At 37.7% G+C, this 144179-nt stretch overlaps 2 protein-coding genes across 3 annotated transcripts; both read left to right on the top strand.

Moving 5' to 3' along the window:
- Positions 1-68629: 68629 nt before the first annotated feature.
- pim1 (Pim-1 proto-oncogene, serine/threonine kinase) lies at positions 68630-72581 on the top strand. Its single transcript, XM_084087713.1, has 6 exons — positions 68630-68993; positions 69171-69277; positions 69415-69465; positions 69576-69942; positions 70792-70968; positions 71057-72581. Exons 1-6 carry the CDS (start codon positions 68921-68923, stop codon positions 71242-71244), a joined length of 963 nt encoding a protein of 320 aa, XP_083943839.1. The 5' UTR covers positions 68630-68920; the 3' UTR covers positions 71245-72581.
- Positions 72582-91053: 18472 nt separating this feature from the next.
- tbc1d22b (TBC1 domain family, member 22B) lies at positions 91054-138877 on the top strand. 2 transcript variants are annotated; one of them, XM_084086395.1, is made up of 13 exons: positions 91066-91333; positions 99532-99588; positions 99861-100210; positions 100881-101048; positions 103971-104041; positions 106778-106906; positions 110851-110916; positions 112055-112169; positions 119965-120071; positions 122793-122868; positions 126156-126283; positions 133955-134050; positions 136252-138872. In XM_084086395.1, the coding sequence occupies exons 1-13, from the start codon at positions 91278-91280 to the stop codon at positions 136378-136380; spliced, it is 1548 nt and encodes a 515-aa protein (XP_083942521.1). In that variant the 5' UTR covers positions 91066-91277; the 3' UTR covers positions 136381-138872. The 2 variants fall into 2 exon arrangements, with proteins under 2 accessions (XP_083942522.1, XP_083942521.1); XM_084086396.1 differs by lacking the exon at positions 99532-99588 and having other exon boundaries at positions 91054-91333; positions 136252-138877.
- Positions 138878-144179: the final 5302 nt, after the last annotated feature.

The following is a 144179-nucleotide window of genomic DNA, read 5'->3' as shown; positions in this document are numbered from 1 at the left end:
GTAGTAATCTTATTTTATTTTATTAATTTGTTTTTTTATATAATTTTTTTATTATTTGATTTTGTCATATGCCTGAAAAAACTATTATCCCCTATACCTGGTACTTTTATTTTATCTATTTATTTGTAATTTGTATTGTATTGTATTGTTTTTATTTATTTATTTTGTGCCTGGGGAAAAAAACTTGTTCCCTACATTTGGTACTCCTTTATTTATATGTTTTTTCCTTCCCTCCCACTCGCTCCTTCCTTCCTCCCTCCCTCACCCTAGGAAATTGGGATAATTTGACAGAAAATGGCACTTTTTCCAAATCACTCGATTTGTCGTTAACGTAGCTTGCGTCTTCTCGTCTAATATGTGATGTGAAGTGAGTGAAGCACTACGGAGGTTTCATTTATGGCAGATTGAGGGCTGAGTTTCATGGTTTCTGGTTGTGTGTGGGAGGAGGGGAGACCCACCGCATGTCTTCTGCTCATATGGGGAAGCCCATCCGACCCCCCCCCCCCCCCCCCCACCCTCACCCCCACCCTCACCCCCACCTCTCTCTGCCACTGCAGTAGGCCACACCCACTCTGCGTCCAATAGCAGCCTGCTTTTGAAGTGTAGACCTTGGATGGCTGCAGCAGCAAGTAGATGTGTGTGTATGTACGGATAGGGGTGTGGTGGTGGGTGTATTGCCGTGTAAAGAGAGAGAGATTGAAATACGTACATTTATGTAAGCGTTCATATACATTACAGACGTATAAGACCTCTCTGCACTGTGAGGGTCTTGATCACCCTCTCAGGATTTATTTTAACCAGCTGTCTGTACATTATCCCACGCATTAGGTTACATAGATTTCAGTCTTAGGATATTAAGGGTAAGTTTACATGCCAACGATGTACTAAAAACGGAAAAGTTTTTCCTTTGCGGTTTTTTTTTGCGAACAGATGACAACGTTAACTAAAAACGCTGTATTATGCTGGCATGCCAGTGGATGGTGATGTCACTTTTTGTAAAGAAACACTAGTACTCGCCTATACCCTGAACAAAGTGTGCCGCACAAGTCCTGAAAAATTAAGCCAAAACATTTCGGTGTTTGGTGTTTTAAGCCCCCAACGACGCCTTCCAGGCAGCGAGGGGATGGGTAGGTTTAAGGTTGAGGGTAGGGTTAGCTGCCTCTAAGGAGCCATTGGGGGCTTAAAACACCATCGAGCAAACATTTCGATCGCCCCACAGGTCATAAACCCCTCCCTCTCCATGTAATCTAATGGGACGTGAGACAAACTAAACAATCAAATTACACTTCAAATATTTTTTTTTCAAAAAATGGTTTCTGTCATTTTAGCTAATTATCACGCCGATTTAAGTTCAAATGTTCGTTTTTTGAAAGTTTGGTTTTAGTTAGTTATTTAATGCTATAAAAACAGGTTTGTGATGTCATGATTGATAGCTGAGATTGACAGCTTCTCTGAGCGAAGTAGTCACTGTGGCACTTTTTTCAGGATCTTCGGGAGGAGATTGGAGCTTTAACTTTAATTTCTACATTTCCATAGCTGTTTATTTCACACCGACATAATGAGTGGTTCTGCAGTAATCTGTACTAACCGATTCTGCGGGAGTGTGGACGGGGCCTTGATACGTCGGCTCTACTTCACACTCACTACTGCGTAATCAGCGCAGGATGTCAGCGCTATATTGGGATATTGGCGGCTTCACTTTTCTAAAATGGAAGAGAGTGAAGGTGCGTCGTCAGAGATGTGTTTTTTTTACAGTCTATTCCCTGAACACGTAACACACATGTGCATGACGTCACCGTTTTCACAAATTTGTGTTTTTGTAGTTTACACAGAGATGATAACGGTATTGGTATCATTGCACTTTGAATCCCGCTTTAAAAAGTTAGCTTTTTCAGGCCCCCAAAATGCCGTTGTCGTGTAAATGAATGGCCGTTTTTAGTTGAAAATGGTGTCGTGTAAACGACCCCTAAGATATTGCATAAAACATTTGCATGTATTTATTTGGTAGACTTTTATACAAACAATGCTACCAGTTAGTCGGGGTTAATCAGGGAAGAAAGTCCCTAATATTCCAAACAGGCAATATCTGATAGTTAGTCCCTAAATGTTGCTTAGAACAGCATGTTCTCTGCTACATTATTACCATAACCTTGTATATACAGTAAGGCATGTATATGAAAACATATCATCATTTTCTAATCCCTATAGTTTTAAATTATTTTTTGCTCATTTTGTTTCACAGGGTTAAGCATTATACAGTGTCTAAAAAAATTCAGGGACATCAGCATGTTCTGTTACATTATTACTGTAAAAACTTACCATAGCCTTGTACTGTATATACAGTAAGGCATGTATATGAAAACAACTCATAATTCCCTGTAGTCTAATTATGGCTCCATAATGTAAACTCTCCATATTCTTGCCAAGATTTGCATCATCTAATTTGTAGAGATTAAATGAAAGAACACATTAAAAAAAAAATGTCATGGCCATGAGTTTGATTTCCAGTGAATGTGTGAAATGATAAATTGTTTACCTTAAAATGCCTTGCGAGAATTGGATAACAGGATCTGGTAAATGCATACAAATCTAAATGTAAACATTTCAGTACTGTTTAGTTTAGTGTGTAGGGGTGTGCATTGAAGGTTCATGGTGGTAAAAATATACTTAAAGTTAACATAAAAACAGCTTTCACTACGCATTGAAACTTCTACAGCTGGAAAGTTATTACATTAAGATTATGAAAACAAAATTGCATGCACAGAAACATGCATAAGACCAACATTGTTTATTAGGAAGTAAATAGCCATGTTGATTTTCTCTCTTGCAGAATCAAATTAAGAAAATGACTTCACTGAGTGTGAAGAAGGTGGGATGTATATAAAGGTCAGAGGGGTCAAGGGTCAGAGGGATAATTAGAGACCCAGAGGGGTTCAGTGTCAGCATGTGTTATAGCGTGTGTGCATGTGACTGGTGATGTGGGTTTCTCTGACAGAAAGATGGGGTCACGGGGTTTGGCATCTATCACATGTGATCGCATCAGTGACGACAGCTAGGCCAGCAGTTCGCCAAATGCGCATAATTGTCATTGACCAGCGGTGTCATGATTCTTTAAGCTCTGATAGCTGCGCACACACAATCGACCCTGTGTTGGATTGATTTACTCAGGTAAATATTAAAGCATTAAGTCACAAGAGTCCATGCAGTGATGTGATTATACTATAGTTCAGACGCATTGCGATCACAGATTTGTATTTGTTTGTTATAGCAGCTTCAAACACAGCTCAGATTTTTACATGGAAGTATGTATAACTTGCATCATATAATGTGCCATTGTCATAAAACATCCAATAGGTTGACAAACATGCCCAATAAATTTGCCATCTGTAAAAAGAAACTCCTTTTGAATGGCATCATTTAACAGTTTATTAAATCATAATTATTTTTATTGTATGTTTTTTATTTATTATTATTATCAAGTGCCTATATACCTATTGTCTCCTTCATCTAGTACATTTCATTTTATTTCATTTAATTATCTTTTACTAATTTTGCTTTTCAAGCTTAAGCATTACGAGGTCTAACAAATTAACAAATGTACCGATAATTAATAATATAGATAAATAAAAGGCATGCTTATTTCTTCAGATTGATTGATTAAGTGCCTAAAAATGCCTGGTATTTATTTATTTATTCATTCATTCATTTATTTAACCTTAATTTTTATATTTATCATAGATAATTATTATAATTATAACTGCAAGTTCTAACAAATATTTTGAAAACATAAAGAAAAGTATTTTTAATCTCCATGTTCAGAGTAAGAAGAGATTGTTCAAATTTCCCTACATGGTGAAATTACTTTATAAATATTTACTAAATAATTTTAATACATCTGATTTGCTTCCATGATATAAATATATTCACTCATTACTCAGTAATTTTTGTCATAACTGCTTGGGGCCTCATAACTGTATATATAAATATTACACATTGCATTTTTGTATTGCTATAGACTCAGAACCAGAACATGTCCAAATATGGCCAAACGGCTATGTTGTTGTTATGAGTGGTGGTGATGATAGTAGACTCTTCCTCTCTGATTGGCTGTCTGGATGTACTCTCACTCTCCTCCGCTCACATACACACACTCACGCGGTCATGAATCAGACTGCAGCGCGTTAACCTGTATTTAGGCTTGAGTATGCGTCACACAGGACTCTAGAACGCTCTGTATCTGCGTCACGGGCTCAGCGCTGTTCGAGAGGAACTGGTTTTTTTTTTTTTTTTTTTCTGTGACATAGACAGGTTTTATAATCAGTCCTTTTGCTCCTCTGCAGTGCTGCCCACCCCCTCTGCACTGGCACAGAAATGACCAGAAGGCTGTTCTGTACCGCTTCTGTCCTCCCCCGGCTCTAGAGCAGCATCACGCGCCTATGACGCCAGCATCTTTTACGTCGTGCTCCTCTCCACGGTCGCAGCATCACCCATACAAAAGACCCAAGGCTAAATTGTTGTTTCCCGTACACAAAAATTTTCTCTGTGTTCATTCATGCTGAGCTGAGATTTTGATGTGGAGCGCATGGACACGCTTTTCACACATGCATTAACATGCACTGCAAAGCCTTGTAATGTGGAGAACAGCAGGGAGTGGTTCTTCACATCATGTTCCTGTGCTTATGTTCACATATTCACATTTTTTCCACACGCAAAGCTTAAACATGACTTCCATTCCTTAATGTTCCTCCATGCAAGTGTTTTGTTTTGTCTTGTTCTGTCTCCTCTTCAAAAGCAAATTATCTTCAGGGTTCACTGCCAGGGGCTCTTCATTAGTTCTAATAGAGTTGCACTTGCAATAGTCTCATAGAGGTTCTTGTTATTTCTTATTGTGTTAAAGGGAAGGGTTAGTTGACACCAAAATGAAATTTCTGTCATTAATTATTGACCTTCATGTCGTTCCAAACCTGTAAGACTTTCGTTCATCTTTGGAACACAAATGAAGATCTTTTTGATGAAATCTGAGAGCGTTCTGTCCCTCCATTGACAGCTACGCAACTTACACTTTGACACTTTTAAAAGTTCATAAAGAGATCGTAAAACTAATCCATATGAATTGAGCGGTTTAGTTCAATTTTAAATTTAATGTAGTCTTTTATTCACATAAAAGTAAGCATTAATCAGCGAACATAAACAGAAGCTCAACCGAACTTGCTTGACGCACGAGAACAAACCTCTTGCGGAAGCTCAAACGTGCTGCGTAACACAAGAATGAACCTCATTGGTTCTTGCGGAAACTCAAACGTGCTGCGTAACACGAGAATGAACCTCATTGGTTCTTGCGGAAACTCAAACGTGCTGCGTAACACGAGAATGAACCTCATTGGTTCTTGCGGAAAATCAAACGTGCTGCGTAACACAAGAATGAACCTCATTGGTTCTTGCGGAAACTCAAACGTGCTGCGTAACACAAGAATGAACCTCATTGGTTCTTGCGGAAACTCAAACGTGCTGCGTAACACAAGAATGAACCTCATTGGTTCTTGCGGAAACTCAAACGTGCTGCGTAACACGAGAATGAACCTCATTGGTTCTTGCGGAAACTCAAACGTGCTGCGTAACACGAGAATGAACCTCATTGGTTCTTGCGGAAAATCAAACGTGCTGCGTAACACAAGAATGAACCTCATTGGTTCTTGCGGAAACTCAAACGTGCTGCGTAACACAAGAATGAACCTCATTGGTTCTTGCGGAAACTCAAACGTGCTGCGTAACACAAGAATGAACCTCATTGGTTCTTGCGGAAACTCAAACGTGCTGCGTAACACGAGAATGAACCTCATTGGTTCTTGCGGAAACTCAAACGTGCTGCGTAACACGAGAATGAACCTCATTGGTTCTTGCGGAAACTCAAACGTGCTGCGTAACACAAGAATGAACCTCATTGGTTCTTGCGGAAACTCAAACGTGCTGCGTAACACGAGAATGAACCTCATTGGTTCTTGTGGAAACTCAAACTTGCTGAGTAACACAAGAATGAACCTCATTGGTTCTTGCGGAAACTCAAACATAATGCGTAACACAAGAATGAACCTCATTGGTTCTTGCGGAAACTCAAACGTGCTGCATAACACAAGAATGAACCTCATTGGTTCTTGTGGAAACTCAAACTTGCTGAGTAACACAAGAATGAACCTCATTGGTTCTTGTGGAAACTCAAACGTGCTGCATAACACAAGAATGAACCTCATTGGTTTTTGCGGAAACTCAAATATGCTGTGTAAAACAAGAATGAACCTCATTGGTTCTTGCGGAAACTCAAACGTGCTGAGTAACACGAGAATGAACCTCATTGGTTCTTGCGGAAACTCAAACGTGCTGCGTAACACGAGAATGAACCTCATTGGTTCTTGTGGAAACTCAAACTTGCTGAGTAACACAAGAATGAACCTCATTGGTTCTTGTGGAAACTCAAATATGCTGTGTAAAACAAGAATGAACCTCATTGGTTCTTGCGGAAACTCAAACGTGCTGCGTAACACAAGAATGAACCTCATTGGTTCTTGTGGAAACTCAAACTTGCTGAGTAACACAAGAATGAACCTCATTGGTTCTTGTGGAAACTCAAACGTGCTGCATAACACAAGAATGAACCTCATTGGTTTTTGCGGAAACTCAAATATGCTGCGTAACACAAGAATGAACCTCATTCTCCGAAGCCGGCATTTTTCAGTTTTCAGACGCAACCAGAGTAGTGTTGGTGTGCGTCCAGGAACAGGGTTGGGAAATATTGTGTTAAAGAGATAGTTCACCCAAAAATTATTCTGTCATCATTTCCTCACATTTTATTCTACGACATTGTAACTTTTTTGTTTTAGCGGTTGCTAAAAACTATTGTTGGTTGTGTGCATAATAAACATCTTCATGCTGAACAGGTAAACTCATCTACTCTTATAAAATATGTTACACCTGACTAAGTCGCACAAAAATTGCAGGGTTGAGAGAAAAAAAAACATAATTATGTCACTGGTGGATAAGTCACTTTTTATTATTATATTCAGAAATCATGTAAAATAGCAGTAAATAAAACAAAACGTTTACAAACATTATAAATACATTTTTTTTTAGTTCCCCTCACTCTGCAGAGCATTCAGAACAGAACAGGAATTAAAAATAAAAGTATAAAACAAACATAACTCATAGTGGCATTTATTTATTATAAACACCAAGCATAATCAAATTTATTTAAAGCGAAACTGAAACTGCCAGCATGTGGAAAATGCGCTATGCAAATTGGGCTCGCGTGCCAGTATCATTCGGCTCAAATTCAAATGTGTGTGCTTTGCATGTTTTATAACATAAATCAGATGATGAAAAAAATGCAACTTCCGTAACTGTATGGTCTTATTTTGGAATATTTTGGTAATATTAAGCAATATCATTGACTTGACTGCATTGACACAATAGACCTTATTCACTACAGCGCCATCTTTAATTTTTAACGGGAATGAAAGCGAGGCTGTGAGGGATAGACATACACCTCTTCAGTGGGATGTACTGTTACTTAATGTGTTTTTGGATTGTTCTGCTGACGTAACAATGCAAAAATGTCTTTCCAAGAAATTTTAAAATGATATGATATAGGAGCTTCATACAGCTTATTACAGCGGGATGCCATTGAAACACGACAAGTCTCTCACAACCTCGCTTATAATAAGGATTAACTGAGCTGAGTGATGACTTCACTGTTTCCTGCAGTGATGCTTTAAAGCTAATTTTAATTAATTTATAATTGATGAACTTTACACAGTTATTGAACTGAACTGAATCAACACTGAATTGACTTCAGCTGAACATCATTGCATCAGTGTTCATTATTTTCCTGTTTATCACTGTAAAGCTGCTTTGAAACGATCTATATTATATACAGCGCTGTATAAATAAAGGTGACTTGACTATGGTCTTTTTGTCAAAAACTACACAGCTAAAATGATTTTTCGAGGTTGTTAGATTTTACAAGAAAATACTATTTCTACTTGAAAATTTCACGTTTAATTCCATGTTACTTGCCATTTCTTTGTAATCATTTGTGATATTTACTAGCCATTTCTGAGTGATTTTTTTTTCTAGTGCACGGTTACCATGATAAAATAGAAAGAAGCATGATAAAAAGCCTCATCAGTGGGTTACATCACCTTAATTTCCAATCTGGTTCGTGACTCGCACGATAAGAAACACTGACCTACTTGACTATACAGTATGTAAAATCTCAGTGTGTTTATTTCCTGATTGTGACTGTGTGCACTGAACAGGACGTTTGGATCAGACCTCGTGCCCTGACCCGTGGCCTCGGCGCTCTCACATGGCAGCCAGGTAGTGTGTTCAGCATGTTCTGGAGAGATATTGATTGGCTTTAGCAATCCTCGGAGGACATGTGTATGTGTGTGTGTGTGTGTGTGAACGAGCAGAGAGGCCGCTTAGTATTAATAGCACACAGGAAGCTGAGTGGCCACTTGCTCGGCTCCCCCGTGACTGCGGTTGTAGCGGATGGATGCTGTGGATGCCCGTTCTGTGACGATGAGGGATACTCAAAGCCTTCTGGAGGCTGTGGGGGAGGACAGGAAGTGTGACTGTGTTCAGAGATGACCTTAACATATAGGCGATGCTCGTGTCCTGGTCCATTACGATGAACACAGGCCTAGCGCTGCATGTGTGAGCTGGTGTATGGTGTGTATAGTGATGATAGACTTATTTTGATCACCAGCTAATGTTATGACAACATAAATACTGGGATTTGCTGTCCTACACATATAGCAAGATATAATAGATGACAGTTGTCTTTTTTTTTACCATATGTCATGCAATCATCCCTTCAGTGGTAAATCAATATTCACATATATATGTGTTTATTTAGCAACATTGGTAGCACAAATACTATGTACTTACTGTAGTAATGACACTAACTGGGTAATTACTAGGTACTAACCCTGAACCTAACCTTAAAGGGAAAGTTCACCCAAAAATGAAAATTAGCCCATGATTTACTCACCCTCAAGTCGTCCTAGGTGTATATGACATTCTTCTTTCAGACTAATACAATTTGAGTTATATAAAAAAAAATGTCCTGGCTCTTCCAAGCTTTATAATGGCAGTGAATGGCTGTTTCTGTTTTGAAGTCCATAAAAGTGCATCTATCCATGATAAAATAGCTCCACATGGCTCCAGGGGGGTTAATAAAGGCCTTCTGAAGCAAAGCGATGCGTTTGTGTAAGAAAAATATTCATATTTAAAACTTTATAAAGTAAAATAACTAGCTTCCGGCCAAACAAACATACGGATTCCACTTAAGTGTAAAGCTCAACTTATGCAAGTAATGCGACGTACTGCTGATATGCTATACCATGACGCGCTACGCTACTTTCGACGTCGTAAGTTGCGCTTTAGGCGTAAGTGGACTCCGTATCTTCGTTTGGCTGGAAGCGAGACATTTTACTTAATAAAGTTTTAAATATGGATATTTTTCTTACACAAACGCATCATTTCCCTTCAGAAGGCCTTTATTAACCCCCCGGGTCCGCGTGGAGCAATTTTATGATGTATAGATGCACTTTTATGGACTTCAAAACAGAAACGGCCATTCACTGCCATTATAAAGCTTGGAGGAGCCAAGACATTTTTTAATATAACTCTGATTGTATTCGTCTGAAAGAAGAATATCATATACACCTAGGATGACTGGATGCGGAGTAAATCATGGGCCATTTTTCATTTTTGGGTGAACTATCCCTTTAACCATGACATAGTTCCTTCATGTAATGCTTAGGGATGCAAATTTGAAATCTGCCGTACTTGTATTTTATATATATATATATATATATATATATATATATATATTTGCTCACCATTGGCAGTTGATTTTGTACCCTGTACTTGTATATAAAAGCGCCACATTTGACATGTGCCAATGCAGTATCTGATGCCTGAAGTTACTACTATGTCAGATGTGGCTTTTTTATGTGTCTGGTTGTTTTTACTGGGTGTTTCATAGTGGGTGTTCGGAATAGAAATTGTCAGTTCATTTCAATTTCCTCTGTGCTTTATTAGCCTCTTAAACACTAGAAAATGGAAAGCAGTCATCAGTAGCAATAGTGTTGATGAAAACGAAGAAAAAAAAATCAAATATTCATTTGACGTGATCCAATCATAATGCTCAGTCATTCCTCTCTTCCCTGTGGCCCTGTTCAATTCCTCTTTCCCCTTCAGAGGGCTTCAGATCAGGTCTGACGTTACATTTATTGAAATAGTGTCACTCAAAGGCACTGGTGCTTCATGAGAACATCATAAAAACCTATTAAAAATCAATTTTTATGGCTCTTTTTAAGAGTATTTGCGTTCCAGTCCATTAACAATATTCCATCAACCTAGAATAGCACAGAGAATCCATATTTTCAGCATTTAGTATTTATGTGTATGTTTTCCAACCATTAGTAAAAATACAATACAGATCTAACAAACCTCTGACATTAGTGCAACTGGCTAGATTGCAAATAAATATATCAATTAAATGCTATATTCAATAATAACCTTTAAAGGAATGTTCTGGGTTTAAGTTAAGTGCACAGATGCTGTTGATTACAAAAGACAATGATTTCAATGGTCTGTAAAAGCAAATAAAATCACATTTGCATTAATACATTTACAGACATTTGCAGCTTATCTTATTGTCCTTTCTTTAGAACGATTTACTGCTCTATAGGCAGATAAACTTATTGTTATACTTTACCAACGGATTCCTGCAGGTACATTTTTTTCATTATTTACTTTATTTTCAAATAGTCACTGAGTTTAGCAACTTTACATGCATGAGACAGGTTGAAACGTTACGAATAGAAAATCTATTTATACTTTTTAAATTGTAACATTTATAGCCATTCAATGTCTTGCCCATTAGACTTCCACTGTATGACTCCAATTGAGTGTATAGCCGTTGTTTTGAATTTAATGGTAGAATTTTATTTTATTTTCAGTTTGGTTTAGTTTTTGTTAGTTTTTACTATAGCATTGTTAGTTTTAGTTTAGTTTAGTTTTTTTTTTCAGAGATTTTTATTTAAGCAATGTTGTATTTTTTAATATTATTTTTTATTTTAGAGCTGTGTAAGTTAATTCTTGTGTCATTTTCATGTTCAATAATGTAAAAAAAAAAATTAATATACCATACTAAAATGTACTTTTTTGTTTTTAGTTACATTTGTAGTCATTATGTATTTTTACATTATGTAAGTTTAGCTTCATGCTTTCAGTTTATCCCAGTTATGTTAGTTTTTATTTTTATTTCAGTCAATCAACATTTTTAATGTAGTTTTCATTCAATAACACTGCTGCAAGCACAGTTTTTGCTTGTTTTCACAAATCGATGAACTAATAATTTTTAATAATTGGTAATCAACAGCATGTCACAGATGCATCTTGAGTATACTGAACCCAAAACATTCATTTAAAGTAAATGGATGAACGTGAGGGTTGCGTGTTATTACTTGCTCTCAGACTGCTCCTGTTTGTCATTCAGCCCCAACAGCTGTTTCACTCAGTCCTGTGTTCAGAAGACATCATCTCAGCTGCTAGCTATTAATGGCCAAATACCCCAGAATGCACCTTGTTCAGCAGCCGAATCCGACTGCGCTGATGTCACTGTATATCTATGCTTTGAAGCCTGACCGAATGCCGTTGGTGGTGCGCCCAGCCTCTCTAATGTTTTTGTCTGTGGGGTTTATGGGGTTTTCTTATCCTCACATTACACTGTTCAAGAGAGGCCATGCTTCAGGGTTTAGCGCTTCTTTGTTCTTCCTCTCTGGCCCCTGACAGAGGAGATACAGTGGCACGTGTTCGCTTGTTGTCATAGTCGGACAATGTGTCTGTGTTTCTCTTGGCGACTGGTTATTGAGTTTGGGATTTTCTTTTGAATTGTTCTCTTGAAATGCTATTTTAAAGTAACATCCCAGCTTATTTTCAATGTAGTGTGTATGAACAACATATGTGGCTTATACAATAATTTTCATCCTTCAGATATGTGAAAATGACTGAGGCCTAGCAGATGCAGGGTTTAACAAATGGTTTCTTAAAGGCCCACTGAAGTGCCTTGAAACGCACAGCATTATTCAATGTGTTGACATAATTTCCTCTGAAAAAGGAAGTCAGAGCGGGACATGCAGCATCGAACAGCTGCTCCCCTTTTTTAAAATAGCCAATAGCGTTTCGTTTATATCACAACTCGGCCAGAGCCGTTGAGCTCGGTGAAACCGCAGTGTCCTCCTAATCTCTAACTGTTTCTCATCCAAATATCCTCCATATTGCTTTAAAATATAGCATTCTGTGTAGAATTCAAATGGATCCGATACGTTTTCTGGTATGCGCCGACTGTGGTGGTTCGCATGACAAAAACGTGAAACCAGATTTAATTTGCCCTAATGGAAAGCATATTTACACGGTAAATTATTCCCTATCCCCTATATAGTGCACTAGAATAGTAAATGTGGAAGTGATATGGCCATATTGGCGGAAGAGAGACTGTACACTTTGAATGCTTATATCTTCTAAATGCAAATTTTGTCATTGTTTTGGAGCACACTATAGCTAATAACAGAATATATTCATTCTAAAAGCCAAAAAACTTTAATCTGTGAAATTGTTCTGTTGAGGCAGGACGACTGTTAGGTTGAGGATTATCTGGTTATGTGTTGCTGCTGATCATGAATTGAACTGATTATGACACCAGTCTCAGAGTAGGCCAATATATTAGACCACACCCTCTTACCAAAGCCCCACCCTCTAACTCAAATATGCAAAATTATTCACAGGCAGAGGACACTTCTGATTGGCTAAAAAGAGTATTTTGAGAGTTTTAAGACTGTCACACAAAGAAGTATGATTTGTCAACTCAAGACACCTATTTTAGTGATCACTGTTAAATAGAAGGGGTATTTTATGTGTACTACCAACACTATCTCAACCAATTCGTACGAATTCGTACAAGTGATCAAAAGGTGGCTAATTCGTACGACCTCACTCATACAAATTCATACGATTTGTCTAAACCCATGTGATGGGTAGGTTTAGGAGCGGGGTCAGGGGTAGGTCATTTGTACGAATTCATACGAATTTGGCAACTCGTAAAATATGTACGAATTGCCGTGACATCGGGTTGGTACTACACCACAAAATAACCTTTTTGCAGCACCTTTACGTGTGATTTCTCATATTTATAAAGAGATTAAATCAAATTATTGTCTGTAGTAATTGGTAGCAAGTCACAGATACTTTCCATGTAGATTTGAAATAATCCTTTATTCCTTTAAGGATCGACATTGATACACACTGTATATATACACACATATACTGTAGTATATGCAGTCAATGAGTCTAGGTTTTGTGAATGTTTTTATTCTGCTATTATATTTTAAGCAGAAGTCTTGGTTATGGGAAGCATTTGCTTCCTCCTAGCAGCTGTTCAGTGTTTCTCATAGTCAGGATGGGAAGAAGGGGTTAAAAACAAAACAAAAAAACCTTACAACTTAAAATCCCCGGGGTTTAATTTGAATATATATATATATATATATATATATATATATATATATATATATATATACAGTACCAGTATATTTAAATTAAACCAGGGGATTTTAAGTTGTATTTTTTTTACTTAATAGCTATATATTGTATCTAATTTCAGATACTATACCCCATTATGATCCACTTAAACCACACTGCATCCATGGTGCATGTGATTTGTATGTTAGCGCCCCAGGGAACCCAGCAAACGGAAGCTTCAGATTTCCCTTATCGAGTGAATTGCTCAATCCTCCAGGAAGCAGTGATATTGATTCTTTTCCATGCTGTATTAAAAGTGCTGTGTGTCCTGAACACTTCTTTATAACCAGCACTTCCTGCTACTGGTTTATTCATTTGATTCCCATCCGATCCATAATGCACCTCATCCTGTCTGTCAAACATGGTTAATATGTTTTAGTGACATGCAAAGTAACCTCTACCTATGTTGAACGGCCCCAAGCCGGTGAGACATGACAGTGTCGTCAGTTTAGATAAATGCTTCGAACGATCTGTGTGGTCACAAGTTGGTCTTAAAAAGCATTGTCTTGAATGTATTAGCTGTGAAGGACTACCAAACAGGCTCATGTGAACTCGATTGCATGAGATTAAATTAGCCTGCAATAATAACTTTATTAATATTATATTCCATATTTTAGATAGCATATTAAAAGTATAAAAAACAAATGTTAATTATGTTGCTTTATGTATTATGTATATTTATTTAATTATATTATGTATGCTAATTATCAATACACAAATCACAATTGTCTAATATTTTTTGTCTTATTTTAGCAGTTTAATTTAGTAAATAAAATAAAAAAATTAGGCCTAATTTATATTTCCCTACATAAATTAATTCATTTCATTCATACAAGAATAAACCTTCAGATTAGTTTTGTAAAAATGTGTTCAAACTTTATTCATTCATTCATTGTAATGTTTTTTTTTTTATATGACAAAACTTTAACATGTTTGCTTTAGCCTTTTGCCGACAGACATCAGAAGGTTTTGCTAACTAGAGAACTTAAGGGAAAGTAATCTAAAAAACAGAATCTGAAATGTTATTTCAAGAATGAAAAGAAACTTTGAGGGCAGCATTTCTTTCATCCGGCAGATTCTGACAAGCGATGTGTCTTATGTGGAAAATGCTGCTTTGCGTTTACAGTAAACTCTGGACATATTTTTAACGCATGTGTATTTTTAGCTTATGTGTTTTTCAGAGGGTTCATGGTCAGTGACCGTTTTGCTACAGTATGTGGTTCCAATGTCATGACATCTTTTATAGGCATTTTTTCCTGTTGAAATGGAACGCTTGACCGTCTGTTGACTTCCTGTTTCTGCTTACGAGCAGTGGACGGAACACTGAGATCAGGAAGAAGGAAATGTACCTCCTTAGGGATGGGGAATGTGCTGTTATTTTACTCTTTATCCTCTCTCACCTGCTTATGTAACACTTTCATATAGGCAAACTCAGAAACAAACAAAGAGCAGCTGGACAAGGAAGAAAGTCTGTTATTCATACATGCCGTGGAATTGAGTTTCATAATGCTGTGAGGACAGAGTAAACAGTTCTTATTCTTGTTAAGTAAATCTTCCATTTCACTGTAATTGCTTACAATGCATTTTTATGCATTCTCAATGACATTTGACCTGTTTTAATGAATATTCATGTTTATGAATATTCATTCAAAAACCCATGCGTTCCATCTGAACGCTAGAATAAATCAAGAAGCTACACTGATTTTACCATGTTTGTATTGCATGGTCTCAAGGCTTACAACCTCTATAAAATGACTGCAACAGCAATATGATAAAACACAGTAAAGTTAACTTTGATTTCAACATTTTCTGCATTTTATTGTAATATAGTGGCCATGTATTTCAAGTAGGAAATTTGTTTTATAATATATAATTATTTGTCAGATTTGGATAATTGTGCATTTAGATTTAGATTATTATTTGCCATTATCTAGAAATAAAACACTATTTAATAACACTGTTAAATGTAATATTTAGCGAATCTTAAAATGAACATCCATTTTTTAAAGGTGAACTAAGTAACTTTTTTTAGATTTGAAATCTAAAAAGATTTGGATTTGAGAGTCGCCAACGAGTTTTGACGACAGTGTTGTCAAATATCTATTCCGAAGCTGTAGGGGGAGCTCTATAGAGAAACCCGCAAGCAAAAAGCGAGAAAACAGCGAAGAAATCGGCAAAGCTGCATAATGCTGCTTTAAGTTTTTATCCCTAAATTAACTTATTGCAATTAAAACAATTGAGGTTTCGTTTACACAAATTTACATAAACATATTAATTGTAGTGCATTAATAATTGTTTAATTTTAATCTTCTTTTATCAACTATCTGCCCCATAACATGACAGTGATTTTTCAAGAGTTCAATTCAAGTTTATTTGTATAGTGCTTTTCACTATACATATTGTTTCAAAGAGAAAATGCTTTTCAATGTTACAATTCAGAAAGTATTCTGTTATCATTCAGAGATGAGTGTATCAAAGTAATGTTCATATGGGAGAAATACACAGCTATATTATAAAACATGATGTGGTTAGTAAACATCATATATTCAGTTAAGCAGACACAATGGACATAGGCAGTAATTATAACTTGTGCTTGTAATGATTACAATATAAAGATAATATTATAATATTTGATAGTTTTTTATATCAATTCAAAGTTGGCGTCATTTGAAGTCTTTGCAATTTTCTGTGTCACCTGAAATCATCGCAAAGAGCTGATTGCTTGCTGGGTCAAGGCAAAAGAGTCCGCGCATTGCAGTGCCAGGCAAGTGTTTTTTGCTAGTTTCAGCCCGACGCAGTTATCATTTTCAGGTCCTGCACCACGTTGTTTAAATATATAAAAAAAGGATTACAATGTAAAAGATTATTATTGTGTACATAAAGATGGTGGAATCCGGCTTGTCCTGTAGATGGTCTGCTTACGCGCAAGCAGATCCGTTTGCTCTCTGGAGCAGTTCAGTCTTTCCACTTGCAAATTCCGCCATGTAAATAGCGAATCCGCCATGGCGCGAGCGCAACTGGCTTTTAAAGGGAATGGGAGATGAGACTCTGATTGGTTTATTGCATGTTACGCCCAAAAAACACCCATTACTCATTAAGAGAATAGGGACAACCCTTTTAGACCATGCGCCAACCATTTTTCCCGTCATTAAACTAGCAAAAGTGGATTCGGACACACCCTAAGTGCGCTTGCGCCGTGCGCTTTAGACCATGAGTTTAGATCGTTAAAATAGGGCACTGTGTGTCTAATGCAGGGGTCTCCAACCTTTTTTTAAAGGAGTGTCTTGCAACATGTTATCTACTAACATGTAGGCTAAAAGTTCAAATAAAGTTTTTATAAAAAGTTTTTATAAAAAGATAAACCTCGCATATTTCAGCCTTTAAATCAGTTTTATAAAAAGAATGAGTCAAAAAACATAAATTACTGACATTTACAATGCACATTAGCTTATCTTTTATTATTAATAGTAAAATTCGGTCCAATTTTCCCGTGGCGTCTGTCGTTGCTATGCAACCATGCGCTCTCCACAACAACAAAGAAGTTTTAATAGCTAATGGATTTCCACCACCGAAAAACGCTTGCTGTAGCTCTGCTAGAAGATTTATTTACGGAGAAGAAAAAAAACACCCGTAATGTTTGGGTGCACTCCCATCCTTCATGTTGACTCGCTGCGCCTGGAAAAAATGAGCGCTCTTCAATTATTTGAAATAACGAACTTGAGCACGCAAAAGACGCGATATGTGAACGACCCTTGGCGAGCTACCTCCAATCAGGCCACGAGCTACTGGTAGCTCGCGAGCGACGTGTTGGAGACCCCTGGTCTAATGTAAGTTGAAAGAATTTCTTTCTTTTTTTGTCAAAAATTACAGATACGATTACTCATAATAATAACACCATGCACACCTTTCCTCAACAAACTGCATGACAGGTGTTTGTAGACTAGCTTACAATGAACAAGGCTCATCCAGTCAGATTTTAGAGCCAGAACTATCAGTTTTATAAAATGCGATTTACAGTGAGCAGCCTTAGGGAGGCCATCATGGTTAATGGTGTTATCCACATAAACCACATCGCTGCAGGACATGTGTGAAAGACATGTAAAACTGCAAGGATATCAGTATATCTTTCCATCCTGCCATCTCTGCCTCCGTCTTACTGCGGTTTGAAAGTTGATAGGCCGTCCCAGTGTGGAGCTGGAGCGAAGGAAAATGAGTGGGCTGCTATTTTTAGCCTCTGGCAGGTGGACAGAACCAGAGCACATCTATATATAGAGCTGAAGGGAAGGGAGAGCATGTCACAGATGGGTATGCTGGGACGGCCCTGAGTGACGGTCTGACCCCGCCCTGGGGCTACAGCTCTTCCTGTGGATCAGTCACCGTCCTGAACCGCTTCTGTTCTGGTGTCTGTCGCTGCGTCTGGCACTGACGGCCGATTGGGCAGACGCTGTGTGAATTATTGAGTAGATGGGGAGTTTCTGTGAGGAAAATGTTGTGGCTGCATATCACGTTTCACCTTGCTCTTAAACCTCGGCCTTACTTGTGTTCCTGCTCTGGCACACACAGCGCCTTATCGTTCATTTATAATTTGCTTCATGGCAAAGGATTATGGGAAAGAACTAGACAAACTGTACCTGTTTAACACATTTTTCCTCATTTAAATCCAATAATCAGAAATAGAAATGGCAAAGTACATACAGTCAAACCAAAATGTATTCAGACACCTTCAACATTTCTCACATTATCACAGTTTATTCGCTATAGTTTAGAAAATGGTAATAAAATATGACAAGAACACAATTGATATTTCACTGGTTTTGGCCATCCTTTCTTTTAGACTGTCTCACAAATGAATTAGGTTGAAAAGCTGTCAGCTGTTAAATTTAAGTACATAATTAAATAATACTAATTTAGCTCAACCAATTACCAAGCAATGCTTCATTTTGTTCAGTCTGTGGTGTAAAAAGGTTGCATTAGCAATTAACTGACTACTTAGCAATTAACTAAAACACTTAAGCAAAACATGGTCAGGTCAAAGTGTCTGAATAATTTTTGGGTATAATATGTCACAGTTTACCTTATTTTGCTATCCTCACTTATAAATGAACTATAGTGTCCTGCACCCTCTAGTAAAAAAATATCAAAAATTAAATCTGGTGTCTGAATAATGTTTGGTTTGACTTTAGATCCTGTTGTGTAAGTAGGCCTAATGCTGACAGAAAATGGACCATTGGAAACTTTTGGATTGGGGAGGTTTTGAACTTAGATTAAGATTAATAAGGATTTCTCAGGGATTAATAAAGCACAATAGCTTTGATGTCATGTCAACACATGCAGAGAGATTAACATGCCATGCAGAACATGAACGGTGTGTCAGGAGCTGATAGTCAGTTCGGAAGGGTGATGTCTAATTCCCAGTCCTATAATCTCAGACCTTAAGAGAGGTGTCAGAGCCGAGATGCTCCAGTCACATCCGTTTTGCGTGACCACTGGGGTCCAGTGTGAAAACACAGGGAAGAACAAGCCTAATGGCGCTGGTTGTGTTTGTGATCAGATGGCGGCCCTCCAGAGGTTACGCTGATGGGTTTTGTCCACATGCCGACATGTGCAGGTTCTAGATAACAACAGCTGTGATCAAGTCAACCTGTCCAATTCATTCATCTGAATACCTGCAGGGCAGAAAGGAGAAGGGAGATGAGGAAGCCTGAGATGCGCTTTACAATAATGGAGGCCAATCACATATTGAGATTCTATGGTGTTTATGTTTTATGAATTTCAGAGGATTGAAATGGAAATTTTGGTTGATGCAGTAATTTTGTCATTTTCTATTTTGTTATTTCATTTTTTGTATTTTTTTTAATGAATTTTATAGAATGCATTAACCTCTAGTCTAATTATTTCGTTATATATTTTATCAAATAAAATACACTCATATCTCATATATTTTTAAAATACACTAATGCTCAAGAAACATTTCTTATTATTATCATCGGGGGTTTTTTTCAGCAAGGATACAATATATTTTTCAAAAGTGACAGGAAGGACATTTCTTTATCAAATAAATGCAGCCTTGATCATAAGAAACATGAAGCATAAAAAAAGAAATTTAACTGGTAGTGTAAAACTATTTCATATGTTAGCTAATATAGAATAGCCAATTTAATTTTGCCATTAAAAAAACTGTTTAGACCGTTTTAATTGGAAAAACAAGCCTTGCTATTATCTGCAAACACCACTGACCACACTGATCATTAAATAAATATATAATATAATAATAATAATAATATTTTCCAGTATTGAAATATATTTGATATATGATGCATTTGCTTATTATAGAATATCTCTTCTTTTTTTTTCACCATTCTCTGTTGCAAGCCATAATGTTTTGTGATTTTCCTGGGAAGAATCTGTGTAGTAAGAAGCATTTACTCTGAAGCATTTTGTCACGAAAGTAGCTGCCTTCTGAAAGCGGCACGCAAGCACGCGTATGTACAGGCCAGCAAAATCACTCGGACTCCTGCTGACATGCACGCTCTCACAGTAATTACCCTCAGAATGCATTTAGCATGCATGCATTCACACAAGAAACCACATGCTACAGGCCGTACGTAGTAATAAGCATGCACACAGATGCACTTCAAACCCTTTAATAATGCTCCCACAAGATGTCTGTTCCTCTACATCTTGTCAAGTGAACACACAGTACTGTAAACTCTCACATTCACTTACTCCCTCTGTGGCTGTATTCCATTACCTATTGAACTGCCTATACAGTAGACAGCATTGTAAGACTTCAAATAAATGCTCATGCTGAGAAGGCTGTTCCAAAATGTCTGCAGCATATTGCTTTCTAAGATAGTTTCTCTGGATAATTCTAATGTATTGAAAAATGCTCAGTGAAAAAAATCCATCCAAAATGGTGGATGACTTGATTCAGGACTAAAATTGTTGATAAAAAAAAAGGTTTTATCTAATTTATAAATGGACTGTTTTACCTAATATTTGTGAGTGTGTGTATTTTAGTGTCACTCTGTTAGTTTTAGTTAACAGCATCCTGGCCAAATTTGCAAAATTGGCCTCTGTCCATCATCATGGCCTCCTAATCATCCTCATATATATATATATATATATATATATATATATACATAATGATTGGCTTCATCACTCCGTCTCCTCTCCACCAGTAAGCTGGTGTGTGGTGGGAGTTCTGGTGCAATATGGCTGCCGTCGCATCATCCAGGTGGATTGTGATGCACATTGGTGGTGGTTGAGTAGATTCACTTATGTAAAGCGCTTCCCAGGTGAAAAAGACGTACTATTAAATATATAAAAAATGTACTTGAGTATGTTTTTAGTACAATACAAATATACTTTAATGCATTTTTAATACATTTAACAGTATGTCTTTTTCACCTGGGTTTAAGTGCTAAGCAAAGTGCTATATAAATGTAACAAATTATTAGTGGTGCTTGCGAAATAAAGCTTATTCTCCTGGACAAAACTTCGACGCGTAACTCGTCCAGCACTGTTTGTCATAGACCCATGAATGAGGTGTCAAATCGACCGGCTTATTGAGGAGAGGCGTGCTATGACGTTTCTAAGCAATCGGACCTATGATGTTCGCATAGCGAACGAAAAAGCGGGCAGAAAAATGCCATATACTTGCATTGACGGATTTGTTCATGAATTTGAATCTCAACTGTCAAATTCACACACACACACACACACACACACACACACACACACACACACACACACACACACACACACACACATTGTGTGTTCTCTCATTCTCTAATGCCAAGGACACACTTAACGACTAGCTGAAACATTCTAAGACTGAACTGAACACACTTACAGACTGTTACTGGATCAGATTTTAAACACCGACTCTGAACACAACTGTCTTTGACTCGGCGCGTTTGGGCATGATCAGTCGTAAGTATCAAATTACACAAAAAAATCGTCCTTATAGTCGTTAAGTGTGTCCCCGGCTTAACTCTCTCTCTCTCTCAAACTCATTGACTTCCATTGAAAAATAGATGAGAGGGATATGTATGAATCAGATTATCTTAGAGACGTGAGTTTGGCTCTTTTGTTTTGGACAGACATCCAGTCTATTAGTTTAATCCTGCTAACTGTCTAGCCACGCCCTAGCAACCATTTAGAGCATCCTAACCCCCATCGCACAGTGTGACATAAGACTGCTGATGTTGCTCAGTCTCCTGTGGCTTTTACCCAAGATCTTCGTATCGTACAATAATCTGACAACAACAGTCGTAAAGGACAGATAACAAATGTGCAGTGGACTTTAGAAGGTATCGTAGTCTGTTATGAAACAGAGCCTTTATCTCTCTTTCTTTCACTTTCATTCTGACATCCTCTGTAAATATTGCACTGCCCAGTGGGTTTAAAGGAAAATGTCTCTCCTCTCATTCTCCACTACAGAAGACCTGTTCCAATCAGCTCCTCTGTAATGACTGAGAAAACCCCACGCTGGGTGAATTAGTTGGAGTTTCTGATGGATTATGGAGGCTGATTGAATTGTAAGGAGGGAGTTGGGGGAGGGGTGTGCTGATGGGGGAAGGGTACGGTTAGCTGATCTGGCACAGCAGCCGAGGTTTCTTCTGTGATTGCTTCAATTAGCTGATCGAGCCGCTGTCTCTCCAAATGGCTTTGGCGGGGTTGCCGTGGAAACGACGCCACGGCCCAATCCTCACCTCTTGCTTTCATCTCTGGAGGGGGGAGGGGTGGAAAGGTCCTTACGTGTTTCGGTCACATGTATGTGGCAATTACAAGGTTCACCACACAAAAAAGCGCCATAAACGTTGTCCATATGACTAGTACATTATGTTCCATATAAAAAGTTAATATCAAGAAGCAGTGATATTAAAATTCTAGCCAAAACAGATATAAGCCAATAATTATTTCCATGTTATGGCAAATGTTATTTTATTATTGAGATAATATTATAGTTTTTATTAATATTTTGAATTTGTTTTAATTTTTATATTTTTTATATTTTGTTTTCATTTTAATTTTAGTTAAAGTAATTTATTTTATGTAAGTTATGTAATTTATATTAGTTTTTTTTACATGTATCATTAGTTATGGCAGATAACCGATAAGTAATATATATTAAAATTATGTAATTTATCATTTTAAAATCTAAACTATAAACTATAATATTTTGTACAAATCAATTTAAATTTAAAAAATTTAAATTTAAATACTAGAAATGAATTTAGGCATATGATGTACAGTATGAAACAATTATATTCATTTTGAGTTTTGGTAAATATTAAATTTAACAGTTATTCAGTTAAAGTGTTTTTAAAGATTAACTTTAAGTGGGTGTTAGATGATGGCAAAGCTAACCTAAATATAAAAATAGATGAAAGGAACATGCACAATTAAATATCCAATGGAGAACGTACATTTTTCCTCCATAAATTTCGTCACTCAAAAAGCTATTAGATCTCAGAAGCAATTAATTATATTTCTAATTGAAAGTGAGCCATACAGATTTTAGAACAACATTATAACCACATTTTTATTTTTGGATGAACTAGTCCTTTAACGTCTGCAATTTACTAGATCTTTTTGCATGAGACAGAATATGTAATCTAGGTTTGGACTTTCTTATTCGATTTTTTTTATTTATTGCTATAATTGCGGCTCATAAAAAGTATGCTGTTTTTTATTGGATAATATTAATTATTCCAACCTATGTAACCATGACGTGCACTGATGAATCATGCTCAATAATACCAGGAGCAATTCTTTAAGGTGACCAGGGTCAATTCTGAGATCATGTTGACTTTAAGGATTTACAGGTGGAGGCCTAAGGTTAGTCTAAGGTGAGGTTACAATTATGCTGGCTTTATAAAATAGAAAGGTCCTTACGTGTGCAGGATGCGCAATGGAGTTCATTTGTGTTTGTTTGTGTGCTGGGCTTTGCTGTTAAAGGGATAGTTCACCCAAAAATGAAAATTTTGTCATCACCCTCATATCAGTCCAAACCTGTATGACTGACTGACTTCTGCTTAACACAAAAGAAGATATTTTGAAAAAGTCTATTCTGTTTTCGTCCCTGCAGTGATAGGCAATGTGGTCCAATTGACTTTTTGACAGAAGAAGGCCATTCAGATTTGGAACAGCATAAGGGGTGAATAAACAATGACAGAATTTTCATTTTGGGTGAACTAGTCCATTAAGCCTTCAGATATACCTTTGATCTATGAGACACGTTGGTCACTTGACTGAAGGCCAGTAGTGACATATTAGCTGTGGAAGGTGTGAAGTATGATGAACATGTTCAGACAGCAGCTGTGATTCACTGCGATCCACTCAGACTGTGTGACTTCATACCCCAAAACACACCCCGTCACCTCTGCACTCATGACACCACTGTCAACAAATAACAGACAAAACAGGTCATTGGGGAAATTTATAAATAGAATATATAAACGTATTCTAAAAACACAGCAATTGCTCATTAAAAAAAAATGAAAAGGCCGTTAGACCAAGTTTGGGGATTTCTTGTTTTTGAAAGAACAAACATTTAGTGGAACCAGCATTACTGTCATATTTGGCTGTATTTATTTGATCAAATATACAGTAAAACAGTGATAATGTGAAATATAATTACAATTTGAAATCATTTTATTAGTTAACATGTTTTAAAATGTAATTTATTCTTGTGATGGCAAAGCTGAATTTTCAGCATCATTACTCCAGTTTTCAGTGTCAGAAATCATGATCATGAGAAAAATTATCCTTCAGAAATCATTCTAATATGCTGTTTTGCTGCTGAAGAAACATTTATGATTGTTATCAATGTTGAAAACTGTTGTGCTCCTTAACGTGAAATGAAGTTGGGAAAAAAACGGCATTTATTTCACATTGGGACATTATAAATGTCTTTACTGTTACTTTATATTAATTTTTATCAATTTAAAGAGGACCCATTATACCCTTTTTCAAAGTCTTGATTTTGTTTTTAGGGTCTAATAGAATAGGGTTTCATGCTTGAATGTAAAAAACAACAACGTTCTTCACATATTTGACATTGTTGCAGCTCTTCTTTTCCCAGTCTGTCAGTATCGCTCTGTTTAGTTTAGTTAAAGTTTAGTTTAGCAATATTGTGACGTGTATGTTTGGGAGTTCAGAAACAGTGTTATAGAGAATAACTCACTTTGGAGTGACTTTGGTTTGTTACTTTGCAGACCTTTTTCATGCTCAAACAACAATATTATACACTGAAGAATGTTGAAAATTAAAAAAAAAAAAAAAAAAAAAAAAGCATAGCAAGTCTCCTTTAATGCATCCCTGCTGAATTTCTATCACCCCAAATGTTTAAACAGTAGTGTATGCCTTTTCTGTTTCTCAAAAGCAGAAACGTTTCTTAGAAACACCTTTCAGGGAATTATCTTTGTCGATTGCATCAGTTAAGAAATTTACAGTTGTTGTAAATCTATTTTCAACAACCTGACCTTGAGTTCTGAGCAAGATATGAAGAAATAACAACAAGGGCTGTGCCTCCGCTGACCCCAGATGATCCTGAGTTAATGATGATGTCACTTCCTGCTGTTCTCACACTGGGCCAATCAGCCATGATATCCTCTCAGTCAGTGCCTGCATGGAAAACATGAACCTGAGACACACTTCCAGCATCTGACTGATGAAAGCAAGGCTAGATGTTATAACAGGTGCTGCAATATGAGAACAAAAAACACATTTTGCAGAACCAGCTTTCGTGCCATAATTGGTTTGCTTATTTACCCTTAAATATTGAATTCGTGTGTGTGGCTAATCCTCACCTGAATAGTTTCATTCTGAAAGAACACAATGTGACCTTTTTATGTCCTTACATAACCTCTGGCCGAGACTGAGATGGCTGTGTGTTTTTGTCCCACCCAAGTGCAATTATTGAGAGTTAATCTGATGAAGCAGATATTATGTTTATATTGTAATTAGTGGTGTTTTGTTCATCAGTATTGCTACTGCTCATACTTAACCATAAGTATTAAACATTATTGCATAACTATTTGTGCTACAGTCATGGATAATACCTCAAATTGTTCAGTAAAGGTGTGATGTTGCTTTGAAAAGCAAAATTTTCACCTGATGAATGATCAGATGGTCCGAAAGATTATTTAGACTTGGTGCAATAAACAACCACCCTAGAAACCATAAATGCTAAAAGCCACTCTAAACACCATAGCAACTGCATAAAATATAAAAGCTAGTTTGACAAGTTCAAATATTATTTGATAATTTGTAGTTTTAGCCTGCTTACTGGCTGCCAAGGTCTTAAGATTTTCCAGACCTTCGTAAATTCTCATAATTAAAGAAAAAGAAAATGACAGAACTTGAATATTAATGTCTAACAGCAGGATGCTTGTTAAAGCTTCTTCGTTGTATTCTTTTATTGTTGCTTCCCTGCTGGTTTCTCTCTCTCTCTCTCTCTCTCTCTCTCTCTCTCTCTCTCTCTCTCTCTCTCTCTCTCTTCTCTCTCTCTCTCTCTCTCTCTCTCTCTCTTTCTTTCTTTCACTCAAATAGACTCTCACTCTTTCAGTTACGAGTACAAAGACAGATTTTTTATCTGTCTAAATCCTGTGGTGGTTCTCCGTGTTCCTTTCTCCCTGTGACAAGACGCTAGAGTTTGAGGACAAGAAAACCTTCTATATTCATCAGAACGTCTTGCTCCATTAGAATGAGCTTATTTATCACTGTGTTCTTTTCGCCGTGTTCCCACTAACATGCTGCACCTCATCAGAGAGCTATTTTATGGGATCATCATGGCTGGTTTGTTCAGAACAGAAAGAAATGTGCAAACATTTCTCTTATTTCCCTTGGTGACTTTGGAAAGAACATTTAAGCCCCGTTCCAAAAACTTGTGAGCTGTTTTTTGCGTGACTCGTTTTAGTCTTTTATAAAAACGTGAATGTCTCAGCTTTTTGCTCAAAATGTTGCTTTTTTTTATTAAACTTGCCAACATTCAAGTGTTGATAAAAAAAGAATGCATGAAGCTATAGAATAAAACCTATAGAATATAAGGGGGAAGGTTTGTTTAAAAGCAGAGGGTCTGTTCTTTATTTTGATATATTGCATGTTCAGATATTCATACTACAAAATAGGCTATTCTGGGGGCCATGGAAATTTTGTGAAAATTATCAAAAATGCTGGCGGTGAGTCGGTGACTGGCAACTTTTTTAAAAAGCTCTGGTGGGGAAAGAGTAAAAAAAAAAAAAAAAAAACAGTTTTATTGATATTTTTGGTATTAAGTGAAATAGAATCATTTAAAACAATATTTATATTATTTATAATAAAATAATTAATTAGTAAAATTGTAACTGATCTTGCTGTAATGGATTATGGGATTGCTCCTAAAATAATTGGATAAAATGCATTAAATGTATTATTGTTGTTAGTATTATTATTATAATTTTTATTATTATTTATTTTTAAATTGTAAATTTAAAATATTTTATTTAATAAAATGCAGTTTTATTTTATTGATATTTTATTTTTGGTATTAAATGAAATATAATAATTTCAAATTAAATATTGTATTTGTTTTCTATATTTGTTTTTTAATAATAATTATTTTTGTAATTATCTTTTTTCTTGCCCTTCATCTTAGTTTGATTTGTAACTGATCTTGCTGCAGTGCATTTTGGGATTGCTCTTGCTGCAGAGAATTTATGCAGTGCTGCTTTATGATTTTTACAGAATAAGTTGCCTTCAATAATCAGCATAATAAAGTCACCTACTCCTTTTTTTGCACATCAACAGTGTCTTAGGGTGTGTTCACACTTCTTGTTCGGTTTTCTTGGTTACAGAAAAAACAGGTATGCTTGAGCATTCCGTCCCTTTTAGGGTTGCATCTGGTGACAACACATCCTTTTTTGGTCCGTTTAGATGTCTTTGGTCCGTGTTGTGTTCATATTTCAGTCGAACTGCACCAGAGTTTGTTTGAAAGCGGACTGAAACCCATCTTTACAGGGGTCTCGGTCCGCTTGTTTGGTGCGCACCAGGCTGCGTTCACATTATTCAAATGAACCACACTATCAGAGCAATCGCACCAGGGTTCGTTTTAATCGAACCAAACATGCTAAGTGTGAACACACCCTTAAAGTGTAGACTCTCACTAGGAACAGAGCATTTGACTGTCCTTCAGCATCAGGACTCACATTTTAAATAATTGAGCAATTACAAGTTGAACTTCCCCAGTGAAACATGTTACTAACTAGAGCACAATAGCCCATGAATCAAGTCCTTTGTGAGATTAATTATCATTATCAACGCTTCTGTGCTCATTAATCTCTCGCTCACACACACCAGCCCATTTCCCACATCCATACGCGAAACCCTCCCTCAGTGGTCCAGTTAAGATCTTCAAGAGACCCAACCCCCATTATATGCATAACCTCCTCTCCATTGCTGGCTCACAGGGGCGTGAAACATTCCTCATCTCCATCTCACCTCCTCAACGTCCATTTCATAAGATCTATGGAAAGTTGACCACAAAAATGTAGTTCTGCTTATGTTTAAAACATACCTTTTTTTAGTGTGTGTATCAAAACCCATGTCATTCACACAGATACTACTTTGTTTTGAAAGGACATTGCTTTATGTTTTTAAAAAAAAAATAAGAAATGGTTTACTCGCCGACATGTATTCAAACCCTGTTCTATTTTGCACCCTGTGCAACACAGGAGAAGAAAAGATGCCCGAGCTGTCCTTTTCCATATGAAAAAAGTGTATGGTGATGCATACTGCCAAGCAACTACAAGGACAAAAACACTATAAAACTACTGTAAAATCAATCCATATGACTCATGCACTATATTACATGTAAGTATCCTTCTCAGTGTGGGAGTTGCACTGTGTCTGAAATCGCATACTTCCCTGCTATATAGTATGTGAAAAACAGTATGCCAAAAGAGTAGTATGTCCGAATAGTATTTGAAAAACAGTGAGTGAAAAGCCCCCAGATGACCTACTACTTCTGGCGAGATTCTGAAGTGTGTATACGATGGACATTTTACTATCCCATGAGGCCACGGGAGAATGAATGGCAGTGAAGCTGATGCTGGTTGCTCACGTGACAGTAACAACATGGTGGATGTAGTACGTCAAGATTGCATTCATTCTACCCATACTACATAGAAGTAAATTCAAATTCAAATGTAGTACCTACTCAGACAGTACGTGATTTCGGACACAGCGTGGTAGTTGCCTAAAATTGCCAAAAAAAAACACAGGATGCTAATTTGAATTAGAATAACAGGAAGTGGAATTTTCTCTATTCAAATTAAAAGATATTTAACACAGATAATGCAAACTGAAAAATTAAGTGTGTTTATTTATAATATATGATCAAGTATATAAGCTACTGTCCATACCGTATACATTGCTATAGGTGCCATTTCTTCCTTTCTATATCCATAAGACTTCTTAAACTTTTTTTTACAACTTTCAAATAAGGAATTTTCAAGTCAACATTTGGGGCCCTATTTTAACAATCTAAGCACATAGTCTAAAGCGCAGGGCGCAAGTGCACTTAGGGCGTGTCCGAATCCACTTTTGCTAGTTTAACGATGGGAAAAATGGTTGGCACGCCCGGGCATGGTCTAAAAGGGTTGTCTCTATTCTCTTAATGAGTAGGCTAATGGGTGTTTTGGGCGTAACATGCAATAAACCAATCAGAGTCTCATCTCCCATTCCCTTTAAAAGCCAGTTGCGCTCGTGCCATGGCGGATTCGCTATTTGCATGGCAGAATTTGCAAGCGGAAAAACTGAATGCTTCTTTAGCAAGGAAACGGATCTACTCATGCGTGAGTATAAAGCGTGCAAGCAGACTATCTACGGGACAAAGTTTACGCGCATTGTGCACCGACCTATAGGCGCATATTACTAACGCACTCTTTAAATAACAAAAAAATATTGTGCCATTGAATTTAGACCAACTTTTAGTTGGTCAGACTGAGCGTCTATTTCAGTTGCGCCAACAATGCGCCTGAACACACCTCATTTTCAGACCAGCACACCCATGGGCGCAATTGCATTTGTTATTTAAATAACGTGGCGCAGGACGTGAAAATGATAACTGCGTCGGGCTGAAACCAGCAAAAAACACGCCGCATTGCTCCAGGTGTATGATAGGGCCCTTGAAATCTGTTTTGCTTTTCTAGTTAATTGCTGTTATATGAATTTCAAATTTGAATAGCAATTCTGCATCATGTTTGTTACCTCAATTCAAATTGATTTGAATTAAAATTGAAAACGCATTCATAGTTCAGTTTTAAATGGTGCATAAGCCTGTTAGGATCTTGACAGTATAAATCATCATGTAGTCGGAACTGTGTGGAAAACAGAAAGTCAGATATTCTATATATCGGAACATATATTTGAATGTTTCACAGAGGGTTGAAACACCACAAGGGTTAGTAAACATTTGAACTATAAGTTGCTTGATGCTTTAGAAGTCTCTTAGTTTTGCACCAGAAAAATAACACACACTCATGTGGTGTTGCAGCATTTCAACAAAAAAGTAGAATTATGAACAGCATGACCTTTTCGCAGTGACATGACATTGCTCAATGACATGACTCTGCTAATGCTCTTGCAAAAGTCCATGCTTTTTATAAATAACAAGCATATTGCTGATTGCATGACCCTTTCCAAGAATCACCTGCACCACTGAGCGTCACATGAAGTCGTCTTACAGTTGCTGACACCAGCATCAGTGTCCCGCTGGAAGGAGGCAGTGAAGTACTTCATTATTCATTGAGCAGCGGGCCTGACACGCTGTGGCAGCATTTTGACAACAGTCATAGCCGTTAAGAGGGTTGGGATTTGAGCAGAGCTCATCTGGCTGGCAGCGGACATATAATTTAATGGGAATAGAGCATGACAGTGCTCACCGTTACAGAGTGAATATCCAGCAGGTGAGCATAACGCTAGCGTCCCGGAGGAACGGGGGCAAAGAGAAAGGCAGCTATATTCTCGCTCGGCTCTCCGGCATGGCGTGATGATTGTACTCCCCCCTGGCTCCAAGCTGTTTCTGCATTGCACCCTCATGCATCCCGGGGCAAGTGGCTGCAGAATTTCATCGCTGTCACTTCGTATCCCCTTCCTGTGATTTTGCCCCCTCCGCGCATGGAAATCAAGTGGAAGCATAGAACAGATCTTTTCAAATTGTCCCGCAATGTTTGCAAACACTCTGCATATTGAATATTACAGAGCCCAGATAGCCTTAAAGGCTTATTTTACAGTATGGCACTCAGAAAACATAATTATTTCATGATAAATAGGAGTCCTGAAAAATCATTATTCAGTTCCAGAATGTCAAATGGACATTTACATATGGACAAGATAATTCCATGTTATCATTTCTGGTTTATGTATATATGTGTATATCTACTAGTTTAATCTGTGTGTGTGCGTGTGCGTGTGCGCGTGTGCGTGTGTGTGAACATACAAATAAATATTGGATGAAATCATTTTTTTATTTAAAATATTAAGTAAAATAATCTTTCATTTTGATAAAAAAATTTACAATATAAATATTGTCTGATTCTGCAAGTGTCACTTTAGGATCTGTGTAGTTTCAGCCTGTCAATCATTTTGCTCAATCATGGGACGCAGGAAGCCGAGGGTGTGAAGTTGAAAAGCCACATTCAGCATCATAAATAGTTGTTTGCTTGTTTTGTAAGAATGTTTTTTGCTACTGTTGTGTTTGACAGCACTGAGATGGCGTACTGCTCCTCTCTTGCTCCATTCTTGATACCCACAGTCACAATAACTGTATTTGTAGGTCAGGATTTCAGTAAAAGGGCTAATTTAGTGTGAAAAGAGTTTCATGGTTGCCATTTAGTCAAGGAATCAGGAGAAATTAACTACAAGCACAAGACAAAAAAAAATCTTGTTTGTAGGTAGAAAGCTATTAGCTAAGTAGAATATTTCAATTGATTTTCGGATGCAGGAATTCACAATCACTTTTTGACAAGTCATTTCAATTTTTAACTTTTTGAAAAAATATATAAAATCTTAAAGGGTTAGTTCACCCAAAAATGATAATTCTGTCATCAATTACTCACCCTCATGTCAATCATCTTCGTTAATTTTCGGAACACAAATGAAGATCTTTTTGATGAAATCTGAGGGATATCTATCTCTCCATAGACAGCTACACAACTGATAATTTGACACTTCAAAAAGTTCATAAAGAAAAACAGATCCATATGTATTAAGTGGTGTAGTCCAAATTTTGGACACGATCGCTTTATATGATGAACAGATTGAATTTAGGCTTTTATTCACATATAAACATTCATTAACTCAGATATTTGTTATGATAAACCGAAGCTCAAGCATGTTTGCTTGATGTGTGAGAACCAATGTGGTTTAATCTCGTGTTTCGCAGCACGTTTGATCTTCTGCAGGAATCAAAGAGGTTTGTTCTCACGTGTCAAACAGGTTCGGATAAGCTTCTGTTTATGTTCGCTGATCAATGTTTATGTGTGAATAAAGACCTAAACTTAATCTGTTCATCATATAAAGTGATCGAGTCTCTGCAGAAAATTTGGACTAAACCGCTCAGTTGCTCAACTGCTCTGTGGAACAGCTTCTTAGACTGTTGGAGGTTGAGGACCACCCTGATCCAACTCCAGAACAACTCATCGTTTTATGTAAGCAAAAGCCAGATCCCGTTAGCTCAACTGACAAAGACAGCCATACATCCTTCTCTCTGTTTACCAGAATTATGAGAGACAGTTTCCAAGTCAAACTTTTCGGCTAGTAGTGGTTGACCATTATGGGTTTTGCATTAGTCGATGCCAATGTCAATACCCAGAGAGCTGTGTGGATAATATAATACAGTACCAATATGAAATAGAGTATCACAAAGTAACAGATGTCATGGAGCTAAATCAGCACTTTTTTTTTTTTCAAATACATTTGTGCATTTGGCAGATGCTTGTATCCAAAGTGACTTGCATTTTGTTCAAAGTATACTTTTTATCAGTTCTTTCATTTCCTGGGAATCGAACCCATTACATTTGGCTTTGCAAGCTTAATGCTCTAGTGATTGAGCTACAGGAATGTAATAATCTAAATAATATTATTATTATTAGATAATCTAATTAATAATGTTATAATAATCCAATTTTAACATTAAAGGGATAGTTCACTCAAAAATGATCATTCTGTCATCATTTGCTCACCCTCAAGTTGTTCAAAACCTATTTGAATTCCTTTCTCCTGCTGAACACAAAATAACATGTTTTGAGGAATGTCGGTAACCAAACAGTTGATGGGCCCCATTGACTTCCATATCACTATTTAGGATTTCAACATAATATAAACTCAGCTGGGATTTTATAACACCCAGGCCAGGTTGTGTCTAGTATGGATTATGTTTAGGGCTTTAATGGTGACGCATGTATAACTAGAGAAACCTTTCCAGAGAGTGTCCCTAGAGATACACTGGCACCTGCGCTCTCATCAATACAAGAACCATACGCTTACTGGCACACTATTTCCAGGAAACCACGTCAGGTGACTTGTGGTAGTCATGGCATGATTGTTTTGTTGCCAGTGTGTATGAAAGCGCATTTGATCTCACATGCAACCTGCCATCTGTGCACAATCATGCATGAGAGCCAGCAACTGGCCTAAACCTCGACACATGTTATGGAGCTTATACTGTACATAAAACAAGATATTATGGACCAGTCGGGTAGACTCGTATGCAGATATTGCATGGGTTTTATCTGTCAAGCTGTGCTGAATTGCATTAACTTTGCATGGAATTTGTCATTTCTTTCAGATTTCTCCATCCATTATTTTGTGCCTACGGTACTGCTATGGAAACCACCACCACCACGATGCATTTTTACTGGCATGTGGTGCGTTGGAACCACTTATTGTATCCTCATGCATTCTCATTGGTTGCACAAGCATTGACATGCATTATTCATCAGTGGCGTGCTTTGATCTCAAAGGGTTGCAGATGGTATTGGGTCATAATCTGCCAACAAACTTGCCTGCATTTCACTGTAAGCTTTCAGTGAGTCTCAGGAGAGCTGAGGATGCTCAAAGAGGCTGGTATATGGCACGGCAGAGCTGACGCTATAATTTAACCCCGATTAGAGGTGCGCTGTGCCAGAACAGAACTGACGTGGGAGGAGGATGTCTGTCAGATAGATCGGCCGCTGTGTGCAACAGCCGGTCTTTTAAGGTGAGAAGACCGGTTGTTCCATGCCTGTGGTTTCAGAACAGTTTTCCCTTGAAGAGATTGACCATGTGATTTGGTTACAGGAAGTTGATCGGAGATTTGTGCTGCTGGGTGATTTGTGTAACTGGGTTAATGAGGGCATATTTTAACACTAGGGCCATTTATTATTGCAATCATCGCGCCATGATTCAAGGGTGTTGTTAGTGGTGTTTCTCTTTGGTTGCTAGGTGGATGCTATGAGAATCTGTCTACACTTAGAGTGTGCGTCTACACTTCCGTTTAAAGGTTTTGGGTCAGTAAGTTATGTTTTTGAAAGTTTCTTATGTTTACCAAGGATGCATTGATTTCATCAAAATACAGCAAAAACAGTTTGAAATAACTGTTTTCTATTTGAATATATAACAAAATGCAATTTATAGGCAAAGCTGAATTCTGAATCAGGATCATTACTCCAGTCTTCAGTGTCACATAATCCTTCAGAAATCATTCTAATATGCTGATTTACTGCTCTATCCATCCATCCATCCATCCAAGCTTGAAACGTCACTCATAACGCTCTCTGTTATAAGTCTAAAATCATATTCTTGACTCATTGAAGGTGCACCATAAACACCATAAATCAGTAATAGAGTACATTACTGCAAAACACACTATATATACATGGAATATAAAAAAATATAATGTCTTATGTATTTATGACCACAATAGCTCTTGTTTACAGTGATATAGATATTTTTTCAGGCCAAATACATTACATAACCCCTTTAAAAAATAATGTAATTCATTTTTATGTGATGATCATTTTTTAGAGAGATGGGATGCAGTCATGTCATGTATGGGTATGGCCTTCTACTGACCCAGTGGTTTCTCTTTTTGCAAAATGAACAAGCACAATTATAGTCTGCACCTGTGGCCTTAAAATATAAATAATGTGTATAACTGAACATTTTTATATCAAAAACTAAATTTTGAACCATGAATATGTGCATAGAACACCGTGTTTCTATTGGCATGCATAATATCTCACCAGCAGGTAGAGTCTTTCACGAGAACCTGCTGTGCAAAATAACTGCACATTCAGACAGCCAAATGGTACCCATATGAAACCTGCGGACTGCACTCAGGATGGGGGCTGGGAAACAAACGCTCGGCCCTGCCAGCATCTTAGTTCTCCTCTCTCTCTCTTTGCTCTGTTCAGAAAATCTTTCTCTTAGAGAAGCCTGAAGGTTTCTGAATGTGGTGATCATGTTGTAGTTTCTTGTACCAGTATGCCACACAGAGCTGAAAGGTCAGAATATGGAGAACATGAACTGAGACGGCAGGCGTCACAATGAGCTCAGTGTGATTGCTTTCATTTGGCAAGAGTTGAAGGGCACAAAATGGGGGTGGTCAATTAATTTGAAACACTTGGTACTCTTAAAGGAGACTATGTCTTTGGAGGAATTTTAAAGGATCTTTGGAAAATGGGCAAGATTTGCTTTATCAGTTCCAAAGCAGGTGGTAGCCACCAGGATATATGATTTATGCATCATCGTGGGCACAGCGTGAGTGTGTGTAGTGAGCTGAATATAGATAATTGCGTACTGAGGGAGGGGCTGAGCCTGAGGGTAATAATTATATATATATATATATATATATACACACATACACAAAGTTCTGTCATGAAACTCTAGTTGGCTTAAGGCCCTTTCACACTGGACGCGATTTTGACGCACGAATAATTTGCGCGGTGGTTTTATGTTTTGATCAGCTGTTTGTGTAATGAGTGCTTCCACACCGAACGCGAATGTGCTGCGGCGAAAAAAAAACGACTTTTATTTTATTCGCTTTTTTTTTTACTTTTGCGGCGACAGAAAAGGCTTCAGCCAATCACATACTACAAGGACAACGATTTGAAAGACAAAGTGTGGCGAAGCATTGCCAACCAACTCGGTTATCACGACTGCGAGTATGTTGTGTGATAGTTTTAGTTGTTGTATAGTCCTGTGCTGTGTAGGCTAGCAGACCAAACTACATTTTGGATAGAAAGCTAACACTATTATCGTCAAAGATAGAGACAGAGACCGTGTTTACTTTGAACATGTAACGTTAACAAAATGTAGGGCTGCTTTTAGTATATACATTCTTTGTGTGATATCTTCAGTTTCTAGTCGAATGATTTTAACTTACTTACATGTAATGTAATGTAATGTGTAGTGACATTACAAAACACACTGTGTTTAGTTGAAGACGCAAAAAAACTGCACATTAACATACCCCCCTTCAGACTCTCTGTTCTTAAGATTGGGTGCACCCAAAACCTTCTTTTCTGTATTTTAAAGAAAATGAAAAGCTCGTCTTCACTGATGATGAAGTGTCCATGTTTTCTCAGCTGTCGGCGCGAAAGTTTTGGAATGTTGAAGCTCTCTGAACATCACAGACGTCGCAAATTCGCGCTGCGGCTGATGTGAATGGTTTTGACACGAACTATTCGCACACGAACTATTCGCTTTTTCGTTTCGCTTTTTTTGTTACGCATCCGGTGTGAAAGGGCCTTTAGGCTGATGCTGCAGGATGCTTGATCCTTAACACAATCTGCTTGCCATCACATCATTCTCTATAAGGAGCAGCAGCAGCATATCTTACTTGCTCACAGCAGCGTGCCGTGTCTATTGGCAATAGCAAGTCTTGTACTTGCTCTGTAGCAGCACCAGTAATAATAGCAGCAGCGTAGCAGATCTATTCCGCCAAGACCAAATATACCAACATTACTCATCCATTACCATGCCAAACACTATGACAGTTGCCATGACAGAAATATATGTATGTTTGTGTTGGTGTGTATATGCATGTGTATATATATATATTTATTAATATTATTATTATTAATATTAATGTATGCATATGTATTAAAATGAATAAATAAATAAAATAGTTATAGTCTAAAATAGTCTATATATTTATATTTAAATCAAACAATGTGTGTGTATATATATATATAAGAGGAACTGTGAATGTTGCATTGTCTCATGATATTTTGATATTTTCATTTGAGATCTGTCACTTAATGTATTGTATGTAAAAAGGTCATTTTACACTTGCTCATTTAGGATATTGTTTTTTCATTGTCATTATGTATTCGCTCGTTGATCTCTTTAACAGGTCGCATTAATTCCAGGTTAAGTGATATTACACAACAAAGTCATTTCATCAAACCTGCCCCAGCTTAATCAGTACTCATTGACCTCTTGAAAAAAAAGGAATGTCTGCATTGGAGCAGGTTTTTGCTCAGAAAATTGAGGTTAGCAGAAAATGGGTCACTGTAAGAGTCTCTCTCTCTCTCTCTCTCTCTCTCTCGCTCTCTCTCTCTCTCTCTCTGTGTGTGGCCTACTGCCAGCGCCTGAGAATTGAAAGGAGATGCACAAAGATAATTAGCTGTTTGAGAACAGGAGACAACCGTGTTTCGTCTGATCCATTTTGAGCTCTGACATTGCCAGTGTAAGGGTTAACGTTGTTGTAAGCAATACCCATTTGCTTGAGTGCTATTTTGGTTGGAACTCTAGAGAGGATAGGAGTGCATAAAATCCTGTGGTGTTGCTATTACCTCAGAGGTAACTGAAGTTCAGAGACTGTTCGAGGAGAGTGACCCCGCCATGATAAATTAGAGATTATGATCATAATGCAGCTTAAACCCATCACAATTTATTTAGTGTATTAAAATATTGTTGTTTTTGAAACTTGAGGACTAGTTAACTGTATACCCACACAAATGCAAGGGCAGTAGCACAGATATTTGTTTTGCAAGAGAGTAATTACATCAAAATTGTGTACTTAAAATTGCTTGTTTTGGACTGTATCCACTAGTGAGCTGTATCACAATTATAACACACCACAGATATTTGCTCTGCAAGAGAAAATAAAAGATAATTACTTTAAAACTGTTCAAAGTGCAGTGAAGTTATTTTGTATTGGATAGTGGTCACAAGTTAAGTTAGCAATATAGCCCTTTTAATGTGCAGGATACACAAAAATAGCAAGTAATGTGCTTTCTAAGCCACAAATATTTGTTTTGCAAGAGACCGCAAAGGGAAATTGCATTAAAATGGCATCAAGCTCCAAAGTCACTGCTTACTGTATTTTCAGGAATATACGCATGTCATATTTTCTTTTTTCTTTTTTTAAAATCATCTGAAACGTGTTGTGATTTATTCGAAAGCAACTTTTATAATGCAGTTACATCAATGTTATCTGTATAGTCCATGTCCCACATGCCAATGGTTTCAATTTCGCGTTAGATACATTTGTTTAGGCTTTGTGTTTATAATAAATAAATGCCACTATAATATATGTTTGTTTTATACTTATTTTACATTCCTGTTCTGTTCTGAATATTGTTAAATTTAAAGAATTTCTTGTGGAGTGAGGGGAACTAAATGCATGTTTATGGCGTTTGTAAATGTTTTAAATGTATTTTACATTATTTGTGAATAAGTCAACTTATCTTTGTCTTTAAATAAGGTAGTTCAATCACAATCGTAACGTAACACCCTCAGTGCATAAAAATAGCCCACAGCCTGCTGACGCACTTGCTCAGCGCACCACAAATATTTGTTTTTCCAGAAACATGAAGTCTAGAACAAAAGAAATTTGAGTTATTTTCTCTTCTGCAGATTTCACCACCCTCGACGTCAGTGGCGCCTCTGCCCCGTGATGTCAAACAGACTAAGGCCGTCCGAAGTGTTAGCGGGGTGCCTGATGTCTCAACCCTCCCCTATTTACAGATCCCGCAAATCCAGGCACCCAAACAACCCCATCCACCACCATTCATCCTCCAAATACTGATAAAAAACAACTGTCTGACCAGTGGAATGTGCTTTGCAGCGTTTTCACAAAGGCAGACAGTCTCTCAAACAGCTGCCAATTCTCCCACAAATGCGTGAGTCTGGGGTTCACGAGAGGGAAAGCCTTGGAAGAAAACAACCTGAGCTCATGTAGACGCTGATACCTTCATGACCAGGCTTTCTGTTACACCTGGCCCGGATCCAAAGCTTGATGAATTCTGGATGAGCTTAAACTTGCGGTCCTTTTCCCAATCTGCATGGACACATGTTTTTAATTACAGCGTGTATTTGGTTGAGGGCGAGGCGGAGAATGAATATGTAATACGCAAAGGTTTAACTTCTGGGTCAAGATTGAAGTCTTTTACGAAAGCCGCACATCTACGACCTGTTTGCATGCCAAACGCTTGTGGTCTTTCACCTACACGCAACAAATCTCTGCTTTTGCAAAAGTGGTTTAGGGCTGTCTAAGACTCTGTCTGGCTGTGGCCTTCCTGTCCTACATTCATCATGTGTCTCATCACTGTTTTTCTTCTTTTTGCTCCCCGCCTGGCAGAACGCGTGAGCGTGTCATGAGGAGCAGACGCAGTTCTAAACCACCAGACAGTGTCTCACTCCTGCGCTGAATCACAAGCGAGTTGTGAAAGGGGAGCAGCTGGGTATCTGTGTGTGGCAGAGGCCTTACAGCTCATCCTGTTTTTTCTGTCTGCTGCAGAGTGAATCGCTCTCTACAAGGGGGAAGGAATCTCTGTGACTTCATTTGGCTGAGCTCCTCCACCTGCACATACCTTTTCCATAATGTAACCGCCTGAAGGTCCAAACCTCAGACTCCTTATTTTCTAATCAGGATCCCAACCAAATCCTCTCGACGTTTCCATCCCGTTGCATCTGAATTAGGCAGTGACCCCCAAATATGAAATACACTATGTGGTCTTAATAAATCTAATAGTATTAAAGCTAGGGTAGATCATTTCGGAGAGGCTAACAATAGCAAGCTAGCTTTGAAAGCATAAGATCCCACCCTCCCTTCAGAGCTTCTCAAAAAACACACCTCCTTCAAAACACCGCGCACAGCAAGAGCAGAGTCTGCAAAGCGTCATGAGAGACGGAGTTAAATTACCTCGTCTCAAAGCACATAACGTAACAATAATAATAAACATTTCGCCGTTGATACTGTTGCCATAGAAAATCATAAATATGGGTCTGAGGACGTGAACAGCTCAGAGTAGAACGTCACTGGTTGCCGTCTTGTAATTACGACATGGGGCCCTATTTTAACGATCTAAGCGCATGATCTAAAGCGCAGGGCGCAAGCACACTTAGAGCATGTCTGAATCCATTAAATTGCTAGTTTAACGACGGGAAAAATGGTCGGCGCGCCCGGCGCATAATCTAAAAGGGTTGTCCCTATTCTCTTAATGAGCAATGGGTGTTTTGGGTGTAACGTGCAATAAACCAATCAGAGTCTCATCTCCTATTCCCTTTAAAAGCCAGTTGAGCTCGCGCCATGGCGGATTCGCTATTCACATGGCGCATATTACTAACGTGCTCTTTAAATAACAAAAAAAACATTGTTTGACCATTGTCAAAACGATGCCCGTTGACACGGATCCACGAAAATGACAAAAAATGCTGTACTATTCAAGCCTGGCCAGTAGTTGGCGATGTCACTTTGTAAAGAAACACTACGCTCCTATAGTCTGAACACATAATACGCATGTGCATGACGTCACCGTTTTCACAAAATTTTGCGTTTTCAGGCCCCCAAGTTGACGTTGTCGTGTAGATGAACAGCCAAACAGTTTAAGTTTTAGTTGAAAACGGTGTCACGTAAACGGCCCCTGAGACTTCCACAGAAGATATAGGCTAAAAATTTTGTTTTTTAAATTGAATTTATTGAAATTGTATTTTTTTTATTATAAATTAGTGATCAACCATAGTTTGCGATGGAAGAATGCTGGAAGCTTGTATAGAGTTTTTAGTGGAAAAACATAGTCTGCATGCATAGAATTCATTCCACAATATACACTCTATTATATACAATTCCTGCTCGCTTTCAGTTATGATACTGCTAATATTTCATTTCTTCAGATGCAAAATGAGGTTTGGGGTGTATTTTGAGAATGTGGCGCGTGGTTTGATCCGGCCCATTAGAGCTCTGGGGTCTCTTTCCTCTTCTTAAGAGCACTACAAATCTGGCATCAAAACTCTCAAAGCTCTGGAGGGAAGGATAGATATCAAGGCTTTTGAAGGATGAGTGAGTGATAGAGGGAAAACCACATCACGCCACTTAATTCATCCCCTGCACAGATATAGAGCTAGAGCCGTTTCCGGAATGGACTTGCAGAGTGGTGGTATTCTGGGAAGTCAGCAGTCCGTCTGTTAATGCGGCCTGGCCGCTTGCCCTGAGCACATTCCAGGCGTTTGCCAATAAAATCGCAGGAGTCTGCAGTTCGTTGGCTTTCACCTTACCTCCAGGTCAGGCTGCTTTTACAAGCTCATCAATAACATTTCCCACAGCTTCCCTGCTATGGTTTAAGATCCGCAGAAATGATTCCGACTGTGGTATGATAAATATTGACCCTTGTGCTTAATGATGCATCAATTAGGAGTACAGGAAAACAGATGCTGAGTAACATTCCTCACTCTGTCACATTTCAATGTAAAATCCACCCAGATCCTGCCGTGTCGCCTCGGTAAACAGGTTGTTTGTCTGCTTGTTGTCTTGTCTATTTGCCCCTTGCACACCATCACAAAGCTGCTAATGGCTCAACCTGAAACTCGCTGTTGCTGGTGTTTTTGTTTTGAAAGTGTTTGCAGTTATGAAATGTGCGGTGAGCTGTATTCGATGTGTAAGAAAGAAACAGGATGAGGTTGGGTGCTGCCGTGTGGTTTTGGCTGACAAGATAACCCCGAGCTGAGGACAGGCCTTCTGAGAACCTCCCGAGATCTCTGCTGATGATTCGACCTCTTTCCTTGCAGTGATGGAAATGTTGATGTATCTGTAAAGCGTTTTAGACGAGGAGAAAGGGAGAGAATGGCTCTTAAATACCCAGCGGACGCACCGCGGGATCTTTCAAGAGAGCACTTTGGCAGCAAGAGATCAAGACAGAAATCCCAGCGAGGTGACCACAGGGAAGCCAATAAGAAGCTATTTTAGGTGACTCGAAAGCTTGATGAAGCTTGGCCCATTTCCTGTCTCTCCTTATGAAACGCAGTGCTGACTGAAACTGCACCTTATACAAGTCCTCTGTGCTTCAAGTGTGCTGTCATGTAAGGATACAAGATACAGTAAATGCAAATAATACAATGCTAACAAACACATAATCGTACATATGGCAAAATAAATATATCCACTTTTAGCATGGGGGGAAATCCTTCCCATAATGTTGTTGTTGACGACAAAAGCTGTGAGTCACACTTTTTTTTCTCTGTGACTTTTGACTTCAATAATAGGTTGTGTGTCCTTTCCTTATTTTTAAAAAGCATGTATAAATTGATTTCGGTAATTGGTTAGTTTGCCGTTTGATTTCCATTGTGAAAACCGCAGCAGAAGGAAATATCTGCAGTCATTTGCAGTCACAATGACCGCATTGACACTATCACTCCATTCAGATATTTTTATCTCACAGACGGATTTTGTTGCATGTGTGGAAACAACAAAAACACTAATGAGATGTGATTTTACGTCATCCGATTTGGACTACTTCCATATATGTGATTCTAAATCAGGTATCTGATATTTAGTCATCAGTGCATGCAAGTGAGCAATAAGTACAACAATCATTAATATTTGCATACATTACCATTCAAAAGTTTTTTTTTTTTTTTTTTTTTGGAAAGAAATTAATAATTTTATTCAGCAAGAACAATAAATTTATCAAGTTTGTCAGTAAATAACATGTAAACAATATTTCAAACAAAAACTGTTCTTTTGAGCTTTTAAAAAAAATACTATTTTTTTTCCCACAATTTCCACAAAAATATTAACCAGAACAACCACCAATAAATGTTTCTTGAGCAAAAAATCATCATATTAGAATGATTTCTGAAGGATCATGTGACAGTGAAGACTGGAGTAATGATGCTTCTTTCAAAAACCTTAAAAAATCTGATCAACTCTAAAATTTTGAAAGGTAGTGAAAGGTATTTTAAATTAATGCATACAATATTAATTTAATTATACACAGTATGTATTTATAGAGTTGTATTTATTTAATATGAAATGCATTTCACCTGATAGAGCAGCACAGGCCAGCATTACACTGTAACGTAAATGTTTATGTGCACATGTGTCAGGATATTGGGTTTTATGCATTGTCTTGCAGTGTATATGCATCCATATTAATGCAGATTTTTCTTAATTTGTGAAGAACACCAAAATAGCTCAAAAGGTCTGTATAAACAGGCCATATTAAGCTATTTATAGATGCATGATTGACATCTATGAAAAGCTTAATTTGGCCTGTTTATGCAGACCTTTTGTTTTCAAACACAATGTACGGTAAATGTTTTGTCGTGCTACAAATATAAAAGCTCCCTTCTGTGATGATTTCATTTCTGTGCATTTGGTTAAAAGATGCAACGGTTAAATATAAGCACTTTTACACCACCACTCAAAAGTTTGGGGTTGATATGATTTTAAATGTTTTTGAAAGAAGTCTCTTATGATCACCAAAGCTGCATTTATTTGATCAAAAATACAATTAAAACAGTAATATTGTAAAATGTTATTACAATTTAAAATAACAGTTTTGTATGTATTTGAATATATTTTCAAATGTAATTCATTCCTGTGATCAAAGCTGAATTTTCAGCATCATAACTCCAGTCTTCAGTGTCACATGATCATTCAGAAATCATTCTAATATGCCGATTTGCAGCTCAACATTTGTGTACGTTTTTTTAGGATTCTTTGATTAATAGAAATGTTTTTTTGTTTTGTTTTTATTAATAGAAAGTTCAAAATAACTTTATCTGAAATAGAAAGCTTTGTATAAAATTATAAATTACTGTCACTTTTGATCAATTTAATGCATCAGTGCTGAATAAAAGTATAATTTCTGTCCCAAAAATAATAATAATAATAAATCTTACTGACCCCAAACTTTTGAACGGTAGTGTATTTGACTGTCTCACGTTTGTTTTTCAAATGACTAAAGTGATATACAGTCATATCTTTTGAATTCTGTAATGTCTAAAAATATACAGTTCACTCTTATTATATTGTGATAAAATAAAACATTAATATGACTTCCATCTTTAACATTCTTGAATCTAATATTGTATTCAATAGATTAATCTTGTAGCATGGACATGTACAGCATAGCAAGAATGACCCACACCCGCTAATTACTCCCTTACGGTAATGTACTTGGGCAACACCCAAAACCAGAGCTTTGCTTGTGTCCTGCTCCACCAAACCTTGGAATTCAGAGACAGTGACTCAGACTGCATATTTCATAGAGTAAAAAAAAACGTATCTGAAGTTTGGATGTGGAGACAGCTGTGCAGGGTCAGAAGAAAGCCTGGAGAAGAGGGAGGGAGAGGAGAAAAGAGCGCTGAAGGACACCCTGGGAAAAGTGATCTCTTTCAGAAAGAATGTAAGCGGTTCCAGCCCATGATTCCAGCTTATAATGGATGACCAATGGTTTCTAAGAAGTCGCGACTCTGTGCTGACGGCATTTGAGAGTAATAGAGTGTGAGTAGAAGTGAGAAACAAAACTAGAGCAACAGTAGGGTCCTGGAGACACCCATTTTCTCCATAGAGAAACTAACTTTTCAAGTCAGACCTGCCATCATGTGGAAATCGATGATTTATTCTTCTGTAGAATCCTCCATTTTAATTAGCATGCTTAGTTATACTATAATCCTGCATCACTACCTAATTAAATCTGATTAGTTAGGCTATGTATTAGTAAAATACCATTCAAAGGGTTTTTTTTTTTTTTTTTTTAAAGAAATTAATGGATGCATTGAATTGATCAAAGGTGGTTGTAAAGACATTCACATTTCTTACAATTCTATTTCAAATAAATGCTGTTCTTCTGAGCTTTATTAATCAAAGGATCCTGCGTCACGGTTTCCCCAAAAATATGAAGCAGCACAACTTCGATCATGATAATAAATGTTTATTAAGCAGCAAATCAGCATATTAGAATGATTTCTGAAGGATCATGTGACACAAGACTGGAGTAATGATGCTGAAAATTCAGCTTTGATCACAGGAATAAATTATATTTGAAAATATAATATGTTATTTTAATTTGTAATAATATTTCTGCTTTTACTGTATTTTGTATCAAAGAGATTTCTTTAAAAAAAACATTTAAAAGTCTTACTAACCTGAAAATATTTTATTAATATTTTTCAATAAATTTAAAATAAATAGTTTTTATTTTGCACCATTGTTTTAATTATGTCATTTCAATGTTTCATGGGATAAGTAATTTATTCCCTCATAAAATAATTGTATGAAGAATTTTAAGATGTAGGCTATACTTTTGTCTTTTTTATAGATTTTTAAATGTTTAATTGATCAAAGCTCAAGTCAAGCTCTTTATTGTTTTGACTTGTACACTTCGATATGAAGTCTATGCAAATCAACTAATTAATTAGCCAATTAATAAAATAAAATTTAAAGAATAAAAAAATGTGAGATTCATTTTGAATCTTTATTCAAGAATGTTTTAAAATGAGAAAATGAATGGGAATAAATACTTCCAGAACAAAGGCTATACTGAGAAAGTGGGCACTGTAAAGCCATTAAAAGAAGAAAGGTTGTGTAAATATAGTATATTGTAATAGAGGTTTTGACATTTTCCAGGAATGTCTCTCCGTGTTCCCAGTAACCTTGGCCGTTGCACTACTGATCGAAGGGAAAACGTTATTGAGGTCTTCATCTGAATGAAAGTAGTTTTGCAGCAGACTGTGGCGAGTGTGTAATCCTTTCAACACACGACATCTGAGGCCCCATGCGTTTCCATTGAAATGCAGCAAAGGTAAACCAAACGCCTGAAGCTGCACACATGGCCAGTACAGCAGAGATAGAGCGCCGTTATATCTCCCATCCCAGCCCCCTTTTCTCTTTTCTCATTTCTTATAACTTTTTCTTGCAACCCTGGAACGCGTGACACACACACACAGAGAGACAAGCAGTGAGAGATAAGCACTGGGCTGTGACTTCCACTGAATTTCTCTGTAAGTGTTGGCTGGGCTGTTGAGTGAGTAGCAGAGGTGCTTGGATGTAAACAGTGTGCGTGTGTGCCTCTTTGGCTTTGTTACCGTACACACGACTTGTGTTTACATGCTGGTTCGGTTACGCAGAATCTTTGTAGATTATGAAATGGGCTAGAGGTCATGTAGCGCAGTGTTGATATTTTATACACAAACGTGCCGCAAACGTGAATATATTAGGGAACTAAAATAGTGTGTGTTACTAATTAAGAGACTGAGGGTGGTTTCTATTTTCTGAATATTGCAACAATTTTTCTAAATATATCTTTAAAAAAAGGTGCGATTTAGATTTTAACTTGATGATTGTGTCTCACATTTAAAGAATTTATTATTGCAATACAATATATAATTGAAAGAATTTATTAATTACTATGTTTTTATGTTACTTTTTTGTTTTATTCATTGTTTTGTCTTTCATTATTGCTTTATTATTTCAATTTAAAGTTTATCATATCCAATATAGTGCACACTATTGGGGCATGTTGTCACAAAATGTTTCTTTTTTTTCTTAAACATAGTGTTTAAGAATATTATATTAATATTATATAATGCATACAAACATTATTATTATTTATAACTTATACAAAATTAAATACAATTATTATTCACTATTAAATATATATTCAAAATATAATAAAAATATAAAATGAACTAATATTTATTAGGTTTGTGTATTTTTTACTTTTTTTATTTATTTATTTCATTTCAACCAAGACAACATCATCCTTATGTTATTAAAAATTGGTTAAATATTTTGTAATCATATTGCGTAGTTGTGCTTGGAGTCGATGGCAATGAAACATGCCAAATTGATATAATTTAATAACGTTTAGGGTCATTTAAAACAGACATCACTCTAACGGATGGTCATTAATTTTACAGTAGCCCTCTAGGCATGTTGATTTGCTGTGACAGTAACATTTCAACAACTTCTTTCTCGTTTTTTTCCTGTTTTCACAGTATGAATCTGTATGATTTTAAGCGTGCTCATGAGCCAATTGTGTGCACAATGCCATAACCTGTATTTTCATTGGCACTAGGATCTGTCCTGTGGTGCATTGAGCAACACATAGTTTATGTTCTGATCAGGCATATAAAACTCAACCTGTGCAACTTCTCCCTCTGCCCTCAGGGATCTGTGCTAGCATGTGTCAAACTTTCTTTTCGGTACAACTTGCTCTTGTTCCCGGTCAAACGTCACGTAAACGCCCTTGAATACTCACCTCACCCTACCTCCAGGTGTGACTCTTTCCCAACGAACTCTTTTTGTGTTTGGCATTGAAATGTTCCAGAATAAAAAACTTAAATAAACCATAAACAGTATCCTCAATTTTCTTGGAAGTGGATTCTTTAAAACAGTGTCATGTAAACATGGATGTGAAACAGCTCTGTTTCCAAACCTGGCGAGTTGCCTACAAGAAGCATTATGAATAAACTTCAGTTGTATATATTTAAAGTGCCTCACTGCTATTATTTTAAAGTTTCCTAATTTTGTTTCGGAGGTCTCCTGCAATAGATTTACATGCATTCAATGTCAAAAAACCCTTTCATTTTCTTATTATATACATTGCAGCATCATCTCTTTTCTCACAGTGTCTGAAACGGTTCAATAAAGGGTTCGGTCTCTCTAAACTCCTCCTTTCTGCAGAGCCCACTCTGCTCTGATTGGTCAGATTGCTCAGTCTGTTGTGATTGGTCTACCGCTTACAGCGAGTGTCGAAAACTAAACGGCCATTACCATATCTGAATTTCAGCTCAGGAGGCTTCCTCAGTGCTCAATACACCATATCAGTTCGAGCGCGAGTCCTCGTGCTTTGGAAGTGCATGCAAAGTGGATTTGCTTTCGCAGCGCAGAAAACAGCATCTTCTCAACACGTCGACAACACAAACCAATCCAAACTCTTCCAGGCCTCACAGTGTTTAAGGGCGGGTCAAAGTAGATTGTTCATGGGCACCCAATGAAGACCGTCGCGTTTATTAGATATAATTAGATATTTATTAGATAATAGCTTTACAGCATGCAACTTGTGTAAAACACACTCAACCGATCCCTTATGGGACTTCTATCTATGTAGGAAGATAGGCAGCAAAGGTTTTAGCAGAGCTAATGACTCATATCTGTAGCTCTTAATGACTTGCGATGTTTTCATTAGCTTACATTCCTGTGGTGACAGTTGAGTTTTGATGTGTGCAATTTTTAGGTGTGAAATTTCATTGTGCTGTCATTTTTACATGCATCAGCATGTTGATTTTATGTCTTCGTACATTTCTTTCTTTCTTTTTTTATGTGTGATCATCTTTTTTCTCTCTTTAATAAAAGTGATTTGTAAAATAGTTGTTTGGGGTGGAGCAGAGCGCACGGGTGAAGGAAGCCAACAGGAGCTGTGTGCACGCTTTTTCATGCATTTCTCACACACACACAGACGCAGTCCTTTTCCCCCATGCTCATTATGCACATTTTGTACATTTCTCCTAACCCCACCATGAATTCATATCTTTATATCTTCAAAATCATATCTTTGATAATACATTTGCATGATTACTGTGGGAACCTGTTTGCAGAAATCATGTCTAAATATGATTAGTTTTAAGTCAAAAATATTTTCTGCAGGTGTTTTGCTTTCAACTGAAGTTTCTATACCTCATGTGACTCGCCTCAGTAGAGTTTTTCTGTGGAACGCAAAAAGAGTTTTTATCAAAAATAAAAAGCTGCTCTTTTTCATACAACAACAAAATAATAAATATATGTTTAATATATTTTTCTGTCTATATTTGCATTGACATTAATTTCCTAAAAAAAATATACACATTTTTCTCATGTTGCCATACAATTCAAAAGTTTGGGATTTTTAAGAAAGAAATTAATACTTTTATTCTGCTAGGATTCAATTGTTCAAAAGTGACAGTAAAGACTTTTACATCGCTACAAAACAATTCTATTTCAAAAACTTTCTATTTATCAAGGAATCATTGAAAAAAGAAATCTGACCGTTTCCACAGAAATATTACATCTGTTTTCAACATGTTTCTTGAGCAGAAAATCAGCATATTAGAATGATTTCTGAAGGATCATGTGACACTGTAGACTGGAGTAATGATGCATATAATTCCAAAACTTTAAAAATAATATTACTGACCCCAAACTTTTAAACAGTATTGTGGAAGAAGTCTGATTCTAATTGGTGTAATGCAAAATAATTTAAAAAAGCATACGTTTTTAATTGTCACCACAATGCCAAAAAACTTTAATGGTCCTTAAATAGGCTTTATATATTTTCTTTCTTGAACATTTCTTGACAGTTTTCACTCAAATTGGTCTGATAGCCGCTTGTGCGATTGAAAACAGTTCTGTTTGTTTTGGTGTATCTATGGCAGGGAGTTGTGCGTAACCGTGAGAAGTACACATGGTGTGTATGCGTGTGTCTGTGTTTACTATCCATATTGACCCAGATGACTCATCCCAGCATCTAACCCCATAATGGCCTTTTAATATAGCTCTGACCGGTGCAGGCTTCTTTCAGCACGATAAAACATTTGTTTGTTGCTAAGTGCACCTAGCAGCTGTTTAACAGTCATTGCTGTTTACAGAGTCAGGGAAGCTGTAATAGAGTCATTCACCAGCTGAAACTCCACTCGCTGTCAGTGAGCTGCTCAGTTAGTATGTCACTGTGACACAGCTCTAACTCACACTTAATTCCAGCTCACTTATCTCGACCACATTCCCTAGAAAAGGGAACCGTATTCTTCTCTTTTTCTGTCTGCTTTCTGTTCTATAAAATCATATTGTTTTAGTTTTTACCAAGAGCGATACGTTTGCATTGAACAAGTCAATGAGTTTGAAAGGAATGCATGACAAAAAAAAAAAAAAAAAAACTTGTTTTGAAAAACTTACAAATGTTTCTTCTTGAAAACTGTCTTTATCTATCTATCTGTCTGTCTGTCTAACTGTAGACCTGTCTATCTATCTGTCTGTCTGTCTAACTGTAGACCTGTCTATCTATCTGTCTATCTGTCTGTCTGTCTACCTGTCTATCTATCTGTCTGTCTGTCTGTCTGTGTATCTGTCTGTCTGTCTGTCTGTCTGTCTGTCTGTCTATCTATCTATCTATCTATCTATCTATCTATCTATCTATCTACAGTGGGGAGAACAAGTATTTGATACACTGCCAATTTTGGAGGTTTTCCCACTTACAAAGCATGTAGAGGTCTGTAATTTTTATCATAGGTACACTATGACGGAATCTAAAACAAAAATCCAGAAAATCACATTGTATGATTTTTAAATAATTAATTTGCATTTTATTGCATGACATAAGTATTTGATCACCTACCAACCAGTAAGAATTCCAGCTCTCACACCTGCTAGTTTTTCTTTAAGAAGCCCTCCTGTTCTCCACTCATTACCTGTATTAACTGCCCCTGTTTGAACTTATTACCTGTATAAAAGACACCTGTCCACACACTCAATCAAACTGACTCCAACCTCTCCACAATGGCCAAGACCAGAGAGCTGTGTAAGGACATCAGGGATAAAATTGTAGACCTGCACAAGGCTGGGATGGGCTACAGGACAATAGGCAAGCAGCTTGGTGACAAGGCAACAACTGTTGGCGCAATTATTAGAAAATGGAAGAAGTTCAATGACGGTCAATCTCCCTCGGTCTGGGGCACCATGCTAGATCTCACCTCGTGGGGCATCAATGATCATGAGGAAGGTGAGGGATCAGCCCAGAACTACACGGCAGGACCTGGTCAATGACCTGAAGAGAGCTGGGACCACAGTCTCAAAGAAAACCATTAGTAACACACTACGCCATTAGTGACAAACGCTGAAGTTTGCCAATGACCATCTGAATGATCCAGAGGAGGAATGGGAGAAGGTCATGTGGTCTGATGAGACAAAAAATAGAGCATTTTGGTCTAAACTCCACTCGCCGTATTTGGAGGAAGAAGAAGGATGAGTACAACCCCATGAACACCATCCCAACCGTGAAGCATGGAGGTGGAAACATCATTCTGTGGGGATGCTTTTCTGCAAAGGGGACAGGACGACTGCACCCTAATGAGGGGAGGATGGATGGGGCCATGTATCGCGAGATCTTGGCCAACAACCTCCTTCCCTCAGTAAGAGCACTGAAGATGGGTCGTGGCTGGGTCTTCCAGCATGACAACGACCCGAAACACACAGCCAGGGCAACTAAGGAGTGGCTCCGTAAGAAGCATCTCAAGGTCCTGGAGTGGCCTAGCTTGTCTCCAGACCTGAACCCAATAGAAAATCTTTGGAGGGAGCTGAAAGCCCGTATTGCCCAGCGACAGCCCCGAAACCTGAAGGATCTGGAGAAGGTCTGTATGGTGGAGTGGGCCAAAATCCCTGCTGCAGTGTGTGCAAACCTGGTCAAGAACTACAGGAAACGTATGATCTCTGTAATTGCAAACAAAGGTTTCTGTACCAAATATTAAGTTCTGCTTTTCTGATGTATCAAATACTTATGTCATGCAATAAAATACAAATTAATTACTTAAAAATCATACAATGTGATTTTCTGGATTTTTGTTTTAGATTCCGTCTCTCACAGTTGAAGAATACCTATGATAAAAATTACAGACTTCTACATGCTTTGTAAGTGGGAAAACCTGCAAAATCGGCAGTGTATCAAATACTTGTTCTCCCCACTGTATCTATCTATCTATCTATCTATCTATCTATCTATCTATCTATCTATCTATCTATCTATCTATCTATCTATCTATCTATCTATCTATCTGTCTGTCTGTCTGTCTGTCTGTCTGTCTATCGGTCTGTCTGAGCTTTTAGTTTTCAGGTCATCTACTATATTAGTGGTGTGACAGGACTGCATACATGTACAACAGAGTTGTCCCGCTTGCACGTTCTGTTGGTCACCATGCTGCAGATCTGACCTGGTTCCCATCTTTCTTCACTGCGCTTCGCATAAATCAGCATGGCCGCATTGTGCCACTCTTCTCAATCCTGTAATTGTTGCGACGGAATGCCACTGCCAGGTCTTCCAGGTTGCAGCACATGCGACGGGCCCCACACCTAAACACAGCATTGCCCCGCCCCTGGACACAGCTGAACTTCTGTGTTGTTCTGTCCTCCCCTCACCCTAACCCATTTATGTTAGACATACCTGCCGCTACAGGCTTAAAGGAGTGATAGCATATCTTGTGTTTAAAAGTAACTCACAGAGATAAGTGCAGGTTTCTGCAGGTTAGACTCTATCTATCTATCTATCTATCTATCTATCTATCTATCTATCTATCTATCTATCTATCTATCTATCTATCTATCTGACTGTCTGTCTGTCTACATCCATCCATCCATTAATCCATTTATTTATTTATCTGAGCTTTTAGTCCATCTACTCTATATGCTTGTTCTCCTAAATGACAATTAACTTTTATAAAAATGTTTAATGATTTCTCAGGAACGCAACAAACTTTACTGGCAACTGTACAACCATTACACATGTGTTTCCCATAATAGTGAGTAACAGTGAGTGATGTGCTTGAGATTTAAGGAGGTTTTACTCTGACACTGTATCATTACGGAGCATTCCCTGCAGACATTAGGGAGGAGAGTGATTAGATATGGGAAATGATTTGTGCATGAATCAGCTAACGGTTCCTTTTGGAGGCACTCTGGGTTCTTTGTTCTCTTAAGGTCAGTTTCAACCAAACTTCCTTCTTTTAGACATACAAACTCTTTTTTTTCAATGAATCAAAGGCAGAAAAAGCCACTATTGAACAGGGGCCATAATAGAAAATAAGAAAGACCGGGGCTGTATATGGTTTATGAGGGATTTCTCTCTTCTTTTTTTATCACTACAAATTTCTATGGATTTACACAAGAAGTTTGCATCTGATTTAAAGTTCTTTAATTAAGCAAAATTGTTCTTTGTTGTTCACTATAAAAAGTACAAAAATTAAGTGACATTCGCATTTGCAAGCCGGTTTAATATTGACAAATGTTGGGTGTGACTTCATTTTATACATCTGGAATTGATGGATCACGGAAAGTGGGCGTTCAAGACCAGAATGAGGTCAGGTGACTGAAGAGGAGGGATTCAAATATAAGAAGGCTGAGGCTGTGTCCGAAAACTCATACTCTCTTGACTACTAAAAAAGTACATTCTATATAGTATGAATGTAATCTGGACGTACAGCATTTGCCATGTTAGCATTATCATGTGACCTAACGGTGTCAGTTACATCACTGTCATTCACAAACCCTCTCCCGTGGCCTCATGGGATAGTAAAGTGTCCATCGTATGCACACTTCAGAATCTCGCCGGAAGTAGTCGGTCATCCGGGTACTTTTTGCCCACTCTTTTATGAGTACTGTGAATTCTGACATACTTTTTTCACACACTGTTTTTTACTCTATAGTTGGGAAGTATGCGGTTTCAGATGCATATGTGCTTATGATGGCAGTTGAACAGGAAAGTCGTTTCAGAAGTTAAGAGATTTCTAAGAGATTTAGAAGACAAACATGTTTTTTCTTTGGAATAACATGCACTGATGAAGTATTCACGATATAACCAGGAACATGTATTAAAGTAAATATAAAATAAGTTGGTGATTAAATTCGCTAACCACAGTTTCTGCCAAAATACCATAGTTATCAAAGTAATTGTTATAGATAATCAGTATTGATCTCCTTAAAATAAAAAGTCTTAAGAAGCATTCAGAATATTTGTCATTCTTTAATTTCTGTTTTTGATGTCAATGGTGACTAAGTAATCACAGCAGTGCTGTATGAACAATAACTATAGTAACTTTGGTATTTTTTCAGAAAACCATCTGCAATATTGTTTTTGTTATTATATTGCCGGTTGCCTCCATTGATTTGTGTGATACTGTCACTTCTTGACTGATATTCTGCAAGCTTGCCTACTCTGAAGGCTTTTAACATTTTCAAGGTACATGTAGTACTTTCGCTTTACTTTTACCATGTGTAAATCCATTTTACACAATTCTGCCAATTTCACTCCAAATAAGCACAGAACATGTATAAAAGGTCAGCAGATTCCATGTAGGTCTAACACATACTCTTTTCTCAAGCTCACACTGTTCCTGGCAGAACACAGTGGGCTTTGATGTCTTGTTCTTGCCTCCTATCAACTGGACATACTGTTCCCTCCATACTTGGAGCGTCCCAAAATTCTCCTTTCAGCGCTAATAAATAACTATATAAGACAGAAGCACAAAAAGTTTCTGGTTTTCATGTACCCTTTGTATCATTCCAAAGTCCAGATCTTTCTATGGGACTGGGGATGGTGTGACACACAACAATTGTGTGACTGAATAGTTATTCAACTGCATGTCAAAAGAGAACAAGGTACACTGTGAACTTGAACTAGATAATAACCCAGTGGTTAAAGCGATCCCATACAGTATGTGTGTGTGAATGTGAGATGCCGGTCACACACACACACACACACACACACACACACATAGTATGTAATGTGTGCGTGTGTTCATTTTAAAGTGCCTCCTCTGTGCTGTTTTAAATGTCACTGCTTACTCAAGCTCTCTACGCCTCATTTAATTACTTTCTGCTTACACCCAAGTGAAACATACGTTAACATGGAGAAACACTGTTACTGTGTGTGTGTGTGTGTGTGTGTGTGTGTGTGTGTGTGTATATATATATATATATATATATGTATATATATATGTATATATATATGAAGACTTCAGATGCAAAAGCCTCTAAGTGCCATCCGAAATTTTCTTCTAGAATGATCATTTTTATCAAGCTCGTATATTTAAGTTCAGTAATTTCACTTTAATGACAATTAATAGATAATTATCATTGCCATTAAAGTGAAATAACTGAACATAAACATACAAGCTTGATAAAAATGATCATTCTAGAAGAAAATTTCGGATGGCACTTAGAGGCTTTTGCATCTGAAGTCTTCATATATATATATATATATATATATATATATATATATATATATATATATATATATATATATATATATATATGATCACAAATGCTGCATTATTTGATTTAAAAAATACTGTAAAAACAGTAATATTATAAAATATTATTACAATTTAAAAGAACTGTTTTCTATTCAAATATATGTATATAGGTATTTATTCCTGTGATGCAAAGCTGAATTTTCAGCATCATTACATTTTTTTCTTATTTTGGACCTTGTTTTCAATATAGCTTATGCAAAAAGAGTGGCAGAAAGTTAAATGATAATGAGTACAGAGTGCCACTGTTACACAACTTTGGTCTTGTGTGTTGGTCTGAATGGGGAGAGAAGCATCTGACGGAGTCCAATACAAACATCTGTCTGTTTCACCTCTGCATCGCTTGAGTGAGTATGTAAATGATCACCCCATGTTCTCACCTCTTTAACACACTGGTGATCAGTCTCATCTGTTTAGACTTTAGGCCGTGATGCACGACTGTAACAGACAGACATTATCATCATCAATCAGAGAAATTATTTAGCAGTGCTAACAGTGCTTGCATTAATGGAGCATGAAGTATCAATAATTGAATAATCCTTTACTGTGGTATATACTCCCCTCCTTTTCTCTCTCCTGCTCTACTGGGAAGAGGCAGAATGTGTTGGAATGTGGAATCTGATCAAACTTGCTGCGAGCGTGGAAGAGGCAGAAAGTTCATACACGATAAGAACTTGCCCCAGAGCAAAGGCCAGACTCCCCTCTTGCTCTCGAGCAGCTGTTTCACAGAAGCGCCTTGCATAACTCGCAAGAACCTGCTGTAAAACTAGGACAAATAATGTCCCGCAGTCATCTGAAAACCCTCTTCTGATTTCAGAAAGCAGTTTAGAAATTATAGTGTCTTTTGGGACTATGGACATTATAACTCATTTTATTTAAAAGAATTTCCAAAGGTAATTTTTGAAGTGTGTTTGTATTGAATATATCTCACACACACCCAAACTGCACCCCTAGCACAGACTTAGTACTTCTAATATGTGTTAAAATTATGAATAATTATGACATTACTTATGTTTTGCATAACCAGTAGATTAAAACAGCATGTTTTTTTTGTTTTCCCCCAATTTATGGTGAAAATATGTGCTCTGATTAACTATTTTTTTAAAGTGTATGTTGAAACAATCCTAATGTAATAGAAAAACAATTTTTTTACATTTAACATTTTTTTGTGTGTGTGTGCAGGAGATGGATTAAAAACTTTCCTAGGATCCATTGCTAAGATGTTTTGAATGGATTGTAGGACTTTGCTAGGATGTGAGGTGGTTGCCATGGTGTTCTGCATGGTCTCTCAGGTGTTCTGAATGTTTGGGGTGTTGCTAGGGTGTGAGGTGGTTGCCATGGTGTTCTGAATGCTTTGTAGGGTGTTGCTAAGGTGTTCTGAATTTTATGTAGGATGTTGCTAGAGTGTTCTGCATGGTCTCTCTGGTGTTCTGAATGTTTGGGGTGTTGCTAGGGTGTGAGGTGGTTGCCTTGGTGTTCTGAATGCTTTGTAGGGTGTTGCTAAGGTGTTCTGAATTTTATGTAGGATGTTGCTTGAGTGTTCTGCATGGTTTCTAGGGTGTTCTGAACGGTATGTAGGGCATTGCTAGGGTTTGAGGAGGTTGTCAAGGTGTTCTGAGTGCTTTGTAAGGTGTTACTAGGGTGTTCTGAATGATTGCTAGATTTTGTGAAGTAGCTGCTAACGTACTCTGAATGGTATATAGGGCATTGCTAGGGTGTGAGGTGGTTGCCAAGGTGTTCTGAAAAAAATCCCTATGTGGTTCTGTGTGGTTTCTAAGGTGTTCTGAATGGTATGCAAGGCGTTGCTAGGGTGTTAGGTGGTTGCCAAGGTGTTCTGAATGCTTTTTTGGGTGTTACTAAGGTGTTCTGAATGGTTTGTAGGGTGTTGCCTAGGGTGTTCTGCATGGTTTCTAGTGTTTACTGAATGGTTTTAAGGGTGTTTCTAGGGTGTGAGGTGGTTGCCAGTGTGTTCTGAATGCTTTGTAGGGTGTTGCTAGGGTTTTCTACCTGGTTTCTAAGATGTTCTGAGTGGTGTGTAAGGCGTTGCTAGGGTGAATGATTGCTAGATTTTGTGTGGTAGCTGCTAAGGTGTGCTGAATGGTAGCCTATATAGGATGTGGGGTGTGAGGTTTTTGCTGAGTGGTGGCTATGGAGTTCCTAGTAGGTTACATAATGGCTTAAGTCAAATGATTAAACTTTATTGTCTCTATGATATTCAGAGTAAATCATAAGGATTTTTTTTATACTTTCAGCAAACAGCAACGCTGAAAACTAAGCCTGATATCTAAGGGTGTGTTCACACTTGGCATGTTTGGTTTGATTAAAACGAACCCTGGGCCTTGGGCGATTGCTCTGTTAGCGCGGTTCATTTGAATAAGTGTGAACCCTACCTAGTGCGCACCAAACAAGCGGGCCGAGACCCCTGAAAAGATGGGTATCGATCCGCTTTCAAACAAACTCTGGTGTGGTTCGACTGAAATATGAATACAATACAAACCAAAGACATGTAAACAAACCCAAAACAGGATGCAACCCTAGAAAGGACATAATGTTGAAGCACCTGTTTTTTCTCGTCATAGTCGCGATGTTGCCAATCACTCAGGTTGAAAGCATATCCCTACGCCTTTAGGTTCGGTATCTTTAGGTCGGGTGTTAAACTGCCAGTGTGAACGCTAAGCGGACGAGGACTAAATGTTTTTTTTTTTTTTCTTGGTCCGGACCAAACGAACCAAGCAAACCGAATTACAAGTGTGAACGCACCCTTAGAAAAGTAATATCACACTTCTCAGCAAGCCACATGATTTGTTGCTTCAAATGACAGGATGTCACAAAGGGGCAGCCATTTTGAACGAGCTGCTGTGTGTTTGCTCTCTGTGATGTTTAGCAGCGAGGTCAGTGGCAGAACAAATATGATGGAGACGTTCCGGCTGGGTTAGATGAGAAAAGACAGAACCAGCAGAGATCACCCATGATGACGTGTGCTAAAAGATCCGATTTCTCCATCTCCATCCTAGTCAATGCCAAGGTCCTGTAAACAATGTGTTTGTTTCCAGTACAGTTAACCCCCCCCACCACGCTCCATTAATGTGCATCCTCCATGCGACTAATAAGTCAACAGAACCTCTCGTCTGTGTTGATGCATCACGTTCCATGTGGCCTGTTCTCGTGCTGACGTCCACAGTCATGAATGTAAACATGGACAGGGCTTAATTTCCAGTGCTCCTACGTCTTTGTTCCGTTGTAAGCGCTTCTGTTTTTTCCGAAAGGTTGCACGGTTACGTAGGACAGCGAGTGGGCGGGAGGAAAAGGATATTGGTGGATAACAGGAAGAAAGGGAACTTCTAAATCCGTGTTTGTGGATGTAATTAGACCTGCTATTGTTAGAACAACGTGCTGGCTGTGTTTATATCCCGTCTGAATGGACAGGCACTTGGAGATGATGTTAAGAGAGGACAAGAAAAAGGAAAATCACAAATGAGATATCTTTATAATCTCAGTTGTTTCTGCTGGACACCAGTGAGATTGAACGGAAAGCAAATAAGTGTCCTGCTGCTCAGATTTCTTTTTCATGATATTTCCTTAGCTTTTTTTTATGTGTTTATGATTACTTAATGGTTTTTCAAATTTATTTTAAAGAAGTTGCTCTGAGAAAAAGCAGTTTATAGTCAGTGAAATACAGAGCAGAGTACATTTATAATGTGGAAATCTCTATGACTTTTCAAGATTTTATTCATTTTAAATACCATTATTTTATTTTATTTTATATATTATTTTATTTTATTGCAGTATTTTAATTTCCATGATTCTTGGAGACCTTATTCATTTTAAATTCCATAAATATTTTTAATAGCATGATTTTAATTTCCAAGGCTTAAAAAATTATATTTCATTTTATTTTTATTTTATAAAAAAAGATTTCATTTTATTTTTATTTTATTTAACTATATATTATTTTTATTTTATTTATTTTTTTGAGTGATTTTAATTTACATGATTATTGGAGATTTTATTACATTTAATTAATTTGTTTATTTTCATGATTTTAATTTCCAAGACTTTTACAGATTTTATAAATGTTATATTGAATTGATTTTTTTTTTTCCCATTATTTTAATTTTCATGATTCTTGGAGATCTTATTCATTTTAAATTCCTTTTTTTTATAGCATAATTTTAATTTCCGAGACAAAAAAATGTGCTCACCTTTGAGTTTAGTTTTGTGCTGAGATTTCAACAAGAGCTCAAAAGTGTCTCAACAAATTATAGATATATTGATTTATTTTATTTTATTTATACTCTTACTGTATGTAAAAAAATATTATTTGTGTCTGCCTGTATTTCTCATATCACATTTTGGAGAAACATCTGAGAAAAAGTTGATAGTTCATTGAAACATAACTGAGAACCTCCATTAAGTGTAAATTGTGCATCATGTTAATGTGCAAAAACTCTCTGTGAGCTTCAAACAGAGACGCATAGCTGGAAGTTGAGCTCTCCAGTGACATGCCCAGTGTGTCAGGCTGTCATGTGATGTGAGCCTGGCACATGTGGGCCCGGCCCATGCCTGTCACATTTCAGTGACCCTGTCATAAACTTTAGCCCAACTCAAACCGCTGCTACCTCTGACACTGAGAGTGTTAGCATCTGTGTCACACTGTATTTCATCTTGCACTATAGCCATCAGATGACAAGTTCTGAACTGTAAGAGCAGACGCACACGTGCAGTTCTTGGGCTGTTAAAATAAATTGTCTAAAGCAACTGTTTATTTGCTAAATGTTCTCATTTTAAATAGATAGTTCACCCAAAAGTGAAAATTCTGTCATTTACTCACCCTCATGTCGTTCCAAACCTGTTTAACTGACCTTCTTCTGGAACATAAAAGATATTCTGAAGAACGTTAGGGTCCAAACAAAATGAGACCCCTCTGGCTTTCACTGAGACATATTTCAAAATATATTCTTTCATGTTCCACAGAAGGAAGAAGGTCAGACAGGTTTGGAAAGACCCCTTTAAGGCATTCTCACAGTCACACCAAGAACAAATATACCTGTTTTGCTTTATTGTGAGTTTTATTCAGCATTAAAGTGAGTGGCATTTGTATTGTCAAATGGGCTGTGTTTAGCTTTAAAGCATGTGAATAAATGCAGTGGTTTTTCGTTTCACTCTTGGTGTGAATAGATCTTTTGTGTGTGTGATCCATTTTGCTTTTCCGCTCTTAGTATGAACAGGCCTTTAGTCTTTCGACCCTGCACCAGTATTTAAGTTTCTATGCTTCATTACCCCCAGTATGTTCTTCCTTATTCACTTATATACAACAGAGAAAGCGAGGTCAAAACGGCCCTGAGGAAAATGAAATTCCCAAAGGTAGGCGAAGCCGAGGCATATGGCTCGCGCTGGTGCTAATCGATATCTTCACAGCAGCACACCGCCCCGATCAATCACACATCGTGAAGGCTTGTATCTTCCAATAAAAGATTTGTATCGTTTACCTTTCCACCACCAATAGCTGTATCTTCCCTCCCAGATCAATAAGAGTTTTCTTAAAGGGATAGCTCACCCTAAAATGAAAATTAAGTCACCCTGGTAATGCCATATGCCCTTTCTTTTATTGACCACAAAAGGATAATTTCAAAAAAAGAAAGAAAAATCCCGCTTGCACTCACTCACTCAAGCATCAAGCTTTTTTAAAAAGATGCAAAAGTATCACAGAATGATCCCATGCGACACGTGACGCATATTCCAAGTGATCTGGGGGGTATACAATATGAAATGTAATGTATTATTTAATGAAAATCCTTGACCGTTGGTCTTCACCCTGTTAGCGCCTGCACAGTTCACTCCGTCTTGCCCAGAAAAAGCTAAAAAGTTGTGAGAAATCAACATGAACAAAAAACGCAATCCATAGCCTACCTTCTTCTCTGAGGTGAATATATCCTTTGTGTTCGGATATATAACAATAAACCTGTTATTTAACTCATGAAGAAAGTACACGGATACTTTTTTTAAGGATTTCTAGGCATTGTATTTCGTGTCGCGCTTTTGTTCATTTTCATTTCTCACAACTTGTGTGCTTTTTCTGAGCGAGACAGACTGAACTGCGAAGCTGACAGAATAGCCGTGCACTGCAGACCAACGGCCAAAGTCAGGGTTTTCATTAAATAATACATTAAATTTGATAGCATATACCCCCAGAACACTTGGAATATATGACATGTGTTGCATGGGATCATTCTGATATACTTTTGTGTCTTTTTTAAAAAGCTTGATGCTGGTCGCTATTCACTGCCATTATATGGACGAGTGCTAGCGGGACATTTTGTTTTACAAATACTCCTTTTGTGGTCCATAAATGAAAGAAGAGCATACGGCATTAGAACAACACCTGGGTCTGGTTGCATAAACATAAGCCATTAAGACAGTGTCTTAAGTCCTAGTATGACCCACTAGCAGTTAGTCAGGGGCAGTCAGTCTTACTTTTCAGTATCAAATTAGGCCAATCTACGTTTTTATGCAACTGATTTAAAAAAAGCTGTAACAGTCTTTAAAGATGAAAATTTGTATGTCTAACTTGTAAGACTAGTCTTAGAGGTTTATGCAAAGGTGAGTAATTTAAAGCTTAATGGTCATTTTAGGGTGAACTTTCCCTTTAAGCCTTAAGCACACGGCTTTCACTGCTTTCCCTGACGTCTGCTGCTCTGATGTGTATTTGACTGCTGGGTGTAACTTCTGTCCTGGAGAAGCACCCGTCAACAGTTGGATTTTACTACAAGGAACTTCTGCGATGTTAAGGGAACACCCTTTGATTGATACATGCGTGTTTGCTTATATACACGTCTCACAGCCTCCTAACACGCAGGGACTTGCTTTGTTGGGCGTAAAGAGTGTCAGACTGTAAACATTCACGCAGGGACTCTTGTGAACGTCGAGAGAATCCTGTAGGCATGCGGCTGTGAATGTGTGCGGTGGGCGGCATGTTGAGTCAGAGGAAGAACGGCAACTAGTCAACAGAGTAATAAATGCAGCCCTGAAGTTTAATCTTAAGAGTTAGTGTAAATATCATAAATGTCAGCCTCAAATTTATATGCTTTCTTTTACACAGAAACCAGGGTCAGAAATTTACTTTTGTTTTATTTTATTTGTTTACCAAATGACACAATTTCCTTCGTACCTAAGAATGGAAATATTACATAAATAATCTATTCAAGGCCTGTCTAGTTTAGTTTTAGGTTTAGTCAGAGCTGTTGCTTGAAGACTATGAACAAAATTAAGATATTCCAATCAACCAATCAGATTTGAAGGACAAGTTTACAGTTTATATCAAGTTTAGGCTTACAACCAGGGTTAGGTGCTTCTACAACAGTGTTATTCACCTAATTTCCCTCTGATTTAGGGATAGGTTATAGGTAGGGTTAGGTTTAAAGGTAGGGATATGGTTAGGACTAAATTTTCGGACAGGAATGTTCCAGGATCAACAAAATATGTCGATCCAGGAACAAATCACGATGACCGTATTATAACATGGTAACTAACCAAATAAAACGTATTCTAGCAGAGTGTTAGAGTTATGATTTATTTTGTAGTAATTATAGAAAAGTTTGGGGTCAGTAAGTGTTTTTTGTTGTTGTTGTTTTTAAAGAAATTAAATTTTTTTAAAAATTTTTTTTTTTTAGCAAAGATAAATTAAATTGATCAAAAGTGACAGTAAAGACATTTATAGTGTTACAAAAGATTTTGGTCTCACTTTAGTTTAGGGTCCAATTCTCACTATTAACAAACTATAATCTAAGACTTTTGCCTCAATAAACTCCTAATTACTTCTTATTAATAGTAAGGTAGTTAAGTTTAGGCACTGGATGTTGAATAAGGTCATGCAGAATAAAGCATTAATATGTGCTTTATAACAACTATAAACAGCCAATATACTAGTAATATGCATGCTAATAAGCAACTAGTTAATAGTGAGCATTGGACCCTAAACTAAAGTGTTACCAAGATTATATTCAAATAAACACTGCTCTTTTGAACTTTGTATTCATCAAAGAATCCTGAAAAAATGCATCACGGTTTCCACAAAAATTAAGTAGCACAACTGTTTTCAAGATTGATAATAATCAGATATGTTTCTTGAGCAGAAAATCGGCATATTAGAATGATTTCTGAAGGGTCATGTGACACTGAAGACTGGATTACAGGTGCGTTCACACCATGTCTCAATTACCGTAATTAAAAGATAAAAATTCAGCTGTGTCATTACAGGAATAAATTACACTATAAAATATATTTAAATAGAAAACAGTTATTTTAAATTGCAATAATATTTCACAATATTACTGCTTTTACTGTATTTTAACGGTAGTGATTCTTAGTTTTAAAAACAGCCACAGTTGTTCATACTGAGAATTTATTTCAGTTAACTGAAGTATTAGTATTTTTTTTCTTTTTATGTTTAGAACATTAAATGCACATTAAACATAAAAAATTTAAAATGTCCCTGAAAATCAGGGGGCTTTAATAAAAAACCTTGGCATTTCAGACAACGACTCAGTGGGTCTGAATGGAAAATAATAGATCATTGTTCTGATTTGTTCTTTGTCAAAGCAGTCCGAAATTACATTACTTAATCAGGGCAAAGGGAAAAAATCACAGTGCGTGAATCTAGTTCGGACTCTACATCTGTTTCAATTTGGGATCTGAAACTGCGATCGTATGCGGTGAGGTCACAGAGCTTTCTGTTGCCAAACAATGCGATTGGCCGTTGCTTGGCAAGACAGTTAGACAGTTGGATTCATTCATGATGCAAATCAAAAGGAAGTGTACAGCTCTCTCCCAGCTCATGTGGGGTTTTACCATGAGGTTATGTTGAGTAATGGGTGACGGATCAGCTTTAGTGTTTTGACTTATCACGAGGAAATGACTCGGAAAAATCCCCTTGACTAAAAATAAGACGAGCACAAACACAAACAGAGGCAATGGGTCAGAAGGAATACAAAGCAGAAAAACAAGATATCCATGTGATGATGATGATACATCAGACAGATACTTTATAATGTGTTTTGCTGAAGGATAATTATAGCAACATGTTTATTGTGAGCAGGTAAACGTGACTGTTGTGTTCATGTACGCAGACAAATGCACTTGCTCTTTCTGCCCAAGCAGAGAAGTGACATAATCTAGTTGTGCTTCAGCAAATTCCTGGCCATCCCAAACTGACTTGCATTGCAGAAGATAATTTGGATCTGCGACCTCTAAAAGCATTACAGTGGTGAGGGGTTATCACCAGATCTGCTGAAGCAAGAGGGAGGCCAGGAAAACCTGCCATCCAGTGCTTAACTAGGACACTATCAGGGACACAAAGCAGTGTGATATTCCTGACCTTGACAACAACTATTTCATGTGTTCTATATATGTGATTTATGTCATTTATTTGTCAAAATACTTTCAATATAAGCCATTTGCAGGTGGACTATCCCTGAAAAATGTAAACATTGAGTCATGTGGCACTATCAAAACATTAGTCTGTTTATTTGTGACAAGCCCGACACAGCAACATTGACTCAACCAATGGCATGAGTTGGGGGCGGGACTATCAGGTTGACTGACAGAAAGGGGAAACCTCATTATTTTTTATACAAATATTTAAAATAGACAAAATACGAATAGTTGACATACAGTAAGAGTAATAAATTAAAAGTCTGTAAGATTTTGTAATGTTCTTGAAATAAGTCTTTATGCTTAACCAAGACTGCATTTATTTGATCCACAAATACAGTAAAAACGGTCAAATTCTGAAACATATTGCAATTTCAATTTAAATGTTTATTCTAACAATTAAATGTATTCCTTTGATGGCAAAGTTGATTTTTTAGCAGCCATTCCTCCAGTCTTCAGTGTCACACACTTCAGATATCATTGTAATATGCTGCACTTGGTGCTAAAAAAATGATTATTTTCAGGATTCTTCAATGAATAGAAAGTTCAAAAGAACAGTATATTTAAGAGGTATATTTTGTAACATTATAAATGTCTTTACTGTCACTTTTGAACATTTCAGTATATGTCCTTGCTGAATAATTTCTTCAGAAAAAAAGCCCAAACTTTTAAACTGTTGTGTAAATTGTTCATATTGACTTTGGTGTTTTGGCAAATCTGAGCATAGTTTGAGACATTGTTGCGTTCCCATTAAAAAAATTCTGAGAAGCAGGAGACTTAATCAAAATGTTCAATTTAGTCCCTTTGCTGCCTAGAACTTTAATAATGATTAAAATGTGTCATTTTTCTTTCGGAGAAGACTGCATATAACTGCATATATTCAAAGCCTTCCAATGATTCAGCTGGTTTATTTTGATATTAAATGAGTCATATCCGTTATCTTCTGCTGTAGGCATGGTGTTATTTGCATATAGGATCAAACCCAGATCAAACAAACTTACCAAACATTTCAGGAGCAAAAGCATCTCCTTTAATTACCCATCCTGCCCTCCATCTCTGGCTCTCCTGCCCTACAGAGACTGATCTATCCTGGGATGTGCTGTGAGCTCTCCTAAAGCAAGCTCTGCTTGGAGCCCACCCAAATTGAGACAAGTGAGGGTCCTTTCCTGGGAGGAGGGCCGTGGCATGCCGAACAGGTATGTCGATGACCTATGACCTGAAAGTTGACCCTGTGTAAACCCCTGCTCTTCAGTAGCCTTTCTCACAGGCTTTGAAGCGCACTCATGGTTTTTCCCATGGTTCCCCTCCCTCCAATCAGGATCTCGAGAAGAGGAGCGAGGGATTTGCACACTTAAAGATACAAGAGGAATGAGGTTTGAAGTTTCAAACCAGCACTTGAGTCGTCTTTATCATGGTGGGCTAATAAAAGAGCGAGCACTGTTGGTGTCAGATGAGTCGGGGCAGCGGGCGGCTGTCACTCTCTCCTCTGCTGAGCCGGCAGCCACAGACGTCAGTGCTGTCGTACCTTCATGCAGCTTTATGTTACACAGACCCCCACTGCGTCTCCATTTCAGATCGCCTCTCGCTCTCACCTGCGCGGCCCATAATCAGCGCTGAAGTGCACAGAGAAGGTGACTCATTATGCCGTTAAACCAGCTCTATTAAATCAGCCTGAGCGAGTCTCGCTGGGGGGCAGCGGGTGCATTGAAAGATGACGATGTACAAGACTTAATGTGGATGTGAAGAAATCACTATTCTGACATGCATAAAGCTCTCTAATGTATGCCTGTGCTGAACTTGAACATGCAGACAGCTGCCTGAATGATAGTAATCAAACGCCGTTTGGCTATCTGTCGTTCCTTGACGTTCTGTTTATTTATGCATTCGATTTTATTTCTATGGTTTTTGCTTCCTGAAGCAAGGCATTTCTGAGTATTCTTCGTTTCGGCTCACCAGGGGCTCGTGCATATCTTCATCTAGAAGAGAGTTAAGATCTCTGAGTCATCAAACTGAGTGCCATTGTGATTGAACTACACAAAACCAAGATTCTGAGTTAAAAAAAAAGAAACACCACACAAGCAAAGCCAACTTATGAATCACACACATTAATTTGCAAATTTATGACTCACTGGCTTTTTTGAGAAGCACAAGCTTGTCACAAGGGTAACGGAAGGAAAAACACGGGTGACTTTTTATGGAATAGAGCTCTTTTAAAACTAAAAGCAAGGTCATTTTAATATAATACTGGTACAAGTTTATCAATCTCATGTTTGCTCACTGAGGCTGCATTTATTTGATCAATACAGTACAGAAATATGCGACTGTTTTCTATTTGAAAATGTAATTCCTGTGATCAGTCTTCAGTGTCACATGATCCTTCAGAAGTTATTCTTTAAAAATAAATAAATAAATAAATAATACTTTTATTCAGCAAGGATACATTACAATTATCAAAAGTAAATTTATATATAAATAAATAATAAATTATATTTTTCTGAACACAAAAACTTGTCAACATTGATAATAATAAGGACCATTTTAAATGTTGGAGCATGAATAATAATTGATAATAACACAATAATACTGTTTTTACTGTATTTCGATCAAATAAATGCTGCTTTCGTAAGCATAAGAGGCTTCTTTCAAAAACATTAAAAAACAAATTTCAAACTTTTGTGTACTGTGTAATATACATTTCAAACAATGGTACGATGTTGATATTTTGTTGTCTAATGCAATGACATTCATCTTGTGTGACTCAAGTGTTCAAATATAGAGGCTATTTGAGGCTATGTCACTTCATGTGTTTGATAAATTCTAATTGTATATGCACATCCAATTTACACTTGGCTACAAATTGTGTCTCCGCAGAACAGATATAAATACAATCTTCCCACACTATGCAAATATAACAGAGTTGCACTTCCTTGATGATGCTAATGCCGAGGAGCAAAATTCTCTGTTAAACGCCTTCTTTGGCCCATGTGGCAATTAATGTTTTGATTTTTTTTATTTCTCCATCCATGTGCGCCTCATCCACGTGTCATTTGCAGGGCTCCCAATCTTCTGTATACTGGTGTTGTTTTGTTTGGGAGGAGTAAAGTTTACATATGTGGCCTGAACCACCAGATGCATTTACACTTGGTTGCTTTGTATGCGTTTGAGTGATCAGATTACTCTCCGTCTCAAATGGGTCATTGAGGGCGTTTACACTTGGTCTTTACTACTTATAAGTAGACATTCTGTAAAGAACATGAAGTGACCAGATGTAAAAAAAATTTTTAAAAAAAATACAGGTTTACATCAGTTGTTTTGTGTATGTTTATAACCAAAGGGCAGAGACAATACAGAAGACATGGAAAGCAAGTGCCATTCAAACCATAATCTGCGCGGGAAAGAGAGGACAAGAGATGTGGGGGATGGGTCTCTCCACTCTCCAAGTCTTTTATCTCAAGTTTCCCACATCCTGCCGCCGAGTTTAAAACCGGCCACCCAATTTGAAAGAATGCCTGGTATGCGGCTCATTTCCATATAGCGACCGACATTGTTCTCCATCTAAATAAAGCCTGTTGACCGCCAATGGGAGAAAAAAACGTTGCGCGCTAATTTGAGATTAATGAGGTAATGTAGTGCACGCGGTCTTCATAGACCTACTTCACATGACTGAAACAAAACAAACTAAAGTGTTGTCTAGTGGGATGATGATGCATGTTTCATGTACAGAGAAGAGAAGGAAAACTTGGGTTGGGTTGCACTGCAGAACTTTTTTTTAAACTGAATGTTGTCTCTTCATCCCAGACCATGTGAAATTATTGTGTTCCTTGCATGCAGGGAACACTTTGTTGCACATTTAACTGAAGCTAAATGTAGCCTACTAAAGCTCCCGATCCTTTTAAAATATTGTACGAAGAATGCATCTCTTTATTTTTAATACTCTTCATACCTATGAATACTGTTCCGAATCCGCAAAGGGGGCTTTGTTATATACACTCAACCATGTGAATCATTCCTCCCTGTCTGCCCCACGCCGGCTCAACGCCCTCAAAAAAAGCCTCGACTATTTGGCGCGTTTTGATTCCCGCCACGTCTACGTTTTCCTCTGTTTTCATATTTGATTGACCTTTCTGCAGAAGCAGCCCTTATTACTCATTGGCTGAATCGTGTTTGTGGGCGGGACTATAAGTGACGTCTTGGATCTATACCCCTCCCTTTTACTACTGGTATATAACGGCTCTTGCCCCTCCTTCACGATTTAGAAAGCCGGGTATTTATGTCTGTCGCGCACCTCAGACAATAATATTTATCTTCGAAATATTAATCGTTTGTTTATGTTATATTCCAAACTGGAATAGACCTTGTGCGGTCGTTTAAAAGGTCGTCTTGCGAATCAAAACCCATCGAGCCTCGATGAGAAGGGATTTCTACAGGTTTATAGACCGGATCCTTCACGTAGACCTTCCCAACATCCATCTCTACACGACGGATTTCGACCTCAACATTGGAATAACCCTCAACAAGAACTCTTATTTTGGATTATAAAATGCTTCTATCGAAATTCAACACGTTTGCTCACATTTCCACCGTGGACATGCCGGCGAAAATCCAGCTTCAAGGTTAGTGGACGGTTATTCTCGTGCTCGCCTGTGTGTGCGTGTTGTGGTCTTGGGCTCGTTCACGTCAGCAGACTGAGTGCTGGGAATAACGTTAGCGCGTGCGTCAGCTTTTGAATTATTATATAAATATATGACTTTTATCCATTCTTATGAATCTATCGTATCTTTTATCGACAGTTAAGGAGAAAGAGCCATTCGATAAAGTGTATCAGGTCGGCTCTGTGCTGGGAAGCGGTGGTTTCGGGACGGTGTACGCAGGTTTAAGGATCGCTGATGGCGCGCCGGTAGGTTCCCTGAATGGGTTATTATTGTTTACATAAGCGTAAATGTTTAAAATGTGTGTGTGTGTGTATATATATATATATATATGTATGTATATATTCATGTCACTGTTTAATGATGCATTTCTTATAATTTCTAGGTTGCCATCAAGCATGTTGCAAAAGATCGTGTGACTGAATGGGGAGAGTTGGTGAGTAACGTTATTCACTTACATAGGTTGTTTACATACTATTTGTATAGAAAATGTCTTTAAATGCGACATGACAGCGTCGCTAAAACGATCATGTCCTCCGTTTCCAGCCCAATGGCGCGCGCGTCCCTATGGAGATCGTCCTGTTGAAGAAGGTCGCCACTGGATTCCGTGGCGTGATCAAGATGCTGGACTGGTACGAGAGATCGGACAGCTTCATTATCGTCATGGAAAGACCGGAGGCCGTCAAGGACCTGTTTGATTTCATCACGGAGAAGGGCGCGTTACCGGAGGAGCTGGCCAGGAACTTTTTCCGCCAGATTCTGGAAGCGGTGCGCCATTGCCACAACAGTGGCGTAGTTCACCGTGACATTAAAGACGAGAACATCCTCATCGATCTGCGAACCGGCGATCTAAAGCTCATCGACTTCGGATCAGGGGCATTACTCAAAGACACCGTTTACACCGATTTCGACGGTAAGAGCCATTTGCATGACCTTCAAGCCAAGGGTTCCCACGGTCACGGAAAACGTGTCACGATCAGGGAATTTAAAATACGTGCTTGTTTTGCCTCGTGGACGGCACTATTGCGAATATAAATGTTTATAAAAAAAATAAAAAAATCTAAAATTTTAAAATTGGCTTAAAATTCGTTGTGGGTTCAAAATGTATATAATTATAACATCAATTAGGCTAGACATTTCTATGCGTTTTTAATTTATTAAGAATATATTTAAACATGGAAATTTGATGTTTATAGAGGGACGTGGGAACCAAGTCAAGCTCTAGAAAGGGTGTGTTTATATTTGGAGGCAATATTTTACGTTTTTAAACATGTATCAAACCAGTTTGGCATTGGTCGGTTGATAAATGTGTGTTATGACCCCCTCTCTTTGTTCACTCACGATGTTAAGCTAAATTAATCGGCCAGCGTGATGATTTGTTTATTTTTGTATAATGTTGCGTTGGAGAAAAAGCAATAGGCTGGGTTGTGGTTTTGGCGCCCCCGCCGGTGGGAATTGGAATTATTACAACTCAAAGTTTGTAAACACAAGTCACATGGCAACCGGTTTCTCAACATGAGCGCGCCTTGTGTCACGCACCGCAGCTCATGACTGTGCACATTAATGTTGTGCCATAGCAATAACATTCAAACACTACACACCTTTTCCGGCCACACCTTTTTACTACACTGTTTGGTTTAGTGCCTCGTTTTCTCAGGTCATTAAATGAAGGGTTATATGCAGGTTTATTTGCAGTTTTGTGTGATTATGTGCTAAAGTGTTAGAGAATTATGGATTTAAATGTTTTTTGTGCTCTTTTCAGGTACACGTGTTTACAGTCCACCAGAGTGGATCAAATTTCACCGCTACCACGGTAGATCCGCCACCGTGTGGTCTCTGGGCATTCTGCTGTACGACATGGTCTGTGGGGACATCCCATTCGAGCAGGACGAAGAGATCGTACGCGGACAGGTTCTGTTCAGGCGGAGAATCTCCACAGGTAAGACCTGCTGATCATATGACGCCACCTTCAAGGAGTTTTATGGGTTTGTTACCGTGCCGTAATCACACATCCTGTTCTTTTGCAGAGTGTCAGCAGCTTATCAAGTGTTGCTTGGCCCTCCGCCCTGCAGAACGCCCGTCTTTCGAGGACATCATCAACCACCCTTGGATGCAGAACACAGCGCCCCCTACAGACAACACTGAGATCAGGCTTCACAGCATCAGCCACGAGCATCAGCCTGCTGCTTACCCGGCAGTCACTGTCTGCAAATGACTCTATCTGAATGCATACATAGAGACTTTCCATTACAGCAGCAAACCCCCCGGGGGACCTGTGGACTGAGCAGTGCAAATAAAAAACATGTTATTCTTTTGTTTTGAGTATTGCTGCTAGGTGGGAGTTCTAGGCTAGGCCAAAAAAGGGAGATGTCCACTTTTTAGTGAGATCTGTTATCTCTCGTCTCCTGCTCCCCTTTGGCTCAGGGTCCCGAAAGTCTGGCTCGTGGGAACCAAATGACTGTCAACACTGCTGTCGGACACGGGTAGATCGAGAAGCTCTTCGCAGCCAGTGTAGGGAGGAGCCCGGCGGAGAGAAGTCGTGCTGTGATGACGGCTAGTCGATCTGCGGCGATGGGCGGCTTTGGTGCGCTGTCAGGGCTGTTCCTTTAGGAAGCAGATCAGCCGAGCTTAATAATTTTAGTGCCTTCTGTGCAAGATCAAGGGTTTGTTTGTTTGTTTGTTTTTGTTTTTTTTGTGGAAATACTTGAATTGAGTAATAGCCACTGTAACACTCTACTCCTTAACCAGATGTCTTTTTTTACCTTCTTGCTTCCACTTTACCTGCTTCTGGCAGGTGACTGTCGGTCTTACTCTAACACGTCAGAGAGAGTAACCAAATCGACCTCACGAAACCTCTGCAGAATGAAAAGTCTTACCTCACTCTTTCAGGCCGCTGTTTCTTTTTCCTCTTCCTTTGTACTGAGTAACTCTCAACAACTACCACTCGTTGTCACAGATGCACAAAGCAATGCAACTACAACATAAAAGACTACATTTTCTGCGTATTATTTTTTGTTTATATTGTAAATAGCTTGGTCAGATGACTCAATTCCATGACAAGGCTAATGTGTAAATTATATTTATTGGAGTGTCTTAAACTTTAAAAAACGAGATTGAAGTGGAAGTATTTATTTATTTATAGAAAAGCAATTTTCTGCAAAGTTTTTCTCATTCCACCACCGAAGGGCCCACAAATTATTTAAATGTATTTTTACCATATTTAAAGCCTTTTTTGAGAACGATATGTGTACATATTTGTAAATAATCCTCAAAAGCACTTCCGTTTCTCGATGCATGGAGAACCGATGGCAAAGCATACCAGTCTGAAGTCGTGTTTGTCACCTAATGTAAACTGTCTGCTGTGCATATGTTAGAGAAAATGACCTCATGAATGTTTGAGGAGCGAGTGATTTGACGGTTTCTTTTTCACCTTTAGTAGGCATGATTGCAACTTGGATTTTGTTTTTTGTTTTTTTTTGGTTTAGCAATGTAAATTATGTTTAGAAAGCTATTTTTTTACACAATTGTCAATAAATATTTTTTTAACATTCATTCTGGTTTCCCTGGCATGTCTTGTGGTTTTAGATTCATTATGATTACAGCAATATCAGTTGGTGGTCTTATAAACTGGTTTAAATGGGCAATCGGCAGATGCCATTTGAGAATCAGAGATGGACAGATTGCAATGGTATTAGTTGTAAATCCATTTAACTAACTTTAATAACGCTCTTATCGTTTTATATTGATAGTGTATCTTTAATCTGGGGTGATTATAACCACAGGGGTCCAGATAACTTAAAACTGGACTCCTGGACCGGATACATGCGATAGCTAACAGCATATACTTTATCTGTGTTTTTGTAGATAGCGTCAAGAATGCTTTATATAGCATTACAAAGATACTGTTCCTTTTTACAACATATAAAGATACAGAGCTTTACATAAAGGCCCACTGAGTGGCCACTTCTTCTGTGGCCTTGGTTCCAGAAGGATTTTTCCCACTGATTTTTTCCATAGGCATTTCAAAGAAATTGTTCATAAAACACTTCTGAGGATTAACCAAACCAACCAGCTCTGAGATTAATCACTACATAATAAATGTGAAACTTGGATTTGAAAATCCATAATAATAAAAAAATGATGCTCAAAGGACTCAACACAATTGATGTAATTAAATTGTTGGCTTATAGTCTTTGATTATGTGATTATGTGTATATATATTTTTTTTTTATATATATATATATATATATATATACACACACACTATGTTTAAACACTATTTTCAAAACATATAATTTACTGATACCATTAAATCAATATTAACCCTTTGTAGTTTTTAGTCCATTTTTACTATCTTCAAGGTCATTTATATGCTTGTGTTCTCTTAAAAAGCTGATAAACGGTTTAAATATTTACAGTCTTCTAGGAAAACAGGCCAAAAATATTGACAACTTATCTTGCGCTCAGGGGCATATACAAATATTTACCCAATAAAATGCTCTCTCAAACCACCTGATTCCATTTAGCAATAGCAAATAGCAAAAAATCATGTTGAAAAAGGCACAAGCCCTTCAATACGGCCCACCCAAACTTAAAAAACAAAACAAAAAGTCATAAAGAAAACCGTGCATGTCATTTTTGGCACTCGGGTAGGTCTGTCTTGAAAGAATTATCATCAAAAAATCTTTTTATATGAATTCAATTATTCTTGTAGAACCCTACTGTCGTGATCGGTTAAATATAATAATAAATCCTCTGCCAGTGAGCAGTTTCAGATTGTGCTTGAAACGATTAAGGTAAATCTTGTCAGAGAAATAAGCCTGATTTGTTGATTGATCTCTTATGCACCGTAGCTCAGGACAGCATGGTCCCCCAGCATGGGGCGTCCTGACCTGATCCCATTGTGTGCCTATAACTCCTGCTGCCCTCCCTGTGAGGACACACACAAGCAGGGAACGTTCTTGCTAATCCTTTCATTAATCCTCTCACAAAAAAACCTTCTCAGAGTTTACGCCGCAGCTCTAAATGAGTTACAATGCGCCACATATGACCCGAGGCGCACCTGATCGCTCGGCATCCGCAGGGGTATGTAGCTAAACCTAACGTGGGCCGATTTAAGAGGGAAACAACGCCTGATTCATTCACACATCCTGTCATGAGCTTTGATGACCAGAGCAGAACTAAAATAGCCAAATGAATGGATACCAAGTTCAATATTCTTCAATATGTGAATGCTATAAATAGCACACAGCTTATGTAAACTCTTAAAAATAAAGCTTCTTTAACAGCACATTAGGTTTAAGAAGTAACCCTCGTTTTATGGTGAATGTTTTATCTGCTGAAGCTCTCAAATCTTATTTACATCCACAATCAGGTCCAAAAATAGTGTCAACGTCAGGTTTCATTTCATTGACTTAACTTTGGGTCTGTTCTTAACACAAAGATATTATGGATTCAGAAGGCATGGATATAGTGAGCACTTTTATTGTGTTTTTTATTTTTTATCTTTGATCTTTTTTTGCTTCCATTTCTTTGTGGAGCTTGAAAGACATGGTCGCTATGAAATGTTGAAAAGATCTGCTTGAAGATTCATGAAAAATTCTTCTTTTGTGTTCCACAGAAAAATAAACAGCATACAGGTTTGAAACAGCATGATGGTGAGGATACAATTGCTGACTTAAAAAGCGGCCTTTGTACGGAGCCCCTAAAGGGACAGGGTGATGGGGGGGGGGGGGGGGAAACGAGATAAGAGAGAATTTTTTTTATTTCAATGCTTTTGCATTCCCCCAAGAAACTTTGAGTTTGTTCACAAAACTTTTGCGTTCCCCCCAAGAAACTTTGCGTTCGCTCACAAAACTTTTGCATTCCCTCCAAGAAACCCAGACAGCAACATAATGTCGGCCCAGATCCGGCCCACATCTGGTACTTGTGGATTCCTGACATTGCTGTCAGGGGAAGTTTGCGTTCGCTCACAAAACTTTTGCGTTTTCCCCCCCAAGAAACTTTGCATTCCCTCACAGAACTTTTTGTTTCACTAGAAACGTACGCGTTTCCCCAAGAAACTTTGCGTTTCCCAGAGAAAGTTTTGCTAACAATACTTTTGCATTATGCTCAGATTCAAAGTTCGCTCACAAAACTTTTGCGTTTTCCCCCCCAAGAAACTTTGCATTCCCTCACAAAACTTTTTGTGTTCCACTAGAAACGTACGCGTTCCCCCCAAGAAACATTGAGTTTGTTCACTTTGTGTTTGTTCACAAAACTTTTGAGTTCCCCCCAAGACACTTTGCGTTTGCTCACAAAACTTTTGCATTCCCTCCAAGAAACCCAGACAGCAACATAATGTCGGCCCAGATCCGGCCCACATCTGGTACTTGTGGATTCCTGACATTGCTGTCAGGGGAAGTTTGCGTTCGCTCACAAAACTTTTGCGTTTTCCCCCCCAAGAAACTTTGCATTCCCTCACAAAACTTTTTGTGTTCCACTAGAAACGTACGCGTTTCCCCAAGAAACTTTGCGTTTCCCAGAGAAAGTTTTGCTAACAATACTTTTTCATTATGCTCAGATTCAAAGTCTGCTCAGGAAATATTTATTTAAATAATTTTGCCTTCTCTAACAAAGCGTTTGCGTTCACCCAAGAAAATTTGAGTTTGCTTACGAAACTTTTGCATTTCACGAGAAACGCGCACGTTACGTATGAGCTCCATAGCTTTGTGGCCCAGGCTATAAGGAAATTCATTTCAGAGGCATGCAAGGTCTTACGCTTTTTTTGAATGTTTTTTTACTTGAAATAGTTTCATGTTCTCTTCTATGGCATCAGGCTGTAAAACCCTTTTTTGGTGCTAGTAGGAACCTGCTTGTGAGAGTGAAACTGGCTGTGGAGAAGCTCAGTTCCTCAGTCTGGTTTGATGAATGGCAGTCAAAGAATGGAGGCGAGTGCCTCGCGTGCAAACTGGTTTTAAAATGAGAGTCAAATAGCTGGCGAAAATTTGCAAGGCTGGAATCTATGAGTGAACATTTGACTGCTGAATCATCCCTGCTGCTGTTGCATAATCACCACAAAACAGTACAAACTTTTCCGGGCAAATGCTCCATACAATATCTGAATATTTACAAATCCAAGCTGAAAATCTCCTCTGTTGACAAATCAACAATGAAGCATATTGTGCCACCATCAGTGTGTTTAATTTTTGACATGTGGTGCATTATTTATAGCGTTTATATGCAACATCTGTTACATCTGTTCTATTTTTAAATACGACAGAATTTATAATCACAATTATATTTTTATCATTTCTTTCCACACTACACCCGGAGGAATATTTGACTGCTCAGAAGATGCTCTTTCATTGCTGAGATGTTCATGTATGAACTTCGTTTCAGATGTTTCTCCTAAGATTTCAAAGGAGAACTAAAAATAGACACAGATGACGTACAGTATGAGTGTAGAGGTGTAAAATTAATTTTAATGCAGAGAGCATATAGCTCAGATGATTTGGTCTTGGAAGAATTTGATGAGAAATGTTTTTGTTCACCCTGACTATTAGACATTGAATCTGAGCAGTGTGAGGCATTGTTGGGATATCAAATTAGACAGTTGTGGAGGGAAAAAAGAGGTAAAAACTGTTCGTTTCACTGATTTACAGCATCATTGAGGTTTCTTTCTGAAACTCAAGAGGAGACACATGAGATTACTGGGACTTTTGCACTTCCTTTAATCTTATTGCTGGACATTTGAGATAAAGAGATTTTCTTTGTGATTTCTTTACTACAATACAGGTAACATATACAGTAGTGGCCAAAAGTGATGTCCAGCCTATAGGAAAAATGACATCTTCACCCTTTATACAAATATTGTTAAACATTTGTTAAAGATTTTGTAAGCATATTGCGTATAGTTGTGCTGTTTTATTTGTGATAACACACTGAAACATGCCAAATTGTGCGGTCATAATTTTTGGCCAGGCTGTCAAACAAATAAATTATGAACACTTGCAAAAACTAGAGAGGATTAAAGAAATTTTAATAACTGATTATGTTGCAGTCAATGTATGCTTTTTCCTGTGAGCTTTTCGTTATATGCATGTGTTTTTCACAATAAAATTAAAACTGTAGCTGTAGTTGCAAAATAATTTTGTCTGATAAATACCTTAACCACATTTGGTGTTTTGTTATTACCTCCTATTTAAAATATTTTTTAAAAATCTATAAAATATTTTCTTTATATTTTGATGGTTTACTCAAACATGTAGGGTCATTAAAAACTATATCTCCTCCAGACATCACTTTTGGTTACTACTATAAATATATGGTATTACAGTTTTTTTCGATTGCTAAACGACAGTGAGCACAACTGGAGCTACATGTGCAAAACTCTAACTACAGTCTGCACTACCAACAGTCACCTGAGCTAAACAGTTCACATCACCTGCAAAACTCATTCCAACTCACCCCCTGAACCAATTCTGCTAAACTACAAGCACAATTCCTGCTTTACACTCAAATTGCAGATCTAAAACACACCTTTTTCAAAACACTACACACAGTTCTCTGCTTTTGGCACTATTTTCATGCAGAAAATCTCTTGTTTTCACAAGGAACACACTGCCATTCAAATATGCACACTGACTCATCACAAGGGCAAACACCCGTCACACAGTTTTACAATTAGCAATCAGAGCTTTAGCATAAAAGGGAACCAGGTGAGCTCTTCAATGGAGCAATGGATGCCAACATAGATTTTTTTTTTTTTTTTATTATAATTTTTTTACTGTAACTGTATACAGTCAATTTTTCTGTTGTTTTGTATGTAGACCACTGTATGTACAACTTTGTGTTGGTTGGGATGTGCACTGTGTACATTGTTTTTGTGGGAAAAATAAAATATATTTGTTACCGTGCATTTCTGTGTTCTGAGTATAAAAACAATATTCTCAAATATTTTACAGCACACTTATGTATGTACTGTCTGTAGCAAGTGAACACTGAACAAAATAAAAGGCCTAAGTCATTATGATGAATGGAGAAGAAGTGTTTTCCATTCATCATAGTGTTTTACATTGAGCACATCAGTGTTCAACTGGTTCTAATACTGTAAATGTCTATTCATATGATGGTTTGTGTGTGTCATTTGAACACAAAATACCATTTTGAGAAGAAATAACAACATAATAATGTTGTTTTGAATGTAATGTTTCATTCTGCAGGAGAATTGAGGGGTTTTGCCCACTGTGTGTGTGTTTTTTTATTTGTGTGTAGTTCTGAGAATATGAGGCATGCTTTCAGAAAATGTGTGTAAACAATCGAGAAAAACTGTATTTAAATTTTTAGAACATAACAATTCTTTACAGTACGGTAAATGAAAATTAACAGTTTGCTTCAATAGTCTGTAGTAATTTACGGAATTACAGTAATGAGAAAAAAAAAAGGTAGAAACTAAAAGTACATACTGTAATTCAAACAAATAATTGAGGGGCTAATCCTGCCTCTCTCTAGCATCAGGCCACAATCAGCAGTGTTTGAAAGGCACAAGGCTGAAATCTGTTTTGAATGTGTGGTTCACAGTTTTGACAGCAGTATGTTAGCATTTGAACAAAGTGCTGTAAATCCACAGTGTTGTGCAGGTTGTGGTTAAAGTCATGGGATAAGTGTGTAGAGTTTTGAAAACTGTGTTCAAGCAATGAAAAACGAACTAGAGTTTGGTCCACATGAACTGCTGCTGTGCAGACTGTAGTTAGAGTTTTGCACATGTGACTCCAGTTGTGCCCACTGTCGTTTAGCAATCGAAAAAAACTGTATTAGTAAAAAAAAAAAAAAAAAATCATATTATCCTAAATAAATTAAGCTGCATTAACAGAAATCATTTTAAGAGTCAGATCAGGAATACATATCAATTTAAGCTCACAACAGCACTTCTTGAAGTGTGTGTGGGAAATGCAAATGTGTTTAAATAAAATGTTTACAATTTCTTCCAACAAAATATCAGTCAGCATTTTCCAGTCTTTTGAAGCTGGGTGAATGGAAGCATGCTTTATCGTAATAATCAAACACATTATCTCATCTGACCCTGAACTTTCCTTTGCTTGGGTTAGGAGTTCTAGTTGCTATTCTGTTCACTCCCTCTCTTTCTCATTGCGCTCTTTCACACTGCTGGGAAATGGAAAGAGAAACCCAGCTGGCTCAAAGCACAAGCTCTCCTCCCTCTCAAAGAACCGGATTTGTTAAGTAATCTTCCCACACACACATGCACACAGTTCGAACAACACCAAAACACTCGGACGAGAGGAAATTGAGAGTGAGAATATTAATAAGGCAGCCGTGTTGTTGCATGTGTTCATAAATGGCCCAGATGGTTTCAGATCTCTCCCGCACCTGCAGGTGTGTCTGTGTTTGGCTCACACAGGTTACACCTGGATAATTAGTCCCATTGAGTCAGAGTTTCTGCTACACACGGGCACAATGATTTGGGCTATTGTGAAGGTCATTGTGCCCTCCATCAGATAAACCTTTATTTGCTTCATACACGTATGTGTGTGTGTGTGTGTGTGTGTGTGTGTGTGTGTGTGTGTGTGTGTGTGTGTGTGTGTGTGTGTGTGTGTGTGTGTGTGTGTTTACTCACGTGCCCAGCTGGATACATACTCCCATATTCAACTGAGCAATAATCATGCACAATTGTCTGCACAAAAGCTGCATGATATTCTCTGTATCATTAGCTCTTGTCAAGACGAGTAGCCTATTCATTTAGTAATTCTTTAGGGTATTTAAACAACAACAACAAAAAATGTTTTATTAAACTTAGTATAAAACATACATTTGCTTTGATTGAGGGATGTGAACCATATTTAGAAACTAGAATATCATAGATGCTTGAAATCTAGTCAGCAACCACCTAGAAACTCAGAACACCAGAAACTGCATAGCAACACCCTGGTAACCACACATAACCTTATAATTGTTGAGACCAAGCTTGCACAGACAATTCACATTTGGCCAGATGTGGCTATTTCGACTTATGGCCCGTTCACGCCAAGGACGATATAACGAATTAACGATAACGATAAAGATATAGTACTAAAAAACATTCTACATATAGACCATATGTAGCTATATAGCCCCGCCCCCTTTTAGCACTGCGCTCGTTGTGTTTTTTTCCGGTTTATACAGTATGTCCACAGCACGAAGGTAAGATGTTACGGATTTATGCATGAACCGCTCGTTTTAAATGGATTTCCGCTAAACTGGTTTGTTGAAAAATTATAGTACCACAAAAACGAAAGTGCAAAGACAAAATTGTAACTGCGTGCTTGTCTGTAAAAAGAGCAGCAGAGTCTACGTCACAACTATAATGATAACGGCACAGAGAGACGATATCATTGGAATCACTTTTCAGAACCATTTTTCCAGTTAATGATAAATGATCAAATGAATGATAAAAACAATGACAGCAAATCAGAATCCACTAGACTTAAAAGACCATAGCATTGCTAAAACAATGTTTACACGGGCAGGCACCTGTGTAAACATTTTTTTTTTTTTTTTACAGTGGAAAAACCCATTACAGTCTATTTTAAAAGGCTTTTGTATTTTTAATTGTGGTGATAAATATTGTAGATCACATTAGCATGCAAATGAGCCTCTAAAAAAGTAAGTGTGTGTTTTAAGAACTGTGGGAGCGAGTGTTTGCTTCCTGTGTTTCCAGGACTCTCCGGAGCTGTTCGGATAGGAATGTGCCTCTGAGAACGACCCGGACTCTTTTTCTCATCAGAGTCTGTTTCTACCTGTTAAAGTTCTTTCTCCCAAGCCTTTGCGAGCGGGTTCCTTTGGCTACCCAGCATTCCTTTCTCTGTGACTCACTCAACTCTCAGCTCTTTTGAGCTAAAGGTCATCAGCCGAGAACAAACCTCGGCAACATTCCTGTCCATCTACACTGGGAGGGCACAGGAATCGATTTCCCGACCTGCAACGGCAAACACACGGTTGTTGACAAACCCCTTGTGATTCATCCGTTGGTAAATAGCTGTGTGGCGGCAGTCAAGTTTGGACAAATATGAGGGCTGGGACGAGCTTGTGCAGTTATGAGGACGGTTCTGTGTGTGTCCTCCTCCCCAACAGAAATTACTCACTGGAGTTTGAGTGACTTGAGAACTCCACTGGAGTCAGTTCCCATGCTGGAGAATGATTTGTGGTGGGTGGGATATGTGCATTCTGGAGAAATGCATCGGAATGAATGGGAATTTGAACGTTTTTGTCTATTTATGAGAAGGGAAATGAGAAGAAACCCTGCATAACTTGTCCTGCAACATTTGTGCCACAGGTATGAATGATACCTCACAGTCATAATGGGCAACTTGTGTTATTTCTATTTTATTTCATTTTATTTCTCAAATCAAACACCAGTGACGAATTCTCAGAATTGTTTCCCCCATGAAATTAGAACATCAAATCATTTTGAAAAATAAATCTTCTATGAACATTAAACAATATAATACCAAAAAATTTGTTAAAGTGTAAAAAGTGCTAAATTATTAACATATCAAATATTCTTTCAGGAAGGTGTGCACATTCAAACAGACTCTTCTTACTCTGAACTTTGACCTCTGGAGTAATTTCCCACAACTATATGTTTACAACTATCATTTATTACATAATGCTATAATAATAATAATAATAATACATTTTTAACACTGAAAACAGCAACCACTAGGTGTTTATTTCTTGAAAATAACTCCTATTATCCAGCAACGACACAAATATTGCGAAGTGTTTTAGAATTTCAAACACGTCAGAAATGTTCTAGAGGTTTCATAATGCAACTGAAAAAAAAAAAACACAACTAGAGTTTACAAACACAAACAGTTTCCCTTTGCACATCTGTCGCAAGACCTCCTACATACCAAGCCTTCCCATCAGCCCCTCCTAGCAGGTTTCCCGTAAAGCCTAGCATCACTTCCTCATTCCTCGGCCTATGATCAGTCAGATATGGACAAGTGAACACTTGCACTTTCTTCCTCTTTTCTCAGCTCAGTCTCACGTCTCCCTCCCACATCATAGGCTTCTTTATACAAATTATGCACTAATTACTTTAATGCGATAGGATTCGATTGCTGCACTTTCATTTTCACAAAAGAAAGGATTAACCTGTGACACATCAGCAGTTCTACGCTGTTGTGGTTGTTTTTGTGTTAAACATTCATGCGTATGATGCGTGAATATACTGCAGTTAGATAGATGGATGGATGGATGGATGGATGGATGGATAGATAGAACATACTCCAATATACTTTATTTACAACATTGAAAAATCAGATTTTACAGTGTATGTAATGTACAGTGCATATAATGCAGTGACATTTAGTATCCAAATAGTGTTCTGAGTCCATGTAGGCCATGCGGGTTTGTGGTTAACAACGTGCTTATGTAAACACTCAGGTCTGAGGCACGTGATGAGATGTCATGAACTTTCTGGCACTGAAGCCTTTGTAACAGAGATGCTCTCAAGAGGCCATAATGAGGCCGTACTTCCCTTACTGGCATTATGAGGCAAAGGGCACTGGGGCACAATTTATACTTCCTGTCGCATTATATTACAACACTTCTAGAATATCTGAATCTGCACGAGGAGGATGTGTGGTATTGAATCTTGGTCACTCTTTAACCAGAACATCATAATATTTTTAGGGCCCTTGGTGATAAAATCAACAGAACAGTGTCAAAAGGCAGTGGTTGTGATCATGCAGTTGCAATAAATGGCATGATAAAATCACATCCTAAAAAAAAAAGAAAAAAAGTTTGATGTTTGCCAATACTGACAGGCCGCTTCCACATGAGTTCAGGACTTTAGACCGCACAGATCTTTGAGGAGACATGACTAAACCATGCACACTATTAAGCCATCAGATCAGCATGTTCTTTTTGTGTGATGGGTGGGTGTGTTTCCACATGGCGCATGAAGGATTTACACTTGCACAAACTTACATCTGATGAATATTACACCATAATCTACAACAGAAATCGCTCTGCCGAGAATCATTTTAGTTAACACACTTAGAACACTGTTGACTGTAATGTGTGAGGTAACTGTACTCTTCTGACCTACCTCTGTAGCAACACAATGGGATTTTTACACTGGAATGCCCAGAGGGCAATGTATTCATGCACACACCACACACACATATATATGTATGTATGTATGTACAGTGTGTGTATGTGTGGTTTAGGTATACCCTACGTTATGAGGACAAAATGGCCCCACAAAGATAGCAATATCTGAAATCCCTTTTTTTTTTGGTCCCCATGAGAACAGCTTATAAATCATTACAAAGTTATGTTTTTTTTTGAAAATGTAGCTTTAGTGTTAGAGGACAGAGTATACAGTTTGTACAGTATCAAAATCATTATGTCTATATGGAATGTCCCCATTAAACATGGAAACCCAACGTGTGTGTGTGCGTGCGTGTGCGTCGGAATACTTTCTCATCAACAGAGAAAGATGCTTTTTGCCCCCATATTGGTTTATTTACTGCATCTATCAGGGTCAAACTGAACCATGTTAACATTTTGTGAGGGGTACAAATCTGAGAGGTAAGATATAGCCCTGCGTCTGAAATCGAATAATTCCTAGTATGCGGAAAAACAGTATACGACAAAAGAGTATGTCCGAATATATCGTCCGAAATTGCATACTCTCTTGAGTAGTTACTTATTTTGAATAGGTAATAACTCCATGACCGCTAAAAAAGTGTGTTCTATATATAGTCCAGTCATTTTAAGCCAAAATGGGAGTCAACCTTGAACAAATTGCAACAGAAGCAAACTCAACTGATTTTGTATCCTCAATATGTCCTGAATAAGGAAAAAAAAGTCCCGAAGGGTCCCCATTAGGGGAAAGTTTCGAAAAAGACCCAAATATATCCTATTCATACTTTTTCTTACGTGAATAGGGTAAAAAATGTAACCTTTAGATATCACCATGAAAATTACTGAGTTGATTACTTGCATCAAGACAAACAAAAAATGTATTACAAGTTTTTTTTTTAATTGTTTGTTAACATGGAAAAACGGTGCATAATCTAATTACGTATGTGCTAATTTGCATACAGCGGCAGAAATAAGTATTGAACACATCATCATTTTTCTCAGTAAATATATTTCCAAAGGTGCTATTGACATGAAATTTTCACCAGATGTTGGTAACAACCCAAGTAAGCCATACATACAAAGAAACAAACAAAAATAAGTTAAAAAATTAAGTTATGTGTAATAATGTGAAATTACACAGCACAGGGAAAAAGTATTGAACACATGAAGAAAGGGAGGCGCAAAAAGGCATGGAAAGCCAAGACAACTGCTGAAAACTTACAGTAATTAAAAAGCAATCCAGCCCCCTGTCAGTGGAAATTAATAACAGCTGGTTCAGTCCCAAATGATGGCCTACAAAAAGGTCTCATTGCCAAGGTGTCACACAAGACACATCTCATGATGGGTAAAAGCAAAGAGCTGTCTCAAGACCTTCGCAACCTAATTGTTGCAAAACACAATGATGGCATTGGTTATAGGCGCCATTCTAAGCTTCTGAATGGTCCAGTGGGCACTTTTGGGGCCATAATACGGAAGTGGAAAGACAATAATTTCACCATAAATTTGCCTCGACCAGTGCTCCTCGCAAGATTTCTGATAGAGGAGTGAAAAGAATAATCAGAAGAGTTGAAATTAAAACCCTATTCGCGTAAGAAAAAGAATGAATAGGTGTATGAATAGGATATATTTGGGTCTTTTTCGAAACTTTCCCTTAATGCGATTCTTCGGGACTTTTTTTTTTTCTTATTCAGGACATATTGAGGATACAAAATCAGTTGAGTTTGCTTCTGTTGCAATTTGTTCAACCTTTTTTCATAAAATGACTGGACTAATAGTATAAGTGTGTGTAGTATGAATTTGAAGTATCATCCGGGCACTTTTTGTCTTCTCTGTTATGAATACTTTGAATTCAGACACACTTCTTTTGTCACGAACTGATTTTTACCTACTATTAGGGAAGTATTCGATTTTGGATGCATCCATTGTATTCGAAAAAAGTTGGTGAAAAGTCCCTGTATGAACTACTTCTTCTGACAAGATTCTGAAGTGAGCATTTGATGGACATTTTACTATCCAATGAGGCAAGGATTTGTGAATGGCAGTGAAGCGACACAACTAACACTGGTAGGTCACAGGACAGTACCAACATAGCGAATGTAGTAGCCTACGTCCGAATTTTAACGGTCACAAAGTAAATTCAAATGTAGTACCTCAGACAGTAAACTATGCGATTTCGGACGCAGCGTTAGTCCATTTGCTTTGCATTTAATCACATTGCTGCTTAGTAGAGACAACTGATATATATATATTAAAGAGATCTCAGTTGTGTTTTTGCTTCCGATGGGATGCAACGAGCCCAGTTTTCTGCTCTAGTGAAGTCCATTCACACATGTATGATCACTTTAAATATAGAACATCTCAGAAGAGGAGGTGGAGTGTGCTTCGGGTTTTCCTCAGTTCCTCTACTCTTCCAGTCAGTGCTCTTGCGACCTACTTCCCCTCTTCCATGACCCACTTCCTGCACTTCCACTCCGACCAACCGCTTGCTTCCGATGCCGGTGCCAGTCTCAACCAGGCCTCTTGTATAACGAGCTGAGACGCACACACACACACACACTTACACACTTTGAGCCGGATGGAGTCAGAGACTAACTGTCTCTCTTCAGTCTGTGGGTGGCACAGACGGAGACTGCATGTCCTTGGCAGGGAGCTATTGTGTTCACACTCCTTATGGAAGGCGATATCAATGTGTCAGGCCTTGGGGTGGAACAACATGGTACTCATTGAGGAGAAAGAATCTGCTTTAGTTCAGAGCCTTTCATTGAGCTGATGAAATGAGCACAATGAAGGTTTTTATTGATTCCAGGCTTGTTATAGCTTGATTTACTTTGTACCTCAGTTCTGAATAAATTGCAAGGACTGGATGAAAGAAAACACCAAGATTAGTTTGTGTTTATTATACTTTAAATGCCCAGAAGTAATATCATAAATTAAATATCTTTAGAGTTATCTCTAAAGAGTTGTTACATTAACAAAAAACATTTATTTGTATTTGACAGATGCATTTATCCATATTTGTTTACATTTTATCAGTAGTGTTGCTGTTTTTGTTTTTGTTTTTTTTATTGGCAAAAAAATATTGCAAATAAACCACCAGCATTTGATATCCACTAACACCATGCTCTATTTGAGCTGAGGTGTTTATTTCTCCTGGGTAGCATTGAGATTAAAATGCCATTTTAAATTAGCAAGTACACTGTAAAAACTCATTTTCATGATTTGTTATCACAACTTTTTATATTTTGTCAAATCAACTTATATAATTAATGTAGTTCAGATAGCATAATATTTTGAGTTTCTATTTATTAAACCAATCTCCTTTGTTGCATTAACTAAAATTTTTAATTTTAATTTCAATGAACTCAAAATTTTAAGGCAACCAGGTAACTTACTTTTTAACTTAACTTACCAGGTAACTTACTTTTTAACTTAACTTACCAGGTAACTTACTTTTTTAAGTTACAATATTGTATCCTGTCAAAAATATCCCAGTAATCACACATGTGGCTATTGTTGACTAACACTTGAACATTTTTTTTTACTCATAAATAAATAAATAAATAAATAAACAAAAAGACATATTATATATATATATATATATATATATATATATATATATATATATATATATATATATATATATATATATATATGTATATATAATTTAAAAAAAAAATAATTAATTTATATTAATTAAAGCTATATAGATATAAATAATAAAAAAGCATAACAAAATTGCTAAAACTTACAGTTTTTCTCGATTGCTTAAACACATTTCTTGAAACTATGCCTCATATTCTCAAAACTGTAAACACAAATCCATAACGTCTCACCCAGTTCCCCAAACATCCTATTTTCAGGTCAAAATGAAGCTCTACAATCAAAACCATTCACTCTTGCTGAAAAACCAAACTTTGCCCTCAGACAGGACACACAAGCCCTCAAAATCACACACACTACAATATAGTCTAACACACTGGTGCAATAAATTCAAAACAACATTTCCAAAACTGGTAAGTTATGTTGCTTGTGGTTCCCCCCTCACAAACCTTTTCACATGATGAACACAAAAGACACAACCAATATATATTATTATTTTTTTTTTTTACTCTCTCCTCTAATTTTTTTTATTTACTTACAGTAAGATGTGTGTGACCATCACAGTAAAAGAGCACACGCAAACCTTATTCTAATATGGAATTGTATTGGAACGGTAAAGAGTGTTGGACGTGACAGGAGGGTCTCCACTCAAGGAGACAATATGATGAACACGTCTAAGAATGTTTCACGTATGGTTGAAATACCATCATTAGCCTAGAAAGATAACATTCTGGAGTCAAGACTATAAAGGAGAAAGGATGCCCTCCCTTCACTGTCACTCTCTGCAGCCACTCTGTGTGACTGTACGACGGCTGGTCTTTTCTTGCTAGAAAATACACCTCATCAAAGACTATTGGAAATTTTTGTATTTTATTCAGTGATAGAATTTTGTTTGCCACATGAAGGTTCTCAATGCGATGGTAAAGTGACTAAAATTTGGCCTTACTCGTAGCTCAGCCTCCCTCATAGTCATACCATTGATAAAGACATGGGCAACTAGAGTGGCTTGAATTTCATCTGAGACTGCTTGCCTTCTTGCCCTTGCCCTTCGTCCTCCTCCTCCTCCTTATCCCTCCTCGATCTCTTCCTTCATGTCTTTCTGGATCCATTGTTCCAAAACTCAATAAACTGATTTGGGCCCTTTTATCCATCTATTGAAGGATCTGATTGATGTGTGTTAAATTTTGACTCCTAGTGTTTTCACTTCAGTAATTGTGTCTAACTGAGCTGAAGCTGTGCTGACTTGAGTGAACAATATTGAATGCTAGTGCTTTACACATGACAACATGGTCTAGGCAATGAGAAATGAAGGGATTTGTGTGTAAAGTTTTGCAGTGACAGTTCAACAAATTTGACTCATGTGTCAAAACAGGGAATAGTGTTTATAGTTTAGTGAAATGGGTGTGTTTTTTGATAACTGGCATTATGGTTTTGAAATTTTAGTTCAAAAGCCTGGTTATAGTGTTTAAGCAATCGAGAAAAACTGTAATATAAAAAAACTGAAAAATCTAAAAAATAAAAGCTAATTCAAAATATTAATAAATACTATAAAAGTAGATCACGTCTCAGATACGTCAAGAAAGTTTTTTTTTTTTTTTTTTTAAGTTGGAAATGTAGTCAAACATTTCTCAACAAATGTCCATTGGCAAACTGAACATCAATACGATCTAAGGAAAATGGCTAGTTTTTGATTGACATCAGTTTTCACTATAACCTTTTCTCTGAATCTGGGCAGAGTTTAGTCAAATTCATCTGTCATAGGCCAGATTTTTTTCAGTAATCTCACTTATGCCAACAATAGTTTCATTTGCATCTTATTTAATTTCTTTACATCTCAGTTAAGTCTCGTGACTTATGAAAGAACAACATCAGAGCAATAGCCTTCTCTTCTGGGTGGGCTTTGAAGTGCTTATGTGGAGTTTTTCCCTATAATTTCCCTTCGGAGAAGAGTGACACACATGCTGCTGAAGCAGGATATTGTCTTTCAAGTCTTCCTGTCTCAGTCTGCTGACCAATGAGACAGAACCGACTGCATGCACTTGATAACCCGACTCTGGGAGTGTGTGGCGCTGAGGAAACAACTGCACACACACACACACATGCCTTTGAGCTCACTTGATGAAAAAACACAAACACAGGGGAATTAGGAGGAAAATAAAGCAGCATTCCACAGATGCCATGGCTTCCTGAAGGACGCAGGCAGCGTGACCTTTCATCTGTTTGTTTCGTGTGTGTGTGTGTGTGTGTGTGTGTCACGAGTCTGAATGAAAGCACTTTCAAAGGAAGCACTTTAAAGAGGGGGCAACTTTTCAGCAGGGAGGGTCTCAAACACAAACACATCAGGAGCAGAGTGAACTCATTCACAGCATAACACTCATTTCCACATCCATTATGGACACAAACATAATACTTATCAGTACTTTAAGACATTGTAAATGAACCCCAATGAACTCAGTGCGATAAGAGTACTGTTACTGTATGAATGTTGAGGAAGTTCTTCTCTTTTTTAGGGCCCTTGTATAACAACAATAGCAAAAGCTATTTGAGTGCACAGGTTCTAGGAATATAGTTCACAGGAAGCATCATTTCCAACTTTCCACTAGGATGTTTGCATAATTGCTTTGTCCTGGGCATATTTGCTTTTTTGTGCACGCATCTGCAGCTGTTGTTATTTTTTAACCTTTTTTATTATTAATCATTCTAATAATAGAAACGTTAACGTTGCATGCGACTACTAATCTAATTATAATATAGTACAGTATTAGTATATCAGCAATTCATACATGTTTTAATGCACACACATGATTTAACTATTATTCTTTGACTGAAAAGTAAAAAAAAAAAATAAAAAAAAATGAAGTATCAAACTTTTTTTTATAATAAAGAGAACAAAATTGGCAACACTTTACAATAAGGTTCCATTTATTAATTAAATACAATATGTTAAACAAACATGAACTAACTGTGAAAATACTTATAAAGCATCTATTAGTCTTCGTTAAAATTATTTGTACCATTTACTAATACGTTATCAAAATCAAGTTTTATCTTTTATTATTATTTAATGGATCTGAGCTAATATGACCTAACTCTATTTTTGGTAAATAACTTTAACAAAGATTAATAAATACTGTTACAAGTTGTTGGCTCACTGTTAATGTAAGTTAATGCATTAAATAATGTGACTTTATTGTAAAGTGTTACCACAAAAAAACAAAAAGTACTTTTACTTTTACTTTCACATTTCTAGTAAATGCATGCCATTTTTGTGGTTTAACAGAGTGATAAAGCTTTAGTAATTTTAGTTTTTCAACATAGTAAAATAAGAGTTTTACATGTAGGCTTATACCATAAAGAAAGAATCAGAATCAGAATCAGAATCAGAATCAGAATCAGAATCAGAATGAGCTTTATTCGCCAAGTGTGCACAAACACACAAGGAATTTTTTGTGGTTTTTACAGGAGCTCTTGTTTTGACTTTGACTTTGACAACATTGTTTGACAACAATGACTTTTCTTTGCTGTCAAAGAAAGTCATTGTTGAAAAAACATGATGATTGAAAAAGTTTAATAATAGTTCTGCTAATAATAATGTAGTAACAGATGAATACAGCAATTATAGGCTTTAGTAAGTACAGGAACTTGTAGCAAGTATTTCAGTCAGACCTGAGCAGAGCACCCTGATTTATATGTGACTGCTGACACCTAGTGTTCAGATTGGGGAACTGCGAAATTACATTTTTATCAATACTTTGTAATGCATAATGGTTAACCTATTATTAATCACATAGTTAATTAATCACATTTATTTTATTATTTTATTTATTACAATTATATTAATTGTGAAGCATTTATACATCATGACAGTATTTGTTTTACTGCTTTTAATTTATGGTGATTGAAACATAATTCAAATAGGATCTAATGAAAATCTATCAGGGTAATAATTTGGAATAATAGGAATTACAAACAAACATCAGGAGGGGCGATACAAAGTTCTGGAACTTTGGTAGAAGAAGATTATGGAACCTTTGGAATGCAGACACCAAGACCCTTCTTTTTCCCCCTGTATTTTCAGTATTGCACTATTGTCCACTTTATGTTCTATAATATTGTATTGTTCTGTACATTATATAGCGTGTAAATTTACAAACATCATTACAAGCAAACATTTGAGAATATAGGCGTTGCAGAGATCAAAATATACAACTAAATACGCGTCTCCATCTAATAAAACTCGAACCCCATTGGTCCGCTCCTCTGCACCTGTCCTTCATTTCAGCCAATCACAGCGCGACCTCACGCACCTCCAAGATGGCGACGTCCATCCAGAACCGCTGTAGGCACATTCTGTGTTGGCAAAATACTCGCGATAACTAATCAAAACAAAGTCAGGCACACGCGGCAATACAACTAATCATATCGTTTTCACCTTTGGATATCTGCACATGTCAGCTGACGGCGTGGTGTTCGGTTTCATGGCTGTTTCAGAGTGAAATTGGGCGTCCTCTCGCCATGGCCACCGACAACAGGATTCATTTCTGGAGGAGAAACCAAAAGGTTCCCGGGAGGTAAATTTAATCATTTATTTCTTTTTATAAAGTAGCTATAAAGTGTGTTATTTTATTAGCAGAAGTCATTTTATATTAATATATCGGCTCAGACCAGCTGCTTTGCTTACTGGACTCTATGGATGTGTGTCAAACCCTAGTGAGCTGTCTATTTTGACAGCATGCTTGGCATCCTAGCCATATGTTGCGTTTTTAGGTCATCAAAATGTTGTAAATATAAATGACTTATTTAGACAATTATAGATTATTTGGACATGTTATGAAACCACTTATCGTAGCGAAGTTAATGTTGGTTAATGTCAACCATAACAAAAGTTCACCATGGTAAGTTAAACATAGTCGCCACCAACAAAATACGGTAACTTTGTTTTAATCTCCATTGTCATTAAAAACAAAAAGCTTACACTATATGATGTCCAAATAATTTGGTTGTGATGTTAATAATAGTAATAATTACTAAATGCACAATCTATCAATGTACTATACAATGGTTGCAATTGTAATTTATGTAAGGGAAACACAACTTCCTGCCAAGTTTTGGTTGTTTTCTAAACACTATTTAATTAAAAGCTCTTAAAGCTGGCATGTAGGTTTGACTTCTTTGTCTTTGCTGGGGCTTTTGTTTAGTCTGACTCTGGGCAGAGTTTGCTGAGTGTGCTTCGTTGCAGGTTGTTTGGATTTTCATGGTCACAGACAGAATCAGTTCATCTGACTCCGCGTGAATGTGAGCTTGTGATGACTGGACAGTTTCATGTAGATCAGATTTTATACTGGGCCATTGCATAATCTTGATAAAGAGGAACTAAAGAGGAACTCTCGTGCAGGAGATTCACTGCTGTTAGTGTACTGACGTCACCGAAATATTTATATATACTTGGTAATATTTGCATATGGAATTCATTTTTGGGGCATTTTATTGCCTTTATGGGAGTATATTTATTTCTAGCCATGTCCAATAGCTTAATTTCAGTCTTGAAAACATATATACATTTATTTTCAGATATGTTTATTTATCTTTAACCCTAAAACAGGCAAGAGTGGAAAATGATCATCAAAAAAATTATTTCGTGACATTTTTTAATATCATCTGGACTTAAGTAAAACATATCCAGAGGAATTTTTTAAATATTTGATATGGTTTGGATTTTATGAGTTGTATCTCCTGGGTATGTAATATTGTTCCTACAATATTTTTTCAGAAAAAAAAGTAAGATTAATATATGCCTACTTTATACAAAGTCAGAATGTCCAGCACTATGGACGGACATGTTGGCTTTAGGTCAAACTGACTAAACGAGCACAGAAGATTTTAACCAAGTCATGTGACCCACATACTCCAAACAGACTCAACTATGATATTGACAACAGTACTGGATAAAAAATTATTTCTCGTGCCTCCTACAAGAGACTAAAGAATATGTATCCCGTGGTACACGTTGCCTGTTTTAGGGTGAAGACAGCATGAAAACCAACAACATTTTAGGGGAGTATTTTAATTTGTATTAGGCTATTTTTGTTTTAGAAAGGGGAGAATTATTGCACTACTGTTCAAAAGTTTGGGCTTTTGTTTTTGAAAAAGATTCTTACTAATCATTTATTTGATCAAAAATACAGTCATGAACAGTTAGCCTATATTGTTAAATATTAGTGATTTAAAATAAGTTTTGTATTTTAATATATATATTTAAACTTTATTTAAAAATACAACAGTCATTACTCCAGTCTTCAGTGTCACATGATCCTTCAGAAATCATTCTAATATGCTAATTTGTTGCTCAAGAAACATTTCTTATTTTTATCATTGTTGCAAACAGTTGTGCTGCTTAATATTTTTGTCAAAACCGTGATGCATTTTTTCCAGGATTTTTTGATGAATAGAAAGTTCAAAAGAACAGTGTTTATTTGAAACAGAAATATTTTGTAACATTGTAATTGTATTTACTGTAATTTTTGATCAATTTAATGTGTCCTTGTTGAATAAAAGTACTAATTTCTTTTTAAAAAAATCATACTGAGCCCAAACTTTTGAAATGTTGCATATGAAGTTATTTATATGGTAATGGTAGTGATGCTCTCTCAATCAGTATGCACTACAGTATATTTTTTATTTTATTTAATCAAATAAAGTAAAAATTCCTCAACTTTAATCAACTTAGAATCGTTGTGCGGTTTTTGAAACGGTTCTCTTAAAATTGGTATGTAAAAGTTTTACTTAAGTGTTCATGACCTCATCACTTCAGAAAGTTTAAATTGCTGTATTATGAGCAGATCATAGTGAAGATGATGTTAAAAACAGTTGGAGTTCCCCTCTGTGATGGGAAAGATGAAGCTGTTAGTGTTTGGGCGTGGTTGTTATCCAGACGGTTTGAGTTGCTTGTTCAGGGGAATCTGCAGCAGTTGGTGGACTCACAGTGGGTGTGTTCCTGCTGTAACATGAGTGGACGAGAGGTGTGGCCACTTTCCTCACCTTTTATCTCATTCAACAGAAGGGACAGAGCATGCAAAACTGATACTAGATGCCTCCAGACAACCTTGGTGTCTTCTCGGTCAAATAACATGAGCCACAGTAACATACACATACAGTAACAGCCTACATGTATGGTTACATTCACTATAATTGTTTTCATAGTCTTCAATATGATCATTGTTTGTAGGACAACATTAAACAGGATGTGAAAATAATATAAAACATTTATTTATTTATTTTTAATGAATTTTTGTATCCAAAGAGAAAAAAATAAAATATACCGACTTCGAGATATATACCATATATCACCATTTAGCCAAATAATACAGAGATATGATTTTTTTTTGTCCATATTGCCCAGCCCTACCGCTCGGTCTAAGATAGTCTGAATATAAACGCTTATTGTAGATATACCCTAGGGATTCAGGATAAGACAAAAGTACTGTACTCACTCATTATTATGAATTTTGAACAAAAAAGTTACATACTAACTGTACCTTTAAGTACTTAAAAAAAAAAGTGTCCCGTTTCGTTGGTTATCACTGTCAGTCATCACAGTTTCCGATTCAGTCATGCATTTAAATGTGGTTGTTAATCCAGTAACTTTGCAGTGTACTTAGCAGCATGAAAAACTAAACTTGTATTCAGATTGTGAATGGGTAATAAACAGAAAGCAAGATATAGCCTAAGGCTGTCCATCTCTAAAGAGCAAGCTCACTGTATTTTGCACTCTTCTGAAAACTCTTGTCGTAATAAAACTGTCTTAACTGTACAATGAATCTCTTATTTACATTGTGTTTGCACAGTGTGCGTCTCATGTTGAACAAAGCAAAACCTCATTCGTTTTCAGCGGTGTTAAGCAGATTCTGACTAACTCACTGACTAGCACCTCTGATAGGCTATTGTGTTCACGCGCTCAACAGATATGATTGTGATTGACTGCAATGCTCAAAGCTTTAACAAACACTCTGTAAATTGAAACGTCTATCAGCGGGCACCGAATACACCCGGTACTTACCGGTACAGCAGCAGGACTGTCACAGAAAGACACAGTATGGTTCTGTTTGTTGATAGCTGAATTATGGACTTGTTTAATTCACTTTAGTGAAATTCCCATTAAGGGAAATGAATAATTACATTGATAGCTCTCCTACTATGTTAGCTTTTGTATGTAGATTATAGTGTGGAAAAGTTATCTGTGTGTGTGTATAGCAGAAGGAACACGAGTCTAAAATAACGCTGCCCTCCGGCAATCTGCTCGTTTATTCAAACACACTCCTTGCTCAGCCTAATATTTAATGCAAATGCAACCGGCTTGCTTACATATCTGGAAGTAACTTACTTTTTATTTAGTACTCATAAAAATTGATGAGCCATATTTCAGATGCATTGTGTTTTTGCCAATTATTCTGTGGTCCCATTTGCACATAATGCATTTAGTATTGTGTTGATTTCAACAGAAAAGGGCCTTGTAACAACCGTACCGTTAATTTTCCTTTCAACAATATGACCACACCTATTGCCCTGTGTTGCCCATAAAAATTCTGCATAGCACTGCAGTCTTTGGACTTATCTCAGCATTGTGCAGGATATTGCTCAGTAACTCACGATAGCCTCTAATATTGTAGAGATTCATATTTATATGTTGTTGTAATGTGGAGGGCACAGCAGTGTGCTTGGACCTGTAATTTGAGATGTATTTTTTGCTGTCACCAAGGACTAGCAGGTCTATCCTCTTGCTCAGGAATTGTTTTAAACTACCTTTACTTCTCCAGATTTTGGTTTTCGCGGCGTGTTTCTGACTAGTGCCGGGGGATGTATTGAATATTCAGAGTCAGGGCTCCAGACTAACATTTGAGAGCAGTAGCACCAGTGCCACTGATGCTCAACAGATGGTGGCGGTAGCTTACTTACTTACTTATGCCCTCCACCCCTCCCGGGGTATGGGCCGCCAAAGGTAGACCTCCAGAGATTTCTGTCCTTGGCCATTTTTTCTAGTTGACTCCAGTTGAAGCCCATCCTTGTGACGTCTGCGTCGAGTTCGCGTCGCCATGTGCTTCTTGGGCGGCCTCGCTTCCGCTTGCCTTGAGGGTTCCACCTGAGAGCCTGCCTGGTGATGTTTGTTGGCGGTTTGCGAAGGGTGTGCCCTATCCAACCCCATCTTCTCTTCCAGATTTCTACCTCCACTGGAAGTTGGCAGGTTCTTTCCCATAGATTGGTGTTACTGATAGTGAGTGTCAGGCCAACGAATGTGGAGAATCCTTCTGAGACAGGTGTTGATGAAGGTTTGGATTTTACTGTTGGTGGCCTTGGTTGTCCTCCAGGTTTCGGCGCCGTACAGCAGTACTGATTTCACATTGGAGTTGAACAGTCGGAACAGTTGGTGGTCAAGGTCAGCTCTCTGGAAGCCCAGATGTTCTTGAGCTGGATGAAGGCGCCTCTTGTTTTACCAATCCTTGCCTTGACATCTGCTTCTGTTCCACCATGCTGGTCGATGATGCTGCCCAGGTAGGTGAATGACTGCACTTCCTCCAGAGGACTTCCGCTCAGTGTGATTGGGTTGGTGTTGCTGGGGTTGATTTTAAAGATCTTGGTCTTCTCTTTGTGGATAATGAGTCCAACTTGTGCTGATGTGGCTGCCAACACACTGGTCTTCTCTTGTATTTGTTGCTGGCTGTGGGAGAGAAGTGCGAGGTCGTCGGTGAAGTCTAAGTCATCGAGTTGATTCCATAAGGTCCACTGAATCCCATTTCTGCGTTCGCTGGTAGAAGTCTTCATGATCCAGTCGATGGCGATGAGGAAAAGGAACGGGGATAACAAGCATCCTTGTCGAACTCCAGTGTTCACCCGGAAGCTGTTGGTGAGCTGTCCTGCGTGGATCACTTGACAGGTCATGCCTTCGTATGAGCTCTTTATCAGGTTTACCAACTTGGATGGTATGCCGTAGTACCGGAGGAGCTTCCATAGGACCTCTCGATCCACACTGTCAAAATCAAATCAAAATCAAATCAAGTATATTTGTATAGCGCTTTTCACAATACAGATTGTATCAAAGCAGCTTCACAGTATTAAAATAAAATAATACAACAAAGTTTGTTTCTAGTGGAATTTATTGATTGATAGAATAAAATTAAATATCCCCAAAATATATATTTAATTTATTTAAAGCCTTCTAATTTAAAGCCTTCTCGTAGTCGACGAAGTTGATATACAGTGGTGATTTCCACTCCAAAGACTGTTCCACTATGATACTACGTTGCGATCTGGTCTATACATGATCGGTTCTGCCGGATACCAGCTTGCTCATCTCGTAGTTGAGGATCGACAGCGTCTTTCATTCGCTCTAGGAGGATCCGATTGAAGACCTTGCCTGGCACTGACAGGAGTGTGATACCTCTGTAGATGTTACAATTGCTGAGGTCGCCTTTCTTTGGAAGCTTGATTAAATAACCCTCCTTCCAGTCATCCGGTATCTCTTCGTTCTCCCAGATCTTCTCAAAGAGTGGGTACAGCATCTCCACTGACGAGTTCAGGTCTGCTTTCAGGGCCTCTGCTGGTATATCATCAGGTCCAGCCGCCTTCCCGTTCTTCAGCAAGGTGGCGGTAGCACTGGGGGAAAATGTATCATAAAAGTTAATTTAATCATAAAATTACTATTGTTTTGCATTAAGTGCAGTTACTAATTGGATTAAATGTTTGTTAATTGGAAATCTGACAGTAATGCACTGAGCTTGAATTGATATCTTTTAGTAACAACCAAAAACTCATTTTTATTGAGGAAAATGTAAATATTCTACTCTTGTTAAATGTACCATTGTATAGTATCATACTGAACTGACCGACAGCTTCAGTGATTATAGTCACTTTAGTTGTTTACTATGTAATTCAGTCACAGTTTGAAGAAATTATTTTGTTTTTCATGAGACTTTGTGACTTCCTTTTTTCCACATATTAGGGAGAGGAAATGTCTAATCTATTGGGTATAGTGGTAATTTCATGTCTTTTTTTTGTCTTTCATGTTAGTTTTCCTACATCTTTGAACTTAGGTTTACAAATCATCACATAAAAAATAACATTAAAATTGGATAATATTTAGAGCTTTGAAGTGCTGGACAAAGCTGTTAACCAAACTTTTAACCAAACAATTAAATTTCATATTTGAAATCACCAATAAAATCTGACTTGAACTTCATCATAAATAAGGATGCAATGGATCACAGTTGATCCGTGATCCTTAATGAACCAGGCCCCACGGTTTGGCACACATGTGGTTCGCAGATTAACTGCTTAGTTTAACTATCATGGGGTGAAAGTTTGTGAAAGTGAAAAATGATCCTATCCGTATCTGTGACTCAAAAAATGTAATATGATCCGAACTGTGAGTTTAGTGATCTGTTGCACCACTAATCATAAATCTTATGCTCAAAAGGCATTAAAAAGTGTATATTTTAGGCACATAGTCCGCCATATTGTGTGTTGCAGTTTCCCCTCATTCATTCACAGTAATACGAGTGAACCGTCTATAGCCTTTGATTCTACGCATAGTCTTTAAATATCTGACATTATCTTCCAAAATGTCCAGAATACAACATAGCACTCACTGCATACTGTATCTCATAATGCAGTGTACTTGTATTACTTGACCTTCAATTTCATTGTAACTGTTGGGATTTGTGATATGTTTCCTTATTGTCAGCTAGGAGATAAGATAGATAAATAAAAAAAAAGGGGAAATTAAACGTGTTTTTTTTGTTTTTTTGGATTAAACCTAACCCTAACTACCATTCAAAAGTAATATTGTGAAATATGATTGCAATTCAAAATTGTTTTGTATGTAATATATTTTAAAATGTAATTTAATTCCTGTGATGCAAAGCAAAGCTGAATTTTCAGCATCATTACTCCAGTCTTCAGTGTCACATGATCCTTCAGAAATCATTCTGATATGATGATTTGCTGCTTAAGAAACATTTCTTATTGTAATCAATGTTGAAAATGGTTGTGGTGCTTAATGTTTGTGGGAACCATGATATTAGGCCTACTTTTTGAGGAATATTTGATGATTAGAAAATGCAAAAGAACAGCATCTAAACATTTAAAAAAAAATCTTTTGTAACAATCTTAGTCACTTTTGATCAATTTTATGCATCCTTGTGTATAAAAGTATTAATTTCTTTAAAAACAAAAGAAAAAACTTACTGACCCCAAACTTTTGAATGGTAGTATATATAATGAAGTCATGTGAAAGCAATGTAGCATGCTACTATTTGAAATCGTTGCGTACATTCTTTTTTTTACATGAAAATTAAAATATTATAATATGTATTTAGTTTATATTGTGTGATATGCAGTAAGCTAGTATTTCATTGACCTAGTTTCATTATCCTTCATTATCTTGTGACTCAGAAGAGGGCATTAAGACATGTTTAAGTTGCATCTCTGATCTTTTATTATTCTTGTATGGTGTTTTGTCTTTTTGGAGCTTGACATTCCCAGTCCTCATTTTCTTTCATTACATAGAATAGTGGACTGGCCTGGAAATTCCTCAGAAGTTTGCTTTTTTTCATTCCATGGAAGAAAGAATATCATATGGGTTTGGAACAACATGAGATTGTAAATGCATACATTTTGAGATGTATGTCAGATATTGTCATAAGGCTGAAAGTATTCAGGATCACCCAGCCCTTTTTTCTGACTCTTTATAGCAAATGTCAGCTTTTCTTTCTCTCAGCTTACAGCCAGTATATGGAGCACAACACCCTCCTCTGGACCCACGGAGACACCGTCCGTAAGTGCTGCTAGCTGGCGACTGTTTGCGTGCAAATCAGCCATATATTTTTCAGTTATTTGTTCCTTTACCCTCCTCATTCATGTTTTTTTTTTTTTGCATTTCAGTTGTGGTCCGAATCCATCTAAACATGTTTATTGAGTGCAACATTTCATTTTTTATTTTTGTTGTTCATTTGTCATGCATTTTCCTTTCTTACTATAACCTATCTATATAATATAGAGTGTGTGCAGTATAGCCGCGTTAAAAAGCTATTTTTTGTTTTGCTATAGATTAAAAGACACTCCGAAGCCCAGCAGTGTGAACACCAAATCCAAAAAACCCGCAACTTTTCACGAATTTGCCCGGAGCACCAATGATGCATGGGACCTTGATGATGAAGAGGATGACTGTATGTTCAGTCTCAAACAGTCTTCCCCTGTCCAATCACGATCTACGCCTCAGACGCCCCGCCTCACACTCTTCAAAGCCCCAGAGGACACAGAGCCACTGCCCCGCCTACCAGACAGGCAGGAACCAATCAGCACAAACCCAGATCAAGATGGACTGGATGTTGAAAATGGTCCAGCCAATGGCAGGGTGGTAAAGTCCTGTAGTGACGCCCAGCTGAATGTGAATGCAGGTATGCTCTGGTAGCTGTTGTTTTTAAGCTACACTATTATAAGAAGCTGTAAAATGTAAAATTATCAAATTTGGTTTTTTTTCCTGCCTGTATTCTGAAAAGTATCATCATTACCTAAATGCTGTTTGTTATACTGCTGGTACGGTTTTATAAATGACTTTTTGACTGTCCAGTCACAGACTGTAGATACTTTTAACTAAACAGTTTGAGGGCTAAACTCGATAAGGGTTGGAAAAGCGGGTAATATTTTGGGCATGCCTAACCTTAAAGGTGCTCTAAGCAATGTCACGCGTTTTTTAGGCCAAAACATTTTTTGTCACATACAGCAAACATCTCCTCACCATCCGCTACAGGGCTGGACTGGGACAAAAAATCGGCCCGGGCATTTTGGCCCAGACTGGCCCACTATATGATCATAAATACCACCCATCTTTGCACGCCCTTAAATATATGCATACTATCTCCTATTCCTTAAAACCACTAATGCCAGGTAATGAGTGAGTATAGGAACAAGTGAGAGTTAACAGATGAAATAAGTAAAAATTTGACATTTATTAATACAGTTGAACTATACTCCACAGTGATGAATATATATACAGGCATACATACATACACACATATTTTATGACTTTTACCATGCTTAATATTTGTATCTTTCTATCCTGTTTAGCTCGCAATACCCTGCAGAAACAACAGTCACTTCCTGTGCGTCCCATCATCCCATTAGTTGCCCGCATTTCAGACCAAAATGCCTCAGGAGCTCCTCCCATGACAGTGAGAGAGAAGACTCGATTGGATAAATTTAAGCAGCTGCTTGCCAGCCCCAACACAGACCTGGGTAAGCTTTAAAACAAACAATTAGTGAATTTTGCTTGCAATAAAAGTAAACAAAAAAGAGAAAGATTAGGGACTGTTTTTAGTAGGATAAAAAAAAAAAACAGGTCACTTGAGGGTTGCTTGTTAACTTAATTTAATATAATATAATAATGTCCGTCCATCAGGACCATCTCAAAACAAAGCCACAAAACCCCTTTCACGTGTGTTCGCACCTCGTTCTCCTGCCTGTTTTTCAGCCTCTAGCTGAATCTCTTTGCCAGGTGAGACAGTGTGGGATGACAGAATGGATGAAAGCCGTCCATGATGTTATCCTACTCTTCCTGAGTTCACGCTGAGAGGCCCTTCTGTTCTCCCCACGTTCTCCAACCAATCGTCTCTTCGAGTGCACCTGCGAGCTGGCGGAACAAAAACAAGTTTTGCGTGTGCCTTCACTCGTTTGTGCTGCTGATGCTGTAATGATGCTATCAAAGAGAGTCACTCTTCTTTGCTTTATAGTTTCAGCCTCCGCAGGCTCTGAGCTTTCTGAGCGACAGGCTGAAATCACGGGGGAATGAGAACCATCACTCATTGGAGGGGAAAAATAATGTTTATGCACGTCTTTCACAGCGCCTTATGAAAAATGTGCTTGTGATATAGTTGGAGGGGGTTCCCTGCACAGTATTCTGGGTTCATAATGGCTTCTGAGATCTTTCATCATTCTGCTATCATATGACGGTTGGCAGGTGCCCAATTCCATTAGTATTTTAGGAGCGCTTGAATATCGGTTTCATGTTTGTTCTAACTCAAAAACGACCCAGGAGCGACTCACCAGATGTTTCTCAGCAAGTCTTTTAAGTTTTCATAGACATTATGAAAAGCAGTTTTACATTCGCTGATCACGATGACCCAGAGGGCTTGGTGGGAGTTCACAAAAACAATCCTCAAAAAGTAGTGTAGGCTTCAGCACCTGGACAGATCGATGGTATTTGGTGTAATGGCATCCACCTGCAATGTAATGTTGTCTTTATAACGGTGACAAAATAAGTCATTGAGAATAGTTGAGTTGAAAAGCTCCACTCAATAAAAGAGAGAATGGCTAAGATTCACTATGATTTATCTGGTTTTCATGACTACAGTTATCTCTGCGCTCTATTGTAAGATTTGAAAGTACAAAACCATTTTTCTTTCTTTGATAGTGGTGCTTGCAAAGGCAAGGATATACCAGTCACACTTTAGCATGTAACTACTTGTCCTGAATTGTTTATTGATACTTTGTGTGACATGTTAAGGAGGTTTGTTTGTGTAAATTCATTTACGATAGAGCCTCGAGGCTATTTTGCAAACGTCTGAAGAAATTTTGTGACTGAGATTATAAACTGGTTTTATTTACTGCATCTAGAGTATTTCTTCAGTAGCTCAGAGCTCCTGAATCTCTATGTTTTTTGTTCATAGACATAGAAGAGAAGCAACAGGAAATACACTAATTAAAACAAAGCAATTCACATGAGAAGCAAAATTGATATAAACCTAATTTAATATACATTATTAAACGCATATATTTTTAAATACTTGTTTAATAATTTAGTTTAGTTTATTTATCCACTTGCTAATAATGTCTTATGAATCGATTATAATTTGAGATTTGTAGAAACAGCTGATGTGATAAACTTATTTCAGGATATGTTCTTTGAACACTAATGTTAAAGGGTTAGTTTACCTAAAAATTAAAATTATTTCATTAATTATTCACCGTTTCAAACCCATAAGCCTTTCGTTCATCTTCAGAACATAAATGAAGATCTTTTTTTTATTAAATCTGAGTTTATGTCCCTCCATAAAAACAAATTCATAAAGAGATCGTAAAACTAATCCATATGATCGCTTTATATGATAAACAGATTGAATTTAGGCTTTTATCCACATATAAACATAGATCAACGAACATAAACAGAAGCTCAACCAAACATGCTTGGCGCGTGAGAACAAACCTCAAATTTGTTGCGTAACACGAAAACTAACCTCACTGGTTCTCACACGCCAAGCGAACTTGCATGAGCTTCAGTTTACCACAACTGATGTGTGAGTTGAATAAATGTTTAAATGTGAGTTGATGAATCTTTAAATGTGAATAAAAGCCTACATTAAAACTTATCATCATCGAGCTAGACGATGACATAATTTTCTGCAGAACTGCTTTATAGATGAAATGAACTAATTTAATAATTGATGATCTTTAAAAGAAAATAGTGTCAATGTTGATTCAGTTCCGTTGTAGAGTTGCTTTACAGCCGAAATGAACTCTGTTAGCATCATTGAATCTTTTTCCTGTTATCACTGTAAAGCTGCTTTAAAACAATCTGTATTGAATAAAGCGCTATATAAATAAAGGTGACTTGACTTAAATGTGGTCTTCAAATGTCATGCCAACATCCCAAGCCATTGCTCGATCACCTGTGAATCGTGAACTTCCCAGCCTTTTCTTTTAAAGTCAATGTGCAGTTAAGTCTTATTGGAGTTGCTATACATCAAGGTGGCATGGCTGTGAAAACTGTGAATGTTTCACTAATTAAAAATAATTGTTTATTGATTATGTTGATGGAACTGTAAGTTAAGTGTCTCTGGACCTGTGAAGGCAGATTTAGAGTATGTCGAGCATGATTTTCTATCACAGAATATTAACAAATTCTTGAAGTATGCTTTTAGATGTCGATTAAGGCTGTTCAATTTCTTGGTCCACTTAATCTGATTCCAGCCCCCTCCTCCTGCCCCTGCAGGTCTCTTTTTACATTGTACTTTCGGGTCCAAACCGCAGTATGATTGTGTCATCCGCTTGAGTATTAGCAGCAGTCGTTTACCGCTGTAGCTACAAAACAACTCAGCAGTTTCATTGTGCTATTGAAGTATTTGTCATTTTGGATTAACTTTACACTTTTTGTTCATACAGAGGAGTTACGGAAACATAGCTGGTCGGGAATCCCTCGTGAGGTTCGGCCAGTCACCTGGAGACTTTTATCGGTAAGTATTTACTAGTACTTTTTCCTTTCCATTGCACAATTCTTATTTTAAAAAAACAGGTGAGAGGACAAGAAAAGTTGTGGAAAAGAGGGAAGAATTGGACTGAAATATGTTGTGAGCCATCTTTGAATTCATTTTGCTCACATAATAACCACGACACATGCCCTAACTACTAGGCCACGACTCTGAAGCCTTCCAATATTTTTTGTATTATTATTTTTATTATTAATAATATATATGATTCTTATCTGTTTTCTTCCTAGGGAAAATAATTTTGTGCTAAACATGTTTAAAACGTACTTATCTGAAATGCAGCCAAATGCATATTCAATTCAGTGAATACTAGCAAATGATAAATTATTGTTTATTTAATTACAGCATTAAAAATCTTTTTTTATCTACTGTAACCCAGCATCACAAACTTTGCGGTTAAATTGTGCATAGGGTGTGCAATAATTTTTTACGCTTTTCCGAGGGTATAAAACATCTGTGCCACTTTCAGTTTAATGTGTTATTGATTTGTTTTGCTATATTGGCCTTGCTGAGCACTTAATGTCAGCAGAAATGTGACTGTCATCATAGGAGGGGCAGAGTGGGCTGCTGTGTTATGGCTGTATGTGCGCAGATGTTTGGAGAATGCTTTACAAGCCTCATTTGCGTTTCTGTTGCAAACTTACACCGTCAATAGCACTCACCTCCGGGCTAAGCTGTACAAGCAAATCCCCACCCCGGCCCAGCTCCTCCAAGCTTTTGCTGCTTCATGCAATGTTTGCTGGGGGATTAGACTGAATAATTCTAAATGTACAAAGATGCAGAGGTGGATGCTTGCTGAATGAATGGTAGGGTGCCAAATAGAAGCGTTAAGTCTCCGCTTTTAATATTCAAATTATGATTATAAAGAGCAGCGTTTACGTTTTATTTTTGTAAGCCCAAGTCACGTTTGTTATGTCAGAATCGCATTGAAAAGCTGATTTTAAGATGATTTCGATTTTTACCATGGAATTTGAATAGATGTTACTACAGTTTTGAAGGGCCAGTGATGGGGCGAATCCAAACGAGCTGAGTTTGTGCACTTATTATTCGCCTAAAGCTACAGGCGTGAGCTGAATTGAGAGTGAGATTCTGAATGTACGTTATCATTTGTGTTCAAGCGCTCGGCAACTCTGTGTGTGCTCATTAAAACAAGAGTTGAGAAACAATGGGAGGGGAAGACACTTTAAAAACATCATTTTCAGAAACATGATGGAGAGTCGTGACAAACAATCTAACTGACAGTTCCACGCCTCCACTTCTGCTCTACAAATAGCCTGCACTTGTTGTCTGCTCTTTAGGGACTCGTCTGTAGCTACCAAGTATATTCTAGCAAAATTGCATCCTGCCTGTGTGTTAGTTTAGTCATGATTAGAAGTTTCTTCCTGAGTTCTGGATTTTTTTTCTCTTGACTTTTTGAGGTCTGAGGTCTGCTTTCTGTATTCTCAAATGCGCTTCTTAGTTAGTAGTGTTTGCTAAGGCAAGCATCATTATTATTATTGCTCATACCTAGAGTTAGGGGTTTGTTCAAATCCCTAACCCAAAATATTAAAATGAAGCAATTACTCTATGCAATGTGAATTACAAAGTTTACTCTGTGGACAGTATAACAGGCAACGTTTTGCCCCTCAGACAATATAATGGGGTGAACGCATAAAAAAACCCATAGACTTACATTGAAGGAGAGACCTGAGTCATCAAAAGGTTTTTTAAATAAATTAATACTTTTATTCTGCAAGGATGCATTAAATTGATCAAAAGTGACCCATTATTTTTAATATTTCAAATAAATGCTATTCTTTAAAAATGTATTACAGTTTCCACAGAAATATTAAGCTGCACACCTGTTTACAGCATTGATGACAATAATAAATAATTCTTGAGCACCAAATCAGCATATTAAAATGATTTCTGAAGGATCATGTGACACTAAAGACTGGAGTAATGATGCTGAAACTTCAGCTTTGCATCACAGGAATAATTGACATTTTAAAATGTTCAAATAGAAAAGTTTTATTATTTTCTCGTAAACGATCTTGTAAAATCGTAAGTTTTCATTTTGTAATAATATTTTACAATATTACTGTTTTTACTGTGTTTTTGATTTTTAAAAATGCGAACATAAGAGCCTTCTTTCAAAAGCGTAAAAAAAAATCACTATAACTTTTGTATATTTTGACTTGTAATCAGTGTGCAATGACCTAGCAACTGCATAGCAACCACCCTAGCTTCTAGATAATGTGATTCATGCAATTTGTTTAGTAAGGCACTTAGGTAAGAAAGCATCTGTAAAGAACTTAAATTAAATGTAACTTGCTTGATTTGCTTCTCTTGTTAGAAGGTGTTTGAAAAGTGTCATTTATATGAGCAGCACAAGCCATTAGCATCAAGTCAGTGAGATATTTTCTGAAAAGCATCCATTAATCATTTGAATTCAGCACAATAAAGCTCATCTTATTGAAATGATCCAATATGTAGATTTAAAAAAGATGAAAAGCTCTAACTTTTTTTTTTTTTTTTTCACATGGGACTGCAGTATTGAACTGAAGTTACATGTTACTGTTTTTAATATCTTTAGTTTGCATTATTTATAGGTTATAATTTGGTATAAGGCAAAATACACTTGGAAGACATGGAGAAAGTATGTATACAGCAGTTGTTTTCTCTATTAAATTAGCATTTCCTTTCTCCCTGTGATTCTCTCAGGGCTATCTTCCTGCCAATAGGGAACGCAGGGATCTGGTTCTCCAGAGGAAGAGGGAGGAATATTTCGGCTTCATCGAGCAGTATTACCACTCCAGAACAGATGATAACCACAGAGACACATACAGACAGGTAAAACTCAATAGAGGGTATGCACGTGACGTCACCGTCTGCCGAAGTGACTGCAGTTATGCCCACTGAGTGGCAAAAAGACTGAGTGGCAGCATTGGATTTCAGCGAGAAACACAAAACACATCTAAAATGGGAACAAGCTTTGAGATTGACTGCACAAATAGATTTGACAAGAAATCTGAGGTTTATTTTTACAGACTGCCGAAAGCTACAGAAAAGAGAAGCAAATGGATTGCTGCATTTCCCAGAAACAACTAGACTGTGCGAAATGTGGATTTGCAGTTATTTTGTCAATATGTTGAATTTTGGGGTAAAATCATATCCTATATTGTAATGAACTATTTAAACTGATAGTCGTTTGTTTTACTCACGTTTTCGCAGTTTCCCCTATTGACTCCAGTCACGCAGCAGCTCTTTTGACACTCAGTCCGGCTGAATAGCATGTTCCGGCAGTGCATACCCTCAATACATAAAAAATGGGAAGAGTTGGTTGAAATTGACCGTTCTGACTTGTGCATAATTTCCATGATTAATACCTTTATCAATCCACTGAAAAACAGTAACAGAATACTTGAAACAGTGTTGCATAATTAAGAGACAATTAATGTAATTCTGTTATTATTCTGAAGAACATTTAAATATTTGAAGATTTAAATGTTTTTTGAGATCTTCACATTAGGTAATGTAGATGTTTACGAGTGTTTTGGAAAAAGTTTTGCTGAAACATTTTGGAGTTCATTGTGTACATTATTATGTTTATAATAATTTATAATGTCTCTGTACCACATCATTGTGTCAATTACTAAAGACAGTATTTTTACTCATCCCCTGGTGCATTTAAACAGGAAATGCATTGTCTGTGTTAATAGACAGCATGTCAGACATGCCGTCCTCAAACATTTTGTTGAAGGCAACCCAGAATATTTATTTAAATTCAGGTATCATAATACACCTGTAAGCTGAATTCACCCTTTCCCAAGATGTCCATTTCAGTGGAAAATGATCTTGTAAAATGTAGCATTTGTTAGATTACAGACATTACTGCATGTCTTTAAATTCCAAAGTTTATTTGTGAAATACCGGTTCATTTTGCTATTAAAGGGCTACTCTTAGTGTCCATACATCCGTCAAAAACACATCTGGTTTGTTTCTTGTGAACGTTGGAGTAAACAAGCTTCATTTTGCAGTGCTTCCTTAAAGGGAAGTAATGTTCACCCAGAAATGAAAATTCTGTTATCATGTACACACCCTCATGTCATTCCAAACCTGTATGACTTTCTGTCTTCTGTGGAACAAAAGAAGATATTTTGAAGAATGTCGGTAACCAAATGGTTTTGGTTCTCATTGACTTCCATTGCATGGACAAACATCCAGTTCAGTTCAATTCAGTTTGGTTACCAACATTCTACAAAATATCTTCTATGTTCCACAGAAGAAAGAAAGTCTTACAGGTTTGGAAGAGTAATTGATGACAGAATTTTCATTTTTGGGTGAACTATCCCTTTAAGGCAGACTAGTTGATTTTGAACAAAACAATTAAATTTCTTATGCTCACCAACGATGCATTCATTTGATCAAAATACAGTAAAAACAGTAATATTGTGAAATATAACCATTTTCTATTATAATATATATTAACTTGTTGGCAAAGCTGAATTTTCAGCATCATTACTCCTGTCTTCATTGTCACATGATCCTTCAGAAATCATTCTAATATGATGATTTGCTGATCAAGAAACATTTCCTATTATCAGTTTTGAAAACAGATGTGCTGCCTACTATTTTTGTGGAAACTGTGATCATTTTTTCTTTTTCAGGATTCTTTGATTTAAATAGAAATTTCAAAAGAACAGCATTTATTTGAAAAAGAAAACTTTTGTAACATTATAAAAAGTATAATATTTACTTGCTGAATAAATGTATTAATTTCTTTAAAGAAAAAATCTTGGTAACTTGATAATCTTCTATATGAACTAGTTGCTTATTAGAATGCATATTACTAGGATATTGGCAGTTTATTAGTACTTATAAGCAATTATTAATGCCTTATTCTGCATGACCATATTCAACATCCCTTAATCCTACCTAATATCTAAACTTAACAATTACCTAACTATTAATAAGCAGTAATTAGGAGTTTGAGGCAAATGTCGTCGTTAATAGTTAATGTAGTGAGAATCGGACCCTAAACTAAAGTGTGACCAAAATCTCACTGCTAATTATTTCTAACTTGTGATTTAGCAGATGCTTCAATCCATTACTAGAACAATCCCTCTTGGAGCAACCTGGGGTTACGTGTCTAACTCAGAGGCACAATGGTCTAGCCTAGAAATCTAGATGCACCGAGTTGTGATGGTTCCACGTGAATTCCCTGCTACTTGAAAACAAAGAAGAGCTGCTGCTGCCGGTCTTTCGAATCTGCTTTGGCCGCGACTCTGGAAGACTTGGAGTTAAGCTTTTCTTTGATGAGAAAAGAACAAAGAACGGCACTGAAGTCATTCTTAAAAAAGGAAGATGTGTTCGGAGTTTTGCCGACCAGATACGGCAAAAGTTTAATCTATCAACTAGCTCCGCTGGTGGGAAAACGCTCTGGTTGGTTGTAGCGCTATCCTATTGCGTGCAGAGGGAATTTGAAAGACAACCGTTTATCCCGCCCCTCGGATTGAGCCTTGCCAATGTTGTGTTCCCAGACCCAACATCTTGATGTGGGTCTGGCTTGTCAGGCTAACAATGGTCTTAATTCTCTCATCAATCCTTGCTGAGTTTGAACAAACAGCCTTTAAACCTGTAAGCCCAGAGGTTTTATGTATAATACTTGCATACATTTCATCCTAGAGGTCTGGATGATACATTAATGAATCGAACAGATCCCATTTTCTTCAACTCACAGACGCATTTGCAGAGATTAAGATTATCAGTGAATAGTATTGTACATTTTAATCTGTTCCTCACACAAAGCTTTCACATTACTTCAGAAGACTCATAATGTAGTGCACAAGGCATATAAATATTATTTAGGAGACTTTTGCATCATTTCTTTGAAACTTAATCATATTAGATTTGATTTTTGGGTGAACTATCCCTTCAACCACTAGGCTACACCAGACGCCACTCTGTTAAGGGACTCTGTCATCTCTTTAGTGAGTCAAGGTTACACTAGCGTCCATGAAGATATAGAAGTAATACACCCAGATTTTGTTCTGTGTGTTATTAATGGGGAAGGGGGGCTGAGATCAATATTCTTATGGGCTGTAAAACTCAGGTTAATGGTGCAGGACTGGTAGTCGATTGCTATGCGCTGCCTTCTCTCCTCTCTTGTCCGGTTCCTCGGGGCTTGCTGGCTCCCAGCCCCTCATTTCATCTACTGCAATACAAATCGGACGCAGACCTTTAAAAGGATTTATGTGGTCGTACAGAACCGTTGGACTGGCCCCTGGCTGTCTGGGCAGAAACACTAAATGACCTTTTAGTGTGGTCACAGTCTGAGAGGGCGAGGAATGGCGGTGAATACGAGCAAACTGGACTTCGGTGGCCTTCGAGTGACCTGCATTACTACAAAGCCATTTCTTCAAACATATGATGGAAGTAGAAATGGAAAGAGGGAAGAAAATAAAGGGGAACCAGATGAAAGAAAAGGGTCGCCGCCTGTATGTGCGACTGGACGCAGCGCTGTCCATTTTCAAAGTGAATTCCTGCAGGTTTTGTGTGTAGCTTGTTACGAAACCAGATCAATAGTGTGTGCAGTTTGGACCCTGATGGTTTTCCTCCATTTACTGGAAGAGAAAAAGCACATATAAGTCAATTTAGTGCTCTTGGGGCATATTGATTTAATCTCTTATTTTTTTCCCAGGTCACCTGTACTTCTGACACTCCAAGTCGGTAACTGGTTTGTGTGGGTGTGCGTTGGAGTTTACCTGAATATACCTGTGTGTGTCTTTCCATAGATTCACATCGATATCCCGAGGACGAACCCTTTGATTCCTTTGTTCCAGCAGCCGCTGGTGCAGGAGGTATGTGGTATTCTCTGGCACCAACACCTGAGTCTCGTTGCACACCGCACCTGCGTCAGACCCTCCGATGTCACACAGCAGGCACTACACACTTACTATAATTGCATAGATAAGAGAGTGAGTCTCACAATCATGACTGTCACATTTTACCTTGAAATCAAAAAAAAAAAAAAAAAAAGTAAGCCTATTTTTAGGACTATTTTTTGCATTGTGACAATTGTTTGTAAGACAATTAAGACACATTTCTCCCAATTTACCATTACTATAATGCATCTGAGTGTTTTGAGCTTTTTCTTTCCAAATTCCCATTTTTCTCTGGTGATTCTCAATACATTCTAATTACTGTAATATGACAAGCTCTTCTTAAATTGGCATAAATGACAATACATATTTGTTTAAATGCACTGCAGCAGGCACATTTTCTTCTCATTCTCATGTAAATAATGTCTTGTTGCAGAATATAATTGGTCATATTTCACACCAAGTCAAAATTTAGACAAAGACATATTCTTGAAAAGCTTCAAGAGATTCACTCAAGAAAAAAGCTTATATTTTTACTTTTTTGGTTTGTTTATATTCATAGTTTTTGGTTTAGTCCTTAAAATTTGTCAATATTTAATCTTGATTTGATAATTTACTTAATAAATATTTATACATATGTATGTGGAAATATATGCAGTTCAGTTATTTTGTGAAGCTGTTCAGTTTACCAGTGTTCGGCTCTTTCAGCTCAAACTTTTTGGTAATTTTTTTTTTTTTCTGATGCATAATCTGTCTTGTTATAATTGGTCAAAAAGACATCTTTAAAAAAACATTTTTCCAGTAAATCCGCTGATGATATTAACTGGATGGGTTGCTTGCAGCCAGCTGAGCATTGTGTCATTGAATGCTTACCAGCAGGGGGTGCTGTGGTGTTTTTAACTTGTTAGAGGAGTGTACAACACTTGTGTAACCTATAAACAAGGAACAGAGCACTTGAAATGCAGCTGCGTTTGGAAATGCAAGCATCCAAATGAGTTTACCTGTTGGTCTGTCAAGAGTGAATTAAGCAGCATCAATTGGCAAAAGTCTACACAACAATCACAGTTCTTATGAGAAATTTGTGAGAATCATTGAAAGCAATTGTTTTGTTTTTCAGGTGTTTGAGCGGATTCTGTTCATCTGGGCCATCCGTCACCCCGCTAGTGGATACGTGCAGGGCATTAACGACCTGGTTACACCTTTTTTTGTGGTCTTCCTCTCTGAATTCGTAGGTAAGCATTTAATAACCTTCCACATGGATCAGTTGGTCCGCTTGACTGATTCTTCACCTTTCTGAATGTGTCCTTTTGGTTGAGCACATCAGTTCAGTTTGCTCCGCTAATGGCGCGTTGACGTGTGTGAGTCAGAGAGATGCAGACAGGACAGTATCTGACAGATGATGGTGGAAAATGGTTGTATAAATGTAAACAAACTGACAATATCCTGTTGAAAATGTCAAACACAAAAATACAGAATATCAATTATCTTTGAAAGAAACTCTGAAAGATAGACAGTGGGTGAATGAGAGAAATGGTGAAAGAGGGAGACAAATGGAGAGAGTGACAGACAGAAAGAAAGGGAAATGGGAAGAAGACAGAGAGAGAGAGAGACAGTTTGATAGACAAGGAATTAGACAGAGAGAAAAAACACAGGGACAGACAGATGGGGAGAGAGGAAGACAGGAGAGATGGATAAACAGAGAGAACGATCATTCAATCTATCATTCTATCTGTCTGATATTCTATCTATCGCTCTATGTATCGTTTGACTGTTCTATCTATCACTATCTATCGGTCTAGTTGTTGTCTTGGAGCAGTAGATGATAGATAGATATGCATTAGATATAGATAGATAGACAGACACATAGACAAAGGGACAGATGGAGAAAGACAGATAAAGTCAGGCAGGGAAATAGACTCTCCAGCTCTTGTCCTCATTGCTATTCTCCCTCCACCCGGCAGCTTTCCCCTCCCTTCCTTATTTATTTCCTGTCCTCTCATGTGAAGGTTAATTACTTATGGATAGTTAAGGATTACAGAAGAACAATAGGAGGCTCATTGATCTCTCTGGTGTGCGCTGCTGCAATGTCACCAGTGCAAACACCAGGACATACCCACAGATTACCTGGATCACCAATCGATTTCTCTTTTTCTCCCCTGTCTGTCTCTCTCTCTCTGGCTGTCTACCTCGCCCAGCACTCTTTCTGTCTTTTCCTCATCCCTCTGTTTCTCCACAAAGCTCATTTAGCGAAAAGCAGATTTTTCATACGGGCGCTTTCGTGTCATTCTGCAGGGCCTTTCAATCTCTAATTTGTTTGCGGGCTATGTGAATATGTGTGTGCGTTTGGGATTCACCTTGTGTATGAGCGAGCGACTCAATGCCGCAGGTTGAATGAGCCGCATTGATCGGCTGGATTTAAGTGTTTACAGAGGCTTGTGAGGGTGCCGAGCACACGGTGGGGGGCTCGACCCGCCGATCGATGCATCTGAACGAACTTCATGATCCCAACATGCTGGCAGCGGGAGATAAAAGAGCGGGGTTAGCGCCCTCCCTCCGGCCCAGGTTTCACCCCCGCCGTCGAGACCGGGGGGCAAACGCGTCTGGGTTCACGGGCGCTAACTGCTTCGCTTGCTCTCAAACGCAGCGTTTTGCCAACTTTCGCTGCGCTGTTTCTCTTGGCCGGCACGCCTCAGTGGCTTTCTAGGGCTCCTTTGCGAGCTTTTTAGCTTTCTGCTGAGACCGTCCTCTGAGAAGGCGAGAGAGAGAGACGGCATAGGAGAATATTGGCGCTTCACATTTAGCTCAATATCAGCGAGTAGCGTTTTAAAGAGTAGCCGGCAGGAAGGAGAGTCACGGCGCCCTTCGGTTTAAAGTGTTGGTATTGATGCGCCAAAGAATTTGAAGTGGAGGGGCGAGACACAAAGAGGAGGGAATATTCTCAAAGGGTAAATCATCACATTTACCCTGACAGACGAAGAGGACAGCGGGGAAATCTCCTCTGTAAACCATCAATGCCCTGTCTCCGTCTCTCTCACTCTCCCTCATACACACATTCATTTTTTTATTACTGAAGAGGGTGTGTGATATTCTCACCTTATTATTTATTGTCTTCCTGGTTTTATGAACCGTTATTTGCTCCATCGCTGTGCATATTTCGGATTAGATGGGTGGTCAGGGTGGGATTTGTGGTTTGGTGGTTGTGTTACTGAATCTGAGCAACAACCCACAAGAGGGTAAAGGCTTTTGTGGCTTGAAAATGTTCATCAAAACATTGATAAAATAATCGCAGTAATATAGTTTATAAAATGTAGGCTGTTTATAGTTGTCAAGCAACATGACTCTTTAAAAGTATTGTTCACCCAAAAATGAAAAGTCTGTCATTCCAAACCTGTATGACTTGCTTTCTTCTGTTGAAAAAGAATGAATCAATCACTGAGTGAATCAGTGAATAATGAATCAGTCGTTTCTTTCCATGCAATTGGCACCTGGAGCTTTTTAAGCTTGAAAAAAGCACCATTAAAGTAGTCCATGACTAATGCATTAAATTCCAAGTAATATGATAGCTTTGTGATTTAAGTTATTCGCAGGAAATCTTCTCCTCCAGTGGTTGTGACCGGATCATTAAATCAGTGAATTGAGATTGGTCTGGATTTGTGATTTTGTGAATGGATCATTCAGACCCATTTTTTTAACTGAATCAGCTGATTCATCAATTGGTTACAAATTAGACATAGCTACTTCTCTCATTAACATGCCGAGTAGAACTCGGGTGGATGTCAAGATTCAATTAAGTATTCAATGAACAATTTTATATGGCTTCAAAGACTTTAAATATGGTGTCATATTAACCACTCTTATTAATAATAATAATAATTAATTACATTTATATAGCGCTTTTCTCGGCTCTCAAAGCACTTTACATAGAAGGGGGAATCTCCTCAACCACCACCAATGTGTATCATGATCCACCTGGATGATGCGACGGCAGCCATAGTGCGCCAGAACGCCCACCACACACCAGCTTACTAGTGGAGAGGAGACGGAGTGATGAAGCCAATCAGTATATATATGGGGATGATTAGTAGGCCATGATGGACAGAGGCCACTGGGCAAATTTGGCCGGGATGCCGGGGTTAAACCCCTACTCTTTCGAAAGACATCCTGGAATTTTTTTATGTCCACAGAGAGTCAGGACCTCGGTTTAACGTCTCATCTGAAGGACGGTGCTCTTTGACAGTATAGTGTCCCCGTCACTTTACTGGGGTGTTAGGACCCACACAGACCACAGGGTGAGTGCCCCCTACTGGCCTCACTAACACCGCTTCCAGCAGCAACCTGGTTTTCCCAGCAGGTCTCCCATCCAGGTACTAACCAGGCTCAGCCCTGCTTAGCTTCAGTGGGCAACCAGTCTTGGGCTACAGGGTGATTATAGACTTTGTTGATTAGACTTTTATGTTGATTTTGCATCTTTTTTTTAAGCTTAAGAGTTCCAGTTCTGTTGTTTTCCACTGAAAAAAAGAAAGTCATACGAGTTTGGAATGAGAAAATTATGTTTTTTGGGTGAACTATTCCTTTCATAAAGAATTCAATTGATGTGCGGTCACCAGGTGTGCGTCTGTCGGCATATTTCATAAACCGCTTTGAACATGGCTCATCCAATCCGCTTTTAGAGTCTGAGCTACATAATATGGATCATTTAATGCTCAAACTGAGAAATGGAGGAATGACCTGAATGAGCTATGATTTGTTTCCCGAGCTGCAGACTTCACTTATGATTATTGAATGATCTCTCCAGTCTCTCATACTCACACACATACATACACGGCACAATAACCCCCTTTTTCCCCACAGGGTCAGAGAACAAGGTGGCAAAGCCTCTCTTTGTGCCACAAACAGGATTTCTCCTGCATTCTGTAAAGCCGCTTTATGCTGCAGCACTATGTGTGTGTGTGTGTGTGTCCGAAGCTTTGGAGTGATGTTGAAATGTGGAGGGCTAAATGGATCAGGAATCTCTCCAGTGCTGTGGCCAGTGACATATGGCCAGGCCTATGACCGGCAGGGCACTCCATGCTTCATTTGTGGTCAAAGAGGGCTATTTACTTTGCTTTTCCAGCTTTTTTCCCCCCTGCCAGCTCTTTCCTGTCGTTCTCCATCCGTCTTTTTTTACTCGAATCCCATCCGGGCTCTCACTCGGCCCCCATCAGCTGTTCTTCCTGCTGCAATGCAGAGGTTTCCTGACAGTTTCCTCTCAGAGTTTGAGCAGAGAGGTTTTTGCCATTCCTCTACCTGCTTACCCCTCTGATTCACACATACAGTGGGGAAAATAATTATTTGATCCTGATTTTGTAAGTTTGCCCACTTACAAAGAAATTCATCATTTTTATGGTAGGTTTATTTGAATAGATAGAGACAGAATATCAACCAAAAAATCCAAAGAAAACACATTGTATAAAGGTTATAACTTGATTTGCATTTCAGTAAGTGAAATAAGTATTTGATCCCCAAGTAAAACATGACTTAGTACTTGATGGAGAAACCCTTGTAGGCAAGCACAGAGGTAAGATGTTTTTTTTTTTTGTAGTTGGTCACCAGGGGCCTCATGTATAAAACTTTGCGTAGATTTCATCCTTAAAGTGTGCGTACGCACATAAGGCAGAATTTGCGTACGCACAAAAGTTTTCAGATTTATAAAACCGTCCGTACGCCAGAACCTGCGCAGAATTCACTTTATAAATCCCAGTCAGCGGAAGATTGTGCGCACATGCGTCTCCACCCTGAAATAACCATATATGGAGCTTACAACGCCTAGTTTTACTATGCATATCCTCATCTGCATATCATTTGCATATGATTATTCATCCACGTGATAACGTTTAACGGTACAAGACACATTACATTAATAAAAGTCATGTATTTGCCTATCCTTGTCTTGTTTTTGAATACATAAATCAAATAGTGTAAAATACATTTAATCTTTTCCACTGGCCGAATAGTATTTTTAATTGATTTATATTTTTAATGGAAACAGATAGGCCTTGGGCATTATTTGCACGAAACTATTTTCTCAGACAATCTGGTATTATCATGATAAGCAATTATCTCTGTGGTTAAAACATTTAAACACAGCACGCTACAGGAAACGTGTTCAAAAACATCGCATCCACAACAAATATTTCTATTGATTGAATTTGAATATAAAAAATGTTGTAACTTCTCAGTAATGATTTCATGTTTAAGTGTTCTCTATTAATTTGAATGGCATATTTAATCTAAATGTTTATATCATAAGTAAAACATAGTTTATATCAGAAGTATTTTATTTATTTAAACTGTTATTTGCATCAGTTTCACTAAACGGCCCAACGCGCTCGCTGGCGCGGACATTTAAGAAGGGATGGATATTTGCTTCAAGTGACAGGTTGGTGAGCGAAATTATATTTGTATTATCTTGTATTTCTTTAGATTTTCTGTCTAAAAGTGATCTTCTGCAAGACACCAGTGCAGAGCTATAATGAAATAGAGTCCAAATTTTATTAAAATCAATGAATCCATCAAACTCCATCATAATCATATCATAATGATAATTCGGGTTGATGCAATTTGATTTATTGGGTGATGTAATAGGATAATTTAGAAGTTTTTCATTTTAAATAGTTATTGCTATTTGGGCCAGTTGGTGTCGCCAAAACACATACTCTTCTAAAAGAGTGCGTACGCACGGTCAAGAGCATCCTTACGGTGCGCACTTATCTACGCCTAGTTTATTTTTTATAAATCCCGATATGTGCGTGGAAAAATGCGTACGCATATTTCTATGCCCATTTTGTGCGTACGCAACGTTTATACATCAGGCCCCAGGTGTGCACACATCTCTGGAGGGATTTTGGTCCACTCCTCTTTACAGATCCTCTCTAAATCCTTAAGTTTTCTTAGCTGTCATTAAGCAACTCAAAGTTTCCGCTCCCTCCACAGATTTTCTATAGGATTGAGGTCTAGAGACTGGCTAGGCCACTCAAAGACCTTAATGTGCTTCTTTTTGAGCCACTCTTTTGTTGCCTTGGTGGTATATTTTGGGTCATTGTCATGCTGGAAGACCCATCCACGACCCATCTTCAGTGTTCTGGCTGAGGGAAGGAGGTTCTCGTCCAAGGTTTTACGGTACATGGCCTGGTCCATCCGCCCCTCAATACGGTGAAGTCGTCCTGTACCCTTAGCAGAGAAACAGCCCCAGAGCACAATGTTTCCACCTCCGTGCTTGACTGTAGGGATGGTGTTCTTGGGGTCATCGTCAGCATTTCTCTCCCTCCAAACACGACGGATTGAGTTGATGCCAAAGAGCTAAATTTTGGTCTCATCTGACCACAGCACTTTCTCCCAAGCCTTCTCTGAATCATTTAGATGTCCATTGAGCAGGGGTACCTTGCGGGCGCTGCAGGATTTCAATCCAGGGTGTTACCAAACAGCATTTGTTTGAAATCAAAATCTTTTGTAACAATATATATATATATATCTCTTTACTGTCCATTTTGATTCAATTTATAGCATCCTTGATGAATAATTTGTTTTAAAAAAATCTTACCGACCCCAAACTTTTGAACAGTAGTGTACATACTTTTATTGTCTAGTAGATGGGGATGTACCAATATGAGAATAACCGATAACCAATAATTCTTTATATTTGAAAGCCGATGACTGATATATTGGCCGATAAATCTAAATCCAAATTTTTATATAATTTGAGAGCCTGATTACAAAAACAAAACTCTTACCATTTAAAAGCCTTGTCCCAAGCACACAATTATAATATTCTCATTATAATTTTATGGAGCCGATATGACAGACTTGGTTTGCACATGTTGCACTTAACTGTATTTTCCTATTTTGAAGTGATTCCAATCATATTTCAATCAATTCAAAATCATCATGGCGAACAGTGTGCATCTGAAGTGTCTCAGCTGAAGGAAATTATCCATTATTTATCGGCTTTAATGTATGGACCAAATTTGGGCCGATAACATTAAAAATGAACACATATCGGCCGATACCGATATTGTGGCCTATATATCATGCATCCCTACTAGTAGCAGTATGCAAATACGGGCTTAGCCTAATGCTGTTCACAGTCAGTTTGATTTTGTCTCTAACAACAGACCTCAGCAGCAGTTGTCCATATGGTCTTCAGCACGTGTTGATTTGCAGCTTCAGTTGAGTATCTACGGTCATTGGAGAGCATGTATTCTTCATTGTGTCTTCGACCTTGGATCTGACCTTCTTTTCTATACTTCAGCTCTCACGTACCGCAATAAGTCGTGTGATTGACTGAATTGCTTTGGCGATGCGCAAGCTGCATGCAAACATGCGCTCTCTCTCTCTCTCTCTCTCTCTCTCTCTCTCTCTCTCTCTCTCTCTCTCTCTCTCTCTCTCTCTCTCTCTCTCTCTCTCTCTCTCTCTCTCTCTCTCTCTCTCTCTCTCTCTCTCTCTCTCTCCTTCCTTCCTTCCTTCCTTCCTTCCTTCCTTCTCTTTACTCAGTGCTTCATCAAAATAGCTCCTTGTTCTTCCTCCCCTCCCTTCCTTATTAAGAAAAGAGGAAGAGAGAGAGATCAAGAGATGGAGGACTACATTAGTTGTGCGGTGGGTGGGTGGGTGAGTGGAGTGGCACACAGAAGTCTTTTCCAGCCAGGTCTGGCTCTCTGGGGCATAATGTGTGTATCAGCATCATTTAGCACATACTGTTTAAAGAGTCGGGAAAGGTCATGGCTGCTAGGGGAAGCCTGCGGAGGGAGGGAGGGAGGGAGAGGGGCGAGTTGATGAATGTGTTGAATAAAGAATGCAGTTTGCCGGCTAATGATCTAATGGCTTCGTGGTGTCTGTGCATACGATGCACGACACACCAGAACTGCTTTCGCCCGCAAGAAAACAAAGACTGCTGTGAACACCTGCAGCATGTGTGCTGGTTTGATCTGCTAGTGACCCAACATTAATGTGAGTGTGTGTGTGTGTGTGTTTTGTGTGTATTCTTTTTCATAGAAGAAGATGTCGAAAATTTTGAAATGGCAAGTTTACCACTGGATACGCAACGAAACATCGAAGCCGACAGCTTTTGGTGCATGAGCAAATTGCTGGATGGGATACAGGTATTTGATCCACTCAAGGTTTATGGTAGATGGTAGATGTCATAACCATCTTTCTCCATCAGTGTCCATTCAAAAGTAGCATTAATTCGGTTCACTTATTTGGACATTGGCATTTAAAAATGTTCTGCTTTGCGAAAGCAATGTATAAATCCTAACTTTTAAAAAATTTCATTTTACCTAAGTTTGTAATTTTCTTCTTCTTCCTCCTCTTCTTCTTTCTCATCCTCTTCTTCTTCTTCCTCTTCTTCCTCTTCTTCCTCTTCTTTTTCTTCCTCATTTTCTTCATCGTCTTCTTCCTCGTCTTCCTCTTCTTCTTCCTCATCATCTTCCTCTTCCTTCTCTTCTTTGATTTTATCTTCCTCGATTTTGTCTTCCTCATCCTCTTCTTCTTCCTCGTCCTCTTCTTCGTCCTCTTCTTCCTCTTCCTTGTCATCCTCTTCTTCTTCCTTGTCCTCTTCTTCTTTTTCCTTCTCTTCTTATTCTTCTTCTCTGCCCTCTTCTTCTTAATAATAATAATAATAATAATAATACAACTACTATTAATAATATTTTTTTATTTTTGTTAATGTTTATTTCCTTAAATGTTTATATAAACATATAAATGTGTATATATAATAAAATGTACAAATTATTTCATTCTTTCTGTCATCATCATCTTTCTTATTCTTTGTTCTTATTCCTCTTATTTCCTAATAATCATATTACTTTAAAATAATAATAATAATAACAGCCTTTTTACTGTTTTCATTTCACTTTATTCAAAGGAGGCAAACTTCATAATATATCGAATAATTTTATTGTTATTACTGTTAATATTTATTATTATATTAAATATATAATACTGTTAATTATAATATGTAATTACTGTTTATTTATATTTTTTAAATGAATTTTATTTATAAATTTGTTCATTCATATAGCCATTGTCTGTCTTATTCTTATTCCTCTATATTTCTTAAAGTGCCCCTATTATGCTATCCTAATGTTGTTTGAGTCTCCTACAACAGGTTTACATGCATTAAAGGTCAAAAAACTGTTTCATTTTCTCATAATATACATTTGCACATCACCACATTTTCAATGATTCTCAAACGACTTGTCAGATGAATCAATATCTCTAAGTCCCTCCTTTCCGCAAGCTACTCTGCTCTGATTGGCCAGACAGCTGAGTCTGTTGTGATTGGTCTACCGTGTACAGCGCGCGTCGAAAACAAAAACGCCCATTGCCATAACAACGTCAGCTCTGCTTGTCCTGAGGCTTCCTACACCGTAAACTAAAGATAGTAGCGAACAATGACGTCGATTTTACCATATCAATCTGAGCGTGAGTCCGATGATGAGACATTGAAAGAACTAGTTATTCAACCCGAACCTCCATCGCAAGGACGACTCGAGCAGGACATTTCTCAGTGATACACTTCTCAGTTTGAGGTACATAATGTTGCAACTGTAATTCCTCACCATCAGCATTAACAAGTGCATGTCCATCATCAAAACGAACTATTTTATAGTACATTTTATTTTGAAAAGCAAAATTCAAATCACGTACTTCCATCATGCATCAGCCAAGCTACTGCAATTAAGATGGTAATGGTAATTTCTCCAGGTATTCTTGGTCAATCTGCAGTTCTCTTAGGACAGTATCGCTTCTGTGTCTTTTTATTTAGACTAAACCCTGTAGTGGTCATCCTGTCCTTTTGCTCTTTTCCAAAAGCCAGAGACCAGTGGAATACAATGCAATACAAAAAGACTCTCTGATGGCCAAAAAAAACAGTAACAGTCTTTGTTGTGCTTAAGCACCAGAGGATAAGACACTCACCCGCCTAGGGGAGAGAGACATGAAATACTTGGAGAGGAAGTTGAAGCTAGGACGTTTAAGCTAGGGGGATTCAGATCCTTGGCTGGCATTCCCTTGAGAAAGGCCCTCTGTTAGAGAGAGACGAGCGTGTCAGGGCACTCATCTGCAGGCGGGAGCAAGGGTCAGATGCAGGCCACAGTCAGGTTGTCCCGTGGGCCGTTCTGTGTTGTGCTCATTGGCTGAGTGGAGCCGAGCTGAAGGGCAGAACACGCGCCGCAGCACAGCAGATGGCCACTGGCCCTTAATGACCCACAAGGGAAGAGGAACAGAGACTGAGAACTACATTAGTTATAAATAACAATAACTGCTATAGCACCCTCGTTTCCCTCAGTTAATCAGCTGGTAACAAGCCACAGATCTATGACAGACCCTTTGTTATATTATATTATATTATATTATATTATATTATATTATATTATATTATATTATATTATATTATATTATATTATATTATATTATATTATTATCACAATCTGATGTTGACATTATCGCACAATTAGCCTGATGAATATTCTAAATGTTTTTTTCGCAAGCCGTTTATAAATCTTAAATATATCAGTTATTATCATTTCTTTTTGCTATTTTATCATTTTATTTATTTCTATTAAATTGTTCATTTTAAGGGCTTTTAAAAGCATAAAATTAATTTTATTAACAGGTTTTTATTTAAAAAATGACCACGTAGAATAAAAATTGCCTTTCCATAACACTATCCACAATGATTTTCATGTGTAGGTCAAAGTGGCTCATGATGCTTGCTTTAAGCGATTGAAGCGCTGAGACAAGTCATGTGAAAGACCCTTAACGAGATAACAAAATAATTATTCCATGTTCTAAATACTGCCTTTGTTTTTCTCCATCAGGACAACTACACGTTCGCCCAGCCTGGCATTCAGATTAAAGTGAAGGCGCTGGAAGAGCTCGTCAGCAGAATAGATGGTAAGATCTTGTTCACAAACACATTATCTACTAATTCCTATCAATATAATTCCTAATTAAAGAAATAGTTCACGCAAAAAATAAAATTGAATTTTATCTTTTAAACTAAATCTCAAAAACTACAAAAAAAGCTAAATTATAATTAAATTAATTTAATTTGCCCCTGATCACTATATTCTTTCATTGTATGAAAAGAGCTGCATGAACATTCTTTCATATTTCTCATTTTGCATTCCTACGGAAGAAATCATTTTCAATGACATGAGAATGAGTAAATGATTACAAAATTGTAATGTTTGGGTTAAATGGTTCTTTAGCATTGTTTGAGGCAGTTGGTCCTGGTGTTGTTGTGCCTAGGGTTACAAGCAGGTTACCTTTTGAAGCTGCTTGAAAGATAGAAATCACTCTTTTTGTTAACTTGTGGCATTAAACTTGCAGTCATCTATTTCGAGCCCAATCGTGTGCTTTTTGAGACAAATGCCCTCACAAGCTTCAGCAAATAACATGTCATGACTGCCAGAACAAAATGGCAGTGTCTGGAGTCCCTTAAACGGTCCCATCTATTTCGCCCTTTGCCCTCCAGAATGAGGTGAACTATTTTTTTCCGAACCATAAATAGCTGTGCAAAATGCTCAAAACAACACGGTGTTGTTTTTCTGCCAGGGTGTGATCTTGTTCATCGCCTTGGAAAAGACTTGTTTTCCCAAGGTGTTGGCCGTTTCTGTTTCTTGGAATCACACCGTTTCCGTTATACCACTAGTCCGCCTCTGTTTTTTTTCTGTCAGAGTGTTTATACCATCTGGATGCCTACTCCCCTGTTCAGTGTGTTTGGTGTGATAAGCTGAACAGCCCACACTGAAACTCTTGGTGAGAGCCACCGCGCGCCTCTTTCCCATCAATCAGCTTCCACGAGCACCGTGAGCAATAGCAGACCCCACAGTCTCGCCGGGGAGCACAGGAGAGAAATCAATTCCCCATAAGCCCCTGCAATTAGGGTGTGAAGGCAAATGGAAGTGAGTTGAGATGAGAGACGAATGGAGTGGACTGAGCGAAGGGAAAATAAATAGCACTTTCACATGGCTAGATAGTCAGGGAAATACACTAGCAAGCACTTTGTAGATGTTCACAAGTTTTTTTCTTTACACTGAAATGAGGAAAATGACAAGTAAGCTTAGATTCTGCTCATGACTAGTCATGTGTGAATAATAACATGCTGGTTCTGAATCAATGGTAACCGTTCACCTTCCGTCTAACATATTAAGCAACATATAATTTATCACATGTTATTGAGTATATTTAGGAGTCCTTGAGGTTGGTATTAAAGCTGCATTATGCAGCTTTGCCGACTTCTTCGCTGTTTTCTCGCTTTTTGCTCGCGGGTTTCTCTATAGAGCTCCCCCTACAGCTTCGGAATAGATATTTGACAACACTGTCGTCAAAACTCGTTGGCTCGTCCCATCTTCTCCCGTCATGTGCATGTGCATTTGTTTTCAAAGAACCCGGCGAACGCACGGAGCCATGTCCACTGAGGTATGTATAATACAAAGAAGGCTAGCATATAAATGTTTAGATAGTATATGTGTGCAGTGCCGTAAAGCAGTTTGTTACATTGCGAGACCTGATACCTGCCGGCCCAAAGTTGCAAGGGTGGTTTTTCGTCTCACAGGCGCTCGAGGGGTGCGAGAAGACCACCATTCAACCCGAAAACAGTCATATAACCATTCCAATGACTCCGAAGCTGTTCGGTTACAGCAGTTCACCTTTAAATGTGCTTGACAGCTATTAGTCATTTTAAGAAAGCAGAAATTAGTATAAAAATAACTGTCTAACAACAATTATTTTATTTATTTTTAAATACTATATATAGGTTACAATGGGGCTAAAGGTGGTAACAGGGTAAAAGGCTCACAAGCATGGGGCAAAAGGCACAAAGTAGTCATATGTTTTGAATAATATTAATATTAAGTTCATACTCGTTCAAAACTTTAGCAAAGTTTGTGCTATTTTCCATTTATTTTGATGAATAAAATAATTTATTTTTGTTCAATGAATATACTCATTAAAATGTTCATTTTAAAAATACAGAAACAAAAGTAAACATTCTGAAAGCATTGAATGAGATCCCATAATAATTTAATATAGCTTTACAGTAGTAACAATAAAAATGAAATTTAATTATATGATATGATTATTATCATATTTTTATATATATATTCCTCAAAACCCTTTTTTTTTTCTTCTAATTTAACCATTATAATGGCTAAAATAATAATGGGATGTTGCCTGTTGCATTTGCTGTTGTTCTTTTTTCTTCACCGCACGTTTTCACTTTGCAAATGTAAAGATATAATAGACTTTTTGTCTGTATCTTTATTCAGTATGAGGACAGTGGTTTTGAAAGACACATCAACGGATCAATCTGTGACGACCCTTTTTTACGGTTTCCTGGAAAAGAGTTTATTTTAAAGAGTTTTTTCAAAAATTACAAAATCAATTGGTTTAAATTTTTGTGTATAAAGGCTTTATACTTTCATCTTGTTTACTGGAATCAGATTCATTATGAACAAACCTTTTGTTGGGATTGCAAGAGAAGAGAATTTGTGATAATGTTCAAACCTCACACCAATGACTCACTCCATTAGCTGAATCCATTATGATGCAACCCTTATGTAACATTGCAAAAGATCATTCATTATTTAAACCTTTTTTTTTTTTAAATGATATTTTTTGCTTTTATTGGTGGTGGAAAGGGTTTTCATTTTTCTTCTGACAGGTCCGACTTCAGTTCTCTGCACTTTCAGAGAGCTGTCACATTTTCTCCATCAATATCTATCAGGACTCAAGTCAATATGTCCGCTTTCGAAAGCCATTCTTATTCTGTTCAAAGGCCGAACGAGAGCTTATCAGAAAAATCCCTCTCTCAATGAGCTAAGCACCCCTCTCTCTCTCTCTCTCTCTCTCTCTCTCTCTCTCTCTCTCTCTCTCTCTCTCTCTCTCTCTCTCTCTCTCTCTCTCTCTCTCTCTCTCTCTCTCTCTCTCTCTCTCTCTCTCTCTCCCCATTCAATCGAATATAATTACACACACGTTAGGGGTCTATAATGTTAATTCAGTGAAACAGGTGTGGGGAGAATTCAACAATAGCGGTGATCTTAGTTCAGGGCCAGAGGGCTTCTTTAAACAATGGGGGTCCATAGATGGGTTACAAAAGCTACTCCCAGTGCATCACTTTGCAGAAACTACAGGCAAATGTATCTAAATCCCCTGTGCTTTCTTTTCTACGCCCACAGAGGATGTCCACATCCACTTTCAGAAGTGTGAGGTGGAGTATCTGCAGTTTGCTTTCCGCTGGATGAATAATCTGCTGATGAGGGAGCTGCCGCTGCGCTGTACCATACGCCTGTGGGACACATACCAGGTACTGTTGCACCAAAACAGCCAGACGATTAGAATGAAAACATGTCAGAAAAGGCTTTACTTGAGCTTTATTAGACATAAAGCTCAAGTAAAGCCTTTTCTGACATGTTTTCATTCTAATCGTCTGGCTGTGCTTTTTATCTGATCATTTTATCCGAAGTGACTTGGAGTGGCCTGGGGTTAAGCGTCTTGGTCAAAAAGAGTGGTCATAGTTCATGGATCACTTACATGTTTGAACCTACAAATTTTGGTTACCAGCCCAAAACTTGAACCACTAGTAGGGGTGTACATATTTGTGCTGAGAATTAGTTTTTCAGTTCGGTTACTTTGCTATAGTATCATTCAGAGCCAGATTATCCATAAGGGCACTTGGGCCAGTGCCCAGGGGCACCAACCATTCACAACCACTAGGGGGGCACCACATGACACAAGCTTTAAAAATATTTTGTCTTAATACAGTCAATATACTGTCTTAATACAGCTCTGGTATCATTTTTGCTTTAGTCTAGAAATGTATAATTTACCTGAGCTTTTTAGGAAAAAATCATTATACCACCTAATTAATATTTATTAAAATTAATTTTACAATATATACTTCAGTGTAGGAATAGAAATGTGAATTATTATCATTATTAATATTATTTAATTTTAATGTTTCAATATTCATTTCTATTTGTTAAATAATATGAACTCAAATTAATTCAAGCCAATACATAATGTAAATGTAGGGCAGAGAAATGTGTATTATTATTATTATTATTATTATTATTATTATTATTATTATTATTAATAATAATAATAATAATAATAATAATAATAATAATGTTAAATATTAATGATAATAAATATTCAAGTTCCTACACCCCTAAACTGGAGGGACAGTAGTAGAATATTGACAAAAACAGTACACAATTTTTGTACAGTACTATTGTCAAGTATGTATTGTAGTTTTGGATTAAAAAAATTAGCATGTAATTTTTTTATTTATTATTATTTCATTTATTTTTGTAGGAATAAAGAAATTTAAAAAAAACTTTTTTGGCCATTTCAGAAGATGGTTTTATTAAGTAGTTCATGTCCGTTTGTATTTATTTTTAATTTTTATTTTATACTTGAGTTTTGTTATAGTAATTATAGTCAGTTATTAAATTCCACAACTGATGCTTTCAATGTCTTTTTACTAGTGCTGTCAATTGATTTAAAAAAAAAAAAATGAATTAATCGCACATTTTTCTGTAACTAATAGCGATTAATCCCACCTAACTAAAGATTTTAATGTATTTGTATATAGTAATCTCCAAATTAATGTAGAAACAGCATAAAGACAGTATATTTTAAATATTTGTTTAATGGCATCTTTTTGTGAAAGAAGGCCAGTATCACCGAAACCAATTCTGATGTCTCGATGAAATAGATTTTTTTTTTTTTTTTTAATTTTAGCCATTAATTATAGCCATTCAATGTTACAGTATAATTGAAATCTATCAGTTTTAACATTTATTAGGCTTTAAAAAATACAACAACTTTTAATTTAAGTGAACTTAAAACAATCTTCAAATAAACCCACTGTAATGTCACAATTAGCAGTGCCTTCAATAAATCAGGGCTCAATTTTTCAATTGGCCCAGTCAGACCAATTTAGATTTTTACTTGCCCTGTCAAAATGCACAAAAAGTTATTGTTTTCATTGTTTTGACCCATGTAACCTTTGTAAACAGTGCTTTAAGATTTTCAGGTAGGTCTAACGCGTAGGAAATATACAAATTTAAATAAAGTTATCAAACACTTCATAAATTATAAATTAAATGTAATTAATCCTTATTAAAGCTACAAAAGTTATTTAGTCAAGAGCAATGAGTGATTTTCTCTTTTTCTTTTGTTCTTTAATTAACATTAATGAAAGACATCACAACAGCAGGTTTATTAGGTTAACCAGGCCTGGTCCTCTCTCATCCTTCACTGTCGTCGCTCCTCCTTTTATGCTCCCGAAGCCCCGCATGAGAACTCAACGCTGGTGCAGAAATGAATCGCATGCACTGACGTGTTCATTTTGACAGCCCTACTTTTTACATCCCTAGTCACCCCTATGTCACCTCCCGTAACAGGGTTTGCGGGAATAATGCAGACTCCCGTGAATGATTACTGATCTTCAAGTAATCTTTTTAAACGCTTCAGAGGTTATGGGTGACATGTCCTTGAAGACCATATGCTGCTCATACATTTTTTTTTTTTTTCTTGTTAAAATGTCACAAAGGTGTGAACTACTCATATTCCTGTCATTCATTAATATTCCTTTGAAGAGTTACCTTCCACTGATTTCCTTTCGTGTCCTGTCTTCATGTCCTCTCTGAGACTTCCTTTTGATATATCTCCTTGCTCATTTCTTTGTCCTTTACGTCTGCCTCCGCATATCTGCCATTCCATCTCTCATGCATGGCTTTTTGACGTAGATCCATTCCCACAAGGTGGGTTTTATTGGATAAAGGGGGAATAGTTGTCAGGTGACAAGTACAATCCAAGAGAGGGAATGGCGAGTGGTGAACCATTTGCATGTCATTTGCTTCTTTACGTTTTGAATCAGCTTTGTTACCAAACATTGTTGATAGCCATGTTTGATCATCAGCCCCTTTAAGCAACCTTAAAGACAATGCATACCTTCCCAGTCTGTCAGTAACGCTCTGTTTAGTCCCTCCTTCTGAAAAGATTGGTCCGCTGGACCAGTGTGTTGTGATTGGTCAACCACTTCAAGAATGTTCAGAAATGTCACCTTAAACACAACAGCGAGTTTCAACTCACTACTAACGCAACTCAACCAGGCCTTGCCCCCCTTTTTTGCATATGCCTTGGGTGGGAATTATTTAAATAAGGAATATTGTGACGTATTCGTTCCTGGAAAAAAACTCAAGACTACAATGAAGGCATTTCAGGAAGTTCAGAAACTGTTTTGAGTGACTTTGTGCTTTGTAACCTTGCAGACATTTTTCATGCTCAAACAGCTGAAAGTTGAAAATGTAAAAAATCATAATAGGTGCTCTTTAATATATTTTGACATTTTTCTTAACCGCATGTGTAAAATCTTAAGTAAAGAATTACAGTGTACCTTTAAGCTCTGCTTGACAAGCAGTTTTCCTCCAGTTATTTTCCATCTGATCTTTCTCAATTCCTGCTTCTTTTTTCTTTACTTATTTCCTCAGGCGTTTTCACAGTGGGGTCAGGGTTGGGGCGAGCAGTAAAGGTGGCATTAACCCACCTCACTGAGGTAGAGAAGGGGAAATGTGTCAGTGAGGCCAGCTTAAAACGCAGAGAGAAACCGAGCCATGATGCATGTGTTTACAAGGTTAAACTACGCTAAAACCATCACTTGTATCCTGCCCTGCCTCCTTCAAATGTAATGATGGATCAAAGAGAGACATGCAGATCATCTATTTCATAAATAAATAAAACTGTTAATGTTATAAAAAATAACATAAAATGCTGTAAAAATAAATATTATTTCCATAAATTTTTTGGTCAAGATGCAAGAGTCCAGCACTCTGTAAAGTCTCCTCTAGCACAACCCAAAGACTTTTAATGAGTTTAAGGCCCAGGACTCAATCATGAGTGAAAATGATTCTTCATGCTCCCTCCCAACCGTTCTTTCACAATTCTTTCTTTTTGTGTTAAAATAGATCTCTTTTAAAAATGTTGAACAAAGTGATAAAAGATCATGTAAAATATAAAGCAGCGCGATGCCACATTGACAAGGGGAGCCTATAAAGCAAACTTAAGCGCAACTTTACAGAACTGGCTCATGAATGTTAACGAGATTACATGAGAGGTTAGTCCAGGTTATATAGCAGCATCTGCAAGATTCAATTAATATTCATGAGCTCGGCCATCATTTATCGTGACATCACAATGCGTACAACCTGCTTCAACTTTTTTTGAATAACATGGCTTGATGAAAGCAGATGGGTACATTTTGATTTCTCTTTGCCATCTGGCATTAATTAGACCTTTTTTTGTCATTTTGTAATAAACTTCCATTGTTAAAATGGCAATTTGGGGCTTTTCCGATAACACTGAATAATATGTTCCTGGTTAATTGTTAATGAATGCTTTCATTGACATTATCCATTGAGCACAGCAGACACATGTTGCATGTTTGGCGGACCAGAGTAAGTTAATTAGATGAGAGGGTTTTATCCACTCATTCGAGGTTAAAGGCAGAGAAGAGAGTCTCAACTTCTCCTGGGTTCTTTTATCAGGTCCCTCCTGTAATTGCACGTTTGGCACAAAGACTCACTCCTCAAGATCAATTAGAGGTGCACAAAGAGCTCAGGCCAGAAAGAAAGAGATGTGGGCGAACAAAATGAAGAAGGAGAGAGAAAGAGCTGTGAAGACAAAAAGGAAAGTCATGCTAATGTCTGACTGATGTTCTAAAGCATCTGCATCTCACGGGACCCGGCCCCTCCATTAGTGAGATGGGTTTTGTTGAGAGGTGGAGGAGAGAACACGGATACGTTCCTAGGAAAGAGACTTAATCACGAATGCTGCTTTCTTTTGCTTTTGTTGCTTAGTCTTCACTCATCTTAAGGCTCCCTATCTCTCCTGTCTCTCTTTAGCCGCTTTCCGACTAAGTAGTTACAGGAACTTAGTTCTAGGAACTGTCCACTTCTAAACAGTTCTAAGAACTACTCTCCCCCAAACTCGGTTTTGCTGTTTGCGTTCGCACTGGCCAAGTGGCCATAGGAACTGGTAGGAGGGGTGAGGGAGTAACACAAGCACGGTGACTTTTATTTTGACGGCGCGACAGACCTTTATTTTGGCGGCGCTGAGAACGCCAGAGCAAACAATGCTCGCATTCTCTGTGTTTATTAGTTAGCGATCTGTCTAACAGTACTGTTTAATATGTTATTAGATAGAACTGTTATAGAAAGTAGACAGTATATGAAAAAAAGGTTATTAGCCTATGCCGTGTGGTTGATGTCCAGTGTTGCTAGCTGGGCAGATAAACATAATCATGTTTGACTTGGTCCCCTCAAAGTTGCGTTGGATTTTCTCTTCAGCATAAAGGTTTAGAGACCCATCTATCACTGTTTTCCATGTTTTATAGTTAGTTTATGGAGTAAATATATAGGCTATAATCTGTGTGTTTACATTCTAGCTGTTTTAAAAATGGCGGGTGCTGGTGCTCCGCGTGCGTTCGGTCAATCAGCGAACACTAACGTCACGGGTAGTTCCTATAGTGCTGGTTTAGACCCTACTCTGAAGTAGGACCTAAATTAGTTCCTCCAAATGGAGTTCCTAGAACTAAAATCGTTCCTAGTTCCTGCGGTGCGAACACGCCGACATCCGGGTACTTTAGCCAATAGTTCTAGGAACTGTGAAAAGGTTCCTCCGGTCGGAAAGCGGCTTTTGTCTCCTGAGCCATTCTTACTGTCTCTTTCTTTTCCCCTACAAACAAACAAGTACAGCAACTGTGTCAATTGCTGATACTATGGTACTTGTAGTACACTTAGTTTTGGTCCATTAATCAGAGTGAAAAAGGAGAAACAATATACTAACTGGCAAATTACGGTTATAAAGTTTGGGGTCAATAGGTTTGGGATCAAAAGTAAAGACATTTATAATGTTACAAAAGATTTCGATATCCAATAAATGCTGTTCTTTTCAACTTTCTAATCATCAAAGAAACAAATATTAAGCAGCGCGACTGTTTTCAACATTGATAATAAGAAATGTTACTCGAGCAGCAAATCAGCATATTAAAGTGATTTCTGAAAGATCATGTGGCACTGACAAATAATTGTAAAAATTTGTGTATATATCTATATCTCTTTTTATAACAAATTTTTTAGATAAGACAATTAATTTAATTTCTTGATATTTTCTTAATATTGAATTTTTCTTTTCCTTTTAGAAACATATCTTAATAGTGCACTTTTATTATTATATATTTTATTTATTAAATATTTTGTTTTTTCACAGTGCAAAAGTCCTCTTTATTTGTTGATGTAGTTAAATTTTAGAGAAATAATAATAAAATGAGATTTGAACCCGGTGTCAACAAAGAAACACCTTTGGACCAACACAACCCATAATTTGATGACTGATAAACTGAACTCCTAGAATCGCTTCTAGTTCTTGCAATTTCTTTGTCTTGATAAAAATCCAACTTTATCCTCCTTCCTCATTCTCCTCCTCTTTTCCCCATTTCTTCTCACTTCAAGAGGGACCAACAGAAATGAAAGCAAACAAAGCTATTTATAACCACTCGCTGCCTCTCAAGTAACTGAATGTACCACACTGTACATAACACAAGTAGAGGGGGATGCTGGGGAGAGAAGAGGACGAATGTGGAGCGGAGAGCCGGAATGGGTGGTGTCTTCTTTAGATATGTTGGGAATAACTAACACGACCTAATTCCCACTCCAATACATTAGATAGATGGTAAAACTACATTAGGAGCTCTGTGTAGGCGCTCGACTGTAGCTGAATAATTTTATGAATAATATTTTAAAACTCATATTACTCATCGTGGAAGAAAGCGGTTCTTTTTATTTCTTCGCTGGAGCAGTAGCAAATCCGGTTCAAATGAAGACGGAAGAATCCTCACACAGATCTTGTCTATACATCAACCATTTAATATTGACCATGCCTGTCAGTGTCAAAAAATGCAAAAACACCATAAAAGTGGCTCATATGGCTGTTCTTTTAGTGTTATTTATATACTCTTATAATATACTATTATATTATTTGTATACCATTTATTAATCTTTAAAATTAGCTTTTATTTTTATATTGTCTTTTATTATTTTTTTGTCATTTTTATTAGTTTAGCTTTCATTTATTCCATTTTAGTTTTAGAAATTTTAGTACTTACATTTATTTCTAGTTTTTGTTTCATTTTTTTTAAGTTTTTCATCTAATATTTATATTTATAATAGTTCTAGTTAACAATAACGCTGGTGAGGTACAGACTAAATTCACGAATAATTTTTTTGTTAAATCTTCCTCTTCATAGCTTTCAAATCTCTTTTACGTTCATGATTAGAAATGGCCTGGTTTGATATCATTGGTTCTCAAAATATGGTGAAGAATTACTTAAATTTCAGTCTTAGAGGCACTGGTGCTACATCGGTCTGGAGCCCTGTGTAATATGACTTCAAAGGCTCTAAATATAGCACATACTTTTGTGGCACTTTCATGTTTTTTTGTCTGTTTGTTTGTTTTTGTTTTTTCATAAACTGCTGTTGTAAGGGGAAAAAAACTTGTAAAGATTTAATAAAGTCCATTTAGTTTTTCAAAGCAGCTTTGTGAAGTCATAAATCCCACAGCCAGCAAGCCAAAGACAACTGGCAAGGAAAAACTCCTTAAGATGTTAAGGTATGAAGACAAAAAGCCTTAAAAGGAACCAACACAAGGGTGAATAAATGATGACAGAATTTTTAATTTTGGATGAACTATTGCTTTAAAGCTCAAGGCTGGTAACTGGAAGGTTGCTGGTTCAATCCCTGCAAGGAGCAAACCTCGAAACAATCATTATTTTGCCCTTTGAGAAAGCCACTTAACCCCAGGGGTTGTCTCTCTAATAAGTGTGCTGTATGTCACTTTGGATAATCATCTGCTTAATGACTGCTTACTTATCCAAGCATGTGCATTCTGCTCTGTATCTGCTCTTGATCCTCAGGCGGAGTCAGAGGGATTCTCACATTTCCACCTCTACGTGTGCGCCGCCTTCCTCATCAAATGGCGTAAAGAGATCCTCTCCATGCTGGACTTTCAGGTACCGATATATTTCCGTGTTTCGTGCATGTCACGGCCGCTGGGCTCCTTGAATAAGCTTAGGTCGTTTACATGCGACTGTCTGCATGTCTTCCCACACATGCATGCATCACTTGAAAGCGTCCCGTCCGTCACTTATCCCAAGACTATCGGAATAATTGGCCCTCCAGTGGAGAGGCCTCTGCTGAAACCGAATTTCACAGACCAGCGGATTCACCACACCTCAGCGCCCGCGAAAAGAGAACGTTCTGTTATTTGCCCCCATTCTCTTCTCTTTCACGCTTTCTTCCGAAGGATCTCCACGCCTCGGCTCCGTCTCTGATTCTCTCGTTTATTATTTGCCTCATTGTCAGGTCGGGTAGAGAAGGGTTTGATGAACAGCTATTTGAGCTGGCGTTTATACTCGGGCTGTCAATGGTTTAAAATAATCACATTTAATCATCTATGGACTGATGATCGTGTTCACACGATCGCTTTCACAAATTTGCTTATTTGATTTTTAAAAACTTCTATAAATATTAATAATAATATTTATATTTATTGTTGTTGTTGAGGAAATCTGTGATGCGATCATATGAAAATTCTTAAAATATTTAAGACAAAAATTATTAATCTTAATTAAAATTAAATATAGTAATAATAATAATAGAGTAGTAACAATAAATTATTAATATATTTTATTAAGATAAATAGTTTAGTCTAAAATATTTTACGAATTTCCCCATGATCGCTATCACAGATTTCACTCTAGTAGGACAACTCGTCTGTTATAGGACAACTTAGTTTGAATAAAATTTATATTTGTGTAGTGTTCAATGTTGTTATCAATATAGAGATACGTGGATGGGGTATTAGTTCATCCGCAACCGCATCACAAAACTCATCATCCGCACCAACGTTTTTTGACCAGATTTCAAAGCCGCACCCGCCCGCCATCCGCTGATTGTTTTGCGGTCTATGGACGATGCAATGCTCTGCTGATGCGAGCCGCAAGAAAGCCCTTGTCTGTTCTAGAAAGGATGCAGCAAAGATATTTAATGCTAATGTATGAGGCATAGGCCTACGCTGAGTTTCATTCATTTACGATAAGATGCGCTCTAGTTCAACTTCACAATGCAATGCAAGTGAACGCGGCGCATCGGAGCCTCGATGTCATGGTTATTATATTGTCTCCTATATTTGCTTTTTATTTATTAAATGCTTGCAATTGGTTGATGAAACATTTATTAAAATTAAGATACAATTTGTACAAAACGAAATTCGCTTTAAAGAAAGGCTTTCTACAAAGCAAAACTTAATGAAGTGGTAGAAATCATGTCTGACGATTTACAAAACAAAACTTCATTAAGTGGTAAAAAACCATGTCTCCCGATTGCAAATGTTCATTGCTAATGTTTATCATTGCAAATGTTTTTCATTTGTTTAATAAATCTCATAATGATGGCACATCACTATATCATAGCTTTTATTTCTATCTCAAATGATTGGCGGTCGGTCAGGGGGTACTTGGCAAAGAATCAAATACAGTTGGAAATGATGTAGACCATTAAAAACACAAGACTGTTAACAATTGTTTTTAATTAGTATTTAAACATTCTCTATGATAAAAAATGTTTGTAAAAAATATTTTAATAACACGGTTTTGGCGGTTATAGAGTTCTAATGACGGTGTTCAACTATAACCGTCGGTCTCACGGTTATATACTAACCGTCACACCCCTAGGCTGTTGTGATGAGCACCATTTTTTTTTTTATCCCAAAGCTCAAAGGCAGTTAGCAACTTTAAAATCAATGATTTTCAGCTTGTATGCTACTCCGCTAAAATTACCAGACCAAAGAACCCGAAATCTGATCTTACACAGAGTGAAGCTGATTATGATAGATCTGTTCTTGTGCACTTACAGCAGCTGTAGGTGGTGGGATACCCCCCCCCCCCACACACACACACACACACACTCTCACACACACGCTAAACACACAAGCAGTGACCTAAGAGCAGCACCAATCATGAATCACGTCATCCTAACATTGTAATCATGCCGTGATTACGAGCATTTCCAGTTGAGAACAGTAAAAATGCATTTCTAAGAATAGGTAATAGCCAGGAAACAGTAATTTTTGAGGTGGAAGGCTGCTACCAGCAGATTGACGGAGCTCTTTAAATGATCCAGTTTTATAGAATGTGTTTTTATGTCTTTTCAGAGCCTGCTAATTCTCCTGCAGAACCTTCCCACAATACACTGGGGCAACGAAGAGGTGGGTTTACTACTGGCAGAGGCCTACAGACTCAAATACATGTTCGCTGACGCTCCGAGCCACTACAAGAGATGAGAACCCGTAACCGGACCACAACGAGACTCCGCAAACCCAGACGATGATCTGACTTAACAACGAACAGTGAAGCTAGAGCTCACCAATTTTCGCCAATGACGTCAAATTTGTGTCATCGTCTGTTACAATTCACAATAAAGAATGAGACGGCGTAAACAACCACGAACAAAACAGATATTTTGGGACAAAACTGCCATCTTGATGGCTGACAGTTCAATTTGCCTGCAGATGACTTCAGAAGATAACTGACAACGAGATGCCAAGCGCTGAGGAAAAGAAAGCGCTTATGTGAGCGTATCAGAGTAAAAACAGAAGGACATGACATACTAGCATTGTTTCTCCGAAGGCTTCCTCCATTTGTTACCTCAGATGTGAAGAAACCATCTCTCTCGGTTTTATTTTGTGGCAGATCTTTTTTTTCCCCCTATGATGTTCTCTTGCTTTGTGTTATTAGAGCATAATGTGATCTCCTCTGACCTTTTGCTCATTGCGACATTGATTGTACCACACGCAGGTACACGGGTCGATTCCTGTTGAAATCACTCGGAGACGGCGTTATTGAAGCTCTGCAATACATGAAACTATGGCAGCCGTAAAGGGTCATTTCTCAAGCATTACGGATTCGAAGAATCAATATGCAACCTCCAGAGGATGTGTTTGGGTTTTGTTTTGGGTTTTTATGTTTTATTAGAATCGTAAGACTGTGTATATTAACAATCAAACATGAGAATCTAATCTTTTAAAGTGGCTTTGTATTCGTATGAAGCTCTTGCACAATTATTTCTTAGAAAATTGGTACTTTTAGAGCTTTAGTGTAAGCGTTCGAAGACCACTACTGAGGTAACGTTTCAGCGAAGACGGCTGAATCAAACTGCAGTGAAATATTAATGTGGCTTTATAAAGAATGAATCAGTGTGATGTGAGGTCTGCATATGAGACCACAGGACCGGAGTCGTGTCGAAAGAAACCTACGGACTGAAGGGTTTTGGTATTCTCTGTGTGATACTGAAGCGTGGCTGGGTAATGCCTGGCAGACACGCTTCAAGCTGCACAAATCATAATCTTAAATACTGTTGAAGAACAGTAGATGAAGTCTCAAAGCACTGTGAAAAGGCATCTACCATTCGCACGTACACATTTAATCTCCCCGGGCAACCAAATTATGCAGATGCTTATGCTAATCAGATGTAGATGATCTGATTATCTCCCTTTTCCCTTTGAACCCTTGTTTCACCTCTCGGTATATTTATTAACTCCGGCTGATTCGTTTTGATTGGTGATTAATTGTTCAAGTTCTGAATCTTTCCAAAGTAGATGTGTGATCTCTAAAAAAAAACGGCGTGTAATGCGAAATGATTTTCTCTGACTTTTCAAAAGCAAATATTTTCATTAAAAACCTCTAATCATTTCGTATAACTTGGACCAACACCCTGCATGGATAATCTGAATAATAAATTAAATAAGTGTCTTTCTGCTTTAATTATTGAAGCGAATGGATTGTATTGATTAGAGGAAGGTGTCAGAATCAGTTAAAAGTGATGCTGTTGAACTTCTGGCTCAGCGCTGTGGAGGATTTTGAGTTTGCTGATGTTAAACGCTTGAATAATGTACATTTTGTCGGCTCGCTGTCCTTGTTCATCCGTCAGTGACATTTGAAACCACCTGCGCCGTACGGTCTTGCTGTTACAATCTATTTTTGATGAAGCATTTGCAGTGCTGCGCTCTTCATTTTGAAGTGAACTGGAATGTTTTTTGTTTTTTTCTTTCAGTGTATGTCTTTAGGTTTATGTCTTTGCATACTGTAATAAGCTGATACTCACTCCAGAGATAATTAGTTTGCTCGTCACCCCTTCAAAGTGCGCTAATGAAAGGGTGACTTATTGTAAAGGTTTGGTATTGCTGACCCTGGTGAGGAGATGAGGCGGTAATTATTCATGAGACACACTGAGTGAATTTACAGATTAGCTCCCATTTTTAGTCTTTTGAATGTTATGAAGATTTAAGTCAACATGAAATCAAAATGGACACCATTTACTTCCTAATCCATTTTATTACACATTTAATACACTTCCTTAATACATATTGCTGGTCTTATTGCCTGCGATTCATTAGTGCACATTGTGATTTGGCCTTCATAATCTTCATCACTGCCTCTGAAACACGTTTTCTTTTCTGCTGATGTCACTTAGTCTGATGGACAAAGTTAATCAATAACCGTATGACCATGTCTGGCTCTTGTACAGAGACTTGTCACCCTTTCTCAACGCCTTATCAAAAGTGTAACATGTTATGTCTTGTTCTAGCTACTCAAAAAAAAAAAAAAAAAAAAAAGCTTTTCTTAATCAGTTATTGCTGTGGTTAGTACTGTACACTGCAGTTCAAAGGTTTTGGGGTTGGTAAGATGTGTTTTTAATGTTTCTGAAAGAAGTCTTTTATGCTTAGCCAGGCTGCATTTATTTGATCGGAAACATAGTAAAAACTATATATATCACAATTTACAAACTGTTTGTTTGTCATTCCTGTGATGCAAAGCTGAATTTTCAGCATCATTACTCCAGTTTCAGTGTCACATGATCCTTCAGAAATCAAGAAACATTTATTATTATTATCTTTGTTTAAAACAGTTGTGCTGCTTAATTTTGTGAAAGCCATGATACATTTTTTTCAGGATTAGTCAATGAATAGAAAGTTCAGTAGATTAGCATTTCTTTGTAACTTTAAAAATGTCTTTACTGTCATTTCTGATTAATTTAATTAATCCTTGCTGCATAAAAGTATTAATGCCCTTTTGAACAGTAGTGTACACTGTAAAAGCAATTTTCTTTCATATCCATTAGAGAACCCATAAAGCTGTCTCAGCCAATACAATGGCTTTATTTAAGGAGGAGGATGTGATTCTGCAGCAGTTTAGGATCTCGTATGATGATGCAGATGATGTTTCACAGTACACTGCAAACTCGCATTCAGCTTCATTCTGGTACAGTATGTAACGCTCACTTTCTATCATCCAATCAATTCCTGATGGATAAAATATTAATGTCCACCCTGCATTTTGTTCTTGAATATTATGTTCCACTTAAATTGGTTGCCATTTTGGTTTTGAAATGCCATTTCATGTTGACTTTTACACTTCTGGCCATCTTTCATCATGAATGTTTTAAACAGTTTCTCAGACACATCTGATTGTATTACATCTATTGCCTTTTTTCCTGCATGTGCATTCATACCTTGTTTTTGCAAGTACACATTAAACCACTGTTTTTTGATGATTTCATCTGCTTATGGTACAAATGATGAGTATTATCTTAGGCCCTGTTTACACATGGTATTAAGAAGTGTTTTCGTCAATCCGATCACAAGTGGACGAAGCTAAATACAGGAGGAAACGGAGTCTTTGTCCACTTTCAACCACTTCCAGAGATAGTCGAGAACGCATTCTACAGGTTTGCTTTCGTAGTGTAAATGCTCATGTGTTCGAACAGCCACAAAAGACTGTCTACTCTACGCCTACTGAACTAATGTGTAAACATTATTGGAAGCGCGCTAGCCATACGGGATTTAAACTGTTGGCTGAAGACCCAAGTTTGGTTTGAAGACAAAAAATGTACCAAGCACAATGTTTTCTCACCATTCCTGATTTCTAACACACACAGTGTTTGACGTGGTCTCAGCTGTCAGAGCCGAAACGAAAGCTACTGCTCTCCATATGTTTTTCTGTCGTCTCCGGTCGCATTTATGTGTAAATTGCTCAGCTTATTTCATCCATTAGATCAAAAGATCTGAAAAAGCTGATACGTTAACGCACCCATAGACCCTCCCCTCGAAGAAATCAGGACAGAAGTGGTTAAAAGTGGACAAAAGAGACGGATTAAAACACCAGGTGTAAACGGGAATGTGTGTCCCTCGTTTAATTTTGATCCGATAGATCGATTTGATCTTAATACCAGGTGTAAACAGGGTCTTACTCGTGTTGTTCGTGAATTCATATATTTGTTGTTTTGTTTTTACTCATTTCTGGCCTTTGAGCGAGTCGACTGTGGTTAATAGAATTGATGTTTTTTCCTTTGTTCTCATAGCTTTCCCTTTCTTTTATAGAAGAAAAGAATAGAAAACGTGTGTGCCCTGCTGGTACGACCACCATGTCTATTTATAGACGTCCTCTACGTCTTAAGTTATTTGTCTCCTTCCAATGCTTTTCCCATCTCTCCATTTTGGGCTCTCCGCTTGGCATCATTCCTCCTTTCATTTATCCGTTCCATCCATCGGGGCTGTGTTTGAAAGATATGCTTTCGTTCTTTTTTGATTTATTCAAAATGTACTCTATAATTTTAGGATCAAATATTTGCCTTTGGTCTGCAAATAGAAATGGTGCTTCTCCTTGTATTAGTCATTCTACTTGTGGAGTGAGTGATTTTTGTTTTATTTATTTTTTTGCAGTTTTATGATAATGTAGATGTGGAAGAACAGTATACTGTGGTTTAATGCAGCTCATGGCGTCATGATTGTTTTCACAGTTTGCAATGCAAATGAGTCTCTGTAGCAGCTTCATGTGCGTCCCGATGCCAGATCTCTGTTGTTCTTTTATTTGTGTTGTTTTCCCCTCCGCATTAAATGCCAAAATCCTCAAGTCAGTGGGTTCTTATTGCTTAATCAGTGCTTTTGTAGTCCACTCTGCTTTTAGCCTTAAAGAAAAGAGGAAATGTGGGAGTTTTCTGCTGTATGCTGTTGGTACTCTGTTTTAATTTCGTTATTGTGTGTGTGTGTGTGTGTGTGTGTGTGTGTGTGTGTGTGTGTGTGTGTGTGTGTGTGTGTGTGTGTGTGTGTGTGTGTGTGTGTGTGTGTGTGTGTGTGTGTGTGTGTGTGTGTGTGTGTGTGTGTGTGAAGAATGACCGTGTCCTCTTGATGAGTCCAGGCAGCTGACGCTCGGAAGCGCCCTGTGGAAATGTCAGCTGTAATTAGCGCTTGTTAAGCAAATGGCGGGGTTAATGACCTCGTCGTCTCCCTGCCCACAGCCACAGTCTGTTGACTGTTGACTGACTGCGACCAAACCGCCATTAAACATTTATTATTCAATTTGACCGTTCCGTCCAAGGTGTTGATGGCCATTCCAGGATGCTGCGAATTTCGGGGGGAATTATGGGACATTAGAACAGCTAATTGTGCAGTTCGCCTTTTATTTTTAGCCGTCCTGTCGAAAGGACAAAAGGTGATTTCACAGACATGCCGTAAGTAAGTCCATAGAGAGAGTGTACTGAGAGAGAGTGTGCTGACGGACTGGCAGGGAAAGTGTTTTGGGCCTCTGCGGTACGCTGTCCTTATGAGAAATGACGAGGGAAGATTTTTAAATTAGTCATTTTGAATTATGTAAAATGTTTGGCCTTTACATGTCAGCAGCTTTCTGCTTTAGGGGGATCTATGTTGGAGCGAACCGAAGGTAACGGCACGCAACCATCTGCACACACTGACAGAACAACACAAGATTTGGTTGGCTTTTTAGGTATTAAAGGGATAGTTCACCCAAAAATCAAAATTCTGACATAATTTAGGGCCCTTTCACACCTACCTTGTTTGGTCCGGACTTTCGGACTTTTCAGTTTGGTCCGAATCAAAATTACAGGTGTGAAACCTCCCCCGGACCACGGTCCGGACCAAACAGACGAAATTTGGTCCGACGAAAAGAGGTGGTCCGGATCAAACTGTTCAAAGGTTTGGTTCGTTTCTAGTGTGAAAGCATTTTCTGTATGGTTCGGACTTTCGGACTATTTACAGGAAGTCCCGGTGGTTCCCGCGTAGCCTAAACAACTGAAGAAGAATATTTATGTGCAGATCTGTCAGTCCTGCCCACAGCGTTTCTTCCAGCTGATTCGCGTGCGCGCGCGCGCACACACACACACACACACACACACACACACACACACACACACACATTTGGCCAGCGTCCTGCCGGCGATGATAAAATGTAAATGTTCGCACAACGAGGACGTTCATTTGGCGAATTTGAACTAGCGTCGAGTATAGTTGGTGCTGGAGGGAGTAATGCCGTAATAATAACAGTATATTGGCAACGATATGCGTCTGTTCATTCAAGTTACCCGCCGAATTGACAACATGCTGACGTCAGACGCACGTCCGTTTACAAACCAATCAATGTCAATATGCAGCCATGTAGATGATGACGACAGGACGCAAGTACGTCATGAAAAGTTCTTTAGTGCGCTCGCATAATTGCAATGTGAAACCAAACCAAAACTAACCAAATGTATACAAAGTATCTAAACATGAACTCTGGTTCGGACCTTGGTGCGGACTTTATGCCTGGCTCACACTACAGGAGTTTTAAAATCCTAACCGATTTTGAAATCTGGTTGCAGCACACACTTAAGGAGAATCTTTGCAGATTTTCTTCCCCCAAATCTTAAACATGCTCACACTGCAAGGTTTGAAAATCGCGGTGCACCACACACTACAAAATGTTATTAAGATTATCGTGCCAGGGGAAGCGCCTCACGTGATCTCACGCAGCAAATCTGAAGTGGAAAAGCATGGAAACGTATGGGATATGCATTGCCATGAGACACACACACGCACGCACGCACATACACACGCACAGAGACTTTGAACCTACCGGTACTTTGAGTTAAGAGCTTAGATCGGGCCCAAAAAATCAAGCCCGACCCTACCCGAGCCCATGCACATTGTGTCCGGCCCGGCCCGACACAACACATTAACATAACTGTAATTATGAGCCCGAGCCCGATTTAAACCCGACCATTTTTTTAATACGTGGGCCGTTATAACCAGGGGCGGTGCCAGATATTTTTTTAACGCAGGTGCTGAGGGGGTGCTAGATATATAGCAAATAAATACTATTACAAAAATTGGCCACTTAATATTTAATATTCAATCATTTTAATTGTCACAATTAAAGTATTCATTTTATTAAATTGACAAAGCACAACATTCAGCATTCAATTAAATACTGATTAAAGATTTATTATTATTAGGCTAATAATGTTAACATAATATAGGCTACTATCGTTATTTCGACATAATATGTGTGGTGCAACAATGTGCATTTTTAAATCCGGTGACGCGTGCATTGATTTTGAAATCCATTTCGTTTTAACGCGCTTTTTAGTTTCGGGTTCATTACTGAACATGTAACGTTACTTGCCTTTGTGCCTGCTGACCAGAGCGTAATACTTATTTATTTAGCAATAAATAAATGGAGATAAAAACGCATATCGAGTTGAGTCATTCAAAATGATCTCAAGGGAAATTCCTTCAGCACGACAGCCCAGCTGTTTTTTTGACAGCACTGACGTAATCACAGACTTGCTCATCCCGATTTAAAATCTTAAATATCAAACATGTTTGATATGATCGGGGCGAGCCCGATTTGTGCAAGAGCAGATCGGGAGGTGCAAGATTCGATCTGTGAACGCCTCACATTACCAGATAATCTGCGCCGAACATCGGAACCGATCAAGGTCCTCGACAAGATTTTTTCTCCGATTCTCTGGAGGGGGAAATCGGGCATAAATCGGCCTAAAACTCCTGTAGTGTGAGCCAGGCATACTCACCCTCAAGTTGTTCCAAACCAGAATGAATTTATTTCTTCTGCTGAACAAGAAAAACTTTAATATAATAATAGTATTAATTAGTAGGCCTATCTAATTAATGGTATATAATAATATTTTAATAAAAATCAAATTAATATTGTAATTTTATTGTTGCTAGTCCAATTGTTTTTCATGCTGTAATAATTTTTTTTTTTTTTTTTATTTAGTTCACAAGAT

The sequence above is a fragment of the Abramis brama genome (assembly GCF_963993115.1).
Source record: "Abramis brama genome assembly, chromosome: 16".
NCBI lineage: Eukaryota > Metazoa > Chordata > Actinopteri > Cypriniformes > Leuciscidae > Abramis > Abramis brama.
This window is presented reverse-complemented; position numbering and strand designations above follow the sequence as displayed.

Coding starts and splice junctions, on each gene's coding strand:
- pim1 (XM_084087713.1), top strand. CDS start 68,921: ATGCTTCTATCGAAATTCAACACGTTTGCTCACATTTCCACCGTGGAC. Junction 69,278..69,414: donor GGATCGCTGATGGCGCGCCG/GTAGGTTCCCTG, acceptor TATAATTTCTAG/GTTGCCATCAAGCATGTTGC. Junction 69,943..70,791: donor CGTTTACACCGATTTCGACG/GTAAGAGCCATT, acceptor TGCTCTTTTCAG/GTACACGTGTTTACAGTCCA.
- tbc1d22b (XM_084086395.1), top strand. CDS start 91,278: ATGGCCACCGACAACAGGATTCATTTCTGGAGGAGAAACCAAAAGGTT. Junction 104,042..106,777: donor TCACCTGGAGACTTTTATCG/GTAAGTATTTAC, acceptor TGATTCTCTCAG/GGCTATCTTCCTGCCAATAG. Junction 106,907..110,850: donor ACAGAGACACATACAGACAG/GTAAAACTCAAT, acceptor GTCTTTCCATAG/ATTCACATCGATATCCCGAG.